Here is a 128,360-nt window from a genome sequence, read left to right as displayed (position 1 = left end):
CAGTCAGCATGACAGATATTATAGAGTAACAGTCAGCATGCCAGATAATATGGAGGAACAGTCAGTCAGCATTACAGATAATATGGAGGAACAGTCAGCATGACATATATTATAGAGGAACAGTCAGTCAGCATAACAGATAATATGGAGGAACAGTCAGCATGACAGATAATATGGAGGAACAGTCAGCATGACAGATATTATAGAGGAACAGTCAGCATGACAGATATTATGGAGGAACAGTCAGTCAGCATGACAGATAATATGGAGGAACAGTCAGCATGCCAGATATTATAGAGGAACAGTCAGCATGACAGATATTATGGAGGAACAGTCAGCATGACAGATATTATAGAGGAACAGTCAGTCAGCATAACAGATAATATGGAGGAACAGTCAGCATGACATATATCATAGAGGAACAGTCAGTCAGCATAACAGATAATATGGAGGAACAGTCAGCATGACAGATAATATGGAGGAACAGTCAGCATGCCAGATATTATAGAGGAACAGTCAGCATGACAGATATTATAGAGGAACAGTCAGTCAGCATGACAGATATTATAGAGGAACAGTCAGTCAGCATGAGAGATAATATGGAGGAACAGTCAGCATGACAGATATTATAGAGGAACAGTCCTCATGACAGATATTATAGAGGAACAGTCAGCATGACAGATATTATAGAGGAACAGTCAGCATGACAGATATTATAGAGGAACAGTCAGCATGACAGATATTATGGAGGAACAGTCAGTCAGCATGACAGATAATATGGAGGAACAGTCAGCATGACAGATATTATGGAGGAACAGTCAGTCAGCATGACAGATAATATGGAGGAACAGTCAGCATGACAGATATTATAGAGGAACAGTCAGCATGACAGATATTATAGAGGAACAGTCAGCATGACAGATATTATAGAGGAACAGTCAGTCAGCATGACAGATATTATAGAGGAACAGTCAGTCAGCATGACAGATATTATAGAGGAACAGTCAGTCAGCATGACAGATATTATAGAGGAACAGTCAGTCAGCATGACAGATATTATAGAGGAACAGTCAGTCAGCATGACAGATATTATAGAGGAACAGTCAGTCAGCATGACAGATATTATGGAGGAACAGTCAGTAAGCATGACAGATATTATAGAGGAACAGTCAGCATGACAGATATTATAGAGGAACAGTCAGCATGACAGATATTATAGAGGAACAGTCAGCATGACAGATATTATAGAGGAACAGTCAGCATGACAGATATTATAGAGGAACAGTCAGCATGACAGATATTATGGAGGAACAGTCAGTCAGCATGACAGATAATATGGAGGAACAGTCAGCATGACAGATATTATAGAGGAACAGTCAGCATGACAGATATTATGGAGGAACAGTCAGCATGACAGATATTATAGAGGAACAGTCAGTCCGCATGACAGATAATATGGAGGAACAGTCAGCATGACAGATATTATGGAGGAACAGTCAGTCAGCATGACAGATATTATGGAGGAACAGTCAGCATGACAGATATTATAGAGGAACAGTCAGCATGACAGATATTATGGAGGAACAGTCAGTCAGCATGACAGATATTATAGAGGAACAGTCAGTCAGCATGACAGATATTATGGAGGAACAGTCAGCATGACAGATATTATAGAGGAACAGTCAGCATGACATATATTATAGAGGAACAGTCAGTCAGCATGACAGATAATATGGAGGAACAGTCAGCATGACAGATATTATGGAGGAACAGTCAGCATGGCAGATATTATGGAGGAACAGTCAGTCAGCATGACAGATATTATAGAGGAACAGTCAGCATGACAGATATTATAGAGGAACAGTCAGCATGACAGATATTATGAAGGAACAGTCAGTCAGCATGACAGATATTATGGAGTAACAGTCAGCATGACAGATATTATGGAGGAACAGTCAGTCAGCATGACAGATAATATGGAGGAACAGTCAGCATGACAGATATTATAGAGGAACAGTCAGTCAGCATGACAGATATTATAGAGGAACAGTCAGCATGCCAGATAATATGGAGGAACAGTCAGTCAGCATTACAGATATTATAGAGGAACAGTCAGCATGCCAGATATTATAGAGGAACAGTCAGTCAGCATGACAGATATTATAGAGGGAACAGTCAGCATGCCAGATAATATGGAGGAACAGTCAGTCAGCATGACAGATAATATGGAGGAACAGTCAGCATGACAGATATTATAGAGGAACAGTCAGCATGACAGATATTATAGAGTAACAGTCAGCATGCCAGATAATATGGAGGAACAGTCAGTCAGCATTACAGATAATATGGAGGAACAGTCAGCATGACAGATATTATAGAGGAACAGTCAGTCAGCATAACAGATAATATGGAGGAACAGTCAGCATGACAGATAATATGGAGGAACAGTCAGCATGACAGATATTATAGAGGAACAGTCAGCATGACAGATATTATGGAGGAACAGTCAGTCAGCATGACAGATAATATGGAGGAACAGTCAGCATGCCAGATATTATAGAGGAACAGTCAGTCATGACAGATATTATGGAGGAACAGTCAGCATGACAGATATTATAGAGGAACAGTCAGTCAGCATAACAGATAATATGGAGGAACAGTCAGCATGACATATATTATAGAGGAACAGTCAGTCAGCATGACAGATATTATGGAGGAACAGTCAGCATGACAGATAATATGGAGGAACAGTCAGCATGCCAGATATTATAGAGGAACAGTCAGCATGACAGATATTATAGAGGAACAGTCAGTCAGCATGACAGATATTATAGAGGAACAGTCAGTCAGCATGACAGATAATATGGAGGAACAGTCAGCATGACAGATATTATAGAGGAACAGTCAGCATGACAGATATTATAGAGGAACAGTCAGCATGACAGATATTATAGAGGAACAGTCAGCATGACAGATATTATAGAGGAACAGTCAGCATGACAGATATTATGGAGGAACAGTCAGTCAGCATGACAGATATTATGGAGGAACAGTCAGCATGACAGATATTATGGAGGAACAGTCAGTCAGCATGACAGATATTATGGAGGAACAGTCAGCATGACAGATATTATAGAGGAACAGTCAGCATGACAGATATTATAGAGGAACAGTCAGCATGACAGATATTATAGAGGAACAGTCAGTCAGCATGACAGATATTATAGAGGAACAGTCAGTCAGCATGACAGATATTATAGAGGAACAGTCAGTCAGCATGACAGATATTATAGAGGAACAGTCAGTCAGCATGACAGATAATATAGAGGAACAGTCAGACAGCATGAAAGAAAATATAGAGGAACAGACAGTCAGCATGACAGATAATATGGAGGAACAGTCAGCATGACAGATATTATAGAGGAACAGTCAGCATGACAGATATTATAGAGGAACAGTCAGCATGACAGATATTATAGAGGAACAGTCAGCATGACAGATATTATAGAGGAACAGTCAGCATGACAGATATTATAGAGGAACAGTCAGCATGACAGATATTATGGAGGAACAGTCAGTCAGCATGACAGATAATATGGAGGAACAGTCAGCATGACAGATATTATAGAGGAACAGTCAGCATGACAGATATTATAGAGGAACAGTCAGCATGACAGATATTATAGAGGAACAGTCAGTCAGCATGACAGATAATATGGAGGAACAGTAGTCAGCATGACAGATATTATAGAGGAACAGTCAGTCAGCATGACAGATATCATAGAGGAACAGTCAGCATGACAGATATTATAGAGGAACAGTCAGCATGACAGATATTATGGAGGAACAGTCAGTCAGCATGACAGATAATATGGAGGAACAGTCAGCATGACAGATATTATAGAGGAACAGTCAGCATGACAGATATTATAGAGGAACAGTCAGCATGACAGATATTATAGAGGAACAGTCAGTCCGCATGACAGATAATATGGAGGAATAGTCAGCATGACAGATATTATAGAGGAACAGTCAGTCAGCATGACAGATAATATGGAGGAACAGTCAGCATGACAGATATTATGGAGGAACAGTCAGCATGGCAGATATTATGGAGGAACAGTCAGTCAGCATGACAGATATTATAGAGGAACAGTCAGTCAGCATGACAGATATTATAGAGGAACAGTCAGCATGACAGATATTATAGAGGAACAGTCAGCATGCCAGATAATATGGAGGAACAGTCAGTCAGCATGCCAGATATTATGGAGGAACAGTCAGCATGACAGATATTATAGAGGAACAGTCAGCATGACAGATATTATGGAGGAACAGTCAGCATGACAGATATTATAGAGGAACAGTCAGTCAGCATGACAGATATTATGGAGGAACAGTCAGCATGACAGATATTATAGAGGAACAGTCAGCATGACAGATAATATGGAGGAACAGTCAGCATGACAGATATTATGGAGGAACAGTCAGCATGGCAGATATTATGGAGGAACAGTCAGCATGACAGATATTATGGAGGAACAGTCAGCATGACAGATATTATGGAGGAACAGTCAGTCAGCATGACAGATATTATAGAGGAACAGTCAGTCAGCATGACAGATATTATGGAGGAACAGTCAGCATGACAGATATTATAGAGGAACAGTCAGCATGACAGATATTATAGAGGAACAGTCAGTCAGCATGACAGATAATATGGAGGAACAGTCAGCATGACAGATATTATGGAGGAACAGTCAGCATGGCAGATATTATGGAGGAACAGTCAGTCAGCATGACAGATATTATAGAGGAACAGTCAGCATGACAGATATTATAGAGGAACAGTCAGCATGACAGATATTATGAAGGAACAGTCAGTCAGCATGACAGATATTATAGAGTAACAGTCAGCATGCCAGATAATATGGAGGAACAGTCAGTCAGCATGACAGATAATATGGAGGAACAGTCAGCATGACAGATATTATAGAGGAACAGTCAGTCAGCATGACAGATATTATAGAGGAACAGTCAGCATGCCAGATAATATGGAGGAACAGTCAGTCAGCATTACAGATATTATAGAGGAACAGTCAGCATGCCAGATATTATAGAGGAACAGTCAGTCAGCATGACAGATATTATAGAGTAACAGTCAGCATGCCAGATAATATGGAGGAACAGTCAGTCAGCATGACAGATAATATGGAGGAACAGTCAGCATGACAGATATTATAGAGGAACAGTCAGCATGACAGATATTATAGAGTAACAGTCAGCATGCCAGATAATATGGAGGAACAGTCAGTCAGCATTACAGATAATATGGAGGAACAGTCAGCATGACATATATTATAGAGGAACAGTCAGTCAGCATAACAGATAATATGGAGGAACAGTCAGCATGACAGATAATATGGAGGAACAGTCAGCATGACAGATATTATAGAGGAACAGTCAGCATGACAGATATTATGGAGGAACAGTCAGTCAGCATGACAGATAATATGGAGGAACAGTCAGCATGCCAGATATTATAGAGGAACAGTCAGCATGACAGATATTATGGAGGAACAGTCAGCATGACAGATATTATAGAGGAACAGTCAGTCAGCATAACAGATAATATGGAGGAACAGTCAGCATGACATATATTATAGAGGAACAGTCAGTCAGCATAACAGATAATATGGAGGAACAGTCAGCATGACAGATAATATGGAGGAACAGTCAGCATGCCAGATATTATAGAGGAACAGTCAGTCAGCATGCCAGATAATATAGAGGAACAGTCAGTCAGCATGACAGATATTATAGAGGAACAGTCAGCCAGCATGACAGATATTATAGAGGAACAGTCAGTCAGCATGACAGATATTATAGAGGAACAGTCAGTCAGCATGACAGATAATATGGAGGAACAGTCAGCATGACAGATAATATGGAGGAACAGTCAGTCAGCATGACAGATATTATGGAGGAACAGTCAGCATGACAGATATTATAGAGGAACAGTCAGCATGACAGATATTATAGAGGAACAGTCAGCATGACAGATATTATGGAGGAACAGTCAGCATGACAGATATTATAGAGGAACAGTCAGTCAGCATAACAGATAATATGGAGGAACAGTCAGCATGACAGATATTATAGAGGAACAGTCAGTCAGCATAACAGATAATATGGAGGAACAGTCAGCATGACAGATAATATGGAGGAACAGTCAGCATGCCAGATATTATAGAGGAACAGTCAGTCAGCATGCCAGATAATATAGAGGAACAGTCAGTCAGCATGACAGATATTATAGAGGAACAGTCAGCCAGCATGACAGATATTATAGAGGAACAGTCAGTCAGCATGACAGATATTATAGAGGAACAGTCAGTCAGCATGACAGATATTATTTAGGAACAGTCAGCATGACAGATAATATGGAGGAACAGTCAGCATGACAGATATTATTTAGGAACAGTCAGCATGACAGATAATATGGAGGAACAGTCAGCATGACAGATAATATAGAGGAACAGTCAGTCAGCATGACAGATATTATTTAGGAACAGTCAGCATGACAGATATTATAGAGGAACAGTCAGCATGACAGATATTATAGAGGAACAGTCAGAATGACAGATAATATGGAGGAACAGTCAGTCAGTGTGTGTGTGTGTGTGTGTGTGTGTGTGTGTGTGTGTGTGTGTGTGTTGAGCAGCATGGCAGGGTGTCTCCAGACTGGTGTTGTGGCGTCAGGTGGAGCAGCCCAGAGACCTGGCTCTCTGTCTGGAAGAGGAGATGACTACTGGAGACTGTTGTGTAGCTGGGACTTCTCTCTGCTGCACCACGCGGACATACACACACACAGGACCAACCTGCTAGTACATCTAAAGGTACTCACATACACACAGGACCAACCTGCTAGTACATCTAAAGGTACTCACACACACACACACGTACACACAACAGTACACACACACACACACACATACATACACACACACTGTTGACATCTAACACCCACACACACACACACCAACACACTAGTACATCTAAACACACACACACACACACACACACACACACACACACACACACACACACACACACACACACGTACATACACACACACAGGACCAACCTGCTAGTCCATCTAAAGGTACTCACACACACACACACAGGACCAACCTGCTAGTACATCTAAAGGTACTCACACACACACACACACACACACAGACACACACACACATACATACACACACACACGTACACACACACAGAAACAACCTGCTAGTACATCTAAAGGTACTCACAGACACACACACACACACACACACACACACACACACACGTACACACACAGACACACACACACACATACATACATACACACACACACAGAAACAACCTGCTAGTATTGTTGAAGGTACACACAAAAACAACTCTGTTGATTTGTATTGAAATCTCTAACTCTGTTGATTTGTATTGAAACCTCTAACTGTTGATTTGTATTGAAACCTCCAACTGTTGATTTGTATTGAAACCTCCAACTCTGTTGATTTGTATTGAAACCTCTAACTCTGTTGATTTGTATTGAAACCTCCAACTGTTAATTTGTATTGAAACCTCTAACTCTGTTGATTTGTATTGAAACCTCCAACTCTGTTGATTTGTATTGAAACCTCCAACTGTTGATTTGTATTGAAACCTCCAACTCTGTTGATTTGTATTGAAACCTCTAACTCTGTTGATTTGTATTGAAACCTCTAACTCTGTTGATTTGTATTGAAACCTCTAACTCTGTTGATTTGTATTGAAACCTCCAACTCTGTTAATTTGTATTGAAACCTCCAACTCTGTTGATTTGTATTGAAACCTCCAACTCTGTTAATTTGTATTGAAACCTCCAACCCTGTTGATTTGTATTGAAACCTCTAACGCTGACCTTGTAGCTTGGTTGAGTAGGCTATTGCATGCAAAAGGCATCCTTGGGGGGGCTGGGGGAACAGACAGAATGAAACACACATCCACACACACACACACACACACACACACACACACACACACGTATCCATCTTAATAGCTGTGTTTGTCTAGGAGTCTCTAAGGGAGAGCAGAGTGGAGAGAGAGCTGTCTGTGTCAGACAAGATGAAACCTGTCTGGTCCGTCTGTCTGTCTGGCTTCTGTCTGTCTGTCTGGCTGCTGGGGCCTGTGTGGCTGTCTACTACCTCTGTCAACACAACCTGCAGGTCAGTAGCACACACACACACAACACACAGTTTAATGTGTTGTACTGTCTGGCTGCTGGGGCCTGTGTGGCTGTCTACTACCTCTGTCAACACAACCTGCAGGTCTGTCTGAGTAACACACCACACACACACACACACACACACACACACACACACACACACACACACACACACACACACACACACAGTTTAATGTGTTGTACTGTCTGGCTGCTGGGGCCTGTGTGGCTGTCTACTACCTCTGTCAACACAACCTGCAGGTCAGTAGCACACACACACACACACAAAACACACACACACACACACACACACCCAGTTTAATGTGTTGTACTGTCACCTGGAACTACCTCTGTAAACATGTATGTTTACTGTGTGTCTGTGTGTGTGTGTGTGTGTGTGTGTGTGTGTGTGTGTGTGTTGTGTGTGTGTGTGTGGGTGTGTGTGTGATACTGTTTCTGTGTACTGTGTGTGTGTGTGTGGTCCATGTGATGTGTGATGTGTGTGTGTGTGTGTGTGTGTATGGGTCCATGTGATGTGTGTGTGTGTGATGTGTGTATGGGTCCATGTGGTGTGTGTGTGTGTGTGTATGGGTCCATGTGATGTGTGTGTGTGTTCCTCCAGCGTGTGGTAACGTCCCCCAGTCCAGAGGATGTCCTGACAGAGGCCTGGTCTCTGCTGCTGCCTGTAGCAGTGTGTGCCCTCAACACCTTCATATCACTACTCTACACACACACACACACCTGACTGGAGCGCTACGATAGCCCACGTACACGCGTCTACGTCACGGTGCTCAGGTAACGCACGCAGTACACACACACACACACACACAAACAGTACACACACACACACACAACACACACACACACACAGTACACACACACAAACAGTACACACACACACAAACAGTACACACACACACACACACAGTACACACACACACACACAGTACACACACACACACACACACACAGTACACAGAAACAGTACACACACACACACAATACAAATTTATAAACAGTACACACAAACACAAACAGTACACACACACACACAAACAGTACACACACACACACACACACACACACACACACACACACACACACACACACACACACACAGTACACACACACACACACACAGTACACACACACACAACAGTACACAGAAACAGTACACACACACCCACAAACAGTATACACACACCCACGCACACACAGTACACACACACCCAGACCCTCAGTAGTAGGTAACATGTTGTTGTCTCTGTGACTGTAACACCCAGACCCTCAGTAGTAGGTAACATGTTGTTGTCTCTGTAACACCCCAGACCCTCAGTAGAAGGTAACATGTTGTTGTCTTTGTGACTGTAACACCCAGACCCTCAGTAGTAGGTAACATGTTGTTGTCTCTGTGACTGTAACACCCAGACCCTCAGTAGTAGGTAACATGTTGTTGTCTCTGTGACTGTAACACCCAGACCCTCAGTAGTAGGTAACATGTTGTTGTCTCTGTGACTGTAACACCCAGACCCTCAGTAGTAGGTAACATGTTGTTGTCTCTGTGACTGTAACACCCAGACCCTCAGTAGTAGGTAACATGTTGTTGTCTCTGTCTGTGACTGTAACACCCAGACCCTCAGTAGTAGGTAACATGTTGTTGTCTCTGTGACTGTAACACCCAGACCCTCAGTAGTAGGTAACATGTTGTTGTCTCTGTGACTGTAACACCCAGACCCTCAGTAGTAGGTAACATGTTGTTGTCTATGTGACTGTAACACCCAGACCCTCAGTAGTAGGTAACATGTTGTTGTCTCTACTCTGTGACTGTAACACCCAGACCCTCAGTAGTAGGTAACATGTTGTTGTCTCTACTCTGTGACTGTAACACCCAGACCCTCAGTAGTAGGTAACATGTTGTTGTCTCTGTGACTGTAACACCCAGACCCTCAGTAGTAGGTAACATGTTGTTGTCTCTGTAACACCCCAGACCCTCAGTAGTAGGTAACATGTTATTGTCTCTGTGACTGTAACACCCAGACCCTCAGTAGTAGGTAACATGTTATTGTCTCTACTCTGTGACTGTAACACCCCAGACCGTCAGTAGTAGGTAACATGTTGTTGTCTCTGTGACTGTAACACCCAGACCCTCAGTAGAAGGTAACATGTTGTTGTCTCTGTGACTGTAACACCCCAGACCCTCAGTAGTAGGTAACATGTTGTTGTCTCTGTGACTGTAACACCCCAGACCCTCAGTAGTAGGTAACATGTTGTTGTCTCTGTGACTGTAACACCCCAGACCCTCAGTAGTAGGTAACATGTTGTTGTCTCTGTGACTGTAACACCCCAGACCCTCAGTAGTAGGTAACATGTTGTTGTCTCTGTGACTGTAACACCCCAGACCCTCAGTAGTAGGTAACATGTTATTGTCTCTGTGACTGTAACACCCAGACCCTCAGTAGTAGGTAACATGTTGTTGTCTCTGTGACTGTAACACCCAGACCCTCAGTAGTAGGTAACATGTTGTCTCTGTGACTGTAACCTCCAGACCCTCAGTAGTAGGTAACATGTTGTTGTCTCTGTGACTGTAACACCCAGACCCTCAGTGGTAGGTAACATGTTGTTGTCTCTGTGACTGTAACACCCCAGACCCTCAGTAGTAGGTAACATGTTGTTGTCTCTACTCTGTGACTGTAACACCCCAGACCCTCAGTAGAAGGTAACATGTCGTTGTCTCTGTGACTGTAACACCCAGACCCTCAGTAGTAGGTAACATGTTGTTGTCTCTGTGACTGTAACACCCAGACCCTCAGTAGTAGGTAACATGTTGTTGTCTCTACTCTGTGACTGTAACACCCAGACCCTCAGTAGTAGGTAACATGTTGTTGTCTCTGTGACTGTAACACCCCAGACCCTCAGTAGTAGGTAACATGTTGTTGTCTCTGTGACTGTAACACCCAGACCCTCAGTAGTAGGTAACATGTTATTGTCTCTGTGACTGTAACACCCAGACCCTCAGTAGTAGGTAACATGTTGTTGTCTCTGTGACTGTAACACCCCAGACCCTCAGTAGTAGGTAACATGTTGTTGTCTATGTAACTGTAACACCCAGACCCTCAGTAGTAGGTAACATGTTGTTGTCTCTGTGACTGTAACACCCAGACCCTCAGTAGTAGGTAACATGTTGTTGTCTCTGTGACTGTAACACCCCAGACCCTCAGTAGTAGGTAACATGTTGTTGTCTCTGTGACTGTAACACCCCAGACCCTCAGTAGTAGGTAACATGTTGTTGTCTCTGTGACTGTAACACCCCAGACCCTCAGTAGTAGGTAACATGTTGTTGTCTCTGTGACTGTAACACCCTGGACCCTCAGTAGTAGGTAACATGTTGTTGTCTCTGTGACTGTAACACCCCAGACCCTCAGTAGTAGGTAACATGTTGTTGTCTCTGTGACTGTAACACCCAGACCCTCAGTAGTAGGTAACATGTTGTTGTCTCTGTGACTGTAACACCCAGACCCTCAGTAGTAGGTAACATGTTATTGTCTCTACTCTGTGACTGTAACACCCCAGACCCTCAGTAGTAGGTAACATGTTGTTGTCTCTGTGACTGTAACACCCAGACCCTCAGTAGTAGTAACATGTTGTTGTCTGCTGGGACTGTAACACCCAGACCCTCAGTAGTAGGTAACATGTTGTTGTCTCTGTGACTGTAACACCCAGACCTCAGTAGTAGGTAACTGTTGTTGTCTCTGTGACTGTAACACCCCAGACCCTCAGTAGTAGGTAACATGTTGTTGTCTCTGTAACACCCCAGACCCTCAGTAGAAGGTAACATGTTGTTGTCAGGATGTGACTGTAACACCCAGACCCTGTAGTAGGTAACATGTTGTTGTCTCTGTCCTACTGTGACTGTAACACCCCAGACCCTCAGTGCTGGGAGGTAACATGTTGGTCAGGATGTCTGTCTGTCTCTGTGACTGTAACACTGGGAGACCCTCAGTAGTAGGTAACATGTTATGTCTGTCTGTGACTGTAACAGTGCTGGGACCCTCAGTAGTAGGTAACATGTTGTTGTCTGTCCTGTAACACCCCTGACCCTCAATAGTAGGTAACATGTTGTTGTCTGTCTGTCCTACACCCCTGGACCCTCAGTTGTAGGTAACATGTTGTTGTCTGTCCTGACAGTGCTGGGAGACCCTCAGTAGTAGGTAACATGTTGTCTGTCTGTGACTGTAACAGTGCTGACCCTCAGTAGTTGGTAACATGTTGTTGTCTGTCCTGTAACACCCAGACCCTCAGTAGTAGGTAACATGTTGTTGTCTACTCTGTCCTGTAACACCCTGACCCTCAGTAGTAGGTAACATGTTGTTGTCTCTACTCTGTGACTGCAGGAATGCGATGTTGAAGGTGTCTATCCTGTCAGTGCTGGGAGTTACTACTGGTCAGGATGTCCCCTGTCTGTCCTAAGAACTGCTGGGACACATATGTTGGTCACATACGTCCCTATTCCCTGTGTAGTGCACTACTTTAGACCAGAGCCCTATTCCCTCTGTAGTGCACTACAGTGACCAGAGCCCTATTCCCTGTATAGTGGTCAGACCAGATGTCTGTCTGTCTGTCCTACAGTGCAGGGAGTCCTATTCCCTATGGTAGTGATGTACTTTAGACTGTCCTATTCCCTGCTGGGAGTGCACTATTTGGACCAGAGCCCTATGTCCCTCTGTAGTGTCACTACAGTGCCAGAGCACTATTCCCTGGTCAGGATGTTTGACCAGAGCCCTGTCCTACAGTGCTGGGACTATTTAGACCAGATGTCTGTTCTGTATGTCCTACAGTGCTGGAGCCCTATTCCCTCATATGTGCTGTCTGTTGTCCAGAGTCCTATTCCCTCTATAGTGCACTACTTTAGTCTGAGCCCTATTGCTGGGAGTGCACTATGTTGGTCCAGAGCCCTATTCCCTATGTAGTGCACTACTTTAGACCAGAGCCCTATTCCCTATATAGTGCACTACTTTAGACCAGTCCCTGTTCCTGTATAGTGCTGGGAGTCTGTTGGTCCAGAGTCATATGTCTGTCTACAGTGCTGGGACTACTTTGGTCAGATGTATGTCTGTCTGTCCTACAGTGCTGGGAGCACTGTTGTGTCAGGATGTTTGTCTGTCTGTCCTATAGTGCTGGGACTTGTAGACCAGAGCCCCTGTTCCCTATATGTGCACTATGTTGGACCAGATGCCCTATTCCCTGTCTGTCCTACAGTGCCAGGGTGTGTTGGTCAGTGTGTCTGTCTGTCTGTCCTACAGTGCTGGGAGTCGTATGTTGGTCAGGATGTCTGTCTGTCTGTCCTACAGTGCTGGGAGTCGTATGTTGGTCAGGATGTCTGTCTGTCTGTCCTACAGTGCTGGGAGTCGTATGTTGGTCAGGATGTGTGTCTGTCTGTCCTACAGTGCTGGGAGTCGTATGTTGGTCAGGATGTCTGTCTGTCTGTCCTACAGTGCTGGGAGTCGTATGTTGGTCAGGATGTCTGTCTGTCTGTCCTACAGTGCTGGGAGTCGTATGTTGGTCAGGATGTCTGTCTGTCTGTCCTACAGTGCTGGGAGTCGTATGTTGGTCAGGATGTGTGTCTGTCTGTCCTACAGTGCTGGGAGTCGTATGTTGGTCAGGATGTCTGTCTGTCTGTCTGTCCTACAGTGCTGGGAGTCGTATGTTGGTCAGGATGTGTGTCTGTCTGTCCTACAGTGCTGGGAGTCGTATGTTGGTCAGGATGTCTGTCTGTCTGTCCTACAGTGCTGGGAGTCGTATGTTGGTCAGGATGTCTGTCTGTCTGTCCTACAGTGCTGGGAGTCGTATGTTGGTCAGGATGTCTGTCTGTCTGTCCTACAGTGCTGGGAGTCGTATGTTGGTCAGGATGTGTGTCTGTCTGTCCTACAGTGCTGGGAGTCGTATGTTGGTCAGGATGTCTGTCTGTCTGTCCTACAGTGCTGGGAGTCGTATGTTGGTCAGGATGTGTGTCTGTCTGTCCTACAGTGCTGGGAGTCGTATGTTGGTCAGGATGTCTGTCTGTCTGTCCTACAGTGCTGGGAGTCGTATGTTGGTCAGGATGTGTGTCTGTCTGTCTGTCCTACAGTGCTGGGAGTCGTATGTTGGTCAGGATGTCTGTCTGTCTGTCCTACAGTGCTGGGAGTCGTATGTTGGTCAGGATGTCTGTCTGTCTGTCCTACAGTGCTGGGAGTCGTATGTTGGTCAGGATGTGTGTCTGTCTGTCCTACAGTGCTGGGAGTCGTATGTTGGTCAGGATGTGTGTCTGTCTGTCCTACAGTGCTGGGAGTCGTATGTTGGTCAGGATGTCTGTCTGTCTGTCCTACAGTGCTGGGAGTCGTATGTTGGTCAGGATGTCTGTCTGTCTGTCCTACAGTGCTGGGAGTCGTATGTTGGTCAGGATGTCTGTCTGTCTGTCCTACAGTGCTGGGAGTCGTATGTTGGTCAGGATGTCTGTCTGTCTGTCCTACAGTGCTGGGAGTCGTATGTTGGTCAGGATGTCTGTCTGTCTGTCCTACAGTGCTGGGAGTCGTATGTTGGTCAGGATGTCTGTCTGTCTGTCCTACAGTGCTGGGAGTCGTATGTTGGTCAGGATGTCTGTCTGTCTGTCCTACAGTGCTGGGAGTCGTATGTTGGTCAGGATGTCTGTCTGTCTGTCCTACAGTGCTGGGAGTCGTATGTTGGTCAGGATGTCTGTCTGTCTGTCCTACAGTGCTGGGAGTCGTATGTTGGTCAGGATGTGTGTCTGTCTGTCTGTCCTACAGTGCTGGGAGTCGTATGTTGGTCAGGATGTCTGTCTGTCTGTCCTACAGTGCTGGGAGTCGTATGTTGGTCAGGATGTCTGTCTGTCTGTCCTACAGTGCTGGGAGTCGTATGTTGGTCAGGATGTCTGTCTGTCTGTCCTACAGTGCTGGGAGTCGTATGTTGGTCAGGATGTGTGTCTGTCTGTCTGTCCTACAGTGCTGGGAGTCGTATGTTGGTCAGGATGTCTGTCTGTCTGTCCTACAGTGCTGGGAGTCGTATGTTGGTCAGGATGTCTGTCTGTCTGTCCTACAGTGCTGGGAGTCGTATGTTGGTCAGGATGTCTGTCTGTCTGTCCTACAGTGCTGGGAGTCGTATGTTGGTCAGGATGTGTGTCTGTCTGTCTGTCCTACAGTGCTGGGAGTCGTATGTTGGTCAGGATGTCTGTCTGTCTGTCCTACAGTGCTGGGAGTCGTATGTTGGTCAGGATGTCTGTCTGTCTGTCCTACAGTGCTGGGAGTCGTATGTTGGTCAGGATGTCTGTCTGTCTGTCCTACAGTGCTGGGAGTCGTATGTTGGTCAGGATGTCTGTCTGTCTGTCCTACAGTGCTGGGAGTCGTATGTTGGTCAGGATGTCTGTCTGTCTGTCCTACAGTGCTGGGAGTCGTATGTTGGTCAGGATGTCTGTCTGTCTGTCCTACAGTGCTGGGAGTCGTATGTTGGTCAGGATGTGTGTCTGTCTGTCCTACAGTGCTGGGAGTCGTATGTTGGTCAGGATGTCTGTCTGTCTGTCCTACAGTGCTGGGAGTCGTATGTTGGTCAGGATGTGTGTCTGTCTGTCCTACAGTGCTGGGAGTCGTATGTTGGTCAGGATGTGTGTCTGTCTGTCCTACAGTGCTGGGAGTCGTATGTTGGTCAGGATGTCTGTCTGTCTGTCCTACAGTGCTGGGAGTCGTATGTTGGTCAGGATGTCTGTCTGTCTGTCCTACAGTGCTGGGAGTCGTATGTTGGTCAGGATGTCTGTCTGTCTGTCCTACAGTGCTGGGAGTCGTATGTTGGTCAGGATGTGTGTCTGTCTGTCCTACAGTGCTGGGAGTCGTATGTTGGTCAGGATGTCTGTCTGTCTGTCCTACAGTGCTGGGAGTCGTATGTTGGTCAGGATGTCTGTCTGTCTGTCCTACAGTGCTGGGAGTCGTATGTTGGTCAGGATGTCTGTCTGTCTGTCCTACAGTGCTGGGAGTCGTATGTTGGTCAGGATGTGTGTCTGTCTGTCCTACAGTGCTGGGAGTCGTATGTTGGTCAGGATGTCTGTCTGTCTGTCCTACAGTGCTGGGAGTCGTATGTTGGTCAGGATGTCTGTCTGTCTGTCCTACAGTGCTGGGAGTCGTATGTTGGTCAGGATGTCTGTCTGTCTGTCCTACAGTGCTGGGAGTCGTATGTTGGTCAGGATGTCTGTCTGTCTGTCCTACAGTGCTGGGAGTCGTATGTTGGTCAGGATGTCTGTCTGTCTGTCCTACAGTGCTGGGAGTCGTATGTTGGTCAGGATGTCTGTCTGTCTGTCCTACAGTGCTGGGAGTCGTATGTTGGTCAGGATGTCTGTCTGTCTGTCCTACAGTGCTGGGAGTCATATGTTGGTCAGGATGTCTGTCTGTCTGTCCTACAGTGCTGGGAGTCGTATGTTGGTCAGGATGTCTGTCTGTCTGTCCTACAGTGCTGGGAGTCGTATGTTGGTCAGGATGTCTGTCTGTCTGTCCTACAGTGCTGGGAGTCGTATGTTGGTCAGGATGTGTGTCTGTCTGTCCTACAGTGCTGGGAGTCGTATGTTGGTCAGGATGTCTGTCTGTCTGTCCTACAGTGCTGGGAGTCGTATGTTGGTCAGGATGTCTGTCTGTCTGTCCTACAGTGCTGGGAGTCGTATGTTGGTCAGGATGTCTGTCTGTCTGTCCTACAGTGCTGGGAGTCGTATGTTGGTCAGGATGTCTGTCTGTCTGTCCTACAGTGCTGGGAGTCGTATGTTGGTCAGGATGTCTGTCTGTCTGTCCTACAGTGCTGGGAGTCGTATGTTGGTCAGGATGTGTGTCTGTCTGTCCTACAGTGCTGGGAGTCGTATGTTGGTCAGGATGTCTGTCTGTCTGTCCTACAGTGCTGGGAGTCGTATGTTGGTCAGGATGTCTGTCTGTCTGTCCTACAGTGCTGGGAGTCGTATGTTGGTCAGGATGTGTGTCTGTCTGTCCTACAGTGCTGGGAGTCGTATGTTGGTCAGGATGTCTGTCTGTCTGTCCTACAGTGCTGGGAGTCGTATGTTGGTCAGGATGTCTGTCTGTCTGTCTGTCCTACAGTGCTGGGAGTCGTATGTTGGTCAGGGTATCTGTCTGTCTGTCTGTCCTACAGTGCTGGGAGTCGTATGTTGGTCAGGATGTCTGTCTGTCCTACAGTGCTGGGAGTCGTATGTTGGTCAGGATGTCTGTCTGTCTGTCTGTCCTACAGTGCTGGGAGTCGTATGTTGGTCAGGATGTCTGTCTGTCTGTCCTACAGTGCTGGGAGTCGTATGTTGGTCAGGATGTCTGTCTGTCTGTCCTACAGTGCTGGGAGTCGTATGTTGGTCAGGATGTCTGTCTGTCTGTCCTACAGTGCTGGGAGTCGTATGTTGGTCAGGATGTCTGTCTGTCTGTCCTACAGTGCTGGGAGTCGTATGTTGGTCAGGATGTCTGTCTGTCTGTCCTACAGTGCTGGGAGTCGTATGTTGGTCAGGATGTCTGTCTGTCTGTCCTACAGTGCTGGGAGTCGTATGTTGGTCAGGATGTGTGTCTGTCTGTCCTACAGTGCTGGGAGTCGTATGTTGGTCAGGATGTCTGTCTGTCTGTCCTACAGTGCTGGGAGTCGTATGTTGGTCAGGATGTCTGTCTGTCTGTCCTACAGTGCTGGGAGTCGTATGTTGGTCAGGATGTCTGTCTGTCTGTCCTACAGTGCTGGGAGTCGTATGTTGGTCAGGATGTGTGTCTGTCTGTCCTACAGTGCTGGGAGTCGTATGTTGGTCAGGATGTCTGTCTGTCTGTCCTACAGTGCTGGGAGTCGTATGTTGGTCAGGATGTCTGTCTGTCTGTCCTACAGTGCTGGGAGTCGTATGTTGGTCAGGATGTGTGTCTGTCTGTCCTACAGTGCTGGGAGTCGTATGTTGGTCAGGATGTCTGTCTGTCTGTCCTACAGTGCTGGGAGTCGTATGTTGGTCAGGATGTCTGTCTGTCTGTCCTACAGTGCTGGGAGTCGTATGTTGGTCAGGATGTCTGTCTGTCTGTCCTACAGTGCTGGGAGTCGTATGTTGGTCAGGATGTCTGTCTGTCTGTCCTACAGTGCTGGGAGTCGTATGTTGGTCAGGATGTCTGTCTGTCTGTCCTACAGTGCTGGGAGTCGTATGTTGGTCAGGATGTGTGTCTGTCTGTCCTACAGTGCTGGGAGTCGTATGTTGGTCAGGATGTGTGTCTGTCTGTCCTACAGTGCTGGGAGTCGTATGTTGGTCAGGATGTCTGTCTGTCTGTCCTACAGTGCTGGGAGTCGTATGTTGGTCAGGATGTGTGTCTGTCTGTCCTACAGTGCTGGGAGTCGTATGTTGGTCAGGATGTCTGTCTGTCTGTCCTACAGTGCTGGGAGTCGTATGTTGGTCAGGATGTGTGTCTGTCTGTCCTACAGTGCTGGGAGTCGTTGGTCATATGTACTGTCTGTCTGTCCTACAGTGCTGGGAGAATGTCTGTCTGTCTGTCCTACAGTGCTGGGACTATATATGTCTGTCTGTCTGTCCTACAGTGCTGGAGAATACCTCTCAAGTGTGTCTGTCTGTCCTACAGTGCTGGGAGTACGATGTTGGTCAGGATGTACTATACTATCTGTATTACTAGACTGTGGATAATACCTCTACAGGTACAGCTGTCTTTACTGCTACTGTACTATATACTATAGTGCTGTGGAGTCGTATGTTGGTCAGGATGTCTGTATACTGTATACTATACTATATACTAGTGCTGGGAGAATACGTATGTTGGTCAGGATGTCTGTCTGTCTGTCCTACAGTGCTGGGAGTATATACTATATTGGTCAGGATGTGTGTCTGTCTGTCCTACAGTGCTGGGAGTACTATACTTGGTCAGGATGTCTATACTATACTGTACTATAAGGATGTGTGTCTGTCTGTCCTACAGTACTAGACTGTGGAGAATACTGTCCTACAGTGTACAGCTGTCTTTACTGTCTATACTATACTATACTATACTATATACTATATTACTATACTGTGGAGAATACTGTCTGTCCTACAAGTACAGCTGTCTGTTGTCTATACTATACTTTACAGTGCTGGGATACTATATACTATATTACTATCTTCTGACTGTGGAGAATACCTCTACAGTACAGCTGTCTTTACTATACTATACTTTACTATACTATATACTATACTTACTATACATTTAAGTCATTAGGATGTCTATCTGTACTACATCCAGTACAGCCACTTTACAATAGTGCATCTAAATCATATACTATAAGGATACTTATCCTATCCTATATTCCTTGAAGAGGTGGAGTACCTCAGTACAGATGTCTTTACTATACTGTCCTATACTATATACTATACTGCTGGGAGAATACCAGACAAGTACAGTGTTTTACTATACTGACTATAACTGTACTATCCTAATGGTAGGGAGGCGAGCAGGCTGTTGGGTGTAGGGCCTGAGTCTACAAGTGTGGGAGTCGTATGTTGGTCAGCTGTCTTTACTATACTATATACTATACTAAGCACTATGGTCTTGGCGGATGCGACTTCAACTGGAAGCCAGTGGAGACTTTGGAGAATACCTCTACAAGTACAGCTGTCTTTACTATACTATACTATATTACTATACTGTGGAGAATACCTCTACAAGTACAGCTGTCTTTACTATACTATACTAGACTGTGGAGAATACCTCTACAAGTACAGCTGTCTTTACTATACTATACTTTACTATACTATATACTATATTACTAGACTGTGGAGAATACCTCTACAAGTACAGCTGTCTTTACTATACTATACTATACTGTGGAGAATACTATATGTCTTTACTATACTATACTATACTGTGGAGAATACCTCTACAAGTACAGCTGTCTTTACTATACTATATATACTATATACTACTAGACTGTGGAGAATACCTCTACAAGTACAGCTGTCTTTACTATACTATACTATATTGTGGAGAATACTCATACATGTCTTTACTATACTATACTATACTGTGGAGAATACCTCTACAAGTACAGCTGTCTTTACTATACTATATACTATATTACTAGACTGTGGAGAATACCTCTACAAGTACAGCTTTCTTTACTATACTATACTATACTGTGGAGAATACCTCTACAAGTACAGCTGTCTTTACTATACTATACTATATACTATATTACTAGACTGTGGAGAATACCTCTACAAGTACAGATGTCTTTACTATATACTATACTATACTATGTGGAGAATACCTCTACAAGTACAGCTGTCTTTACTATACTATATTATATTGTGGATACTATACAAGTACAGCTATACTTTACTATACTATACTATACTATATTACTAGACTGTGGAGAATACCTCTACAAGTACAGCTGTCTTTACTATACTATACTATACTGTGGAGAATACTATACTATGTCTTTACTATACTATATACTATATTACTATACTGTGGAGAATACCTCTACAAGTACAGCTGTCTTTACTATACTATACTATACTATACTATACTATACTATATATACTATACTGTGGAGAATACATCTACAGCTGTACTTTACTATACTATACTATACTATATACTATATTACTATACTGTGGAGAATATCTCTACAAGTACAGCTGTCTTTACTATACTATACTATACTATATACTATACTACTAGACTGTGGAGAATACCTCTACAAGTACAGATGTCTTTACTATACTATACTATACTATACTATACTATACTATAGAATACTATATTACTAGCTGTCTTTACTATACTATACTATACTATACTAGACTGTGGAGAATACCTCTACAAGTACAGCTGTCTTTACTATACTATACTATACTAGACTGTGGAGAATACCTCTACAAGTACAGATGTCTTTACTATACTAGACTATACTATACTATACTATACTAGACTGTGGAGAATACCTCTACAAGTACAGTACTTATATTGGAGCTGGGATGATCAACACCGACCACTTATCACAGTCATTTTGCTGATATGGTTCACTATGATAAGTAGCCGTCACTAGAGAAGTGTGAAGTTTGAAATAGGGGTTACTGATGTGGATGATTGTTCATTGACGGCTACGACAGTCAGACTGGTTGTAGTCGTTTTTAAAGGGCAATTGAATACCAACTGTGGTGCACATCAGTGTTATAACTAGTATAGTACTGTAGGCACTGAGTGTACAAAACATTAAGAACACCTTCCTGATATTGAGTTGCACCCTCCTTTTACCCCCAGAACAGCCTCAATTCGTCAGGTCATGGACTCTATAAGGTGTTGAAAGGGTTCCACAGGGATGCTGGCCCATGTTGGCTCCAATACTGCCGACAGTTGTGTCCAGTTGGCTTTATGTCCTTTAGGTGGTGGTCCATTCTCGATACACACAGGAAACTGTTGAGCGTGAAAACCCCAATCAGCTCTGCAGCACCCTCTGAATGGCAACACATACACAATCCTTGTCTCAGTTGTCTCAAGGCTTAAAAATCCTTCTTTAACCAGGTCTCCTCCCCTTCATCTACACTGATTGAAGTGGATTTAACAAGTGACATCAATAAGGGATCATATCTTTCACCTGGATTCACCTGGTCTATGTCATGGAAAGAGCATGTATTCATAATGTTTTGTCAACTCAGTGTCTATCCTCTCCTCTACAAGTATGCCCATCTATCTGTGGTTATTCCATGTTTAGTATATTTACAAAAATACACTTATATAGATAGTTTAGTATTTAACTCCAACATGGACTCAAGCACACCTGTTGTTGTCTTTAGTGTGATTGCCACCAGGTGTGTTGTGAAGCCGGCAGAGTTTGACGTGGCCAGGAACGTTCTAGATCTGATCAATGCTCAGACCCTGGCCTGGTACAGTAACCTGTAGTCCTACCCTCTCTGCTTCTCTAGTAACCTATGTATATACCCTCTCTGCCTCTAGTAACCTATATCTATACCCTCTCTGCTTAACTCTAACCTATATCTATACATATCTCTATATCTCTACCTCTCTGCTTCTCTAGTAACCTATATCTATACCCTCTCTGCCTCTAGTAACATATCTCTATCTCTGCTTCTCTAGTAACCTATATCTATACCCTCTCTGCTTCTCTAGTAACCTATATCTATACCCTCTCTGCTTCTCTAGTAACCTATATCTATACCCTCTCTGCTTCTCTAGTAACATATCTCTACCCTCTCTGCTTCTCTAGTAACATATCTCTACCCTCTCTGCTTCTCTAGTAACCTGTATATATACCCTCTCTGCCTCTAGTAACTATATCTATACCCTCTGCTGTAACATATCTCTACCCTCGCTGCCTCTAGTAACCTATATCTATACCCTCTCTGCTTCTCTAGTAACATATCTAGCTGCTTCTCTAGTAACCTATATCTATACTCTCCCTGCCTCTAGTAACATATCTCTACCCACTCTGCTTCTCTAGTAACCTATATCTCTACCCTCTCTGCTTCTCTAGTAACCTATATCTATACCTTCTCTGCTTCTCTAGTAACCTATATCTAGTACCTATATCTCTACCCTGCTTCTTCTAGTAACCTATATCTCTACCCTATACCCTCTCTGCTTCTCTAGTAACCTATATATATACCCTCTCTGCCTCTAGTAACCTATATCTATACCCTCTCTGCTTCTCTAGTAACATATCTCTACCCTCGCTGCCTCTAGTAACCTATATCTATACCCTCTCTGCTTCTCTAGTAACATATCTCTACCCTCGCTGCTTCTCTAGTAACCTATATCTATACTCTCTCTGCCTCTAGTAACATATCTCTACCCACTCTGCTTCTCTAGTAACCTATATCTCTACCCTCTCTGCTTCTCTAGTAACCTATATCTATACCTTCTCTGCTTCTCTAGTAACCTATATCGATACCCTCTCTGCTTCTCTAGTAACCTATATCTCTACCCTCTCTGCTTCTCTAGTAACCTATATCTCTACCCTCTCTGCTTCTCTAGTAACCTATATCTATACCTTCTCTGCTTCTCTAGTAACCTATATCGATACCCTCTCTGCTTCTCTAGTAACCTATATCTCTACCCTCTCTGCTTCTCTAGTAACATATCTCTATAGTAACTATCTCTACCCTCTCTGCTTCTCTAGTAACCTATATATATACCCTCTCTGCCTCTAGTAACCTATATCTATACCCTTGCTTTTCTAGTAACTATCTCTACCTCGCTGCCTCTAGTAACCTATATCTATACCCTCTCTGCTTCTCTAGTAACATATCTCTACCTTCTCTGCTTCTCTAGTAACCTATATCGATACCCTTCTGCTTCTCTAGTAACCTAACCTCTATACTCTAGTAACCTATATCTCTCTCTCTGCTTCTCTAGTAACCTATATCTCTACCCTCTCTGCTTCTCTAGTAACCTATATCTATACCTTCTCTGCTTCTCTAGTAACCTATATCGATACCCTCTCTGCTTCTCTAGTAACCTATATCTCTACCCTCTCTGCTTCTCTAGTAACCTATATCTATACCTTCTCTGCTTCTCTAGTAACCTATATCTATACCCTCTCTGCTTCTCTAATAACCTATATCTCTACCCTCTCTGCTTCTCTAGTAACCTATATATATACCCTCTCTGCCTCTAGTAACCTATATCTATACCCTCTCTGCTTCTCTAGTAACATATCTCTACCCTCGCTGCCTCTAGTAACCTATATCTATACCCTCTCTGCTTCTCTAGTAACATATCTATCTGCTTCTCTAGTAACCTATATCTATACTCTCTCTGCCTCTAGTAACATATCTCTACCCACTCTGCTTCTCTAGTAACCTATATCTCTACCCTCTCTGCTTCTCTAGTAACCTATATCGATACCCTCTCTGCTTCTCTAGTAACCTATATCTCTACCCTCTCTGCTTCTCTAGTAACCTATATCTCTACCCTCTCTGCTTCTCTAGTAACCTATATCGATACCCTCTCTGCTTCTCTAGTAACCTATATCTCTACCCTCTCTGCTTCTCTAGTAACCTATATCTATACCTTCTCTGCTTCTCTAGTAACCTATATCGATACCCTCTCTGCTTCCTCTATACCCTCTCTGTCTAAACCTATATCTAGTAACCCTATACTCTGCTTCTCTAGTAACCTATATCTATACCCTCTCTGCTTCTCTAGTAACCTATATCTACAAACTCTCTGCCTCTAGTAACCTATATCTATACCCTCTCTGCCTCTAGTAACCTATATCTCTACCCTCTCTGCTTCTCTAGTAACATATCTCTACCCTCTCTGCCTCTCTAATAACCTATATCTATACCCTCTCTGCTTCTCTAGTAACCTATATCTATACCCTCTGCCTCTAGTAACCTATATCTCTACCCTCTCTGCCTCTAGTAACTTTTATCTATACCCACTCTGCCTCTCTAGTAACCTATATCTATATACATTCTCTGTCAGTTCCTGTCTAGTTTAATATATCTATACCAGACTCTTCTCTAGTCAGGACCAAAAGCTGATGATACACTTGCAAGTTTGTTAGACAATGTTGCCGAGCAACGGAGTGGGGTATGAGACACTGGAACAATCATGAACAACTTGGACATGAATAATAATTACATTTCTCAGTGTATTTACTTGTTCCTTATTGCTTGTTAATTCCTGTCCAGCCACAGATGTCATCAGCTAACAAACAAAGCAGTAAATAAATAACGTTTTACTTCACTAAGATAGGAAGTGTACATGGTATTCATCTCGCCTAGCTAGTTCGACATGCAAAAAACTATCTTAAACAAAAAAAAACGAAACGTAAAATCTACATGGCTACCTAGCTAGCCTGTTCGTCCATTGACTGAAAACATGGGTTCCATTAGCATGCTAATATTAGCATGCCCACCATTCCATTGTACATACTAACTGGTATGTTCCATTGATACAATATTATAGTGAGGCAACATATGAGGTGTGAATGGCAAACTTTGAGCAAAATGGATTCCATTTTAATAAAAAAAAACTATATTTTTTCAAAATATATTAGAATAGCAGACTGATCCATGACCAATTCTGAGCTCTGACTGGGTTCCATTGTACACTAGGTGGCCAGCTGATAAAAATTCCCCATGGGCAACATTCCATTGTAAAAAAAATGCTAGTGTATCATTAGCTTGAGACTGTCTTAATGGTTCCATTGTGTCTGTCTGTCTGTCTATCTGTCCGTCTGTTCCATTGTAATACCCTCTCCAGGATAGTTCCTTCCTCTCCTCCTGTCGTTCAGCTCATCAAACTCTTCCTAATCTTCCACCTAAAGAAGGTAGAGCCCTGGAGAAAAGTTCCATTAGTGAATACTAAGGTGCCATTGTAATACTAAGGTGCCATTGTAATACTAGGGTTCCATTGTAATACTAGGGTTCCATTGTAATACTAGGGTTCCATTGTAATACTAGGGTTCCATTGTAATACTAGGGTTCCATTGTAATACTAGGGTTCCATTGTAATACTAGGGATCCATTGTAATACTAGGGTTCCATTGTAATACTAGGGTTCCATTGTAATACTAGGGTTCCATTGTAATACTAGGGTTCCATTTGAGATGTAGACGCAGACTCCTCCCCCTCCCTCCCATCTCCTTCTCCCCCCTCCCTCTCTCTCCCCCTCCTCCTCCTCCCTCTCTCCTCCCTCCCTCCCTCTCTCCCCCTCCCCTCCTCCCTCTCTCCCCCTCTCCCCCCCCCTCCTCTCTCCCCCCTCCTCCCTCCCTACCTCTCTCTCTACCCCCCTCCCTCCCTCCCCTCCTCCCTCCCTCCCTCCTCTCTACCCCTCCTCCCTCCCTCTCCCCCCCCTCCCTCTCTCCTCCCAGACCAGTATAAGGAGCTGCCATCCTCCCAGCTCCTGGAGTAGGGTGGGTCAGATGCAGACCCTCTTCATCTCCCTCCTCTTCCTCCCCTGTTACCTGGGGACTCTGGCCCTGCTGGCATACACACTCTGGAGGTACACACACACACTCACAATCAATACAATGTTTTTTATAAAGCCCTTTTTACATCAGCAGAGTGCTTCTACAGAAACCCCAGCCTAAAACCGCAAACAGCAAGCAATGCAGATGTATATGAGCAGTTACTGCCTTTTTGCTTGGTAGGGCAGTATACTCTGCTTTGTCTCAGGGTAGTAAGTTAGTGGTCTGTTGATATCCCTTTGGCGGTGTGGGGGCTGTGCTTTGGCAAAGTAGGTGGGGCTAATTGGCCCCGTCCAGGGGTAACCACGACCCTCCCCTGTCTCAGTCTCCAGTATCTATTCTGTAATAGTCTATGTGCTGGGGGGCTAGGGTCAGTCTGTCCTATCTGGTGCAATACTCCTGTCTCATCTGGTGTCCTGTGTGATGGTAGGGCACTATAGTCCACGAAGATCACAGGAGTCCCAGAGGGCAAAACTGGACGGGAAGATCCCGGATCCCGTCAGGGACTCAACCCCACTCACGTGGAGTACAGCGTGGCATGGCGGGATGCACCCTCCTAGGGAGGGCATGGGAGAGTGAGAGCGAGCCAGTGACTCAGCCTCCGTAATAGGGTCAGAGACAAGAGGAACTCAGTGGAGTGAGGGGAGCCGGCCATGCGGAAAACGCAAGGATGGTTCGTCACTCCAGTGCGTTGCCGTTCACCTTCAAACCCCCTGGGCCAGACTACACTCAATCAAAGAACCTACTGAAGAGATGAGTCTTCAGTAAAGACTTAAAAGGTCGAGATCGAGTCTTCGTCTCACACGTGGACAGGCAGACCATTCCATAAAAATGTCGCTCTATAGGAGAAAGCCCTTGATTCCAGCTGTTTGTAGATACAGTATGTACCACAGGATTAACTCTAACTCTGAGAGATGGGTAGGAGCAAGTCCTGTAATGCTTTGTAGGTTAGCGGTAAAACCTTGAAATCAGCCCGAGCCTTAACAGGAAGCCAGTGTAGAGTCTAGCACTGGTGTAATATGATTGGTGTGATATGATGTAATATGTCAAGATTCTAGCAGCCGTGTTTAGCGCTAGTTGACATTTATTTAGTTTTTTTTTCCGGGTAGCCGGAGAGTAGAGCATTTCAGTAGTCTAATTTTGAAGTGACAAAAGCATGGATTAGCTTTTCTGCAAGATGGGAAAAAAAAACTTTTATATATTCGTCAAAGGAGAGATCAGGGTCCAGAATAACGCCGAGGTCCTTCACAGTTGTATTTAAGACGACTGTACAACCATCGAGATTCATTGTCAGATTCAACAGAAGATCTCTTTGTTTCTCTGGGGCCTAGAACAAGCATCTCTGTTTTGTCAAAGATTAAAAGTACCAAAATTGCCGCCATCCACTTCCTTATGTCTGTGGCACAGGCTTTGGGGTTGGCAATTTTGGTGCTTCACCATGTTTCATTGAAATCTATAGCTGTGCGTCATCCACAAAGCAGTGAAAGTTGACATTGTGTTTCCGTTATGACATCACTAAGTGGTAGCATATATAGTGAAAACAATAGTGGTCCTAGAACGGAACCTTGGGGAACACCAAACGTCTGAAGACAAACCATCCACTGAGACGAACTGATATCTTTCTGACAGATAAGAACTTGCGCGTTTGGACCATTTATGGTTTCCAATCTTTCCCCCCAAAAAATGTGGTGATTTATGGTGTCGAACGCGGCACTAAGGTCTAGGAGCACAAGGACAGATGCAGAGGCTCGGTCTGAGCCATTAAAAGGTCATTTACAACCTTCATAAGTTTGGGGCGGCAGTGTAGCCTAGTGGTTAGAGCATTGGACTAGTAACCGGAAGGTTGTGAGTTCAAACCCCCAAGCTGACAAGGTCAAATCTTAACAGGCAGTTAACCCACTGTTCCCAGGCCGTATTGAAAATAAGAATTTGTTCTTAACTGTTGTGGTTAAATAAAGGTAAAAAAAAAAAAAAAAAAAAAAAAAAAAAGTGTGGTCTCAGTACTACGATGGGGGTCTAAAACCAGACTGGAACGTTTCGTATACATTATTTGTTTTCGGGACGGCGGTGAGTTGCTGAGAAACGTCTTTTTCTAGCGTTTTTTTGACAGGAGCAGGAGATTTAGACATAGACTGATAGTTATTTTCATTTTTCAGGTCAAGGTTTGGCTTTTTCAGAAAGAGGTGTTATTACTGCCACTTTCAGTGAGTTTGGTTCATCTGGAGGATAGGGAGCCATGTATTACGTTGGACATAGGAGGGCCAAGCACAGGAAGTACAGTGAGCTCCAAAAGTATTGGGACAGCGACCATTTTGTTTTTTCTGGCTCTGTCCTCCACTTTGGATTTGAAATGATACAATGACTATGAGGTAAAAGTGCAGACTGTCGGCTTTAATTTGAGGGTATTGTCATCCATATCGGGTGAACCGTTTAGATATTACAGCACTTCTTGTACATAGTCCTCCCATTTTAGGGGACCAAAAGTATTGGGACAAATATGTGTCTTAAAGTAGTTTAAAGTTTAGTATTTGGTCCCATATTTCTAGCACACAATGACTACATCAAGCTTGTGACTCTACAAACTTGTTGGTTGTGTTTGCTGTTTGTTTTGGTTGTGTTTCAGATTATTTGGTGCCCAATAGAAATCAAGGGTAAATAATGTATTGTGTCATTTTGGAGTCACTTTTATTGTAAATAAGAATAGATGATGTTTCTAAACACTTCTACATTAATGTGGATGCTACCATGAATGAATCGTGAATTAATGAATGAATCTTGAATGATGAGAAAGTTAGATGCTCAAATATCACATCCCCAGGACATGTTAACCACTCACCATTACAATAACAGGGTTAGCATTTTTTGGGGGGTCTACAGTCACATAGACTGTAGACCAGTGGATAGACACACACTAACCCTACCTGTCCTGTCTCGGTCCCCAGTCTCCCTCCCTCTAGTGTGTGTGGTCCGTTCCAGGACCAAGGCTGGGTGATGCAGACTGTAGACCAGTGGATAGACACACACTAACCCTACCTGTCCTGTCTCGGTCCCCAGTCTCCTCCCTCTAGTGTGTGTGGTCCGTTCCAGGGCCAGGGCTGGGTGATGCAGACTGTAGACCAGTGGATAGACACACACTAACCCTACCTGTCCTGTCTCTGTCCCCAGTCTCCCTCCCTCTAGTGTGTGTGGTCCGTTCCAGGGCCAGGGCTGGGTGATGCAGACTGTAGACCAGTGGATGGACACACACTAACCCTACCTGTCCTGTCTCGGTCCCCAGTCTCCCTCCCTCTAGTGTGTGGTCCGTTCCAGGGCCAGGGCTGGGTGATGCAGACTGTAGACCAGTGGATAGACACACACTAACCCTACCTGTCCTGTCTCGGTCCCCAGTCTCCCTCCCTCTAGTGTGTGTGGTCCGTTCCAGGGCCAGGGCTGGGTGATGCAGACTGTAGACCAGTGGATAGACACACACCTAACCCCACCTGTCCTGTCTCGGTCCCCAGTCTCCTGCCTCCTAACACTCTAGTGTGTGTGGTCCACACACAAACACACACACACACAAACACACACACACCTCTCCAGGTCCAGTCCTGGGTGATGCAGACTGTAGACCAGTGGATAAAGACACACACTAACCCTACCTGTCCTGTCAATGACGGTCCCCAGTCCTCTCCTCCTGATAACTCTATGACAGTGTGTTGCTATAGCTCCTAGCTCCAGGATAACGCCAGGGCTGGGTGATGCAGACTGTAGACCAGTGGATAGTACTATGACAGGCCTCTCTAACCTCACTATAGCTGCCTGGCTGGCTTGGATAACATCAAGGGATATGTACTATGACAGTCAAGTTGCTTCTACCTAGCCTCCTAACTGATAACTACTCATAGTGCTGTGACAGTGTGTTGTACACACACACATAACTACTCTATTGAGGGATAATGTACTATGACAGTGTGGTTGCTATACTAGCCTATCTCCTATGTCCAGTCCTGAGGGACAATGTACTGTTACTGTGTGGTTGCTATAGCTAGCCTATCTCCTAGCTATCTGATAACTCCCTATGAAATAAAGACCAGAAGCTAAGGCTATCTCCTAGCTATCTGATAACTGATGTACTGACAATGACCGTGTGGTTGCTATAGCTAGCCTATCTCCTAGCTATCTGATAACTACTCTATGACAGTGTGGTTGCTATAGCTAGCCTAGCTCCTAGCTATCTGATAACTACTCTATTGAGGGATAATGTACTATGACAGTGTGGTTGCTATAGCTAGCCTATCTCCTAGCTATCTGATAACTACTCTATTGAGGGATAATGTACTATGACAGTGTGGTTGCTATAGCTAGCCTAGCTCCTAGCTATCTGATAACTACTCTATTGAGGGATAATGTACTATGACAGTGTGGTTGCTATAGCTAGCCTAGCTCCTAGCTATCTGATAACTACTCTATTGAGGGATAATGTACTATGACAGTGTGGTTGCTATAGCTAGCCTAGCTCCTAGCTATCTGATAACTACTCTATTGAGGGATAATGTACTATGACAGTGTGGTTGCTATAGCTAGCCTAGCTCCTAGCTATCTGATAACTACTCTATTGAGGGATAATGTACTATGACAGTGTGGTTGCTATAGCTAGCCTATCTCCGAGCTATCTGATAACTACTCTATTGAGGGATAATGTACTATGACAGTGTGGTTGCTATAGCTAGCCTAGCTCCTAGCTATCTGATAACTACTCTATTGATGGATAATCTCTATGACTGTAGCTTGAATATAGCTAGCCTAGCTCTAGGTCTGATAACTACTCTAAATATAAAACAGTGTGGTTGCTTTAGCCTAGCTCCTAGCTATGTTAAGATGGATTCTCTGACTGTAGCAGGTGAATAAGAACGTCTGGTAAATGACTAAAATATAAAAATGTGCCTTTACTTCCTGTAGGGTAGTGATGTATTTCCTGTGGCAGGTGACTCAGGGTCGTAAACGTCTCATCATGTCTCTTCCTGTAGGGTGGTGATGTACTTCCTGTGGCAGGTGACTCAGGGTCGTAAACGTCTCATCATGTCTCTTCCTGTAGGGTGGTGATGTACTTCCTGTGGCAGGTGACTCAGGGTCGTAAACGTCTCATCATGTCTCTACGGGAACAGATCGTCAACGTGAGGCTCTCCTACACATACATACACTGAAGCACACACACACACCTATACAAACACACACTCACCTCTCTTCCTCAGTGTTCCCTCTCTTCCCCTCTCCCCTTCCTCCTCTCTCCCTCCCTCCCCTTCCCCCTCTCTCCCTCTTCCCCCTCTCTTCCCTGTAATCCATCCATTTCTCTCTCTCTCTCTCTCTCTGTCTCTGTCTCTCTCTCTCTCTCGTTAGGAGGGGAAGGACAAGGCCTTTCTCCTCAGGAGGTTACAGTGTCTACAGAGACAGGGAGCAGGCAGATCTAGACCACAGGTTAGTACTATAAGCCCATAGGACTCTGGTCTAAAGTAGTGCACTATAAAGGGATTAGGGTGACATTTATGATGCAGTCTTGTTGTAGATAAGATGACAGACAGACAGATAAATAGACAGACAGACAGACAGACAGACAGACAGATAAATAGACAGACAGACAGACAGACAGACAGACAAATAGACAGACAGATAAATAGACAGACAGACAGACAGATAGACAGATAGACAGATAGATAGATAGATAGATAGATACGTTTGTTTCCCCTATAGGTGCACTTCGAGGAGGAGAGACCGACCAGGCCAGAGTCAGGGCAGCTTAGAGAAGAAGCACGCCCTCCTCCCTCCTTCCAACACCCATCCCCCCCCATGGAGGCCCCCTCCGTGTTCACTCGGCCTCCCTGGGACAGCTCCCCCAGGCTAGGTAGAGCCCAGCCCCCCAGCCCCCGTGGTGGAGCCAGCCCCAGAGGCAGCCCTGGTCGCGGCCGGACCCCAGCCAGCAGGCAGGCGTGCTGGGTAGAGGAGCGACCAGCTCCTCCCCCTCCAGATCCACTGTGGCCAGTCAGGGGTAGAGGATGGCTTCAGGGAAGGCCCCGCGGGGGGCCCAGATTGGAGCCGCTGCCTGCCCGCGAGGTACCCATCCTGCCTGGGTCGGTGCCTGAGAGCGCCCCCCCTCCCCCACGGAGACCTGGGTCCAGCAGAGCAGAGGTGAACCAGGGACAACATCAGTCCTAGCGAGACTCAGAGAGAGGATAGGAGCCCACATCAACTGTCGGGCTCAGACATGGTCTGCTTCCAAAATGCCACCCTATTCCATAGGACTCAGGTCAAATGTAGTGCACTATGTAGGGAATAGGGTGCCATAGAGCTCTGGTCTAAAGTAGTGCACTATGTAGAGAGCTCTGGTCTAAAGTAGTGCACTATGTAGGGAATAGGGTGTTGTCCCAGAAGAAGATTTAAGTGTTAGTTAGTTGAGATAAAGGGAGTTGTTATATTGTGTGTTGTCTTTTTGATGAATATAACAAAGGTTTAAAGTGCTAGTTAGTTAGTTGTGATAAAGGTAGGTGATCTTTATGTTGAGTTATGTTGATATGTTGAGTTCTACTATTTTATAAGTCTTGTTCTGTATCAGTTGATTTTGAATTAAATTCTTTGTCATCTGTAAATAACATGTTTGAGTCAGTCAGTGGCCGTGTCTGAAATCTGTCGTGCCTACTACCAGGGTAGTATTGCTGCTGGAGGACTGGCGTGCCTACTACCAGGGTAGTATTGCTGCTGGAGGACTGGCGTGCCTACTACCAGGGTAGTATTGCTGCTGGAGGACTGGCGTGCCTACTACCAGGGTAGTATTGCTGCTGGAGGACTGGCGTGCCTACTACCAGGGTGGTATTGCTGCTGGAGGACTGGCGTGCCTACTACCAGGGTGGTATTGCTGCTGGAGGACTGGCGTGCCTACTACCAGGGTGGTATTGCTGCTGGAGGACTGGCGTGCCTACTACCAGGGTGGTATTGCTGCTGGAGGACTGGCGTGCCTACTACCAGGGTGGTATTGCTGCTGGAGGACTGGCGTGCCTACTACCAGGGTTTGCTGCTGGAGGACTGGCGTGCCTACTACCAGGGTAGTATTGCTGCTGGAGGACTGGCGTGCCTACTACCAGGGTGGTATTGCTGCTGGAGGACTGGCGTGCCTACTACCAGGGTGGTATTGCTGCTGGAGGACTGGCGTGCCTACTACCAGGGTGGTATTGCTGCTGGAGGACTGGCGTGCCTACTACCAGGGTAGTATTGCTGCTGGAGGACTGGCGTGCCTACTACCAGGGTGTATTGCTGCTGGAGGACTGGCGTGCCTACTACCAGGGTGGTATTGCTGCTGGAGGACTGGCGTGCCTACTACCAGGGTGGTATTGCTGGAGGACTGGAGGACTGGCGTGCCTACTACCAGGGTGGTATTGCTGCTGGAGGACTGGCGTGCCTACTACCAGGGTGGTATTGCTGCTGGAGGACTGGCGTGCCTACTACCAGGGTAGTATTGCTGCTGGAGGACTGGCGTGCCTACTACCAGGGTGGTATTGCTGCTGGAGGACTGGCGTGCCTACTACCAGGGTGGTATTGCTGCTGGAGGACTGGCGTGCCTACTACCAGGGTGGTATTGCTGCTGGAGGACTGGCGTGCCTACTACCAGGGTGGTATTGCTGCTGGAGGACTGGCGTGCCTACTACCAGGGTGGTATTGCTGCTGGAGGACTGGCGTGCCTACTACCAGGGTGGTATTGCTGCTGGAGGACTGGCGTGCCTACTACCAGGGTGGTATTGCTGCTGGAGGACTGGCGTGCCTACTACCAGGGTGGTATTGCTGCTGGAGGACTGGCGTGCCTACTACCAGGGTAGTATTGCTGCTGGAGGACTGGCGTGCCTACTACCAGGGTAGTATTGCTGCTGGAGGACTGGCGTGCCTACTACCAGGGTAGTATTGCTGCTGGAGGACTGGCGTGCCTACTACCAGGGTGGTATTGCTGCTGGAGGACTGGCGTGCCTACTACCAGGGTGGTATTGCTGCTGGAGGACTGGCGTGCCTACCAGGGTGGTATTGCTGCTGGAGGACTGGCGTGCCTACTACCAGGGTAGTATTGCTGCTGGAGGACTGGCGTGCCTACTACCAGGGTAGTATTGCTGCTGGAGGACTGGCGTGCCTACTACCAGGGTGGTATTGCTGCTGGAGGACTGGCGTGCCTACTACCAGGGTGGTATTGCTGCTGGAGGACTGGCGTGCCTACTACCAGGGTGGTATTGCTGCTGGAGGACTGGCGTGCCTACTACCAGGGTGGTATTGCTGCTGGAGGACTGGCGTGCCTACTACCAGGGTGGTATTGCTGCTGGAGGACTGGCGTGCCTACTACCAGGGTGGTATTGCTGCTGGAGGACTGGCGTGCCTACTACCAGGGTGGTATTGCTGCTGGAGGACTGGCGTGCCTACTACCAGGGTAGTATTGCTGCTGGAGGACTGGCGTGCCTACTACCAGGGTGGTATTGCTGCTGGAGGACTGGCGTGCCTACTACCAGGGTGGTATTGCTGCTGGAGGACTGGCGTGCCTACTACCAGGGTGGTATTGCTGCTGGAGGACTGGCGTGCCTACTACCAGGGTGGTATTGCTGCTGGAGGACTGGCGTGCCTACTACCAGGGTGGTATTGCTGCTGGAGGACTGGCGTGCCTACTACCAGGGTAGTATTGCTGCTGGAGGACTGGCGTGCCTACTACCAGGGTAGTATTGCTGCTGGAGGACTGGCGTGCCTACTACCAGGGTAGTATTGCTGCTGGAGGACTGGCGTGCCTACTACCAGGGTGGTATTGCTGCTGGAGGACTGGCGTGCCTACTACCAGGGTGGTATTGCTGCTGGAGGACTGGCGTGCCTACTACCAGGGTGGTATTGCTGCTGGAGGACTGGCGTGCCTACTACCAGGGTAGTATTGCTGCTGGAGGACTGGCGTGCCTACTACCAGGGTAGTATTGCTGCTGGAGGACTGGCGTGCCTACTACCAGGGTAGTATTGCTGCTGGAGGACTGGCGTGCCTACTACCAGGGTAGTATTGCTGCTGGAGGACTGGCGTGCCTACTACCAGGGTAGTATTGCTGCTGGAGGACTGGCACTCCTTCACCTTTTCAATGTTAGAAAACATGAAGCTGGTAAAACTATTTCTGGAAAAGTATTCTGATAAATGCTGAATAAATTATATTTAAATACCACTAAAATTCCATGAAAAATTATAGAATGACAAACCAAATACATATATATGTATAGCAGCCAAGAGGCATGGTGGTTTCTAACCTCTTCTCTCTGGTGGTGGATAGAATGATGAAGACCTATAGGATACAGCCGCCTACAGGAAGGTAAATGGTGGTTTCTAATCTCTTCTCTCTGGTGGTGGATAGAATGATGAAGACCTATAGGATAAATGGTGGTTTCAGCCTCTCTGGTGGTGGATAGAATGATGAAGACCTATAGGATACAGCTACAGGAAGGTAAATGGTGGTTTCTAACCTCTTCTCTCTGGTGGTGGATAGAATGATGAAGACCTCTAGGATACAGCCGCCTACAGGAAGGTAAATGGTGGTTTCTAACCTCTTCTCTCTGGTGGTGGATAGAATGATGAAGACCTCTAGGATACAGCCGCCTACAGGAAGGTAAATGGTGGTTTCTAACCTCTTCTCTCTGGTGGTGGATAGAATGATGAAGACCTATAGACTGGTGTTTCCACTGCAGAATGAGGTTTCTACCTCTGTCAGAGGCTTGACCACTTTGGCCAATCAGAACAAATTGATAAATCTGCTGTTTAGCCACATGGACCTTATCATCACACCAATGAGATCGAGGATCCAAATTCACCGTGTGTCTGTCTTGACTTATCATCACACCAATGAGATCGAGGATCCAAATTCACCATGTGTCTGCCTTGACTTATCATCACACCAATGAGATCGAGGATCCAAATTCACCGTGTGTCTGTCTTGACTTATCATCACACCAATGAGATCGAGGATCCAAATTCACCGTGTGTCTTGATGTTCATAATACCCTCAACAATATTTGACCAGTTGGTTACGGTGACAATTCTGCCGAGGACACCCAACCCAGAGTGGCCACAGCAAAGCCCAGGGAGCCTGATCCTCTCTGGAAGTTGCTGTAGCCCTGCTTGGGATATTTAGCCAACACTGGCTATTGGTAGAGACGCAGGTAATAATGTGTTTAGGTTCTAGTTTATTGAGATGCGTGAATACGCCACACCAATAGATTGTCTGTTTTAAAACTAATTTCCTTCAGTTCTACTTAGTAATGATGTATATTCATTATTGGTCAATTAATTTGATAGCATGTATAATCTATGCAAATAAATTATATGAATTGATAGTTCACATCTGTTTTCTTTTATTCTGTAACAGGGTATATTGTAACAATGTATTCAAGTGAATCAAATTAGTCTATTTACGATACACAATACAATGAAATACACAACTAAACAATGAAATGCAATGATATGGCAATTTTATTTATCTGTTAAAGGTAAGTTGACTGAGAAACAGTGCAATGATATGAAGCTGTATTTTATTTATCTGTTATTTTACCAGGTAAGCCGTTGACTGAGAACACATTCTCATTTGCAGCAACGACCTGGGGAATAGTTACAGGGGAGAGGAGGGGATGAATGAACCAATTGTAAACGGGGATCATTAGGTGACCGTAATGGTTTGAGGGCCAGATTAGGAATTTAGCCAGGACACCAGGGTTAACACCCCTACTCTTACGATAAGTGCCATGGGATCTTTAATGACCTCAGAGAGTCAGGACACCCGTTTAATGTCCCATCCGAAAGACGGCACCCTACACAGGGCAGTGTCCCCAATCACTGCTCTGGGGCATTGGGATATTGTTTTAGACCAGAGGAACTGGCCCTCCAACACCACTTCCAGCAGCATCTGGTCTCCCATTCAGGAACTGACCAGGACTAACCCTGCTTAGCTTCAGAAGCAAGCCAGCAGTGGTATGCAGGGTGGTATGCTGCTGGCCATATGTATTTGTTTTTCCATTAGGCTGTAGCCTACTAATAGCTATACCATGTAGGCCTATTAGATTATATTGCAAATTATTGTTTGTTCCTGAATTGGCCGAATGGCTGAGCTATCCGTCAGCTATTCTGTCAGCTATCATTCAGCCATCCTTCAGCTACCCTTTAGCCATCCTTCAGCTATCCTTTAGCCATCCTTCAGCTATCCTTCAGCCATCATTCAGTCATCCTTCAGCCATCCTTCAGCCATCCTTCAGCTACCCTTCAGCCATCCTTCAGCTATCCTTCAGCCATCCTTCAGCTATCCTTCAGCCATCCTTCAGCTATCCTTCAGCCATCCTTCAGCCATCCTTCAGCTATCCTTCAGCCATCCTTCAGCTATCCTTCAGCTATCCTTCAGCTATCCTTCAGCCATCCTTCAGCTATCCTTCAGCCATCCTTCAGCTATCATTCAGCCATCCTTCAGCTATCCTTCAGCCATCCTTCAGCTACCCTTCAGCCATCCTTCAGCTATCCTTCAGTCCTTCAGTCCTTCAGCTACCCTTTAGCCATCCTTCAGCTATCCTTCAGCCATCCTTCAGCTACCCTTTAGCCATCCTTCAGCTATCCTTCAGCCATCCTTCAGCTATCCTTCAGCCATCCTTCAGCTATCATTCAGCCATCCTTCAGCTATCCTTCATCCTTCAGCTATCCTTCAGCTATCCTTTAGCCATCCTTCAGCCATCATTCAGCCATCCTTTAGCCATCCTTCAGCTATTCTTCAGCCATCCTTCAGTCACCCTTCAGCCATCCTTCAGCTATCCTTCAGCTACCCTTTAGCCATCCTTCAGCTATCCTTCAGCTCCCTTTAGCCATCCTTCAGCTATCCTTCAGCACCACAAGTTGGTTCAACATCATTGAGCCATTCTGTCCTTTCAGAACCAGGAAGGGCGCTCCAATCCTTTAAAATAACCCTCATCGAGATCTGTTGCCTTCACCTATAATAGTCCTACTCATCATTTATTAATACAAATAGAAGATGATCACTTCACATTATCACGTTTAGTCAAGTTAGATCAAAGCTGAATCAATGTCTCGCAAAATCACACAATGATTAATTAGTAGCCTATTCGGTCGGAGCCGGCCGTGGGGCGATGCACAATTGGCTTAGCGTCGTCCGAGTTAGGGAGGGTTTGGTCGGTAGGGATATCCTTGTCTCATCGCGCACCAGCGACTCCTGTGGCGGGCCGGGCGCTGTGCACGCTAACCAAGGTAGCCAGGTGCACGGTGTTTCCTCCGACTGGTGGATTGACTAAACAGAGAACATCCCTGGTCATCCCTACTGCCTCTGATCTGGAGGACTCACTAAACAGAGAACATCCCTGGTCATCCTTACTGCCTCTGATCTGGAGGACTCACTAAACAGAGAACATCCCTGGTCATCCCTACTGCCTCTGATCTGGAGGACTCACTAAACAGAGAACATCCCTGGTCATCCCTACTGCCTCTGATCTGGAGGACTCACTAAACAGAACATCCCTGGTCATCCCTACTGCCTCTGATCTGGAGGACTCACTCCCTGGTCATCCCTAACACTAAACAGAGAACATCCCTGGTCATCCCTACTGCCTCTGATCTGGAGGACTCACTAAACAGAGAACATCCCTGGTCATCCCTACTGCCTCTGATCTGGAGGACTCATAAACAGAGAACATCCCTGGTCATCCCTACTGCCTCTGATCTGGCGGACTCACTAAACAGAGAACATCCCTGGTCATCCCTACTGCCTCTGATCTGGCAGACTCACTAAACAGAGAACATCCCTGGTCATCCCTACTGCCTCTGATCTGGAGGACTCACCAAACAGAGAACATCCCTGGTCATCCCTACTGCCTCTGATCTGGAGGACTCACTAAACGGAGAACATCCCTGGTCATCCCTACTGCCTCTGATCTGGAGGACTCATTTGTCAATTATGTCAGAGTGTTGGAGTGTGCCTTGACTATCCGTAAATAAAAAAAACAAATTGTGGCATTTTGATTGGCTAATAGAACTAATTTGAAATTATTTATACTTTCTTTTATTTGTGATACTTAAGTAAATTTAAAACCGAATACATTTAGACTTTTACTAAGGTAATATTTTACTGGGTGAGTTTCACTTTTACTTGAGTCATTTTCTATTAAGGTATCTTTACTTTTACTCAAATATGACAATTGGGTACTTTTTCCACCACTGGGTGTGGCTAACTCGGTGTTTGAGGGTTTTAAAAATAATTTTCAAATGAGCTCTCTTATATATAAGTTTACAAATTGGCTCATTCATCCCCCTCCTCTCCCCTGTAACTATTCCCCAGGTCGTTGCTGCAAATGAGAACGTGATCTCAGTCAACTTACCTGGTAAAATAAGGGATAAATAAAAATAAATAAATAAAAATCTCTCAGATATAGTACAGACATGTATAAAACATTTCCTTTTGATTACATTTTACAGTCTGTTTTTCCATGTATGAATCTGTTATTTAATGCATTTCTTTGGGCTAATAGCAGTAAGGCCAAATTCAATGTTTAATCAAATAATGTATTTTATTTATTTCTACAGGGGTCCTAAAATTATACATCAAATAGCTAAATGATCCTTGGTATGACCATCCTAAAACAATTCCAGACAGGTGCTGCTGATAATACTGCCATCGTCGTGGAGACAGAGGACATGTTTCTGATGCTGTCTGGCCAAAAATACTATTATATAGTAAGGCAGAGGGGGGCGCTGTTTCGCTCGCTCTGATGCTTTCTCAGGTGCGATGGTTTCAGACACTTGCGGATTGAAGGAAAAGTTAGCGGGGGCGCTGTTGGGCTGCCGGAATTATTTTTGGATGAACGTGCGAAGGTAACCTACTTTTTTTTTAGTGATTGGTTTGACAATCAGATGAAAACATAACTGGGTGTGTTCATGGCACATTAAAAAGTAGTTCATTTCTTACATTTAAATTACATGTCTTTAATTATAAATTCATTTTTTTTTTTAAATGAGGGGCAGGGCCTCATACTGACCTCTCCAAATCACTTAGCACCAGCGCTCGCCTGGGGACGAGGTTAATGTGTATGTATTGGGGCCAGTAGATGGCGGTGTTTCTTTAAGAAACTGATACTCATGTCTATGGCGCTAAATTCTGCACGCACCTCCAGCCGCTACATAGGATAAACTAACACACACTGTAAACACACAATATTATCTCTGGTTAGTGTGTCAAGGTTTTGGTCAGACCTTTAGATGTTTTTTAACCATTTTGACAGTCACACATCCGGCACCACCTAAACAAAAACAATGATGCAGTTACCACATCGAATCCTGGCCTTATGCTGTTTACACAGGCAGCCCAATTCAGACGTTTTGCCACTAATTGGTCTTTTGACCAATGAGATCAGACGTTTTGCCAATAATTGGGCAAAAGATTCAAAAATTGAGCTGCCTGTGTTAATGCAGCCTTTTTGTGTCAAGGTTTGTGTCAGACTTTAAGACTACTTATTGCTGGCAATGTCTATTTTAACAAAAGTGTGGATTGCAGTCACTCCTTGTCCATAGACCCTTTTCAAGGTAAGGAAACAAACATCTTAATATGTCAAATTTAAACTATCCCTTTACAATAGAACATCAGACCCTGGTTCAGGCTCCCGAGTGGTGCCGTGGTCTAAGGCACCTCATCTCAGTGCTAGAGGAGTCACTACAGACCCTGGTTCAGGCTCCCGAGTGGTGCCGTGGTCTAAGGCACCTAATCTCAGTGCTAGAGGAGTCACTACAGACCCTGGTTCAGGCTCCCGAGTGGTGCAGTGGTCTAAGGCACCTCATCTCAGTGCAAGAGGAGTCACTACAGACCCTGGTTCAGGCTCCCGAGTGGTGCCGTGGTCTAAGGCACCTCATCTCAGTGCTAGAGGAGTCACTACAGACCCTGGTTCAGGCTCCCGAGTGGTGCCGTGGTCTAAGGCACCTCATCTCAGTGCTAGAGGAGTCACTACAGACCCTGGTTCAGGCTCCCGAGTGGTGCCGTGGTCTAAGGCACCTCATCTCAGTGCTAGAGGAGTCACTACAGACCCTGGTTCAGGCTCCCGAGTGGTGCCGTGGTCTAAGGCACCTCATCTCAGTGCTAGAGGAGTCACTACAGACCCTGGTTCAGGCTCCCGAGTGGTGCCGTGGTCTAAGGCACCTCATCTCAGTGCTAGAGGAGTCACTACAGACCCTGGTTCAGGCTCCCGAGTGGTGCAGTGGTCTAAGGCACCTCATCTCAGTGCAAGAGGCTATATCACTACAGTCCCTGGTTTGAATCCAGGCTGTATCACAACCGGCTGTGATTGGGAGTCCCATAGGGCGGCGCACAATTGGCCCAGCGTCGTCTGGGTCAGGGTTTGGCCGTCATTGTAAATAAGAAATTTGTTCTTAGCTGACTTGCCTCGTTAAATAAAAAGGTTAAATCTTTGTATTTATTTTTTTAATCACAGAAGACACCATAACAATTTGACAACGTTAAGAACAGTTTTTATTGTGAAAAAAAGTCTCTGCTTTTCATACCCTAGCCTAAAACTGTACAATCAATAATTTAAAAACATGTTTCGGCTTATTTAAAAAATAATAATTAAGAACACACTCTTGCGCTCGCTCGATCACACACACTCCTTGTTTAAATTACCCAGCAGCAGCTACAACCAAAGGAAAATAGGTATGCATCCCAAATCGCACCCTATCCCCTATGTAGTGCACTACTTTTGACCAGGGCCCAATGGCATATGCACTACATAGGTAATAAAAGTGCTTTTTTTAGGACACACACATAGTGTTTACATTTTGTGTTCACCATCATTTCTCTTCCCTTAGTCCAAAATGGCCGCCTATTTCCTATCAAGAGCACTGCTCTGTTCAAAAGCAGTGCTCTATATAAGGAATAGGGTGCCATTTGGGACACACATTTTACAACCTCTACTCAGGCAACATCAGGGACACCCCCCAAACGGGGCCCTTCTCTTGACATGATCACAAAACTCCATCTCCCATCATTCTTTGCCAACTTTTTTTTTTTTTAAACAGTCCATCATAATAACAACAACATTAATCCTATCTAGAGAAATCATTTGAGATGGAAAAAAATATGATATCTCTGTTTCCAAATTACACCCTATTCCCCCATTATTAGGGCACTTATTTTAAAAAGTACTGCACTATTTTGAAGAATAGGGTGTAATTTGAGGCCTTCCTGATGTCCGACTATTATAAAAGGACAACATCAAAGGCTGGTGTCGTAATAAAACACATTACAATGTCAAAACGTTTTAAAATGAACGACAAAAAGGTTTTGTTGAAAGCTCGTCTTCTCTACATGTCGAAGGTAGTGGGGTCCATAATTATGACGTGCTGCCCAAGAACCAAAACACCTCGTTCCTCCTTTACAGTCTACAACCAACCAGATCACTATTAGGACTCTACTGGCACCCTATTCCCTAGATAGGGCACTACTTTTGACCAGGGACCATAGTGACTAGGGTGCCATTTGGAATACATCCTATGCTTCTGTCCTGGCCAAAGAACAGCATGACAACCTTTTCATATTACCAGACCGAGAGGTTTTCCCTGACCTCATGACCTGACCATGTGACCTAACCAGGAAAACCTCACAGAGGGAGGCCTGGAAAAAGGCTGTCGGGGGAGAAGCTTCTTTATAAAAAGCAGACGAGAGTTAAAGTCCTATTTTCTTCATTCATACAATACTGGACTTTTGAGGCGATGGATGCAATTGTTGCATACAAACTACATAAAACAAAGTCCTTTTCTCCATTACATTTGCTCAACTCCGGCGTCCCTCTCTCCCTCCGTTCTCTATCGCCTCCTTTTGGAACAAGGTCAAAGGTAATCGAGGAGAGGCGGCGAGAAGGGAACGTGGGTGTGAAGGGAACGTGGGTGAGAGGGGAACGTGGGTGAAAATGCTACCTGTATAGAATTAAGACTCCTCTCCACTTACGCATCATCAGGCAAATTATGTTTACAGGGTGGAATCCCCAATAAATGTGTAACGTGATTAAAAAAATAAATTAAAAAAACATTTCAAGAGTATTTCCGTGAAGGACTCAGGTAGGATCCACATGACCATCCTCCATGAAAGGTGGCTATCGAGGAGGGGAGGAGCCTCTTCCGTTCGTCTACCAACTAATTGGCTATCGAGGAGGCGAGGAGCCTCTTCCGTTCGTCTAACTAATTGGCACCACTCGACCACTTATCGGTTTCCGGATCACGCAGAAGAGAAGACGGAGAGAGGACAGACTTTTTCCCAAATGAGAAGAGGCCGTCCGTCCATACATAGAAGAGCCTGTCCTTCTATCGGTTGATACTCAGAGAGATACTACTCTCGCTGAGACCAGAGGGACAGTTCAGTAAAACACAGAACAATGAGGGAGAAAAATAGCTTTGAGGGCCAGGAGATTTCCCTGAATAGGAGGAACTCTGGGGCTCCACGCTCACGTCGCTGACTGTCTGTGTAGGAAAACAAAATGGCCGCCCTGCAGTGAGAAGAGAACACCACTCAGCCTGACAACCAGGCTTCATTGGGTGAGTCTGGGACTACGTCCTAAATGGTACACTATTCCCTACATAGTGCACTACTTTAGACCAGAGCTCTATGGGTCCTGGCACCCTATTCCCTACATAGTGCACTACTTTAGACCAGAGCTCTATGGGCCCTGGCACCCTATTCCCTACATAGTGCACTACTTTAGACCAGAGCCTGTGTTAGGAATAGGGTGACGTTCACTGGAAACTGGTGCAGAGAGCAGAGGAGGAGAGCGAGAAAGGAAGGAAAGGAGGAGAGCGAGAAAGGAAGGAGAGGAAAACTGGCAAGCAGACTGGATGACTCTGGGGAGAAGAGAAAAGGGAGAGAGAAGAGGGGAGGGTAGGGAAGGGAGAAGGAGGGAGGGAGATGGGAAGTAAAGAACAAGGAGGGAAGGAGATGGGAGGTAAAGAGGAAGGGAGTGTGAGAGAATGCAAAGTGAGGGTGATGGGAGGGAGAGAGCAGGCAAAGTGAGGGTGATGGGAGGGAGAGAGTGAGATGGGTGGGAGAGAGCAGGCAAAGTGAGGGAGATGGGAGGGAGAGAGCGAGATGGGAGGGAGAGAGCGAGATGGGAGGGAGAGAGCAGGCAAAGTGAGGGAGATGGATAGATGTAAAGTGGAAGAGGGGGAGAAGGGAGAGAGAGCAGGCAGAGTGAGGAGAGAAAGCAGGCAGAGTGAGGAGAGATGGAGAGAAGGAGAGCAGGCAGAGATCCATGAAGAGAACATCTATTATTTAACATATGAATCATGGGACAGCAGGAGACAACACAAGTGAGGGAAGAAGAGAGGAGGGGAAAACACTAGAACTCAGTAGGGTTGTGTGGATGTATTCTGGGTGTGGATGTATTCTGGGTGTAGATGTATTCTGGATGTATTCTGGGTGTAGATGTATTCTGGATGTATTCTGGGTGTAGATGTATTCTGGATGTATTCTGGGTGTAGATGTATTCTGGGTGTAGATGTATTCTGGATGTATTCTGGGTGTGGATGTATTCTGGATGTATTCTGGGTGCATTACAACTCCAGCACAACCCCTCCTATGGACGAGGGTTGACCAGAAATGTCTGGTCGGGTCTCCTCAAGTCTGTGTACACACACCTCCCTCCTCCACTAGGTTTCACTTCCCTCCTCCTCCTCCACTAGGTTTCACCTCCCTCCTCCACTAGGTTTCACCTCCCTCCTCCACTAGGTTTCACCTCCTCCTCTTCCACTAGGTTTCACCTCCCTCCTCCTCCTCCACTAGGTTTCACCTCCCTCCTCCTCCTCCACTAGGTTTCACCTCCTCCTCCTCCTCCACTAGGTTTCACCTCCTCCTCCTCCTCCACTAGGTTTCACCTCCCTCCTCCTCCTCACCTCCCTCCTCCTCCTCCACTAGGTTTCACCTCCCTCCTCCTCCACTAGGTTTCACCTCCCTCCTCCTCCACCACTAGGTTTCACCTCCCTCCTCCTCCTCCACTAGGTTTCACCTCCCTCCTCCTCCTCCACTCCTCCTTTCCCTCCTCCTCCTCCACTAGGTTTCCCTCCTCCTCCTCCACTAGGTTTCACCTCCCTCCTCCTCCTCCTCCACTAGGTTTCACCTCCCTCCTCCTCCTCCACTAGGTTTCACCTCCCTCCTCCTCCTCCACTAGGGTTTCCTCCTCCTCCTCCACTAGGTTCCCTCCTCCTCCACTAGGTTTCACCTCCCTCCTCCTCCTCCACTAGGTTTCACCTCCCTCCTCCTCCTCCACTAGGTTTCACCTCCCTCCTCCTCCTCCACTAGGTTTCACCTCCCTCCTCCTCCACTAGGTTTCACCTCCCTCCTCCTCCTCCACTAGGTTTCACCTCCCTCCTCCTCCACTAGGTTTCACCTCCCTCCTCCTCCACTAGGTTTCATCCCCCTCCTCCCCCAGGGTTTCTCCTCCCCCGGGGTAAGGGCTAGGTCTGTTTCAGGGTCTCTCCTCCCTTCAGGGTGTAGGTTAGGTCTCAGACTTGGTTCTCCCCACAGGCTCTACACATCCTCCCCTCAGTGGAAGGGACGGGGTCTGTTTCAGTGTGTTTAGGGCGTCAGTCTCCCCCCTCCCCGAGACAGGGTATATCACTAGGAGATTTTACAGTTGTTGCGTGTGCAGTTCTGTGGGGGGCTCTGGGGGGGTTTGATAGATTTCGAACGCTTCAGACTGTTTCCTTTAGACCCGCCCGCCGCGTTGGCCAGCGAATAGGACCGTCCGTGCATCATCACTGCGTTCATCCCATTGGCCATAGAGAAGGACTTGAGGTGGGACTTTATCGCCACGGGCAACGGCAGCTTGTCGATCAGGTGGACGGGCGTGCAGGAGACAATCGCTCTGCAGCACAGGTCCTGGAGAGTGAAGACTGGAGGGAGAGGGGAGGAGAGAGAGTTACTTCAACCTTGTTCTGTCCTGTTATAGCATTAGCTAGCTAGCAACCTGCTAACCGCAGATCATTAGCTTCCTGCTAACCTTGTTCTGTCCTCATTAGTTATAATTAGCATTAGATCATTAGCTAGCAAACCTGCTAACCACAAATAATTAGCAGATCATAATTAGCTAGCAACCTAACCACAGCAACCTGCTAACCACAAATAATTAGCTAGCTAGCAACCTGCTAACCACAAATAATTAGCTAGCTAGCAACCTGCTAACCACAGATCATTAGCTAGCTAGCAACCTGCTAACCACAGATCATTAGCTAGCTAGCAACCTGCTAACCACAGATCATTAGCTAGCTAGCAACCTGCTAACCACAGATCATTAGCTAGCTAGCAACCTGCTAACCGCAGATCATTAGCTAGCTAGCAACCTGCTAACTACAGATGAAGGATATCGTGTGGTAATTTTACCAGCAGTAAACATCTGGTGGTTCAGAAAGGAACAAGGGAGAGCTTCTTTAGATGCGCTTCTAAAGTGGTCCTCCGTAGCGCAGATCATTAGCTAGCTAGAGCGCTGCTAACCCAGATCCGTAGCTAGCAGCAACGCTAGATGAAGCGGCCCTCCGTAGCGCAGTCGCTAGAGCGCGGCCCTCCGTAGCGCAGTCGCTAGAGCGCGGCCCTCCGTAGCGCAGTCGCTAGAGCGCGGCCCTCCGTAGCGCAGTCGCTAGAGCGCGGCCCTCCGTAGCGCAGTCGCTAGAGCGCGGGCCCTCCGTAGCGCAGTCGCTAGAGCGTAGCACTTGCAACACCGGGATAGTGGGTTCAATTCTCGGGACCGCCCATATGTAAAATGTATGTACGCATGACTAAGTCACTGGATAAAAGCTTCTGCTAAATGGTTTCTATTATAATATTAAAGTAGGACAGCTGTTCGTAGGCTGCATCTTATTATGTTCCTTCTGGTGCTCCTAAACCCTGGATTCTGTAATTACGACCTATTTATATCATCTATACCTTGAATACCTTTATTTTGCTCCTACAATTTTTTCTAATTAGGAGCACATGTACTCCTTGTAAAAAGAAATATCGGTGTCAAGCCCCCCCACCCCCCCCTCACCCCCTGCTCCCCCCCCACCCCTCACACCCTGCTCCCTCACCCCCTGCTCCCCCCTCCTACCTCTGTTGGGCTTCCAGAACTTCTCCATGCCGTGCCTCATCAGTACGATGCGAGACAGCTCTGTGAATGACTCGATGACGTTGAAGTTGCAGAGCGGGCTGACCTCAAAGAAGGTCATGCCGTTCTTCTCCGCGTACGCCCGGGCCTGCTCCGTAGGAACCTGCCGCTTGAACGCCAGGTGGAGCCGGTTGCCTACCAGGATACGAGGGACACCCGGGGCATGCTGATGAGAGGGGGAGGGGCATTTAAGTGGTTTACAGGAAGTAGAAAACAGTAGTAAGTTATAGAAACTGTTAGAACTGTCTCTTATCTATTTATATATATCATTATTTTTTTTTACCTTTATTTAACTAGGCAAGTCAGTTAAGAAACATTCTTATTTTCAATGACGGCCTAGGAACAGTGGGTTAACTGCCTGTTCAGGGGAACAGTGGGTTAACTGGCCTGGGAACAGTGGGTTAACTGGCCTGGGAACAGTGGGTTAACTGGCATGGGAACAGTGGGTTAACTAACTGGCCTGGGAACAGTGGGTTAACTGGCCTGGGAACAGTGGGTTAACTGGCCTGGGAACAGTGGGTTAACTGGCCTGGGAACAGTGGGTTAACTGGCCTGGGAACAGTGGGTTAACTGGCCTGGGAACAGTGGGTTAACTGGCCTGGGAACAGTGGGTTAACTGCCTGTTCAGGGGAACAGTGGGTTAACTGGCCTGGGAACAGTGGGTTAACTGCCTGTTCAGGGGAACAGTGGGTTAACTGCCTGTTCAGGGGAACAGTGGGTTAACTGGCCTGGGAACAGTGGGTTAACTGGCCTGGGAACAGTGGGTTAACTGGCCTGGGAACAGTGGGTTAACTGGCCTGGGAACAGTGGGTTAACTGGCCTGGGAACAGTGGGTTAACTGGCCTGGGAACAGTGGGTTAACTGCCTGTTCAGGGGAACAGTGGGTTAACTGGCCTGGGAACAGTGGGTTAACTGCCTGGGAACAGTGGGTTAACTGGCCTAGGAACAGTGGGTTAACTGGCCTAGGAACAGTGGGTTAACTGGCCTGGGAACAGTGGGTTAACTGGCCTGGGAACAGTGGGTTACCTGGCCTGGGAACAGTGGGTTAACTGGCCTGGGAACAGTGGGTTAACTGGCCTGGGAACAGTGGGTTAACTGGCCTGGGAACAGTGGGTTAACTGGCCTGGGAACAGTGGGTTAACTAGCTGTTCAGGGGCAGAAGGACAGATTTATATCAGAGAGATCAGGGACCAGTTTCCCAAAAGCGTCAAGGACACGTTCATCGTTAGAGCCCTTCGTAGATCTCCCAGCTGTTTCACAAAAGCATCATTACTAAAGTTGGCGTTTAAAAAAAAATGCTTCTTATTTAACGATGGCCTCAGACCACTCTCGGAGCAGCCAAGTACGTGGTTAGATGCGTTTTCTACCCTACCGCATCACTTCAGACACAGAAGATCTCCGCTGTACACAACGTCAACATGTCGATCCGTCTTTCTGTGACAGAACCAACGTGACATTGACTACAAATACAAAGCTGCCCATATCCCTTTCATAACAAGGGAAGGATAAAGAGATGAAACCCCAGAGTACTGTGTTAAAAGACACATGCAGTACCACACTACCTATATATTGGAATGATACATTCAATTGAGATTTATTTAGCTATTTGTACGCTACGGTCTAATAAAAACTTTCCCTCAATATACACTGTGTACAAAACATTAAGAACACATTCCTAATAGTGAGTTACGCACCCCCTTCCTCTTTAGCCCGGTCTCCTCCCCTTCCTCTTTAACCAGGTCTCCTCCCCTTCCTCTTTAACCCGGTCTCCTCCCCTTCCTCTTTAACCCGGTCTCCTCCCCTTCCTCTTTAACCCGGTCTCCTCCCCTTCCTCTTTAACCCGGTCTCCTCCCCTTCCTCTTTAACCAGGTCTCCTCCCCTTCCTCTTTAACCAGGTCTCCTCCCCTTCCTCTTTAACCTGGTCTCCTCCCCTTCCTCTTTAACCTGGTCTCCTTCCCTTCCTCTTTAACCTGGTCTCCTCCCCTTCATCTTTAACCAGGTCTCCTCCCCTTCATCTTTAACCAGGTCTCCTCCCCTTCATCTTTAACCTGGTCTCCTCCCCTTCATCTTTAACCTGGTCTCCTCCCCTTCATCTTTAACCAGGTCTCCTCCCCTTCATCTTTAACCAGGTCTCCTCCCCTTCCTCTTTCACTTAAGGAGCGTTCCCTCTGCGTGGTGTTCAGGGAAACACGTGTTGCATCGTGGGTCGTTGTAGGACAGATACCTGGTTAAAACACTGGGAAGCCTGAGTTGCATCGCTATGGGAAACGGGCCCTGGTCTTTCTAGCGGCTTCACCTTTCATTCTACCAATCAAATTCTCTAGTCTATTTTCTCTCTCTCCTTTACTCCCCATCGTCTCTCTCCCCCCTCCATCTGTCTCTCCCGCTCTCTGAATGACAGGAGTCCAGTTGCAGGGTACTGTAGACTAGAGGTGAACCAGGAAAGACATATCTTCACACACACACACGGAGGATGTCCTCTAGGCTTCTGTATCCCAGAAGGACATGGTGTGTCTATAGCAGTACTCAGGGCCTACGGGGTCTACGGGACAGGGTCTACGGGACAGGGCATACGGGACAGGGTCTACGGGACAGGGCCTCGTCAATCTCTCGTATCCAGGGTCTCTCCTTTCCTCTCCCCTCTCTTCCTCCTCTACCCTCCCCTCCCTCTTCCTCCTCTACCCTCCCCTCCCTCCCTTCTGTATCCCAGAAGGACATGGTGTGTCTATAGCAGTGCTCTGGGCCTACGGGACAGGGTCTCTCCTTTCCTCTCCTCTCCTCTCCCCTCTCTTCCTCCTCTACCCTCCCATCCCTCTTCCTCCTCTACCCTCCCCTCCCTCCCCTCTCCTCCTCCCCATACCTCGTCAATCTCTCGTATCCAGCGGTCGATGCCTTCGAACGACCAGCGGTTTGCGATGTCATACACCAGCAGGATCCCCTGGAGAACGAACACACACACACACACACACACATTGTTCTTTATGTCCTGTTTATAGAAGAAGGAGGAGCAGACAGGACCAGCCAAACACACTCAGTAGGGGACTTGTGTCATTAGATTGTGTGTGTACTATGTCATTAGATTGTGTGTGTGTACTATGTCATTAGATTGCGTGTGTACTGGATTAGATGAGTCTATTCGTCATGTGCACAGAGTCTCGGATGTAATTGCAGGGTACAGTGAAAATCTGTAGCTCCAACACTGCAGGTCAAATAGAGAAGTACATGAAACAATAATACTAATAATATATACTATATACCGTTGAAGTCGGGAAGTTTACATACACCTTAGCCAAATACATTTAAACTCCGTTTTTCACAATTCCTGACATTTAGTCCTAGTAAAATGTCCCTGTCTGAGGTCAGTTAGGATCACCACTTTATGTTGAGAATGTGAAATGTCAGAATAATCAGAGAGAGAATGATTTATTTCAGCTTTTATTTCATCATCCCATTCCCAGTGGGTCAGAAGTTTACATACACTCAATTAGTATTTGGTAGCATTGCCTTTAAATTGTTTAACTTGGGTCAAACATTTCGGGTAGCCTTCCACAAGCTTCCCACAATAAGTTGGGTGAATTTTGGCCCATTCCTCCTGACAGAGCTGGTGTAACTGAGTCAGGTTTGTAGACCTCCTGGCTCGCACACACTTTTTCAGTTCTGCCCACAAATATTCTATAGGATTGAGGTCAGGGCTTTGTGACGGCCACTTCAATACCTTGACTTTGTTGTCCTTAAGCCATTTTGCCACAACTTTGGAAACATGCTTGGGGTCATTGTTCATTTGGAAGAGCCATTTGCGACCAAGTTTTAACTTCCTGACTGATGTCTTGAGATGTTGCTTCAATATATCCACATAATTTTCCTCCTCATGATGCCATCTATTTTGTGAAGTGCACCAGTCCCTCCTGCAGCAAAGCACCCCCACAACATGATGCTGCCACCCCCGTGCTTCACTGTTGGGATGGTGTTCTTCGGCTCGCAAGCCTCCCCCTTTTTCCTCCAAGCATAACGATGGTCATTATGACCAAACAGTTTCATCAGACCAGAGGACATTTCTCCAAAAACTACAATCTTTGCCCCCATGTGCAGTTGCAAACCATAGTCTGGCTTTTTTTAATGGCGGTTTTGGAGCAGTGGCTTTTTCCTTGCTGAGCGGCCTTTCAGGTTATGTCAATATAAGACTCGTTTCACTGTGGATATAGATACTTTTGTACCCGTTTCCTCCAGCATCTTCACAAAGTTATTTGCTGTTGTTCTGGGATTGATTTGCACTTTTCGCACCAAAGTATGTTCATCTCTAGGAGACAGAACGCATCTCCTTCCTGAGCGGTATGACGGCTGCGTGGTCCCATGGTGTTTATACTTACATACTATTGTTTGTACAGATGAATGTGGTACCTTCAGGCGTTTGGAAATTGCTCCCAAGGATGAACCAGACTTGGAGGTTTTGGCTGATTTCTTTTGATTTTCCCATGATGTCAAGCAAAGAGGCATTGAGTTTGAAGCTAGGCCTTGAAATACATCCACAGGTACACCTCCAATTGACTCGAATTATGTCAATTAGCCTATCAGAAGCTTCTAAAGCCATGACATAATTTTCTGGAATTTTTCAAGTTGTTTAAAGGCACAGTTAACTTAGTGTATGTAAACTTCTGACCCACGGGAATTGTGATACAGTGAATGATAAGTGAAATAATCTGTCTGTAAACAATTGTTGGAAAAATGACTTGTGTCATGTACAAAGTAGATGTCTTAACAGACTTGACAAAACTATAGTTTGTTAACAAGACATTGGTGGAGTGGTTGAAAAACGAGTTTTAATGACTCCAACCAAAGTGTATGTGAACTTCCAACTTCAACTGTATATATATACACACACTATGTCAGCAGAAGGTGTGTACTATGTCAGCAGAAGGTGTGTACTATGTCAGCAGAATGTGTGTACTATGTCAGCAGAATGTGTGTTCCTACCTGAGCCCCTCTGGAGTAGGACCTGAAGATGGTGCAGAACCTCCCCTGTCCTGACGTGTCCCTGAGAGAGAATGAGAGAGAGAGAGAGAATGAGAGATGAGTTAACCACAATTAAAGGGAAATTCCACCAATTTTGATCTGTGGTTAAAAAGAGAAGGTTCTAAAAACTACAAATGTATCTGTGACATCACAGGATAGGATTCAAAGTAAGAAAAAGTGATTTTCAAAACCGTTGTCTTTATTAGGTTGTGTTTACTGCAGTGTCTACTCATTGTCTTTATTAGGTTGTGTTTACTGCAGTGTCTACTCATTGTCTTTATTAGGTTGTGTTTACTGCAGTGTCTACTCACTGTCTTTATTAGGTTGTGTTTACTGCAGTGTCTACTCACTGTCTTTATTAGGTTGTGTTTACTGCAGCGTCTACTCATTGTCTTTATTAGGTTGTGTTTACTGCAGTGTCTACTCACTGTCTTTATTAGGTTGTGTTTACTGCAGTGTCTACTCACTGTCTTTATTAGGTTGTGTTTACTCATTGTCTTTATCAGGTTGTGTTTACTGCAGTGTCTACTCATTGTCTTTATTAGGTTGTGTTTACTGCAGTGTCTACTCACTGTCTTTATTAGGTTGTGTTTACTGCAGCGTCTACTCATTGTCTTTATTAGGTTGTGTTTACTGCAGTGTCTACTCACTGTCTTTATTAGGTTGTGTTTACTCATTGTCTTTATCAGGTTGTGTTTACTGCATTTACATTTACATTTTAAGTCATTTAGCAGACGCTCTTATCCAGAGCAACTTACAAGTTAAGTTTTACCTTTATTTAACTAGGCAAGTCAGTTAAGAACACATTCTTATTCTTCAATGACGGCCTAGGAACAGTGGGTAAACTGCCTGTTCAGGGGCAGAACGACAGATTTGTACCTTGTCAGCTCGGGGGTTTGAACTCACAACCTTCCGGTTACTAGTCCAACGCTCTAACCACTAGGCTACCCTGCCTGTCTTTATTAGGTTGTGTTTACTGCAGTGTCTACTCGTTGTCTTTATTAGGTTGTGTTTACTGCAGCGTCTACTCATTGTCTTTATTAGGTTGTGTTTACTGCAGTGTCTACTCGTTGTCTTTATTAGGTTGTGTTTACTGCAGTGTCTACTCACTGTCTTTATTAGGTTGTGTTTACTCATTGTCTTTATTAGGTTGTGTTTACTGCAGTGTCTACTCGTTGTCTTTATTAGGTTGTGTTTACTGCAGCGTCTACTCATTGTCTTTATTAGGTTGTGTTTACTGCAGCGTCGACTCGTTGTCTTTATTAGGTTGTGTTTACTGCAGCGTCGACTCGTTGTCCAAACGCACGGCAGCTTTTCCACTCTGTATTGATGTAGAGTTTTCACCAACGCCTCACTGTCTTTATTAAGAATGTATTTAAAATGACCATGTCTAAAGTTGTTTTACGTCTTTATTAGAAGATATAAAAACCACGTGTGTCATATGTCTCCTGGGTGGATATGAACAGATTAAGATGTCATGTTTAAAACTGCTGTCTTCCCACTATTAGGTTGTGTTTACAGAGATGTCTACTCAGTGTGATTGGGTAAGAGTTAAGGACGTTAACAGAGATGGAATCTGTCTTTATTAGGTTGAGTTAAGGACGTTAACAGAGATGTCTTTGATTGGGTTTACTGCAGAGATGGAATCTAGTTGTGATTGTCTTTATTAGGTTGTGTTTACAGAGATGGATACCATGTATTAGAGGACTTATCTAATCAGTTCATTTACTCCTCTGACTGTAATCTACTCTTTATTAGGTTGTGTTTACACACAGTGTCACACACTTTATTAGGTTGTGTTTACACTACACACATCTTTATTAGGTTGTGTTTACTGCAGTGTCTCCAGCTCAACATGTAGGATGTACCAATAACCACAACGTGTTGATTCAACATGTAGGATGTACCAACAGTGTCTGATTCAACATGTAGGATGTACCAATAACCACAACGTGTTGATTCAACATTAGGTTACCAATAACCAGTGTTCAACATGTGGATGTACCAATAACTTTACAACGTGTTTACTTGATTCAACATGTGTCTTTATTAGGTGTACTGCAATAACCACAACGTCTTTTCATTAGGTTGTGTTTACTGCAATAACTACATTGTCTTTATTCAACATGTGGATGTACCAATAACTCATTGTCTTTATTAACATGTGTTTACTGCACCACATTGTCTTTCAACATGTAGGATGTACCAATAACCACAACGTGTTGATTCAACATGTCTTTATTAGGATGTACCAATAACTGCAGTGTTGATTCAACATGTCTTTAGGTTGTGTTTAACCACAGTGTTGATTCAACATTAGGTTGTGTTTACTGCAATAACTCAACGTCTTTATTCAACATGTGTTTACTGCAATAACTCATTGTCTTTATTCAACATGTGTTTACTAGGATGTACCAATAACCACAACGTGTTGATTCAACATGTAGGATGTACCAATAACCACAACTTTCAACATGTAGGATGTACCAATTACTGCAACGTGTTGATTCAACATTAGGTTACCAATTACTGCAACGTGTTGATTCAACATGTAGGATGTACCACTAACCACTCGTGTTGATTCAACATGTAGGATGTACCAGTCTTTATTAGGTTGTGTTTATTCAACATGTTGTCCAAACCACAGCGTGTTTTCACTCTGTATTGATGTAGAGTTTTCCACAACGTGTTGATTCAACATGTCATTCCCAAACAACCTAAGAATGTATGAAACATGTGGATGTACCAATAACTAAAGTGATTCAACATGTATATAAAAACAACGTGTTGATTCAACATGATAGGATGTACCAAAACCACAACGTGTGGATTCAACATGTAGGATGTACCAATAAACACTGGTGTGATTCAACATGTAGGATGTACCAATAACCACAACAGTGGTGATTCAACATGTCAGGATGTCTGACCACAGCTCGTTTCACTGTCAGTCCCATCCAGTAGAATAGTGGTTAAGATGACGTTAACAGAGATGGAATCTGAGAAAGTGGTGATTGGGTAAGAGTTAAGGACGTTAACAGAGATGGAATCTGAGTGGTGATTGGGTAGAGTTAAGGACGTTAACAGAGATGGAATCTGAGTGGTGATTGGGTAGAGTTAAGGACGTTAACAGAGATGGAATCTGAGTGGTGATTGGGTAGTTAAGTGACGTTAACAGAGATGGATACCATGTATGAGGACTTATCTAATCAGTTCATTTACCTCCTCTGACTCTAATCTCTCTCACACACACACACATCTCAGTGCTACACACACAGACCCTGGTTCATTCCAGGCATTCACAGATGTCACCGTCGCGTTAAGGGTTCCAGCTAACAACATGAAAAGGATGTTCTCCACAACGTTGATTCAACATGTAATATGTAACAATAACAATTTCACAACGCATTCTTTTATTCAACATGTAGGATGTACCAATAACCACAAAGGTGTGATGATTCAACATGTTCCTCTGATGTACCAATAAGACCTTACAACGATTCAACATGTAGGATGTACCAATAACCAGCTAACGTGTTGATTCAACATGTTTTCAGGATGTCACCAATGTACAATCAGACAAGTATTCAACATGTAGGATGTACCAATAACCACAACGTGTTGATTCAACATGTAGGATGTACCAATAACCACAACGTGTTGATTCAACATGTAGGATGTACCACAACCACAACGTGTTGATTCAACATGTAGGATGTACCAATAACCCCATTTAAAACATGTTGTTCAATAACCATGATTCAGGTGTATGTACCAGTCTAACCATGAACGTGTTGATTCAACATGTAGGATGTACCAATAACCATGAACAGTGCTTCCCCATTCAACATGTAGGATGTTGTCCCCATAACCACAGTCTGTTGATTCAACATGTAGGATGTACCAATAACCACAACGTGTTGATTCAACATGTAGGATGTACCAATAACCACAACGTGTTGATTCAACATGTAGGATGTACACAGTCTGTATCATGAACAGTGCTTGATTCAACATGTGGATGTTGTCCAATAACCACAACGTCTGATTCAACATGTGGATGTACCAATAACCACAACAGTCTGATTCAACATGTAGGATGTACCAATAACCACAACGTGTTGATTCAACATGAGGATGTACCACAACCACAACGTGTTGATTCAACATGTAGGATGTGACCAGTCTGTAACCACAACGTGTTGATTCAACATGTGCTGTACCACTAACTCAACATGTAGGATGTACCAATAACCACAACGTGTTGATTCAACATGAGGATGTACCAATAACAGTCTGTTCATGAACATGTGGATGTCCCAATAACCAGGTGTGAACAGTTGATTCAACATGTAGGATGTACCACCAACCACAACGTAGAGGTTGATTCAACATGTTCAGGATGTAACAACTGTATCATGAACAGTGATTCAACATGTAGGATGTACCAATTGTCCCACAAGAGGTGTGAACAGTCTGTATAATGAACAGTGCTTGTCCAACATGTAGGATGTCCCCATAACCAACAGTCTGTATCATGAACAGTGCTTGTCCCCATAGAGGTGTGAACAGTGCTTGTCCCCATGTAGGATGTAACAGTCTGTATCATGAACAGTGCTTGTCCCCATAGAGGTGTGAACAGTGCTTCCCCATGTAGGATGTACCAGTCTGTATCATGAACAGTGCTTGTCCCCATGAGGTGTGAACAGTGCTTGATTCAAGATGTAGGATGTACCAATAACCACAACGTGTGATTCAACATGTAGTGATGTACCATAACCACAACAGTGCTTGTCCCCATAGAGTGTTGATTCAACATGTAGGATGTACCACTAACCACAACGTGCTTGTCCCCATATGAGTGTTCAACATGTACCAGTGCTTGTCCCCATTCAACATGTAGGATGTACCCCATAGAGGTGTGAACTGTATCATGAACGTGCTTGTCCCCATAGATTCAACATGTGGATGTACCACTAACCACAACGTGTTGATTCAACATGTAACAGTGCTTGTCCCCAATAGAGGTGTGAACAGTCTGTATCATGAACAGTGCTTGATCCAACATGTGAACAGGATGTCCCAATAACCAGTCTGTATCATGAACAGTGCTTGTCCCCATAGAGGAGTGAACAGTGCTTGTCCCCATAGAGGTGTGAACAGTGCTTGTCCCCATAGATGTCAACAGTCTGTATCATGATGTTGTCCATAGAGGTGTGAACAGTCTGTATCATGAACAGTGCTTGTCCAAGAGGTGTGAACAGTGCTTGTCCCCATAGAGGTGTGAACAGTCTGTATCATGAACAGTGCTTGATTCAACATGTACCCCATAGAGGTGTGAACAGTCTGTATCATGAACAGTGCTTGATTCAACATGTAGGATGTACCCCAATAACAGTCACAACGTGTTGATTCAACATGTGAACAGTGATGTACCAAGAGGTGTGACAGTGAAACAGTGCTTGTTCCCATGAGGATGTGAACAGTCTGTATACCATGAACAGTGCTTGTCCCATATGAGGATGTACCAGTGCTTGTCCCCATAGTGTGTGATTCAACATGTAGGATGTATCATGAACAGTGCTTGTCCCTATAGAGGTGTGAACAGTGCTTGATTCAACATGAGGATGTGAACAGTCTGTATCATGAACAGTGCTTGTCCCATCCAGAGAATAGTGTGAACAGTCTGTATCATGCCAGATGGGGGTCCCCAGAGAGAGTGTGAACAGTGCTTGTCCCCATAGAGAGTGAACAGTCTGTATCATGAACAGTGCTTGTCCCCATAGAGGTGTGAGTCTGTATCATGAACAGTGCTTGTCCCCAGAGAGGTGTGAGAGTCTGTATCATGAACAGTGCTTGTCCCCATAGAGGTGTGAACAGTCTGTAATACATGAACAGTGCTTGTCCCCAAAGAAGGTGAACAGTGTATTAGACATGTAAAAAGCATTATCAGTTCACCTGTCCTTATAGCTCTGAGGTGTGACCAGTCTGTATCATGAACAGTGCTTGTCCCCATAGAGGTGTGACAGTGTGTGTGTGTCCCCATAGTGTGAACCTCTGTATCATGTCCCCATGAGGTGTGACCAGTCTGTATCATGAACAGTGTGTGTGTGTGTGTGTGTGTGTGTCTGTGGCTTCAGAACAGTGCTTGTCCCCAAGAGGTGTGAACAGTGCAGTTCCCCATTGAGGTGTGAAATCTGTATCATGAACAGTGCTTGTCCCCAATCAAATTACTGCTTGTCCCCATTGAGGTGTGAACAGTCTGTATCATGAACAGTGCTTGTCCCCATAGACCCTGGTGTGACCAGTCTGTATCATGAACAGTGCTTGTCCCCATAGAGGTGTGACCAGTCTGTAATGAACAGTGCTTGAAAAGAAGTTTGTTCTCAGTTGACTTTCCCCAATAAAGGTAATGAATAAATATCATGAACAGTGCTTGTCCCCATAGAACCGTGATTCTTTTATTTAAAAGTGCTTGTCCACCATTGTGAAAGTCTGTATCATGAACAGTGCTTGTCCCCATAGAGGTGTGGTGCATCATCCGGTGTGACCAGTCTGTCATGAACAGTGCTTTCCAGACCTTAGAGGTGTGACAGTGTATCATGAACAGTGCTGTCCAGATCAACCGTGCCCTCGTCAGCTAACGCAGGGGTTTTTAGCTTGTCATTTTGAACATGCTTGTCCAGACAAGGCAAAACATAGAATTACAAGTGTGACCAGTCTGTATCATGAACAGTGCTTGTCCCCAAGAGGTGTGAACAGTCTGTATCATGAACAGTGCTTGTCCCCATAGAGGTGTGACCAGTCTGTATCATGAACAGTGCTTGTCCCCATAGAGGTGTGAACAGTGCTTGTCCCCATAGAGGTGTGATGAACAGTGCTTGTCCCCATAGAGGTGTGAACAGTGCTTGTCCCCATAGAGGTGTGAACAGTGCTTGTCCCCATAGAGGTGTGAACAGTGCTTGTCCCCATAGAGGTGTGAACAGTGCTTGTCCCCATAGAGGTGTGAACAGTGCTTGTCCCCATAGAGGTGTGAACAGTGCTTGTCCCCATAGAGGTGTGAACAGTGCTTGTCCCCATAGAGGTGTGAACAGTGCTTGTCCCCATAGAGGTGTGAACAGTGCTTGTCCCCATAGAGGTGTGAACAGTGCTTGTCCCCATAGAGGTGTGAACAGTGCTTGTCCCCATAGAGGTGTGAACAGTGCTTGTCCCCATAGAGGTGTGAACATTAGATAGTTCCTGAAGACTGAGCATCTCCCCCTCTCCCTCTCTGTGACTAAGTGTTGTTACCACATTAGTTATTCCCTCCATCTTCTCCCTCCATATCTCTGGGGGATTTGTCTGATGGAGTTGGGAGTGTGTGAAGCAGCTCTTTTGAAGCCACAGACCAGCGGGCCCCCCCTTCTCTCTCTCTCCATCGCCCCCCAACTATCAGCGGCAGTAAGCTGTCACATCCAGCAGCACCATAACACCCAGACAGGCACCAGTCTCCTCTCCTCATGCCCAAGGAGAGCTCACCCATCAGGTACAGGTCTGTCACATCCAGCAGCACCATAACACCCAGACAGACACCAGTCTCCTCTCCTCATGCCCAAGGAGAGCTCACCCCATCGGGTACAGGTCTGTCACATCCAGCAGCACCATAACACCCAGACAGGCACCAGTCTCCTCTCCTCATGCCCTAGGAGAGCTCAACCCATCAGGTACAGGTCTGGCACAACCTCCCCTCTCCACTGAGAACCTCCAGGACTCCGACAGAGTCACACGACAGCTAGCCTGTAGACACCCCGAGCTCTGAACGATAATGACTGGGGATTCCCGGCAACAATGTTACTGTATTGAAGAAAGAGAAACCACACAACCTTTGAAATGACTTAACAAGGACAACGTGGGCAGTTCAAACAACACCCTGATGAACTGGTGTGGAAGCTATGTTTCCAAGCGTGATGGTAGCTAATGGGCGTCTCCCGACTCAACACACACCCTGATGAACTGGTGTGGAAGCTATGTTTCCAAGCGTGATGGTAGCTAATGGGCGTCTCCCGACTCAACACACACCTTGATGAACTGGTGTGGAAGCTATGTTTCCAAGCGTGATGGTCGCTAATGGGCGTCTCCCGACTCAACACACACCCTGATGAACTGGTGTGGAAGCTATGTTTCCAAGCGTGATGGTCGCTAATGGGCGTCTCCCCGACTCAACACACACCCTGACAAACCGGAATAGAAGGCATCTGGTGATCCTCGGGCTAAGGTCACGGTGACTGTGTAGCTACACTCTCAGGGGACCTGCTGGGTGTGTGGAGTGTGTGTGTGTGTGGAGTGTGTGTGTACTCTATAATACAAGGCTTGTTGTGGGACTGTGAAGTCATTCAAACCAGGGGTGGGAGTAAAGCTTCTCTGATGTTAAAACTGTATTATTTTAAAAATGATATAGTATATGATATATATGATATAGTAAGGTGCAGTAAATGTGTTGTTGTACAGGGTCAGTCATAGTAGTATGATAGTGTTGTTGTACAGGGTCAGTCATAGTAGTATGATAGGTGTTGTTGTACAGGGTCAGTCATAGTAGTATGATAGGTGTTGTTTTACAGGGTCAGTCATAGTGGTATGATAGGTGTTGTTGTACAGGGTCAGTCATAGTAGTATGATAGGTGTTGTTGTACAGGGTCATAGTGTATGAAAAGGGTCAGTCATAGTAGTATGATAGGTGTTGTTTTACAGGGTCATAGTAGTATGATAGGTGTTGTTTTACAGGGTCAGTCATAGTAGTATGATAGGTGTTGTTTTACAGGGTCATAGTAGTATGATAGGTGTTGTTGTACAGGGTCTGTCGTAGTAGTATGATAGGTGTTGTTCACAGGGTCTGATGATGATAGGTGTTGTTCTACAGGGTCATAGTAGTATGATAGGTGTTGTTTTACAGGGTCAGTCATAGTAGTATGATAGGTGTTGTTTTACAGGGTCAGTCATAGTAGTATGATAGGTGTTGTTGTACAGGGTCAGTCATAGTAGTATGATAGGTGTTGTTGTACAGGGTCAGTCATAGTAGTATGATAGGTGTTGTTGTACAGGGTCAGTCATAGTAGTATGATAGGTGTTGTTTTACAGGGTCAGTCATAGTAGTATGATAGGTGTTGTTTTACAGGGTCAGTCATAGTAGTATGATAGGTGTTGTTTTACAGGGTCAGTCATAGTGGTATGATAGGTGTTGTTTTACAGGGTCAGTCATAGTGGTATGATAGGTGTTGTTGTACAGGGTCAGTCATAGTAGTATGATATGTGTTGTTTTACAGGGTCAGTCATAGTGGTATGATAGGTGTTGTTTTACAGGGTCATAGTAGTATGATAGGTGTTGTTTTACAAACATAGTGGTATGATAGGTGTTGTTTTAAGGGTCAGTCATAGTGGTATGATAGGTGTTGTTGTACAGGGTCAGTCATAGTAGTATGATAGGTGTTGTTCTACAGGGTCATAGTAGTATGATAGGTGTTGTTGTACAGGGTCAGTCATAGTAGTATGATAGGTGTTGTTTTACAGGGTCATAGTAGTATGATAGGTGTTGTTTTACAGGGTCAGTCATAGTGGTATGATAGGTGTTGTTTTACAGGGTCAGTCATAGTGGTATGATAGGTGTTGTTGTACAGTCAGTCATAGTGTATGATAGGTGTTGTTGTACAGAGTCAGTCATAGTAGTATGATAGGTGTTGTTTTACAAGTCAGTCATAGTAGTATGATAGGTGTTGTTTACAGGGTCAGTCATAGTAGTATGATAGGTGTTGTTTACAGGGTCAGTCATAAGTATGATAGGTGTTGTTTTACAGGGTCAGTCATAGTAGTATGATAGGTGTTGTTTTACAGGGTCAGTCATAGTAGTATGATAGGTGTTGTTTAGTATGGGTGTTGTTTTACAGGGTCATAGTAGTATGATAGGTGTTGTTCTACAGGGTCATAGTAGTATGATAGGTGTTGTTTTACAGGGTCAGTCATAGTAGTATGATAGGTGTTGTTCTAAGGGTCAAGTAGTATGATATGTTGTTTTAAACATGATAGGTGTTGTTTTACAGGGTCATAGTATATGATAGGTGTTGTTCAGGGTCATCAGTAGTATGATATGTGTTGTTTTACAGTCATAGTAGTATGATAGGTGTTGTTTTACAGGGTCAGTCATAGTAGTATGATAGGTGTTGTTGTACAGGGTCAGTCATAGTAGTATGATAGGTGTTGTTGTACAGGGTCAGTCATAGTAGTATGATAGGTGTTGTTTTACAGGGTCAGTCATAGTAGTATGATAGGTGTTGTTCACAGGGTCATAGTAGTATGATAGGTGTTGTTGTACAGGGTCAGTCATAGTAGTATGATAGGTCATAGTAGTGTGATAGGTGTTGTTTACAGGGTCAGTCATAGTAGTATGATAGGTGTTGTTTTACAGGGTCAGTCATAGTAGTATGATAGGTGTTGTTTTACAGGGTCAGTCATAGTAGTATGATAGGTGTTGTTTTACAGGGTCAGTCATAGTAGTATGATAGGTGTTGTTTTACAGGGTCAGTCATAGTAGTATGATAGGTGTTGTTTTACAGGGTCAGTCATAGTAGTATGATAGGTGTTGTTTTACAGGGTCAGTCATAGTAGTATGATAGGTGTTGTTTTACAGGGTCAGTCATAGTAGTATGATAGGTGTTGTTTTACAGGGTCAGTCATAGTAGTATGATAGGTGTTGTTTTACAGGGTCAGTCATAGTAGTATGATAGGTGTTGTTGTACAGGGTCAGTCATAGTATGGTAGTATGATAGGTGTTGTTGTACAGGGTCAGTCATAGTAGTATGATAGGTGTTGTTGTACAGGGTCAGTCATAGTAGTATGATAGGTGTTGTTTTACAGGGTCAGTCATAATAGTATGATAGGTGTTGTTCTACAGGGTCAGTCATAGTAGTATGATAGGTGTTGTTTTACAGGGTCAGTCATAGTAGTATGATAGGTGTTGTTTTACAGGGTCAGTCATAGTAGTATGATAGGTGTTGTTTTACAGGGTCATAGTAGTATGATAGTTGTTGTACAGGGTCATGGTAGTATGATAGGTGTTGTTTTACAGGGTCAGTCATAGTAGTATGATAGGTGTTGTTTTACAGGGTCAGTCATAGTAGTATGATAGGTGTTGTTCTACAGGGTCAGTCATAGTAGTATGATAGGTGTTGTTTTACAGGGTCAGTAGTATGATAGGTGTTGTTGTACAGGGTCAGTCATAGTAGTATGATAGGTGTTGTTCTACAGGGTCAGTCATAGTAGTATGATAGGTGTTGTTCTAGGGTCAGTCATAGTAGTATGATAGGTGTTGTTTTACAGGGTCAGTCATAGTGGTATGATAGGTGTTGTTTTACAGGGTCAGTCATAGTAGTATGATAGGTGCTGTTTTACAGGGTCAGTCATAGTAGTATGATAGGTGACAGGGTCATAGTAGTATGTTACTCCTGGAGGAAACTAGGGTTAGTGCCTTCCTCAAGGCACTTGGGAGATTTTCACCTTGTCGACTGGGCAGCGACCTTTCTGCTGTAGCTGATACATTATTAGTTAGTGAGACAGTGACTGGACCTTCTGCTGTAGCTGATACATTATTAGTTAGTGAGACAGTGACTGGACCTTCTCTCCTGTAGCTGACTGGACCTTCTGCTGTATGATATTATTAGTTGGTGAGACAGTGACTGGACCTTCTCCTGTAGCTGATACATTATTAGTTAGTGAGACAGTGACTGGACCTTCTCCCGTAGCTGATACATTATTAGTTAGTGAGACAGTGACTGGACCTTCTCCCGTAGCTGATACATTATTAGTTAGTGAGACAGTGACTGGACCTTCTGCTGTAGCATTATTAGTTAGTGAGACAGTGACTGGACCCTCTGTAGCTGATACATTATTAGTTAGTGAGACAGTGACTGGACCTTCTGCTGTAGCATTATTAGTTAGTGAGACAGTGACTGGACCTTCTGCTGTAGCATTATTAGTTAGTGAGACAGTGACTGGACCTTCTGCTGTAGCTGATACATTATCAGTTAGTGAGACAGTGACTGGACCTTCTCCTGTAGCTGATACATTATTAGTTAGTGAGACAGTGACTGGACCTTCTCCCATAGCTGATACATTATTAGTTGGTGAGACAGTGACTGGACCATCTCCTGTAGCTGATACATTATTAGTTAGTGAGACAGTGACTGGACCTTCTCCCATAGCTGATACATTATTAGTTGGTGAGACAGTGACTGGACCTTCTGCTGTAGCTGATACATTATTAGTTAGTGAGACAGTGACTGGACCATCTCCCGTAGCTGATACATTATTAGTTGGTGAGACAGTGACTGGACCTTTGTTTGGGTCTAGCTTGATTATAAAAACGGGAGTGAGACAGTGACTGGACCTTTGTTTGGGTCTAGCTTGATTATAAAACGGGAGTGAGACAGTGACTGGACCTTTGTTTGGGTCTAGCTTGATTATAAAAACGGGAGTGAGACAGTGACTGGACCTTTGTTTGGGTCTAGCTTGATTATAAAAACGGGAGTGAGACAGTGACTGGACCTTTGTTTGGGTCTAGCTTGATTATAAAAACGGGAGTGAGACAGTGACTGGACCTTTGTTTGGGTCTAGCTTGATTATAAAAACGGGAGTGAGACAGTGACTGGACCTTTGTTTGGGTCTAGCTTGATTATAAAAAGGGAGTGAGACAGTGACTGGACCTTTGTTTGGGTCTAGCTAGATTATAAAAACGTTAGTGAGACAGTGACTGGACCTTTGTTTGGGTCTAGCTTGATTATAAAAACGGGAGTGAGACAATATGAATGTGTCTGCATTGTTCAGACGTTTCTACAGGAGCGGAAAAGATTATTCACTGACCACACACAGCGGACTGGTATGTGTCTGTTTTTAGGTGGTCTGTGTGTGTAGGTGGTCTGTGTGTGTAGATGGTGTGTGTGTGTGTGTGTAGCTGTGTGTGTGTGTGTGTGTAGCTGTGTGTGTGTGTGTGTGTGTGTAGATGGTGTGTGTGTGTGTGTGTAGATGGTGTAGCTGTGTGTGTGTAGATGGTGTAGCTGTGTGTGTGTAGATGGTGTAGCTGTGTGTGTGTAGATGGTGTAGCTGTGTGTGTGTAGATGGTGTAGCTGTGTGTGTGTAGATGGTGTAGCTGTGTGTGTGTGTGTGTGTGTGTAGATGGTGTAGCTGTGTGTGTGTAGATGGTGTAGCTGTGTGTGTGTGTGTGTGTGTGTGGTGTGTGTGTGTGTGTGTGTGTGTGTGTGTGTGTGTGTGTAGATGGTGTGTGTGTGTAGATGGTGTAGCTGTGTGTGTGTGTGTGTGTGTGTGTGTGTAGATGGTGTAGATGGTGTAGCTGTGTGTGTGTGTGTGTGTGTGTGTGTGTGTGTGTGTGTGTGTGTGTGTGTGTGTGTGTGTGTGTGTGTGTGTGTAGATGGTGTGTGTGTGTGTGTGTAGATGGTGTAGCTGTGTGTGTGTAGATGGTGTAGCTGTGTGTGTGTAGATGGTGTAGCTGTGTGTGTGTAGATGGTGTAGCTGTGTGTGTGTAGATGGTGTAGCTGTGTGTGTGTAGATGGTGTAGCTGTGTGTGTGTGGTGTAGATGGTGTAGCTGTGTGTGTGTAGATGGTGTAGCTGTGTGTGTGTAGATGGTGTAGCTGTGTGTGTGTGTGTGTGTGTGTAGATGGTGTAGCTGTGTGTGTGTAGATGGTGTAGCTGTGTGTGTGTGTGTGTGTGTGTGTGTGTGTGTGTGTGTGTGTAGATGGTGTGTGTGTGTGTAGATGGTGTAGCTGTGTGTGTGTGTGTGTGTGTGTGTGTGTAGATGGTGTAGATGGTGTAGCTGTGTGTGTGTGTGTGTGTGTGTGTGTGTGTGTGTGTGTGTGTGTGTAGATGGTGTAGCTGTGTGTGTGTGTGTGTGTGTGTAGATGGTGTAGCTGTGTGTGTGTGTGTGTGTGTGTAGATGGTGTAGCTGTGTGTGTGTGTGTGTGTGTGTGTGTGTGTAGATGGTGTAGCTGTGTGTGTGTGTGTGTGTGTGTGTGTGTGTGTGTGTGTGTGTGTATACATGTGTTACACGTTCGTGCTGTGTATTTGTATTTATTAGAGATCCCCTTTAGCTGCTGCCAAGACTTAGTGTGTGTGTGTGGTACATTTTCAAGTGAGTCATTTAGCAGAAGCTCTTATCCAGAGCGACTTACAGTTAGTTAGTGCATTCGTCTTAAGACAGCTCGGTTGGACAACCACATAATCACAGTAAGTACATTTTCCCCCTCAATAAAGCAGTTATCAGAAAAGTCCTAAGCTGGTGACTCACCGCTGCTGTACGCGTACGGAGACTCTGCCGATCCATCCTGTAGGCTGTCTAGTATCTCCCCTTTCCCCACATCGCTGTCCCCGACCAGGAGGAACTTCAACAGGTAGTCATAACTCTTCACCGGGCTGCCCTGGGTACCCATCCTGCCTTCCTCACATCTGTACCCTCACACACTGGGGGAGGAGAGGGAGAGGATGGAGGCAGGGGGGGGATAGGGGCTGGAGAGAGGGGGAAACAGGTATAGTCTATTCCAGCAGAGAAGTTAGAGGAGTCAAGAGTCTGTGTGGTCCTCCAGTTGAGGATCGTTGATTAGCCCTACGGCCCACTGTTGTGTGTCGAGGTGGACTTGAGGCGCTGCTACAGGATAAAACACCTGACCACCATTGTAGCTTGGCAAGTCTGAATGATGCAGCAATACTGGACACAATTCATTTAACAAAAAAAAAGTCCCTCCGGGTTAAACAGGTTGCAGGAGTTGGAAGTACGGTGTGCTGCTCAAAACCAAAAACGTCCCTTGGACAGGAATTAGGCAGGGTACCAGTGGTGGTCCAAATAACGTCACTGCTGCGAGCAGAAGTCCTGATCTTCCAACCTCAACACCGTTTTACAACTGGTATTTATTTAACCACCGACTTCTCTGACTGCTAGCGCTTCAAACACCTGTCACAGTTTAAAACAACAATTACATTTAAAATACAACGCTGTTGCTTCATCAACAGACGGTTAGTAAACGAACCTTGTTGTGAGCTATCTGGCAATAACCTCTCTTTAGATGAAAACAACATATTTGTTTTGTGGACGTGACGTTAGCTAAACTGTATATTTTAAGGATGTAGCTAGTTTCCTAGTTAGCGTACAGGCTGTGTTCGGGTCCTTATTGTTAGCATAACGTTAGCTAGCTAGCGAGTAATGCCATTATGGGCTAGCTATCCCAACAAAGAAAGTGTTATCAATAACATCTAACGTTACAGCCTGCAGAACAAAAATGTTTATAACGTGTTTTCTTTTAAAACTAGATAGTTAGCAACCCTGTTATAGTAATTAAAGGGTAAATAGGCAGCTAGCCAGAATGGTAGCTGGCAAGCTAACTATGAACAACAGCTTTGCGTGGCTGGCAAGACAGGAGCTAGTTAGCTGGGTATGCTAAGCTAGCTGGTAATGCTAAAATAGCTGGTAATGCTAAACTAGCTGGTAATGCTAAACTAGCTAGATATTCGTGGTTAGTTGACAAGTATCAAATCAACGACACAGGTCAACATCCGAATTAAATAACATACCCTATATGTATCAGTTTGCCAGGGCTCTCATTCATAAAGGTAATAATTGTACGAGTAATCTCCTAACCTGTCGAAAACTGGACTATCCTCTTCCTAAGTGGTTTACGATGCTGGTACCGATTGCTTGCTAACTTCACCCGAGACTGGCTGCTCTGAAATCGGGCCCCTCTCTCTTGTCCGGACAACAAAGATCCGTAACTTCCCGACCTTTTCCTTGCCTTGGTCTTATCCAGAACTTGCAGTTTGCCGTATTATCTCGTGGGTCCAAAGCACAAGTTGAGATGTAAGGTTTTAGTCCAAATCCGCGGTAAAATCGTTTGAAAATCTCAGTTTGTAAAATCATACATGTGTTTTTTTTCCTCCACGCTCAATCACATTCGCGATAACACACTGTAGCTGACAGATAGGCACTGCACAGTCGGGTGCTCGAGGTTCCCGCTCCGCCCTTACCAGCCTCTGATTGGATACACATACGTACAGAATGATACGATTGGCTATCAGAAAAATCAATCAGAAAATCTGTCAACAACACATTGAGAGTGTGGAAGTGACTGAGATTAAGGGGCAGATTCGACTATGTTGATCGTACTGGTCGACTGGGTACTGGCCTGTGACCGGTGACGTAAACGGGCAAAAGGCAGGTGAAGGAGGAACGGTAATCTTGCGCTGCTCGGTTCGTGTTGTCAACAAGGCAGCATGGTGCATCGTCCAGAAGCATACATCTCTTTCCAATAAAAAAATATGTTTGCATTTTTCAAATTAGTTTTCATTTGGAAGGCATATACAGCGTTTATATAAAAATAAATCACTTTTTCATGTCATAACACGTGAAAAGGTAATACACATTACTCCACGAGTTTAATTATGTCACTTTTGTTTTTGAGCCGATTTCGCCATGGGCTTTGAATGGGGTACCTGGCTCACGCCTGGGGGGCAGACCGGTTCGAAAACGAATGCAATCAACTTTCACCCGGTGCAAAACACGCCTTATCGGGCGTCCCGGACAGATTAATCGAATGCCTTCAATGCTCATCAGATGATAGAATGGATTAAAGCACTGGCCCAAACAAAAACGGAATAAAAAACAATGGGGAAATCTAGTAACGTCATAAATGTTGAAACAAAGGACACGGAAGTAACCTTAACAAACACGTTTGTGTGGGATACTGTCAGTTGACAGAGGGTGTGAATGTGTGTCAAACCTGTTTGAAAATCATGACTCATTACCTCTCTCCTCTCCCATATATAAATACTCGAATGAATGACTGATTGAATTAATCACACACACATAGCCGAGGTAAGTAGTGGTGCTGAGGGTGCTGCAGCAGCATCCTCTGAAAGAAAAACAACAACAACAATAATAATATATATATATATATATATATATATATATATATATATATATATATACTAATCATGTATTAGCGGACCGATATAGGCTTCCGTATCGCCAGCAAATATTTTTTTAGATATATATTTCAGGATACTGTGTATCCTTGGAAATAAACAGAATTCTGGTAAACATTACAATTTTAAAAACATAGCTTGTCCAAGAAAAGTAGTCTCTTGACAGGGTAAATTAAGCTGCCTACAAAGTTCTGTACTGAATTCAATATTACCACTACCTTTTTAAAACCATGTATAGATTTATTACTCAAACACAAGCATTATTATTTATTTGTATATTTAATTTTAAGCTTTATTTTAACACAGGCCAGGCCCTGTTGTTACTTCATATCCCAGCGATAATGCTTTGCATTACCCTGGGAAGACAAAATGCAATTTGCTCAACTTGCCATTGGCTCAACTTTCCCCAAGGCAAATATTTGGACCATGTTAGCCGACATATCTACAAGGCTGCACTTTCATGCTATGTTTAGGACCTCATATTGAAGCTTGTAGGCTGCGTTTACACAGGCAGCTCAATTCTGATTTCGGCCTACCGGGGAACAGTGGGTTAACTGCCTTGTTCAGGGGCAGAACTACAGATTTTTACCATGTCAGCTCGGGGATTCGATCCAGCAACCTTTCGGTTACTGGCCCAATGCTCTAGGCTATCTGCCACACCAAAATTATTTTATAATATATGTTTTTATATTGTAGAATAATAGTGAAGACATCAAAACTATGAAATAACACATATGGAATCATGTAGTAACCAACAAAGTGTTAAATAAATCCTTGTTAAAAGTTAATTTGTGGAATTTCTTTCCTTCTTAATGCATTTGAGCAAATCAGTTGTGTTGTGACAAGGAAGGGGTTGGAATACAGAAGATAGATCTATTTAGTGAAAGACCAAGTCCATATTATGGCAAGAACAGCTCAAATAAGCAAAGAGAAATGACGGGCTCTCATGTCATTAAGACATGAAGGTCAGTCAATGCGGAAAACAGTGCAGTCGTAAAAACCTTCAAGTGATGAAACTGTTTCTCATGAGGAAAGGAAGAGCCAAGGTTCCCTCTGCTGCAGAGGAGAAGTTCATCAGAGTTACACACACCTGTACAACACACACCTGGTCAGGACTGCAGACACACACCTATACAACACACACCTGGTCAGGACTGCAGACACACACACCTATACAACACACACCTGGTCAGGACTCCAGACACACACCTGTACAACACACACCTGGTCAGGACTGCAGACACACACACCTATACAACACACACCTGGTCAGGACTCCAGACACACACACCTATACAACACACACCTGGTCAGGACTGCAGACACACACCTATACAACACACACCTGGTCAGGACTCCAGACACACACCTATACAACACACACCTGGTCAGGACTGCAGACACACACACCTATAAAACACACCTGGTAAGGACTCCAGACACACACACCTATAAAACACACACCTGGTCAGGACTGCAGACACACACACCTATAAAACACACACCGGGTCAGGACTCCAGACACACACACCTATAAAACACACACCTGGTCAGGACTGCAGACACACACACCTATAAAACACACACCTGGTCAGGACTGCAGACACACACACCTATAAAACACACACCTGGTCAGGACTGCAGACACACACACCTATAAAACACACACCTGGTCAGGACTCCAGGCACACACACCTATAAAACACACACCTGGTCAGGACTGCAGACACACACACCTGGTCAGGACTCCAGACACACACACCTGGTCAGGACTGCAGACACACACACCTATAAAACACACACCTGGTCAGGACTCCAGACACACACACCGGGTCAGGACTCCAGACACACACACCTATACAACACACACCTGGTCAGGACTCCAGACACACACACCTATAAAACACACACCTGGTCAGGACTCCAGACACACACACCTATAAAACACACACCTGGTCAGGACGGCAGACACACACACCTATAAAACACACACCTGGTCAGGACTCCAAACACACACACCTATAAAACACACACCTGGTCAGGACGGCAGACACACACCTATAAAACACACACCTGGTCAGGACTCCAGACACACACCTATAAAACACACACCTGGTCAGGACTCCAGACACACACCTATAAAATACACACCTGGTCAGGACGGCAGACACACACCTATAAAACACACACCTGGTCAGGACTCCAGACACACACCTATAAAATACACACCTGGTCAGGACGGCAGACACACACCTATAAAACACACACCTGGTCAGGACTCCAGACACACACCTATAAAACACACACCTGGTCAGGACTCCAGACACACACCTATAAAACACACACCTGGTCAGGACTCCAGACACACACCTATAAAACACACACCTGGTCAGGACTCCAGACACACACCTATAAAATACACACCTGGTCAGGACGGCAGACACACACCTATAAAACACACACCTGGTCAGGACTGCAGACACACACACCTGTACAACACACACCTGGTCAGGACTTCAGACACACACCTATACAACACACACCTGGTCAGGACTGCAGAAACACACCTATACAACACACACCTGGTCAGGACTCCAGACACACACCTATAAAACACACACCTGGTCAGGACTGCAGACACACACACCTGGTCAGGACTCCAGACACACACACCGGGTCAGGACTCCAGACACACACACCTATAAAACACACACCTGGTCAGGACTGCAGACACACACACCTATAAAACACACACCTGGTCAGGACTCCAGGCACACACACCTATAAAACACACACCTGGTCAGGACTCCAGACACACACCTATAAAACACACACCATGACAGGACTCCAGACACACACCTATAAAACACACACCTGGTCAGGACTCCAGGCACACACACCTATAAAACACACACCATGACAGGACTCCAGACACACACACCTATAAAACACACACCTGGTCAGGACTCCAGACACACACACCTATAAAACACACACCTGGTCAGGACTCCAGACACACACACCTATAAAACACACACCTGGTCAGGACTACAGACACACACACCTATAAAACACACACCATGACAGGACTCCAGACACACACACCTATAAAACACACACCTGGTCAGGACTCCAGACACACACACCTATAAAACACACACCTGGTCAGGACTCCAGACACACACACCTATAAAACACACACCTGGTCAGGACTCCAGGCACACACACCTATAAAACACACGCCTGGTCAGGACTCCAGGCACACACACCTATAAAACACACACCTGGTCAGGACTCCAGACACACACACCTATAAAGCACACACCTGGTCAGGACTCCAGACACACACACCTATAAAACACACACCTGGTCAGGACTCCAGGCACACACACCTATAAAACACACACCTGGTCAGGACTCCAGACACACACAACTATAAAACACACACCTGGTCAGGACTGCAGACACACACACCGGGTCAGGACTCCAGACACACACACCTATACAACACACACCTGGTCAGGACTACAGACACACACACCTATAAAACACACACCATGACAGGACTCCAGACACACACACCTATAAAACACACACCTGGTCAGGACTCCAGACACACACACCTATAAAACACACACCTGGTCAGGACTCCAGACACACACACCTATAAAACACACACCTGGTCAGGACTCCAGGCACACACACCTATAAAACACACGCCTGGTCAGGACTCCAGACACACACAACTATAAAACACACACCTGGTCAGGACTGCAGACACACACACCGGGTCAGGACTCCAGACACACACACCTATACAACACACACCTGGTCAGGACTACAGACACACACACCTATAAAACACACACCATGACAGGACTCCAGACACACACACCTATAAAACACACGCCTGGTCAGGACTCCAGGCACACACACCTATAAAACACACACCTGGTCAGGACTCCAGACACACACACCTATAAAACACACACCTGGTCAGGACTCCAGACACACACACCTATAAAACACACACCTGGTCAGGACTCCAGGCACACACACCTATAAAACACACACCTGGTCAGGACTCCAGACACACACCTATAAAACACACACCATGACAGGACTCCAGACACACACACCTATAAAACACACACCTGGTCAGGACTCCAGGCACACACACCTATAAAACACACACCTGGTCAGGACTCCAGGCACACACACCTATAAAACACACACCTGGTCAGGGCTCCAGACACACACACCTATAAAACACACACCTGGTCAGGGCTCCAGACACACACACCTATAAAACACACACCATGACAGGACTCCAGACACACACCTATAAAACACACACTATGACACCATGATGTGCATGTACTCACACAACCATGAGGCAAACGCACACACAGCTATTTCACACAAACACTACTGACAGATACACAATCTATGGAAACAATATTGTATGAACCAAGCACTTGGTCAATAACTCCCATTGGAATAATCTTCTTTAGCCTGATAAAAACTCAATATACTTTACTAACGGATTATACCAATCATCATCATCATCACAATGATGCAGATAATATATGTAAACCCTGGATTATCCATTATCAATCTGAATCTGTGTGTTGTGTTGTGTTGTGTTTGTGTGGCCAACAGGGCTCTGGTATGATGCTTCGGGACAGGCCTCCCAATCCTCTAGATCCCTGCCTTGCCATTGGAGCCAGGTTGTGTCCCTGACGAGCCCCTGTGCAGAAGCTAGACATGTCTAGGTTTATCCTCTAGATCCCTGCCCTGCCATTGGAGCCAGGTTCTGTCCCTGACGAGCCCCTGTGCAGAAGCTAGACATGTCTAGGTTTATCCTCTAGATCCCTGCCCTGCCATTGGAGCCAGGTTCTGTCCCTGACGAGCCCCTGTGCAGAAGCTAGACATGTCTAGGTTTATCCTCTAGATCCCTGCGTTGCCATTGGAGCCAGGTTCTGTCCCTGACGAGCCCCTGTGCAGAAGCTAGACATGTCTAGGTTTATCCTCTAGATCCCTGCCTTGCCATTGGAGCCACGTTCTGTCCCTGACGAGCCCCTGAGAAGCTGGTGTGTAACAGACACTCCACATAAATATCCTCACACACTGACTGGAACCCTCCAGGAACTGTGGAGGGGAATCATACTTGACTATGAGGGATCCCAAAGGAATAGAAAGGTGGAGTGTAGTGTGGTTGTGGTGTTGTGTGTGTGTGTGTGTCCAATCCATAGCGGTTCCTGCTGCTGCCGTCAGAGAGGACCGTTATACCAACGCTGTAGTAGTGCTGGTGTAGGATAGAATTCATCCCACGCCCTTCTCTCTCTCTCTCTGTGTCTCGCTCTCTCTCTCTATGCCTCTCTCTCTCTGTGTCTCTCTCTCTCGCTGTCTCTCTCTCTGTGTCTCTCTCTCTCGCTGTCTCTCTCTCTGTGTCTCTCTCTCTCTCTCTGTGTCTCGCTCTCTCTCTCTATGCCTCTCTCTCTCTGTGTCTCTCTCTCTCTGTGTCTCTCTCTCTCGCTGTCTCTCTCTCTGTGTCTCTCTCTCTCTCTATGTGTCTCTCTCTCTGTGTCTCTCTCTGTGTGTCTCTCTCTCTGTGTCTCTCTCTCTCTATGTGTCTCTCTCTCTATGTGTGTGTCTCTCTATGTGTGTCTCTCTATGTGTGTCTCTCTCTCTGTCTCGCTCTGTGTCTCTCTCTCTCTCTGTGTGTCTCTCTCTCTATGTCTCTCTCTCTCTCTATGTGTCTCTCTCTCTATGTGTGTCTCTCTCTGTCTCTCTCTGTGTGTCTCTCTCTCTCTATGTGTGTCTCTCTCTCTCTGTGTGTGTCTCTCTCTCTGTGTCTCTCTCTCTATGTGTCTCTCTCTCTCTATGTGTCTCTCTATGTGTCTCTCTCTCTCTCTATGTGTCTCTCTCTCTCTCTCTCTCTATGTCTCTCTATATGTGTCTCTCTATATGTGTCTCTCAACTGGAAAACAATGAGGCTACTCATTTTCAAACCACATTCAAATCAACTGGGCCTTTATTATTATGAAAGGGACATTGGGGATACATTGGGGATACGTCCCACATAGCCCTAGTCAAAAAGTAGTGCACTACTTAGTCTATAGCGTTCCATTTGAGACACATCCCCGGACATTTAGGTACGTTGTACATTCAACAACTTCAGTAGGAGTCAACACTCAACACAAATCAAATGCAATCAAACATGACAATATGACAAACTACGGTCCTGATTTAGAATCAATTGTTTTCTTATTTCTTCCATTATGGCACAAAAAAAAAAATCAGTCTATGAAATTAAAGGAGATTAAAAAAAAAAAAAAAGGTTCTAAGAAGATAAACCAGGATAATACCAGGTTGTTATTGTTAAAAAATAAAGGCTCTCAATAAAGTTGAGAAATTCCTTTTGTATTTCAGAATTCCCAGCTGTAGGATTCCCTGATTTCCTGCTTCTTCCCTCCAGATTCAGGGAATATTCTAACCAGGATTTCTGAAGGAAAACGTAGGAATTTGGGGAAAGTTAGGAGAATCTTTCAAACGTAATGCTAAATAAAAAGGTTAAATAAATACAGTACTTCTATACTTCGAGTACTTCTCTGGCAGTTAGATGCTGTACTAAGGTTTGGGGTGAGCAGGTTTTTAGGGGGGAATGGCACATTACCAGAGTAAAAAAATGACCTAGAGTACTAAACTAAGAATAAATACGGAATGTTTTCAATGAAAATAAATGCATTGACATAATCTCGCTACAGTCGGAATGTATAAACAATCAATTCATCCTAAAAATGTGAATGTTTTATTTTAATCTTATAATATAAAATACATCTGGAGTTATTAAATAAGACGAGGAGTAATTAGTGCAGTAGATGCTTTAGACAGCATCAAATGGCACCCTATTCCCTACACAGTGCACTACTTTTGACCAGAGCCCCATAGAGCTCTGGTCAAAAGTAGTGCACTATGAAGGGAATAGGGTGCCAGCAGCCCTAAATACCTGATTTAAAAGGAGACACACACCTCCTTTACAAGCTCTCATCAGCAGCACCAACATTCTCACCCCTCCTCTCATCAACCTTGGTGTTCTTCTCTCCCCCCTATCCCTCCCCCTTCTCTATTCTGTCTCTCCCCCCTATCCCTCCCCCTTCTCTATTCTGTCTCTCCCCCCTATCCCTCCCCCTTCTCTATTCTGTCTCTCCCCCCTATCCCTCCCCCTTCTCTATTCTGTCTCTCCCCCCTATCCCTCCCCCTTCTCTATTCTGTCTCTCCCCCTATCCCTCCCCCTTCTCTATTCTGTCTCTCCCCCTATCCCTCCCCTTTCTCTATTCTCCGTCTCTCCTCTGGTCTCAGTTGATCTTGGTCGTGTCTCCAGGGGTAGATGCGTTCTCCGAGAAACAGCCTCCCCCATCTCTCTCCCCCTGGTCCTAGTCTATCTTGGTGGTCTTGTGTCTCCAGGGGTAGGTGAGTTCTCCCAGGAACAGCCCCCCCTCCCCCCTGGTCCTAGTCTATCTTGGTGGTCTTGTGTCTCCAGGGGTAGGTGAGTTCTCCCAGAAACAGCCTCCCCCATCTCTCTCTCTCCCCATCTCTCTCCCCCCTGGTCCTAGTCTATCTTGGTAGTCTTGTGTCTCCAGGGATAGATGAGTTCTCCCAGAAACAGCTTCTTGCAGAGGGCCAGCCAGGAGTCTTTAGGGTAGCAGCTGTAGGTGGGGGTCCTGTAGGTCTGAACCACACTGCTCACCTTCAGAGGGTTAATCTGAGAGAGAGATGGGGAGGGGGGGGGGGAGACATAGACATGTCTAGGTTTATCTAGGAGAAAAACTGTGAATGACACATGTGTAGGGTGTCTGTGTGGTTGTTAAACTGACTGTGTGTAGGGTATGTCTGTGTGGTTGTTAAACTGACTGTGTGTACGGTATGTCTGTGTGGTTGTTAAACTGACTGTGTGTAGGGTATGTCTGTGTTGTTGTTAAACTGACTGTGTGTAGGGTATGTCTGTGTTGTTGTTAAACTGACTGTGTGTAGGGTATGTCTGTGTTGTTGTTAAACTGACTGTGTGTAGGGTATGTCTGTGTGGTTGTTAAACTGACTGTGTGTAGGGTATATCTGTGTGGTTGTTAAACTGACTGTGTGTAGGGTATGTCTGTGTGGTTGTTAAACTGACTGTGTGTAGGGTATGTCTGTGTTGTTGTTAAACTGACTGTGTGTAGGGTGTGTCTGTGTTGTTGTTAAACTGACTGTGTGTAGGGTATGTCTGTGTGGTGGTTAAACTGACTGTGTGTAGGGTATGTCTGTGTTGTTGTTAAACTGACTGTGTGTAGGGTATGTCTGTGTTGTTGTTAAACTGACTGTGTGTAGGGTATGTCTGTGTGGTTGTTAAACTGACTGTGTGTAGGGTATGTCTGTGTTGTTGTGGTTTTACTGGACTAACTAACCTAAACTGACTGTGTGTAGGGTGTCTGTGTGGTTGTTAAACTGACTGTGTGTAGGGTATCTGTGTGGTTGTTAAACTGACTGTGTGAAGGGTGTCTGTGTGGTTGTTAAACTGACTGTGTGAAGGGTGTCTGTGTGGTTGTTAAACTGACTGTGTGTAGGGTGTCTGTTGTTGTTAAACTGACTGTGTGTAGGGTGTGTCTGTGTGGTTGTTAAACTGACTGTGTGTAGGGTATGTCTGTGTTGTTGTTAAACTGACTGTGTGTAGGGTGTCTGTGTGGTTGTTAAACTGACTGTGTGTAGGGTATGTCTGTGTTGTTGTTAAACTGACTGTGTGTAGGGTATGTCTGTGTTGTTGTTAAACTGTCTGTGTGTAGGGTATGTCTGTGTGGTTGTTAAACTGACTGTGTGTAGGGTGTCTGTGTGGTTGTTAAACTGACTGTGTGTAGGGTATGTCTGTGTTGTTGTTAAACTGACTGTGTGTAGGGTATGTCTGTGTTGTTGTTAAACTGACTGTGTGTAGGGTGTCTGTGTGGTTGTTAAACTGACTGTGTGTAGGGTATGTCTGTGTTGTTGTTAAACTGACTGTGTGTAGGGTATGTCTGTTGTTGTTAAACTGACTGTGTGTAGGGTGTCTGTGTGGTTGTTAAACTGACTGTGTGTAGGGCATGTCTGTGTGGTTGTTAAACTGACTGTGTGTAGGGTGTCTGTTGTTGTTAAACTGACTGTGTGTAGGGTGTGTCTGTGTGGTTGTTAAACTGACTGTGTGTAGGGTATGTCTGTGTTGTTGTTAAACTGACTGTGTGTAGGGTGTCTGTGTGGTTGTTAAACTGACTGTGTGTAGGGTATGTCTGTGTTGTTGTTAAACTGACTGTGTGTAGGGTATGTCTGTGTTGTTGTTAAACTGTCTGTGTGTAGGGTATGTCTGTGTGGTTGTTAAACTGACTGTGTGTAGGGTGTCTGTGTGGTTGTTAAACTGACTGTGTGTAGGGTATGTCTGTGTTGTTGTTAAACTGACTGTGTGTAGGGTATGTCTGTGTTGTTGTGGTTTTACTGGACTAAATAACCTAAACTGACTGTGTGTAGGGTATGTCTGTGTTGTTGTTAAACTGACTGTGTGTAGGGTGTCTGTGTGGTTGTTAAACTGACTGTGTGTAGGGTATGTCTGTGTGGTGGTTAAACTGACTGCCGTTTATTGTCCCTGCCACATAAGCCAGACTATAAACATCATCAAAGAGGATCACAATTAAAATAAGTCAGATACCTTTTTGTGTTTCCTCAATTATTCTTAATCAAGTGCATCATTTTGTGTGGATCTAGTTTTAAATGATTAAATAAACTAAAATAACGGAACGAAAAGGAAGACAGGATTTATGTTGTGAAAAATTAAATGAAAGAGAAGAGAGAAGAGAAATACACAGAGGAGAAAGAGAGAGAAAGATACAGAGAAAGACGAGAGAGGAAAAGAGAGAAACAGAGAGAGAAGAGAGTGAGAGATGTCTTACATCCATCATGAGGTGTAGAGGTGTTCCTGGTTCCTCACAGAGCACTCTGAACTTCACCCCCTCTGTAGAGAACACACACATCTCAGTCAAACACAGAACATCACAGCCCAGCACCGTCTCCTCCCTCATTCAACCAGGTCTCTCTTAAAAATAGAGACTAACCTGGTTAAATAAAAGGAATATAGAAACCACAGTACAGAACATTTAAACAAAACATTTTATAAAGTTGGTTTTGTAACATAAACTGGAAATTTGATATTGTTGACTGACATTATGATTGTCTCATATCGGCAAAGTAGTTAAAACGCCGTCACTTCCTCAAAGTTTTAAAGTACATTTCCTGCAGTTCTACACAGTTAGACATGTTGGCGGAGACGGTCCCTCCCACCTGCCAGTCTGTAGGATCTGAAGAGTCGGAGGCCCATGGCGAACAGAGGGAAGGAGTTGATGAAGTCAACACTGAGGTGGAGAACTCCCTGGAACATTACTACCACAAGGCGGAGCTAGAGAGAGAGAATCAGACAGACAGACAGACAGACAGACAGACAGAGACAGACAGACAGAGACAGTAAGGGGTCAAAGAATAGACACTTTATTGTTCATTGGTTAGAAGGAGAATGTGTTTTTTAGTTCCTAAAACTAAAACAGCGCCCATGGATGGGGAGGTCCAGGGTCAGCAGCAGGACAGCGCCCATAGATGGGGAGGTCCAGGGTCAACCGCAGGACAGCGCCCATAGATGGGGAGGTCCAGGGTCAACCGCAGGACAGCGCCCATAGATGGGGAGGCCCAGGGTCAACCGCAGGACAGCGCCCATAGATGGGGAGGCCCAGGGTCAACCGCAGGACAGCGCCCATAGATGGGGAGGCCCAGGGTCAGCAGCAGGACAGCGCCCATAGATGGAGAGCAATTGTAGGGGATTAAAGTGCCTGTGTGTGTGTTCTCACCAGGGTAAACACTAGGTAGTATAGAGCTGTGGTGGGCAGGAGGAACAGCAGGATGGTGAAGAGTAACGTCCCGATGAACAACTAGAAAACAACACGTTAGTTCACTGTAACAAATACACACACATTAGTTCACTGTAACAAATGTGTGTGTGATAGGTGTGTGTGTGTAATAGGTGTGTGTGTGTGTGTGTGTGTGTGTGTGTGTGTGTGTGTGTGTGTGTGTGTGTGTGAGAGAGAGAGTAATAGGTGTGTGGGTGTGTGTGTGTGTGTGAGAGAGTGTAATAGGTGTGTGTGTGTAATAGGTGTGTGTGTGTGTGTGTGTGAGAGAGAGTAATAGGTGTGTGTGTGTAATAGGTGTGTGTGTGTGTGTGTGTGTGTGTGTGAGAGAGTAATAGGTGTGTGTGTGTGTGTGTGTGTGAGAGAATGTAATAGGTGTGTGTAATAGGTGTGTGTGTGTGTGAGAGAGAGTAATAGGTGTGTGTGTGTAATAGGTGTGTGTGTGTGTGTGTGTGTGTGTGTGTGTGTGTGTGTGTGTGTGTGTGTGTGTGTGATAGGTGTGTGTGTGTGTGTGTGTGTGTGTGTGTGTGTAATAGGTGTGTGTGTGTGTGTGTGTGTGTAATAGGTGTGTGTGTGTGTGTGTGTGTGTGTGTGTGTGTGTGTGTGTGTGTGTGTGTGTGTGTGTGTGTGTGTGAGTGAGAGAGTGTAATAGGTGTGTGCGACTACCTGGTCCAGGTCATAAGAGCAGGAGTCTACTCTCTGTCTGAGGACATTCCATTTCTTCCCCCTGAACAGCCTCCACAGAGAGGACAGACCATATACTGTCATACAGTACAGCCTGGAGAGAGAGAGGAGGGGAGGAGAGAGAGGAGGGGAGAGAGAGAGGAGGGGAGAGAGAGAGGAGGAGAGAGAGAGAGGGAGAGAGAGAGAGGAGGGGAGAGAGAGAGGAGGGGAGAGAGAGAGGAGGAGAGAGAGAGAGGGGAGAGAGAGAGAGGGAGACAGAGAGAGAGAGAGGAGGGGGAGAGAGGAGGAGAGAGAGAGAGAGAGAGAGAGAGAGGGGAGGGGGAGAGAGAGAGGTAGGGGGAAGAGGGGAGAGAGAGGGAAAGGAGCAGGAGGGGGAAGAGAGTGGAGAGGGGGAGGGGATAGAGAATGCATGGAGAGAGATGAGGGGATGGAGAGATGAGGGGGATGGAGGGGGAGAGATGAGGGGGATGGAGGGGGAGAGATGAGGGGGATGGAGAGAGAGAGAGAGGGAGGATGGAGGGTGAGAGAAGGAAGATATTTTTAGCCTTCATACACATTTAATAAGTCTGTAAATGACATGCTGAGAGCTCCTCACACATCAGTAAAGGGGAAAGAGGTAACACGTCACCATAATGTTCACAGGGCTGAGAGGTACAGAGCCTTCAGAATGTAGTCAGACCCCTTGACCCTTTCCACGTTTTGTTACATTACAGCCTTAAAAACATCCCCCCTCCCCCCTTCAATCTACACACAATATCCCATAATTGTTTTAAAAATGTAAACGTTTTCAGGGGGAGGACCCCCGGACCCCCCTGCCAGATGGGGCACCTCCACTTTATACAAAGTCAGGAGTCCATGAATAGACCAACAGGTATGACTGATGATTGAAGCAGATGATTGAAGCGTTCACAGAAAGCAGCAGTTGATTTACTCCATTGCCAACACTTTAAATCACATCAGTAGACCAATATCTGAGCAGCTAACCGATCGCTGCAGCTGTACATAATCTATTGGTAAATAGCCCACCCATTTTCACCTACCTCATCCCCACAGTTTTTATTCATTTACTTTTCTGCTCTTTTGCACGCCAATATCTCTACCTGTACATGATCATTTATCAATCCAGTGTTAATCTGCAATATTGTAATTATTCGCCTACCTCCTCATGCCTTTTGCACACATTGTATATAGACTCCCCTTTTTTTTCTACTGTGTTATTGACTTGTTAATTGTTTACTCCATGTGTAACTCTGTGTTGTCTGTTCACACTGCTATGCTTTATCTTGGCCAGGTCGCAGTTGTAAATGAGAACTTGTTCTCAACTAGCCTACCTGGTTAAATAAAGGTGAAAAAAATATATATATTATATCCTTAAGTATCATGACATTAGCTTTTATAACCTTCAATCTGTTTGTTTTTTTAAAATCATATTTTGGACCAGAATAAGGCTCTACTACCTATTGTTCCTGCCGATAATTTGATACTTTATCTGAAGAGAATCGCTAACAATCAGTAGTAGCCTACCAGCATGCACATTAGGGAGTAAATTAACAGCTCTCTCACGATGCAATTCGGTTTCGTTCACCTAAAATATCCGCTTGTTCGCAAACCCCCGCATCACTAGGCAACACTGACGAGTCACCTTAGCTGCAGTGGGTCGTGTTTACATCGCGACGTGTTTCATTACGCCGTACGTCATATTCACGGCGTTTTTGCTCCGCTACTGAACGGACAAGTCAAGTGTAGTGTTTGTAACGCAAGCTTGAGGAGAGCCTATCTCGTCAGGGATCGTATTTATTTTGGAAGAATATGACATTTTAATAAAAAAAATTAAAAATAAAAACAGGATAAATATCAGTTTCAGCTGATAATAAACATGTTATTCGACGAACTGGCTGGATTGAAGAGGACGCAAAAGTTTGAAAAATGTTCAAAGTATGTGGAGTCAGTCTTTAAACGGAACATTCAACCGCAAGGGGGCGTTGCGTTTCCACGTCCCGATTGAAATTCATGACATCCAGGCGCAACGTAAGGCTTTAGCAAGAAGAAGATGAAAATATGCGGTCTTTCTTACTCTCATGGCGTGTTAACCTGCCAAACTACACCAAAGACTCAATGTCTATATCCCAAATGGGACCCTATCCTCTCCGTAGTGCACATCTTCTGACTGGAGCTCATAGGGTATTTCCTTTATAGTGCACTAAGGTCAAACGTGGTGCACTTTTGGGAGGCATCGTGACTGTGCTGGTCTCTTCTCACCTGGCTCCATATGGAACAGTGTTGCTTACGTCCCTCTCCTCACCCCAACCTGGGCTCGAACCTGGGACCCTCTTGAACACACCAACAACAATAACTGCCTCCAACGAAGCATCGTTACCCATCGCAGATGCAAGGGAAACATCTACTTTAAGGTCGCAGAGCGAGTGACGTCACCGATTGAAACGCTATTAGTGCGCACCGCTAACTAGCTAGCCATTTCACACCGGTTACACATAGAAACAGTAGATATAGCAGGGTTAGTGACCGGTCTCTTCTCACCTGGCTCCATAGACGTAGAAACAGTAGATGTGGAAGGTGAGCAGGGCGGTGATGTCAGAGAGCAGGGAGAGGGCAAAGGTCAAGCCCAGGCAGGCAGACAGACCCACGTACCACAGAATCATCTCAATGAACGGAGACATCAGGTGAATGTAGCCTGCAGAGAGAGGAGGAGGAGGGCCATGGGTGTGTGTGTGTGTCTGTGGAGGAGGGCCATGGGTGTGTGTGTGTGTGTCTGTGGAGGAGGGGCATGGGTGTGTGTGTGTGTGTCTGTGGAGGAGGGGCATGGGTGTGTGTGTGTCTGTGGAGGTGGGCCGTGGGTGTGTGTGTGTGGAGGAGGGGCATGTGTGTGTGTGTGTCTGTGGAGGAGGGCCATGGGTGTGTGTGTGTGTGTGTGTGTGTGTGTGTGTGTGTGTGTGTGTGTGTGTGTGTGTGTGTGTGTGTGTGTGTGTGTGTGTGCAGGAGGGCCATGGGTGTGTGTGTGTGTGTGTGTCTGTGCAGGAGGGCTGTGGGTGTGTGTGTGTGTGGAGGAGGGGCATGTGTGTGTGTGTGTCTGTGGAGGAGGGCCATGGGTGTGTGTGTGTGTGCAGGAGGGCCATGGATGTGTGTGTGTGTGCAGGAGGGCCATGGGTGTGTGTGTGTCTGTGGAGGAGGGCCATGTGTGTGTGTGTGTCTGTGTAGGAGGGCCATGGGTGTGTGTGTGTGTGGAGGAGGGCCATGGGTGTGTGTGTGTCTGTGGAGGAGGGCCATGGGTGTGTGTGTGTGTGTGTGTGTGTGGGAGGAGGGCCATGGGTGTGTGTGTGTGTGTGTGTGTGTGTGTGTGTGTGTGTGTGTGTGTGTGTGTGTGTGTGTGTGTGTGTAGGAGGGCCATGGGTGTGTGTGTGTCTGTGTAGGAGGGCCATGGGTGTGTGTGTGTCTGTGTAGGAGGGCCATGGGGGTGTGTGTGTCTGTGCAGGAGGGCCATGGGTGTGTGTGTGTCTGTGCAGGAGGGCCATGGGGGTGTGTGTGTCTGTGTAGGAGGGCCATGGGGGTGTGTGTGTCTGTGCAGGAGGGCCATGGGGGTGTGTGTGTCTGTGCAGGAGGGCCATGGGGGTGTGTGTGTCTGTGGAGGAGGGCCATGGGTGTGTGTGTGTCTGTGGAGGAGGGCCATGGGTGTGTGTGTGGAGGAGGGCCATGGGTGTTTGTGTCTGTGGAGGAGGGCCGTGGGTGTGTGTGTGTGTGTGTGTGTGTGTGGAGGGGCATGTGTGTGTGTGTGTGTGGAGGGGCATGTGTGTGTGGAGGGCCATGTGTGTGTGTGTGTGTGTGTGTGTGTGTGTGTGTGTGTGGAGGGGCATGTGTGTGTGTGTGTGTGTGTGTGGAGGGGCATGTGTGTGTGACTCACTGATCCACAGGTGTATATGGTAGAGGAAGAATCGTCCTAACACCTGGTCTAGAGCCCGGTTCATCTTCAGACCAGCTGGAGCTCCCATCAGCCACTGCAACAGCTCCTCCAGCTCTTTAGCTACATGCTAACAACAAAACACACAACAATATATAGCTTAGCTACATGCTAACAACAAAACACACAATATATAGCTTAGCTACATGCTAACAACAAAACACACAACAATATATAGCTTAGCTACATGCTAACAACAAAACACATAACAATATATAGCTTAGCTACATGCTAACAACAAAACACACAACAATATATAGCTTAGCTACATGCTAACAACAAAACACACAACAATATATAGCTTAGCTACATGCTAACAACAAAACACACAACAATGAATCAGATTACATGGAGAGGAGGACCTGATCCTATATCATAATGAACATGATTATAATGGAGAGGAGGGCCTGATCCTCGATCATAATGAACATGATTATAATGGACAGGAGGGCCTGATCCTAGATCATAATGAACATGATTATAATGGACAGGAGGGCCTGATCCTAGATCATAATGGACAGGAGGGCCTGATCCTAGATCATAATGAACATGATTATAATGGACAGGAGGGCCTGATCCTAGATCATAATGAACATGATTATAATGGACAGGAGGGCCTGATCCTAGATCATAATGGACAGGAGGGACGTGGGGCCGTACGTATCAGCTCCCCTCGGTCCATGTTGTTATCTTATTCCTTGTGATCTAAAAGACAGAACTGATCCTAGATCAGCACACATACTTAGAGATAAAGATTATTTAGGAGATATTTCGGGGGATATCAAGGGAGATATTGAGGGGGTTATTGAGGGGGGTTTCTAGGAGGATATTGGGTTGGATATTGAGGGGGATATTGGGTTGGATAATGAGGGGGATATTGGGTTGGATATTGAGGGGGTTATTGGGTTGGATATTGAGGGGGATATTGAGGGGGATATTGAGGGGGGGTTTCTAGGAGGATATTGAGGGGGATATTCTAGGGGGATATTGAGGGGGATATTGAGGGGGATATTGAGGGGGGGTTTCTAGGAGGATATTGAGGGGGATATTCTAGGGGGATATTGGGTTGGATATTGAGGGGGATATTGAGGGGGTTATTCTAGGGGGATATTGGGTTGGATATTGAGGGGGATATTGGGTTGGATATTGAGGGGGTTATTCTAGGGGGATATTGGGTTGGATATTGAGGGGGTTATTCTAGGGCACATATGTCAGAGTCAAGGCCCGCGGGCCACATCCGGCCCGCGAGAAGGTTTTTTACGGCCCCTGGGATGATCTTGATTTATTATTAGAACCGGCCCGCAGACCGCAGCAAGCCGGCAGCCCGCAGATCTTTTACACGCACCAATACTACATTTCCCACAATGCAACGGTGACGCACCGAGCAGTAGGCTGCTTCATTTCAATATTTATTGGCACAGCAGTCGTCAGCATCACAGTAAAATTAACTTTCAGATACCCATCAAAAATGGCAAAACGGAAGGTGGACACTGAGAACCGGGGTTTCAAACAAGGTGGGAGTCGGAGTATATGTTCACGGAGGTAGCTGGAAAACCTGTGTGTCTTCTGTGTGGAGAAAGTGGGCGGTACTGAAAGAGTATAATCTGAGACGACATTATGAAACGAAACACGCGGACAAAAACAAGAATATGGACATGGAACAAAGGCTACAAAAGGCAGAGGAATTAAAACGAGGCCTCAAATCTCGACAGGCTCTGTTCAAAAAAGCCAAATCACAAGGCCAGGCTGCTGTCAAGGCCAGTTTTATTTTGGCAGAAGAGATCGCTAAATCAGCCCGGCCATTTACGGAGGGGATTTCATCAAAAACTGCATGATTAAAGTTTGTGACGAAGTTTGCCCAGAAAAAAGGCAACTCTTTTTAAATGTGAGTCTGAGCAGAAACACCATTGCCGAGAGAGTAGACCAGTTGTCCATCAATCTAAAAGAGCAGCTTGTGAAAAAGGGAAAAGATTTCATTGCATATTCCTTGGCTGTGGATGAGAGCACCGACATTTCTGACATTGCCCAGTTGTCAATTTTCATCCGCGGAGTGGACTCCAGCCTAAGCGTGACAGAGGAGTTTTTGGCTTTACGTCCTATGCATGGCACAACTACGGGGCATGATTTGTATGAAGAGGTGTCAAGATGTGTAAATGAGATGGAGCTGCCTTGGGAAAAACTCGTGGGTTTGACAACCGACGGAGCACCTGCGATGTGTGGACACAGGAGCGGACTGGTGGCGAAGATACGGGAAAAGATGCAAGAGGAAAACGCGACAGGTGAGCTGACAGCTTATCATTGTATCATACACCAGGAAGCGTTGTGCGGTAAAGCCTTGAAAATGGAGCATGTAATGAGCATCATCACGCGCACAGTTAACTTTATCAGAGCCAAAGGTTTGAATCACCGCCAGTTCAAGGCATTTCTGACGGAGTTAGAAACGGAGCATGGTGATTTGCCTTATCACACAGAGGTGCGATGGCTAAGCCAGGGAAAGGTGCTTCAAAGATGTTTCGAGCTTCGTGAGGAGATTTGTCTGTTCTTGGACAGCAAAGGGAAAGACACAACACAACTCCGAGACGAAATGTTTCTGTGTGAAATGGCTTTTCTGTGTGACATTACGAGTCATCTGAATGCAATGAACTTGCAGCTGCAGGGTCGGGATCATGTCATCTCTGATATGTACAGTACAGTGAAGGCATTTAAAACCAAACTGACTCTGTGGGAGACGCAGATGCGGAAAGAAAATTTGAGCCACTTTCCCAGCTGCCAGACCATGAAAGAGAAGCTCTCTACCAGTGCGTTCCCGAGCGCACAGTTGGCTGATAAAATAGGTATGCTTGCCGCTGACTTTCGACGCCGATTTGCTGACTTTGAAGCACAAAAAAGCAGGTTGGAACTGCTCGGTAACCCATTTGCTGTTGACGTGGAAAGCTCACCACCAAACCTCCAAATGGAGTTGATTGACCTCCAATGCAATGATGCACTGAGGGCAAAATATGCGGCAGTGGGTGCTGCGGAGTTCGCCCGTTTCCTCCCCGACACAATGCCCCAGCTGCGCATCCAGGCTGCTCAAACGTTGTCTATGTTTGGCAGCACATACCTGTGTGAACAACTTTTTTCTTTGATGAACCTGAACAAAACATCACACAGAAGTCGACTTACTGCTGAACACCTCCACTCAATTCTGAGGATTTCCTCAGCTCAGAGCCTTACCCCGAACATTGATGAACTTGTGGAAAAGATGGGACACCACCAAGTATCACCCTCAACCTCAAACAAGTGAACATTACTGTGCAATCACATATTTAGAGTTTTTACTCAGTTCAAGTTTAAAAGTTAAAGTTTAATATTTGTTTTCACTGCATGTTACTTCTCCTTAAACAAAGTGTTGTTTTTGATTAATAGATTTTTGCACTTTATTTTATTGTATTTCAATCCAATTATATTTTAAAAATATTTCAGTTGAGTGGATGATAGAAAATTGCTATTATTGTTTTTTTCTTTGAAGTAAATTTAGCCCACTTTTGCTAAAATAGAAAATATAGGCTACTGATGGTGCCTTGAATACCGGTTTCTTTCATTTAATGTTCATGTTATGGGGATTTTTATATAAAGGAAATTTGTCTTTTGTGTCTGTTGAAAATTAAAGATTATTGCTTTATTTATCTGATCATATTGGAATATATTTGTTAGGTTTTCAGTAGGTTCAATTAGGTTCACTAGACTATATGCGTCATTTAAAAATTTTTCAATGAACATTCGAACAGTCCGGCCCTCGGCTTGTAGCTAAATTTTTTATTTGGCCCTCCGTCCATTTGACTTTGACACCCCTGTTCTAGGGGGATATTGGGTTGGATATTGAGAGGGATATTGAGGGGGATATTGAGGGGGATATTGAGAGGGATATTGAGGGGGATATTGGGTTGGATATTGAGGGGGATATTGGGTTGGATATTGAGGGGGATATTGGGTTGGATATTGAGGGGGATATTTAGGGGGATATTGGGTTGGATATTGAGAGGGATATTGAGGGGGTTATTCTAGGGGGATATTGGGTTGGATATTGAGGGGGGGGGTTATTCTAGGGGGATATTGGGTTGGATATTGAGGGGGATATTGGGGGGGTTATTCTAGGGGGATATTGAGGGGGTTATTCTAGGGGGATATTGGGTTGGATATTGAGGGGGATATTGAGGGGGTTATTCTAGGGGGATATTGGGTTGGATATTGAGGGGGATATTTCGTAGGGCAAAAACAACCCTGAACCTCTTTATAATGTGGCAACGTGATTTCATTTGAAGCTTATCTTCACCAATGTGAGTTTTACGGAGGTGATTATGTAACTAGAGTTTAGTCAACTGAGCAATACATAAGTAGTCACCTCTCGATACTGAACGTTGTTGAAGAAATTGTAAAAAAAAAAAAAATCTCTCTGACAGATTATAAATGAGGTTTAAAGGTAGTTGTTGTACATTGCTTTTGCACTGGGGGAAATGTTGTCCATGATGTCTTACATCAGCAGCAGGTACCAGTGTGTTGGCCAGTTTGCCTATACGGTTCTCTCTATACATCCACGACACCAGCAGCAGGCCCAGAGACACATCAACGAAGAACGACACAAAGATATTGGCTTTCCTGTGTGGAGAGAAAGAGAGAGAGTCACTACTTTTAGGGCTCTGGGCAAATGCACTGCACTATACAGGGAATAGTGTGCAATTTGAGACGCAATGTGGTGAGTTAGATACCATCTTGTAGCCAGTCTGACACGTGTGTGTGTGTGTGTGTGTGTGTGTGTGTGTGTGGTCTCTACCTCATGAAGTGGTTGTGTGCGGTGGCTCTGGTAGGAGAGCAGACTGTCTGAAGGTGTTCTGCTCTGTAGCTCAGCTGAACACACGTAGACAACTTACTGGAGATTAACCTCATCGGGCGCACATTCAATATCCTGGGGAGACAGACACAGACAGACACATTCAATATCCTGGAGAGACAGACAGACAGACAGACACATTCAATATCCTGGGGAGACAGACAGACAGACACATTCAATATCCTGGACAGACAGACAGACAGACACATTCAATATCCTGGACAGACAGACAGACAGACAGACAGACAGACAGACAGACACATTCAATATCCTGGAGAGACAGACAGACAGACAGACACATTCAATATCCTGGAGAGACAGACAGACAGACAGACAGACAGACAGACAGACAGACAGACAGACAGACAGACACATTCAATATCCTGGGGAGACAGACAGACAGACAGACACATTCAATATCCTGGGGAGACAGACAGACAGACAGACACATTCAATATCCTGGGGAGACAGACAGACAGACAGGTACTGACACACCACTTACCTGCTACTACAGAGGCTGGTCCACAGTGTTAGTATCCAGGTGGTTAGCAGACAGACAGGTACTGACACCCCCCTTACCTGCTACTACAGAGGCTGGTCCACAGTGTTAGTATCCAGGTGGTTAGCAGACAGACAGGTACTGACACCCCCCTTACCTGCTACTACAGAGGCTGGTCCACAGTGTTAGCATCCAGGTGGTTAGCAGACAGACTGGTGTCGAGGCCTGTTTCATCAGTTCTACTATAATGGAGCCCTCCCGTCCCTCTGATTGCCAGTGGGTCATCTTCACTGGACCGTCATCATACTTATCCAGGAAGAACAGCGGCTCACTCTGACACACTGTCCCAAACACCTGCAGCAGCAACAACAACAATTACAGACAACACCTGCAGCAGCAACAACAATTACAGACAACACCTGCAGCAGCAACAACAACAATTACAGACAACACCTGCAGCAGCAACAACAACAATTACAGACAACACCTGCAGCAGCAACAACAACAATTACAGACAACACCTGCAGCAGCAACAACAACAATTACAGACAACACCTGCAGCAACAACAACAACAATTACAGACAACACCTGCAGCAGCAACAACAACAATTACAGACAACACCTGCAGCAGCAACAACAACAATTACAGACAACACCTGCAGCAGCAACAACAACAATTACAGACAACACCTGCAGCAGCAACAACAACAATTACAGACAACACCTGCAGCAGCAACAACAACAATTACAGACAACACATGCAGCAACAGCAACAACAATTACAGACAACACCTGCAGCAGCAACAACAACAATTACAGACAACACCTGCAGCAGCAACAACAACAACAATTACAGACAACACCTGCAGCCGCAACAACAACAATTACAGACAACACCTGCAGCAGCAACAACAACAATTACAGACAACACCTGCAGCAGCAACAACAACAATTACAGACAACACCTGCAGCAGCAACAACAACAATTACAGACAACACCTGCAGCAGCAACAACAACAGACAACACATATGTATTACAACAACATAACAATTACAGACAGCACATATAAATTACAACAACAATTACAGACAACACATATGTATTACAACAACAACAATTACAGACAACACATATGTATTACAACAACAACAATTACAGACAACACATATGTATTACAACAACAACAATTACAGACAACACATATATATTACAACAACACATATATATTAAAACAACAACAATTACAGACAACACATATATATCACAACAACAACAATTACAGACAACACATATATATTACAACAACAATTACAGACAACACATATGTATTACAACATAACAATTACAGACAACACATATTGTATAACAACAACATAAGAGGTTTTTATTTTTATTTTACCTTTATTTAACCAGGCAAGTCAGTTAAGAACAAATTCTTATTTTCAATGACGGCCTGGGAACAGTGGGTTAACTGCCTGTTCAGGGGCAGAACGACAGATTTGTACCTTGTCAGCTCGGGGGTTTGAACTCGCAACCTTCCGGTTACTAGTCCAACGCTCTGACCACTAGGCTACCCTGCCGCCCCAGGTAAACAACACAGGAGAGGATAGAAAACCCCTGTGTTCAATGAGCAACAACATCTACATGTACATCAGGCTGTGAGTGCACGTCCTCACCTGTGGTAGTTGTGACTCAGTTTGAGGGTCTGGAACCCCGTTCTCTATGGGGTGCAGCTGAGACAGCATGACCTTCCTCTGTTCATAGTGGATAAAGATCACCTTCTCTCCTCCTCCTTCCTCTCCCTCTACTTTCTTCTCTCCTCCTCCTCTCTTTGTTCCTCCTCCCTTTCCTCCTTCCTCTCCCTCTACTTTCTTCTCTCCTCCTCCTCTCTTTGTTCCTCCTCCAGTTCCTCCTTCCTCTCCCTCTACTTTCTTCTCTCCTCCTCCTCTCTTTGTTCCTCCTCCAGTTCCTCCTTCCTCTCCCTCTACTTTCTTCTCTCCTCCTCCTCTCTTTGTTCCTCCTCCCTTTCCTCCTTCCTCTCCCTCTACTTTCTTCTCTCCTCCTCCTCTCTTTGTTCCTCCTCCAGTTCCTCCTTCCTCTCCCTCTCCTTTCTCTCCACCACCATCCTCTTTCAGCTCCTTTTCCTGTTGTACCAGCTTCCCATCTACGGCAGGGGCAGAGGAACATTTTATTAGCGATGCACTGCATGATGATAACAACACAAATATCCGCCTTTTGATTAAATATACAGACATCTGTGTCTCTATGAATTAAAAAGAGCAGAGTGAATTAAGCTATCTAATTTACAAACAGAACATTCATTTCAGTGTGAGAAAACAGTGATGCACGTCTATAGACAGAACATTCATTTCAGCGTGAGAAAACAGTGATGCACGTCTATAGACAAAACATTCATTTCAGCGTGAGAAAACAGTGATGCACGTCTATAGACAAAACATTCATTTCATTGTGAGAAAACAGTGATGCACGTCTACAGACAGTACATTCATTTCATAAGAAAGCCATTCAGTCAATAATTCGATATCAACTGTTGATCTCCAAAGAGAGTGATCTCTGAATCAAAACAAAACACCTTTAATGTTGTGACAAAGTCTACACCCCAAATAACACCCTATTCCCTACATAGTGCACTACTTTAGACCAGAGCTCTATGACACCCTATTCCCTACATTGTGCACTACTTTAGACCAGAGCTCGATGACACACTATTCCCTACATAGTGCACTACTTTAGACCAGAGCTCTATTCCCTACATACTGTAGTGCACTACTTTAGACCAGAGCTCTATGACACCCTATTCCCTACATAGTGCACTACTTTAGACCAGAGCTCGATGACAACCTATTCCCTATATAGTGCACTACTTTAGACCAGAGCTCTATGACACCGTATTCCCTACATAGTGCACTACTTTAGACCAGAGCTCTATGACACCCTATTCCCTACATAGTGCACTACTTTAGACCAGAGCTCTATGACACCCTATTCCCTATATAGTGCACTACTTTAGACCAGAGCTCTATGACACCCTATTCCCTACATAGTGCACTACTTTAGACCAGAGCTCTATGGCACCCTATTCCCTACATAGTGCACTACTTTAGACCAGAGCTCTATGACACCCTATTCCCTATATAGTGCACTACTTTAGACCAGAGCTCTATGACACCCTATTCCCTACATAGTGCACTACTTTAGACCAGAGCTCTATGACACCCTATTCCCTACAGAGTGCACTACTTTAGACCAGAGCTCGATGACACCCTATTCCCTATATAGTGCACTACTTTAGACCAGAGCTCTATGACACCGTATTCCCTACAGAGTGCACTACTTTAGACCAGAGCTCTATGACACCCTATTCCCTATAGAGTGCACTACTTTAGACCAGAGCTCGATGACACACTATTCCCTACATAGTGCACTACTTTAGACCAGAGCTCTATGACACCGTATTCCCTACATAGTGCACTACTTTAGACCAGAGCTCTATGACACCGTATTCCCTACATAGTGCACTACTTTAGACCAGAGCTCTATGACACCCTATTCCCTACATAGTGCACTACTTTAGACCAGAGTTCGATGACACCCTATTCCCTATATAGTGCACTACTTTAGACCAGAGCTCGATGACACACTATTCCCTACATAGTGCACTACTTTAGACCAGAGCTCTATGACACCGTATTCCCTACATAGTGCACTACTTTAGACCAGAGCTCTATGACACCGTATTCCCTACATAGTGCACTACTTTAGACCAGAGCTCTATGACACCCTATTCCCTACATAGTGCACTACTTTAGACCAGAGTTCGATGACACCCTATTCCCTATATAGTGCACTACTTTAGACCAGAGCTCTATGACACCGTATTCCCTACATAGTGCACTACTTTAGACCAGAGCTCGATGACACACTATTCCCTACATAGTGCACTACTTTAGACCAGAGCTCTATGACACCCTATTCCCTACATAGAGCTCTGGTCTAAAGTAGTGCACTATGTAGGGAATAGGGTGCCATAGAGCTCTGGTCTAAAGTAGTGCACTATGACACCCTATTCCCTACATAGTGCACGACCTTTGACCAGGGCCCATGGGTCAGAGGGTAAAATGTACCCCATGGGCCCTGGTTAAAAGTAGTGTCGTATATAGGGAACGATAGGGGCCACTTGGGATGCAAAGGGAGACTTACTCGGGTCCCTTGTGAGGACGTGACACCTGAAGCCGATCTTGCCCATCTCTCTACTGAGCTGGAGCCACTGTCCCTGGGGGAAGATGGTGCTGAGGTCCCTGAGGAAACTCTCCATGCCCTCCTGGCCCTCCTTGGGCATGCTCCACGAGCCCAGCACCGTCAGATCCACCCCACTCTGGCCACACATCTGGACCAGGGAGAAGGTTAAAGGTTAAAACACACACACTCTCTACCTGCTGTATGTACCATCTGGACCAGGGAGAGTGGACAGGAAGGTTAAAACACACACACTCTCTACCAGCTGTATGTACCATCTGGACCAGGGAGAGTGGACAGGAAGGTTAAAACACACACACTCTCTACCAGCTGTATGTACCATCTGGACCAGGGAGAGTGGACAGGAAGGTTAAAACACACACACTCTCTACCAGCTGTATGTACCATCTGGACCAGGGAGAGTGGACAGGAAGGTTAAAACACACACACTCTCTACCAGCTGTATGTACCATCTGGACCAGGGAGAGTGGACAGGAAGGTTAAAACACACACACTCTCTACCAGCTGTATGTACCATCTGGACCAGGGAGAGTGGACAGGAAGGTTAAAACACACACACTCTCTACCAGCTGTATGTACCATCTGGACCAGGGAGAAGGTTAAAGGTTAAAACACACACACTCTCTACCAGCTGTATGTACCATCTGGACCAGGGAGAAGGTTAAAGGTTAAAACACACACACTCTCTACCAGCTGTATGTACCATCTGGACCAGGGAGAGTGGACAGGAAGGTTAAAACACACACACTCTCTACCAGCTGTATGTACCATCTGGACCAGGGAGAAGGTTAAAGGTTAAAACACACACACTCTCTACCAGCTGTATGTACCATCTGGACCAGGGAGAAGGTTAAAGGTTAAAACACACACACTCTCTACCTGCTGTATGTACTGTTTGACCTGACAAGGGATGAAGGGGTATTGGGTGACTGACAGCTACACACTGACTGACAGATTTAAAATATATATATATTAATATTTAACATTTATTTAACTAGGCAAGTCAGTTAAGAACACATTCTTATTTACAATGACGGCCTAGGAACAGTGGGTTAACTGCCTTGTTCAAGAGAAGAACGACAGATTTGTACCTTGTCAGCTCAGGGATTCGATCCAGCAACCTTTCAGTTACTAGTCCAACACTCTAACCACTAGACTACCTGCCGCCCCAGATACACACTGACTGACACATGCACACTGACTGACACACACACACTGACTGACACACACACACTGACACATACACACTGACTGACACATGCACACTGACTGACACACACACACTGACTGACACACACACACTGACTGATACACACTGACTGACACACACTGACTGACACACACTGACTGACACACACTGACTGACACACACTGACTGATACACACTGACTGACACACACACTGACTGACACACACACTGACTGACACACACACTGACTGATACACACTGACTGACACACACACTGACTGATACACACTGACTGACACACACCGACTGACACACACACTGACTGACACACACACTGACTGACACACACACTGACTGACACACACACTGACTGACACACACACTGACTGACACACACACTGACTGACACACACACTGACTGACACACACACTGACTGACACACACTGACTGACACACACACTGACTGACACACACTGACTGACACACACTGACTGACACACACACTGACTGACACACACCGACTGACACACACACTGACTGACACACACACTGACTGACACACACACTGACTGATACACACTGACTGATACACACTGACTGACACACACACTGACTGACACACACACTGACTGACACACACACTGACTGACACACACTGACTGACACACACACTGACTGACACACACCGACTGACACACACACTGACTGACTGACACACACACTGACTGACACACACACTGACTGATACACACTGACTGACACACACTGACTGACACACACACTGACTGATACACACTGACTGACACACACCGACTGACACACACTGACTGACACACACTGACTGATACACACTGACTGACACACACCGACTGACACACACTGACTGACACACACACTGACTGATACACACTGACTGACACACACTGACTGACACACACTGACTGATACACACTGACTGATACACACCGACTGACACACACCGACTGACACACACCGACTGACACACACTGACTGATACACACTGACTGATACACACTGACTGACACACACTGACTGACACACACTGACTGATACACACTGACTGATACACACTGACTGACACACACTGACTGATACACACTGACTGATACACACTGACTGACACACACACACTGACTGACACACACACTGACTGATACACACTGACTGACACACACTGACTGACACACACACTGACTGACACACACACTGACTGATACACACTGACTGACACACACTGACTGACACACACACACTGACTGATACACACTGACTGACACACACTGACTGACACACACACTGACTGACACACACACTGACTGATACACACTGACTGACACACACTGACTGACACACACTGACTGACACACACTGACTGACACGCACACTGACACATGCACACTGACTGACACACGCACACTGACTGATACACACACACTGACTGATACACACTGACTGACACGCACTGACTGACACGCACACTGACACATGCACACTGACTGACACACACACACTGACTGATACACACACACACACTCTACCTGGTGGATGTACTGCTTGACCTGTCCAGGGATGAAGGGGTAGTGGATAACAGCTAGCACCACGGCCGAGTTCTGTCCTGGGATCCATCGCCCCACAAGCAGCCCACTGTCTGCCTTGTTACAGCACTGAGGGAAGAATATCTTCAGCACCATGGTGGGACTGGAGGTCAGGGGTCAGAGGTCAGACACGCTCCTTCAGTCTAACCTCCTGGGGTAGGTGATCACAGGTTAGCCTAGTGTCTTCAGATACCTGCAGGGAGGAGAAACATTTTGTGAAGAATTAAATGATTAGTATACCCATTACCCAACTACACTAGTTACTAATAATTAGTATACCCATTACCCAGCTACACTAGTTACTAATAATTACTATACCCATTACCCAGCTACACTAGTTACTAATAATCAGTACCCATTACCCAGCTACACTAGTTACTAATAATCAGTACCCATTACCCAGCTACACTAGTTACTAATAATCAGTACCCATTACCCAGCTACACTAGTTACTAATAATCAGTACCCATTACCCAGCTACACTAGTTACTAATAATCAGTACCCATTACCCAGCTACACTAGTTACTAATAATCAGTACCCATTACCCAGCTACACTAGTTACTAATAATCAGTACCCATTACCCAGCTACACTAGTTACCAGTAATTAGTATACCCATTACCCAGCTACACTAGTTACTAATAATCAGTACCCATTACCCAGCTACACTAGTTACCAATAATTAGTATACCATTAACCAGCTACACTAGTTACCAATAATTAAATCAAATCAAATGTTATTTGTCACATACACATGGTTAGCAGATGTTAATGCGAGTGTAGCGAAATGCTTGAAATTACTATACCTACACTAGTTCCCCCAAAAAGTAGTAACATAGTTACGGTCGGTATATAGTTCAGTTATACTGTGTATACCAGTGTTTCATCTTGTCACATTGTGAATGTCCTCGTGTGGTGTGAGCCGATGTTGTTTAATAAACATGACCAAGAATCAGGAGGGTTGTCAGAGTGACTCACTCCAACTGTTAGCAGACATTTCAATTCAACAATCAGGACCAGCTGTTTGTTAGTCAACTCAAACTAATCATTGTCGGGCGGCTTCAGTGGAGTTCCGTTGCCTTTGTCCACTGCTGCCCTCTTTGTGTCCTTCAGAATATTGAGCCTTGCATTCGTGTCCATGCCAACCATGCCTGTGGGCTTAACTATTGATTTGGCTGTCGTGCTTTAGTTTCCCGTCACATCTATAACAGCACTATTGCTGCCTAAACTACGTTACATGTTAATATAACATTTAAAACTATTTTGGGCATTAATCGAATTTTTGCAGTATACGTTTGAGACAAAGTGAGACGCTTATTTTGATTTAATGAGCACAATTAGGCCCTAATCGAAGTTAGTGCACACTCCAGCCAGCGTCGGAGGCTGTGCGACACCCGTATCGTTATCCGTTGTCAAAATAAAATCAACAGCAATCAACAATTGTTTCTGTATTCCTCTCTGATGTGATGCATATCTTCAATGTCAGTGATAATATATTCTGCAGGCAGTTATTCACACTGGGCGCACAGTGCAAAGAGACAGACATTAGCTTACGTTAGCTAACTTAGACAGATTTAGTCGTTACTTCAGCTAGCTAACAACATTTCGGCAAATAATGTAAAATATTCCATACCTGCAGAGTTGTTTATTTATATTCGAAGAAAATCTGCTTTTGTCAATATGCTGTCAATACCGTTTCAAACAGATTTGGGATCGTACCGTTACATGATTTACCCTTCAATTGTCAAATTGAAGTTAGCGTCTGTTGGTAGCCATCTTTGTTGTTGATACACCGTCAACATTTACGCTCCGGTTGGAATATCATTGCAGTAACAAGAGTTCCGGTGGATTGCTGGATGAGATGATGTTGCAGTTCTGTGAATAATCTGAACTAAACCCTCTGTTTGATAGTAATTTCCAGCCACAACAAAAAGCTTGATATTTAGCCTAATAATATCAAATATAATCATAAAATACTACACTTTATTATGGCCACTGAATTCCACTACCACTGAATATTCTTTAAAAAATATCCCATCCATTTCTGCCAGTTGAAAAGGACACAATTTTCATTATTACCAAAACGATTGTAATCAAACATGGAATCTCATTTCGACTCAATAAGGCAGCCATAATATCCATTTGAATATAGTATTACAAAATTTGAAAACATCACAGTCGAAATGACATTTCTGACCTTCAATGTTCAGATGTGTTGTTTGCTGTTTGAGGTGATTCTGTTGAATGAAGAACAACTGTAGAGGTGTTATCTTCTCTGAATGACACTGCAGGAAAAGGGCGGACTGAAAAAGCTTTAGACAAGTAGATATTATAAGTAACCCACATCCACTGTCCAGAATATCTTACACCCTTGTGCACAGCTTGTTCATTTAGACAAGTAGATATTATAAGTAACCCACATCCACTGTCCAGAATATCTTACACCCTTGTGCACAGCTTGTTCATTTAGACAAGATCGCAATTCCACCTGAAATGTCAAAGAAAGTCACATTTCAGAAGAATAGCTATGTCCTTATGCAGCTTTAGCTACAGCATTGTAATCTGGCACATGTTGGGTGCTTCATTTATTTGGGATGACAGTTGTGGAGGCAGAGATAACACAGACAGGGGAGTGGTCTCAAACTGTAGACTTGTATCAACTTCAAGGGTTGCACTGAGAACAGTAGGCCCACAGATACAGGTTCTATTGGGAAATAAAATACAGCTCTCATCTCATTGTAAATGTTTTCTAATTTGTACTTTCTTTAAAAAAAAAGAAGATGTATCCCTTATGGCGTTATTGTCTGTCATGATTATACTACATTGCCCATCAGGCATTGCGACAGGAGGAGTGCTTCTTGGGTAAAGAGGAAGACAACAAACTCAGGGAAACACGTGGCCAGCCTGTGGTTTAGTGTAATTCAATTCTCGGGTTGGTTGAAAATGAACGAAATGTATCGGTCTAAGGATCAGACCGACAAAACCAAAGTCACGTGCATAAGGAATAGAGCAGATGTTTTATATGACTTTAAAGTCTCCTTTTTCACTATGGGTCAACTGCCACATTTCCCATGGAATGTAAGTCGCGGGGCTGCTTGCATGTTGTACTGTAGGAATAATAAGACATGAATACAGTAATAACATAATTTGTTGTTGTTTTCTACAGTTCCTTGAAAGGGAGCTCGAGAACGACAGCTCATCAGAAATTATTCTAGACGTCCTAAAGCAGGTATCGCCTGTCAAAGCATTATTTTTAATGTCACACCTAGTTAAATATATAGAAACAGTACATTGGATTACCGAGTTGGAAACCACACTAACAATTACCATTGTCACCTGTTTACAGACATGCCTTCATCCACTGTGCTGTAAACATCCTCCCTCAGTAAGATATAGGAGACTGTTTCTATCTCAGCTCATCAAAAGGGTGAGTTCTTTTATCTGATATATTTTTTTGTCTGGTATCATTCTGTCAGAAAATAGTTCACGATCGTACAGTAACTGGTGCGTTTAAAAAAAAAGGCAATTCTTACACGTTTCACATGAATACAATAAAGTATAACTATATTATTAAAGTAAACAACGGTAATGTGATGCTTCTCTTCCCTGTGTGCAGCATGAAGCCAGTGGGAGGGAGCCCCTGGATGAGCTCTATGATGCACTGGGTGAAGTCCTGGGGGTAGAGGAGGGGACAGAGTGCTACAAGAGCTATTTACTGGTACTACAAACACACCACACTGTATTTAACACAAGCTGTACTCTACATTTAGCAGACGCTCTTATCCTGAACAACTTCCAGTAGTGAGTGAATACATTGTTTTTGTACTGGTCCCCCCGTGGGAATTGAACCCGCAACCCAGGCGTTGCAAGCAACACGCTCTACCAGCCTTGAAAATAATACAATTATTATTAAATTCAAGATTACTTTAATTAAATATTCATTTGATATTCACTGTGTGTGTGTGTGTGTGTGTGTGTGTGTGTGTGTGTGTGTGTGTGTGTGTGTGTGTGTGTGTAGCCGTGTGGAGAAGCAGTGAGTCTATCAGAGAGTACAGCTGTGATCTCTGAAGGAACTACAGGCCTGGTCACATGGGAGGCTGCTCTTTACCTCGCAGAATGGGCTCTGGAGAACACACACCTATTCACTGATAGGTTGGTACACTACTGTGTGTGTTCTGTCATTGTGTTCTGTCTGGGGAACACACACCTCTTCTCTGATAGGTTGGTACACTACTGTGTGTGTTCTGTCATTGTGTTCTGTCTGGGGAACACACACCTCTTCACTGATAGGTTGGTACACTACTGTGTGTGTTCTGTCATTGTGTTCTGTCTGCAGAACACACACCTCTTCACTGATAGGTTGGTACACTACTGTGTGTGTTCTGTCATTGTGTTCTGTCTGCAGAACACACACCTCTTCACTGATAGGTTGGTACACTACTGTGTGTGTTCTGTCATTGTGTTCTGTCTGCAGAACACACACCTCTTCACTGATAGGTTGGTACACTACTGTGTGTGTTCTGTCATTGTGTTCTGTCTGGGGAACACACACCTCTTCACTGATAGGTTGGTACACTACTGTGTGTGTTCTGTCATTGTGTTCTGTCTGGAGAACACACACCACTTCACTGATAGGTTGGTACACTACTGTGTGTGTTCTGTCATTGTGTTCTGTCTGGAGAACACACACCTATTCACTGATAGGTTGGTACACTACTGTGTGTGTTCTGTCATTGTGTTCTGTCTGGAGAACACACACCTCTTCACTGATAGGTTGGTACACTACTGTGTGTGTTCTGTCATTGTGTTCTGTCTGCAGAACACACACCTCTTCACTGATAGGTTGGTACACTACTGTGTGTGTTCTGTCATTGTGTTCTGTCTGGAGAACACACCTCTTCACTGATAGGTTGGTACACTACTGTGTGTGTTCTGTCATTGTGTTCTGTCTGCAGAACACACACCTATTCACTGATAGGTTGGTACACTACTGTGTGTGTTCTGTCATTGTGTTCTGTCTGCAGAACACACACCTCTTCACTGATAGGTTGGTACACTACTGTGTGTGTTCTGTCATTGTGTTCTGTCTGCAGAACACACACCTCTTCACTGATAGGTTGGTACACTACTGTGTGTGTTCTGTCATTGTGTTCTGTCTACAACTCATGCTGTGGTTACTACTCGTAATCCCAATCTGGTGTGTAATGTGAGTGTCCTCTCCCTGTGTGTGTGTGTGTGTGTGTGTGTGTGTGTGTGTGTGTGTGTGTGAGTGTCCTGTCTCTGCTCTCTCCTACAGGGCAATCCTAGAGCTGGGCAGTGGTGTAGGGTTGACTGGTATAGCAGTGTGTAGGTCCTGCAGTCCCTCCAGCTACGTGTTCAGTGACTGTCACCTCAGCGTTCTACATAGACTGAGGGACAACGTCCAGCTCAATGGGCTGGACAACCAGAACTCTCCCAGAGTGTGTGTGGAGCATCTGGACTGGGAGGAGGTGACAGAGAAGCAGCTGAGAGAGATCGGAGCCGCCACGGTCATCGCTGCAGGTAGGAACATGGTCTGGCTCTATTCTATTCAATCCGTAAAGCTAAAGATCCTCTTTAAAGGCAATGTTCCCTCTGTCGAGACTCTTCCTTCACAATAAACACTGCATATGTCAACTCGGTCAGAAATGACCTTTACATTTGTATGTAAATCTTCTGCGATGCTTTGGCGATATGGATTGAATCCAGCCTTTATTTACAACAAAAGTATATATTTCTCAAAAGATATTATTAGTTACCTGGCAGTTACCTGGCAGTTACCTGGCTGTTAAGTTACCTGGCTGTTAAGTTACCTGGCAGTTACCTGGCTGTTAAGTTACCTGGCTGTTAAGTTACCTGGCAGTTACCTGGCTGTTAAGTTACCTGGCTGTTACCTGGCAGTTACCTGGATATTAAGTTACCTGGCAGTTACCTGGCAGTTACCTGGCTGTTAAGTTACCTGGCAGTTACCTAGCAGTTACCTGGCAGTTACCTGGCAGTTACCTGACTAACTAATTTATCCAGCTTTCTGGAACAGCTCCCCAGGTGCTGGTGAGGGATAAAATGTGTTTCCTAATTCTGTCAGCTGACATGTCCTGTTGTTTCCTAATTCTGTTGTTGTCAGCTGACACATGTCCTGTTGTTTCCTAATTCTGTTGTTGTAAGCTGACACACGTCCTGTTGTTTCCTAATTCTGTTGTTGTCAGCTGACACATGTCCTGTTGTTTCCTAATTCTGTTGTTGTCAGCTGACACACGTCCTGTTGTTTCCTAATTCTGTTGTTGTCAGCTGACACATGTCCTGTTGTTTCCTAATTCTGTTGTTGTCAGCTGACACACGTCCTGTTGTTTCCTAATTCTGTCAGCTGACACATGTCCTGTTGTTTCCTAATTCTGTCAGCTAACACGTCCTGTTGTTTCCTAATTCTGTCAGCTGACACATGTCCTGTTGTTTCCTAATTCTGTCAGCTGACACATGTCCTGTTGTTTCCTAATTCTGTCAGCTGACACATGTCCTGTTGTTTCCTAATTCTGTCAGCTAACACGTCCTGTTGTTTCCTAATTCTGTTGTTGTCAGCTGACACACGTCCTGTTGTTTCCTAATTCTATTGTTGTCAGCTGACACACGTCCTGTTGTTTCCTAATTCTGTCAGCTGACACATGTCCTGTTGTTTCCTAATTCTGTCAGCTAACACGTCCTGTTGTTTCCTAATTCTGTCAGCTGACACATGTCCTGTTGTTTCCTAATTCTGTCAGCTGACACATGTCCTGTTGTTTCCTAATTCTGTCAGCTGACACATGTCCTGTTGTTTCCTAATTCTGTCAGCTGACACATGTCCTGTTGTTTCCTAATTCTGTCAGCTGACACACGTCCTGTTGTTTCCTAATTCTGTCAGCTGACACATGTCCTGTTGTTTCCTAATTCTGTCAGCTGACACACGTCCTGTTGTTTCCTAATTCTGTCAGCTGACACATGTCCTGTTGTTTCCTAATTCTGTCAGCTGACACACGTCCTGTTGTTTCCTAATTCTGTCAGCTGACACATGTCCTGTTGTTTCCTAATTCTGTCAGCTGACACACGTCCTGTTGTTTCCTAATTCTGTCAGCTAACACATGTCCTGTTGTTTCCTAATTCTGTCAGCTGACACACGTCCTGTTGTTTCCTAATTCTGTCAGCTGACACATGTCCTGTTGTTTCCTAATTCTGTCAGCTGACACATGTCCTGTTGTTTCCTAATTCTGTTGTTGTCAGCTGACACATGTCCTGTTGTTTCCTAATTCTGTCAGCTGACACACGTCCTGTTTTTTCCTAATTCTGTCAGCTGACACATGTCCTGTTGTTTCCTAATTCTGTCAGCTGACACATGTCCTGTTGTTTCCTAATTCTGTCAGCTGACACATGTCCTGTTGTTTCCTAATTCTGTCAGCTGACACACGTCCTGTTGTTTCCTAATTCTGTCAGCTGACACATGTCCTGTTGTTTCCTAATTCTGTTGTTGTCAGCTGACACATGTCCTGTTGTTTCCTAATTCTGTCAGCTGACACATGTCCTGTTGTTTCCTAATTCTATTGTTGTCAGCTAACATGTCCTGTTGTTTCCTAATTCTATTGTTGTCAGCTGACATGTCCTGTTGTTTCCTAATTCTGTTGTTGTCAGCTGACAAGTCCTGTTGTTTCCTAATTCTGTTGTTGTCAGCTGACAAGTCCTGTTGTTTCCTAATTCTATTGTTGTCAGCTGACATGTCCTGTTGTTTCCTAATTCTATTGTTGTCAGCTAACATGTCCTGTTGTTTCCTAATTCTATTGTTGTCAGCTGACATGTCCTGTTGTTTCCTAATTCTGTTGTTGTCAGCTGACAAGTCCTGTTGTTTCCTAATTCTATTGTTGTCAGCTGACATGTCCTGTTGTTTCCTAATTCTGTTGTTGTCAGCTGACATGTCCTGTTGTTTCCTAATTCTGTTGTTGTCAGCTGACATGTCCTGTTGTTTCCTAATTCTGTTGTTGTCAGCTGACACATGTCCTGTTGTTTCCTAATTCTGTCAGCTGACACATGTCCTGTTGTTTCCTAATTCTGTTGTTGTCAGCTAACACGTCCTGTTGTTTCCTAATTCTGTTGTTGTCAGCTAACACGTCCTGTTGTTTCCTAATTCTGTTGTTGTCAGCTGACACATGTCCTGTTGTTTCCTAATTCTATTGTTGTCAGCTGACATGTCCTGGTGTTTCCTAATTCTATTGTTGTCAGCTAACATGTCCTGTTGTTTCCTAATTCTATTGTTGTCAGCTGACATGTCCTGGTGTTTCCTAATTCTATTGTTGTCAGCTAACATGTCCTGTTGTTTCCTAATTCTATTGTTGTCAGCTGACATGTCCTGGTGTTTCCTAATTCTATTGTTGTCAGCTAACATGTCCTGTTGTTTCCTAATTCTATTGTTGTCAGCTGACATGTCCTGTTGTTTCCTAATTCTGTCAGCTGACACACGTCCTGTTGTTTCCTAATTCTATTGTTGTCAGCTGACACATGTCCTGTTTCCTAATTCTGTTGTTGTCAGCTGACACACGTCCTGTTGTTTCCTAATTCTATTGTTGTCAGCTGACACATGTCCTGTTTCCTAATTCTATTGTTGTCAGCTGACACATGTCCTGTTGTTTCCTAATTCTGTTGTTGTCAGCTGACATGTCCTGTTGTTTCCTAATTCTATTGTTGTCAGCTGACACACGTCCTGTTGTTTCCTAATTCTATTGTTGTCAGCTGACACATGTCCTGTTGTTTCCTAATTCTATTGTTGTCAGCTGACACATGTCCTGTTTCCTAATTCTATTGTTGTCAGCTGACACATGTCCTGTTGTTTCCTAATTCTGTTGTTGTCAGCTGACATGTCCTGTTGTTTCCTAATTCTATTGTTGTCAGCTGACACATGTCCTGTTTCCTAATTCTATTGTTGTCAGCTGACACACGTCCTGTTGTTTCCTAATTCTATTGTTGTCAGCTGACACACGTCCTGTTTCCTAATTCTATTGTTGTCAGCTGACACACGTCCTGTTGTTTCCTAATTCTATTGTTGTCAGCTGACACACGTCCTGTTTCCTAATTCAAATCAAATCAAATCAAATTTATTTATATAGCCCTTCGTACATCAGCTGATATCTCAAAGTGCTGTACAGAAACCCAGCCTAAAACCCCAAACAGCAAGCAATGCAGGTGTAGAAGCACGGTGGCTAGGAAAAACTCCCTAGAAAAGCCAAAACCTAGGAAGAAACCTAGAGAGGAACCAGGCTATGTGGGGTGGCCAGTCCTCTTCTGGCTGTGCCGGGTAGAGATTATAACAGAACATGGCCAAGATGTTCAAATGTTCATAAATGACCAGCATGGTCGAATAATAATAAGGCAGAACAGTTGAAACTGGAGCAGCAGCACGGCCAGGTGGACTGGGGACAGCAAGGAGTCATCATGTCAAGTAGTCCTGGGGCATGGTCCTAGGGCTCAGGTCAGTTGAAACTGGAGCAGCAGCACGGCCAGGTGGACTGGGGACAGCAAGGAGTCATCATGTCAGGTAGTCCTGGGGCATGGTCCTAGGGCTCAGGTCCTCCGAGAGAGAGAAGGAGAGAATTAGAGAACGCACACTTAGATTCACACAGGACACCGAATTGGACAGGAGAAGTACTCCAGATATAACAAACTGACCCCAGCCCCCCGACACATAAACTACTGCAGCATAAATACTGGAGGCTGAGACAGGAGGGGTCAGGAGACACTGTGGCCCCACCCGAGGACACCCCCGGACAGGGCCAAACAGGAAGGATATAACCCCACCCACTTTGCCAAAGCACAGCCCCCACACCACTGGAGGGATATCTTCAACCACCAACTTACCATCCTGAGACAAAGCTGAGTATAGCCCGCAAAGATCTCCGCCACGGCACAACCCAGGGGGGGGGGCGCCAACCCAGACAGGATGACCACATTCTATTGTTGTCAGCTGACACACGTCCTGTTGTTTCCTAATTTTATTGTTGTCAGCTAACACGTCCTGTTGTTTCCTAATTCTATTGTTGTCAGCTGACAGACGTCCTGTTGTTTCCTAATTCTATTGTTGTCAGCTAACACGTCCTGTTGTTTCCTAATTCTATTGTTGTCAGCTGACACACGTCCTGTTGTTTCCTAATTCTATTGTTGTCAGCTGACACACGTCCTGTTGTTTCCTAATTCTGTTGTTGTCAGCTGACACACGTCCTGTTGTTTCCTAATTCTATTGTTGTCAGCTGACACACGTCCTGTTGTTTCCTAATTCTATTGTTGTCAGCTAACACGTCCTGTTGTTTCCTAATTCTGTTGTTGTCAGCTGACACGTCCTGTTGTTTCCTAATTCTGTTGTTGTCAGCTGACACGTCCTGTTGTTTCCTAATTCTATTGTTGTCAGCTGACACACGTCCTGTTGTTTCCTAATTCTATTGTTGTCAGCTAACACACGTCCTGTTGTTTCCTAATTCTATTGTTGTCAGCTAACACACGTCCTGTTGTTTCCTAATTCTATTGTGGTCAGGTGACATGTCTTGTTGTTTCCTAATTCTGTTGTTGTCAGTTAACATGTCCTGTTGTTTCCTAATTCTGTTGTTGTCAGCTAACACACGTCCTGTTGTTTCCTAATTCTGTTGTTGTCAGCTGACACGTCCTGTTGTTTCCTAATTCTGTCAGCTGACACGTCCTGTTGTTTCCTAATTCTATTGTTGTCAGCTGACACGTCCTGTTGTTTCCTAATTCTATTGTTGTCAGCTGACACGTCCTGTTGTTTCCTAATTCTATTGTTGTCAGCTAACACACGTCCTGTTGTTTCCTAATTCTGTTGTTGTCAGCTGACACGTCCTGTTGTTTCCTAATTCTATTGTTGTCAGCTAACACACGTCCTGTTGTTTCCTAATTCTATTGTTGTCAGCTGACACACGTCCTGTTGTTTCCTAATTCTATTGTTGTCAGCTAACACACGTCCTGTTGTTTCCTAATTCTGTTGTTGTCAGCTGACACACGTCCTGTTGTTTCCTAATTCTATTGTTGTCAGCTAACACGTCCTGTTGTTTCCTAATTCTATTGTTGTCAGCTAACACACGTCCTGTTGTTTCCTAATTCTGTTGTTGTCAGCTGACACACGTCCTGTTGTTTCCTAATTCTATTGTTGTCAGCTAACACGTCCTGTTGTTTCCTAATTCTATTGTTGTCAGCTGACACACGTCCTGTTGTTTCCTGTGTTATAGACGTAGTTTACGATCCAGATATCATTGGCTGTCTGGTGAAGCTTCTCTCTAAGATCCTGAGGTGTTCGGCCAATGGCAGCCCTCCTGATGTCTACATCTCCTCCACCATCAGAAACCCCGACACATATAACAGTTTTAAACACCAGCTAGGTCAGTACTAAACCTAGAGCTTTGAGAGAACTAATGAAAATAGCTTTACAAGTTTAATGTATCATTAGTAGTAAACCAACTGCTTCAAAGAGCAACTGAGTGAGGAGACTCTCCAACCCATAGATACTGTAGAGGATGAATCTCAGTAGTCTTCAAGTGGACTCGTCACCTTGTATGCCGGGTTAGTGAAGTTCTAGCCAACCCATAGATACTGTAGAGGATGAATCTCAATATTCTACAAGTGGACTCGTCACCTTGTATGCCGGGTTAGTCAAGTTCTGGCCAACCCATAGATACTGTAGAGGATGAATCTCAATAGTCTTCAAGTGGACTCATCACCTTGTATGTCGGGTTAGTCAAGTTCTAGCCAACCCATAGATACTGTAGAGGATGAATCTCAATAGTCTACAAGTGAACTCGTCACCTTGTATGCCGGGTTAGTCAAGTTCTGGCCAACCCATAGATACTGTAGAGGATGAATCTCAATAGTCTTCAAGTGGACTCATCACCTTGTATGTCGGGTTAGTCAAGTTCTAGCCAACCCATAGATACTGTAGAGGATGAATCTCAATAGTCTTCTATTGGACTCATCACCTTGTATGTCGGGTTAGTCAAGTTCTAGCCAACCCATAGATACTGTAGAGGATGAATCTCAATAGTCTTCTATTGGACTCATCACCTTGTATGTCGGGTTAGTCAAGTTCTAGCCAACCCATAGATACTGTAGAGGATGAATCTCAATAGTCTTCTATTGGACTCGTCACCTTGTATGCCGGGTTACAGTAAAGTTCTTTGTGACAACTGATGTAAAAAAGGGCTTTATAAATACATGTGATTGATCTCGTCCATCCCCACTGTTCTGGAGAGATCTAATCCTATTGGATGAATTCCTTTCCAGATGGATCTATAATTATAGACATCTGAAACTGATGGATCTTTCCAGATGGATCTATAATTACACACCTCTGAAACTGATGGATCTATAATTATAGACATCTGAAACTGATGGATCTTTCCAGATGGATCTATAATTTCTCCTTTGTTTTTCTCTCCCACAGAAGGTTCTGGAATCCAACATGAGGTCATGACAGGACCAGTGACCCGTGTGTTCTTTTACAACAGACAAGCCACCATAGAGATGATCAAACTCCACGTCTAATAATGGCATCCTATTCCCATTGTAAATGCACTACTTTTGACCAGGGTCCATAGGGCTTGTGGTCAAAAGTAGTGCACTACATAGTGAATTTAGGGTGCACTACTTTTGACCAGGGTCCATAGGGCTGTGGTCAAAAGTAGTGCACTACATAGTGAATTTAGGGTGCACTACTTTTGACCAGGATCCGTAGGGCTGTCGTCAAAAGTAGTGCACTACATAGTGAATTTAGGGTGCACTACTTTTGACCAGGGTCCATAGGGCTGTGGTCAAAAGTAGTGCACTAGATAGGGAATAGGGTGCCATTTGGGAAGCACACAATAAGACCAAGCCAGAACCAGATGTGTATTACTGTGTAATAAAGTCTTTATTTACATCAAAATATTTACATTGTGTGGAAAATATCCCATTTATACATTCAAGTGTTTTTTATTTTATTTTAATTTTAATTGTACCTTTAATTAACGAGGCAAGTCAGTTAAGAACAAATTTTTATTTTCAATGACGGCTTAGGAACAGTGGGTTAACTGCCTGTTCAGGGGCAGAACGACAGATTTGTACCTTGTCGGCTCAGGGGTTTGAACTTGCAACCTTCCGGTTACTAGTCCAACGCTCTAACCACTAGGCTACACTGCCACCCCGTGTTGTTTAAGAGGAGAATCAAAATGGCCTGGAATGAAGAGATCCACAGAAGGAGAGAGAGAAATGGGGAGAGAGAGAGCAGAAGAAAGACGAGCCTGGTGTAACGATCTCTCTTTCCGACAGGTCCTCAAAGTGGACCATGTGGCAGTTGGTAGCAGGTAGCCTAGCGGTTCAGAGCAGGGAGCCTAGCGGTTCAGAGCAGGGAGCCTAGCGGTTCAGAGCAGGGAGCCTAGCGGTTCAGAGCAGGGAGCCTAGCGGTTCAGAGCAGGTAGCCTAGCGGTTCAGAGCAGGGAGCCTAGCGGTTCAGAGCAGGGAGCCTAGCGGTTCAGAGCAGGTAGCCTAGCGGTTCAGAGCAGGTAGCCTAGCGGTTCAGAGCAGGTAGCCTCGCGGTTCGAAGCAGGTAGCCTCGCGGTTCAGCGCAGGTAGCCTAGCGGTTCAGAGCAGGTAGCCTAGCGGTTCAGAGCAGGTAGCCTAGCGGTTCAGAGCAGGTAGCCTAGCGGTTCAGAGCAGGTAGCCTAGCGGTTCAGAGCAGGTAGCCTAGCGGTTCAGAGCGTTGGGCCAGTAACCGAAAAGTTGTTGGTTTGAGTCCCCGAGCAGACTCGGTGAAACATCCGTGGATGTGCCCTTGAACAAGGCACTTAACCCTACTTGCTCCTGTAAGTCGTTCTGGATAAGAGCGTCTGGTAAAATGCTCAAGAAGTGGGTTTGAGACGGAGCGAAGGTGTAGAGAGGGGATGAGTCAGCTGCTGTAAAGAGCTCTGTCTTAACAGGGGGAGTCAGGGTGCAGTGAGGAGCGGCAGGACGTTCTGATCCCAGTTCTGGTCCCACCGCTGCCCCCCACTGGCCCGGAGGTTGCTCCTGAACTGACCCAGTTTGCCCTCATCCTCACAGCCAGGGAAGTCCCACAGCAGAGACTGGAGAGACACAACACAGGTTTTTATAAAACGGGTAGATTGGATCCTGGCTAAAACAGCCATGTGTATATCAGACCATATACCACTATCACAAGAACTGGCTACAGACAGGATATACTTTAGACAAGATGGCAGTTGACAGGACCATACCACTGGGAAGTGATGTGGGATAAATCAGGGGATTCTGTATCTCCTCAGCTCTACAGCAGTATTATATTACTCTACCTTGAGCTGTCCAGATAGTTCCTCAGAGTCTTTGAAGATCAACCCGTTCTCCTCGTGCTTCACCAGCTCATGTAGACTACAGAGGAGAATATAACAGGGTTAACAGAGAGACTGACAACACAGGAGAATATAACAGGGTTAACAACACAGGAGAATATAACAGGGTTAACAGAGAGACTAACAACACAGGAGAATATAACAGGGTTGACAACACAGGAGAATATAACAGGGTTAACAACAGAGAGACTGACAACACAGGAGAATATAACAGGGTTAACAGAGAGAGACTGACAACACAGGAGAATATAACAGGGTTAACAACACAGGAGAATATAACAGGGTTGACAACAGAGAGACTGACAACACAGGAGAATATGACAGGGTTAACAACACAGGAGAATATAACAGGGTTAACAACACAGGAGAATATAACAGGGTTGACAACACAGGAGAATATAACAGGGTTAACAACACAGGAGAATATAACAGGGTTGACAACACAGGAGAATATAACAGGGTTAACAACACAGGAGAATATAACAGGGTTGACAACACAGGATAATATAACAGGGTTGACAACACAGGAGAATATAACAGGGTTAACACAGAGACTGACAACACAGGAGAATATAACAGGGTTAACAACACAGGAGAATAAACAGGGTTAACACAGAGACTGACAACACAGGAGAATATAACAGGGTTAACAACACAGGAGAATATAACAGGGTTGACAACACAGGATAATATAACAGGGTTAACAACACAGGAGAATATAACAGGGTTGACAACACAGGAGAATATAACAGGGTTAACAACACAGGAGAATATAACAGGGTTGACAACACAGGAGAATATAACAGGGTTAACAACACAGGAGAATATAACAGGGTTGACAACACAGGAGAATATAACAGGGTTAGATCCACATTAAAACACAGCACAGGAAATTCAGTCCAGATCAGATCAGCACATAGCCTCTCTGCATGGGGGTCAAAGGTGACTGTTGCCCCAGGGTTTAGAGTATTCCCCCAGCAGTAGAAGGTGACTGTTGACCCAGGGTTTAGAGTATTCCCTCAGCAGCAGTAGAAGGTGACTGTTGACCCAGGGTTTAGAGTATTCCCTCAGCAGTAGAAGGTGACTGTTGACCCAGGGTTTAGAGTATTCCCTCAGCAGTAGAAGGTGACTGTTGACCCAGGGTTTAGAGTATTCCCCCAGCAGCAGTAGAAGGTGACTGTTGACCCAGGGTTTAGAGTATTCCCTCAGCAGTAGAAGGTGACTGTTGACCCAGGGTTTAGAGTATTCCCTCAGCAGCAGTAGAAGGTGACTGTTGACCCAGGGTTTAGAGTATTCCCCCAGCAGTAGAAGGTGACTGTTGACCCAGGGTTTAGAGTATTCCCTCAGCAGTAGAAGGTGACTGTTGACCCAGGGTTTAGAGTATTCCCTCAGCAGCAGTAGAAGGTGACTGTTGACCCAGGGTTTAGAGTATTCCCCAGCAGCAGTAGAAGGTGACTGTTGACCCAGGGTTTAGAGTATTCCCTCAGCAGTAGAAGGTGACTGTTGACCCAGGGTTTAGAGTATTCCCCCAGCAGCAGTAGAAGGTGACTGTTGACCCAGGGTTTAGAGTGTTCCCACAGCAGCAGTAGAAGGTGACTGTTGACCCAGGGTTTAGAGTATTCCCCCAGCAGCAGTAGAAGGTGACTGTTGACCCAGGGTTTAGAGTATTCCCTCAGCAGTAGAAGGTGACTGTTGACCCAGGGTTTAGAGTATTCCCCCAGCAGCAGTAGAAGGTGACTGTTGACCCAGGGTTTAGAGTATTCCCTCAGCAGCAGTAGAAGGTGACTGTTGACCCAGGGTTTAGAGTATTCCCCCAGCAGCAGTAGAAGGTGACTGTTGACCCAGGGTTTAGAGTGTTCCCACAGCAGCAGTAGAAGGTGACTGTTGACCCAGGGTTTAGAGTATTCCCTCAGCAGTAGAAGGTGACTGTTGACCCAGGGTTTAGAGTATTCCCCCAGCAGTAGAAGGTGACTGTTGACCCAGGGTTTAGAGTATTCCCCAGCAGCAGTAGAAGGTGACTGTTGACCCAGGGTTTAGAGTATTCCCCCAGCAGCAGTAGAAGGTGACTGTTGACCCAGGGTTTAGAGTATTCCCCAGCAGCAGTAGAAGGTGACTGTTGACCCAGGGTTTAGAGTATTCCCCCAGCAGCAGTAGAAGGTGACTGTTGACCCAGGGTTTAGAGTATTCCCTCAGCAGTAGAAGGTGACTGTTGACCCAGGGTTTAGAGTATTCCCTCAGCAGTAGAAGGTGACTGTTGACCCAGGGTTTAGAGTATTCCCCAGCAGTAGAAGGTGACTGTTGACCCAGGGTTTAGAGTATTCCCCCAGCAGTAGAAGGTGACTGTTGACCCAGGGTTTAGAGTATTCCCCCAGCAGTAGAAGGTGACTGTTGACCCAGGGTTTAGAGTATTCCCCCAGCAGTAGAAGGTGACTGTTGACCCAGGGTTTAGAGTATTCCCCCAGCAGTAGAAGGTGACTGTTGACCCAGGGTTTAGAGTATTCCCCAGCAGTAGAAGGTGACTGTTGACCCAGGGTTTAGAGTATTCCCCCAGCAGCAGTAGAAGGTGACTGTTGACCCAGGGTTTAGAGTATTCCCCCAGCAGCAGTAGAAGGTGACTGTTGACCCAGGGTTTAGAGTATTCCCCCAGCAGTAGAAGGTGACTGTTGACCCAGGGTTTAGAGTATTCCCTCAGCAGTAGAAGGTGACTGTTGACCCAGGGTTTAGAGTATTCCCTCAGCAGTAGAAGGTGACTGTTGACCCAGGGTTTAGAGTATTCCCCAGCAGTAGAAGGTGACTGTTGACCCAGGGTTTAGAGTATTCCCTCAGCAGTAGAAGGTGACTGTTGACCCAGGGTTTAGAGTATTCCCTCAGCAGTAGAAGGTGACTGTTGACCCAGGGTTTAGAGTATTCCCTCAGCAGTAGAAGGTGACTGTTGACCCAGGGTTTAGAGTATTCCCCCAGCAGCAGTAGAAGGTGACTGTTGACCCAGGGTTTAGAGTATTCCCCCAGCAGCAGTAGAAGGTGACTGTTGACCCAGGGTTTAGAGTATTCCCCCAGCAGTAGAAGGTGACTGTTGACCCAGGGTTTAGAGTATTCCCCCAGCAGCAGTAGAAGGTGACTGTTGACCCAGGGTTTAGAGTATTCCCCCAGCAGCAGTAGAAGGTGACTGTTGACCCAGGGTTTAGAGTATTCCCTCAGCAGTAGAAGGTGACCCAGGGTTTAGAGTATTCCCCCAGCAGCAGTAGAAGGTGACTGTTGACCCAGGGTTTAGAGTATTCCCTCAGCAGTAGAAGGTGACTGTTGACCCAGGGTTTAGAGTATTCCCTCAGCAGCAGTAGAAGGTGACTGTTGACCCAGGGTTTAGAGTATTCCCCCAGCAGTAGAAGGTGACTGTTGACCCAGGGTTTAGAGTATTCCCTCAGCAGTAGAAGGTGACCCAGGGTTTAGAGTATTCCCCCAGCAGCAGTAGAAGGTGACTGTTGACCCAGGGTTTAGAGTATTCCCTCAGCAGTAGTAGGTGACTGTTGACCCAGGGTTTAGAGTATTCCCTCAGCAGTAGAAGGTGACTGTTGACCCAGGGTTTAGAGTATTCCCCCAGCAGCAGTAGAAGGTGACTGTTGACCCAGGGTTTAGAGTATTCCCTCAGCAGTAGAAGGTGACTGTTGACCCAGGGTTTAGAGTATTCCCCCAGCAGCAGTAGAAGGTGACTGTTGACCCAGGGTTTAGAGTATTCCCCCAGCAGCAGTAGAAGGTGACTGTTGACCCAGGGTTTAGAGTATTCCCCCAGCAGCAGTAGAAGGTGACTGTTGACCCAGGGTTTAGAGTATACCCCAGCAGTAGAAGGTGACTGTTGGCCCAGGGTTTAGAGTATTCCCCCAGCAGTAGAAGGTGACTGTTGACCCAGGGTTTAGAGTATTCCCCCAGCAGTAGAAGGTGACTGTTGACCCAGGGTTTAGAGTATTCCCCCAGCAGCAGTAGAAGGTGACTGTTGACCCAGGGTTTAGAGTATTCCCCCAGCAGCAGTAGAAGGTGACTGTTGACCCAGGGTTTAGAGTATTCCCCCAGCAGTAGAAGGTGACTGTTGGCCCAGGGTTTAGAGTATTCCCCCAGCAGTAGAAGGTGACTGTTGACCCAGGGTTTAGAGTATTCCCTCAGCAGTAGAAGGTGACTGTTGGCCCAGGGTTTAGAGTATTCCCCCAGCAGTAGAAGGTGACTGTTGACCCAGGGTTTAGAGTATTCCCTCAGCAGTAGAAGGTGACTGTTGACCCAGGGTTTAGAGTATTCCCTCAGCAGTAGAAGGTGACTGTTGACCCAGGGTTTAGAGTATTCCCCCAGCAGCAGTAGAAGGTGACTGTTGACCCAGGGTTTAGAGTATTCCCCAGCAGCAGTAGAAGGTGACTGTTGACCCAGGGTTTAGAGTATTCCCCCAGCAGCAGTAGAAGGTGACTGTTGACCCAGGGTTTAGAGTATTCCCCCAGCAGCAGTAGAAGGTGACTGTTGACCCAGGGTTTAGAGTATTCCCCAGCAGCAGTAGAAGGTGACTGTTGACCCAGGGTTTAGAGTATTCCCTCAGCAGTAGAAGGTGACTGTTGACCCAGGGTTTAGAGTATTCCCTCAGCAGTAGAAGGTGACTGTTGACCCAGGGTTTAGAGTATTCCCCAGCAGTAGAAGGTGACTGTTGACCCAGGGTTTAGAGTATTCCCCCAGCAGTAGAAGGTGACTGTTGACCCAGGGTTTAGAGTATTCCCCCAGCAGTAGAAGGTGACTGTTGACCCAGGGTTTAGAGTATTCCCCCAGCAGTAGAAGGTGACTGTTGACCCAGGGTTTAGAGTATTCCCCCAGCAGTAGAAGGTGACTGTTGACCCAGGGTTTAGAGTATTCCCCCAGCAGTAGAAGGTGACTGTTGACCCAGGGTTTAGAGTATTCCCCCAGCAGCAGTAGAAGGTGACTGTTGACCCAGGGTTTAGAGTATTCCCCCAGCAGCAGTAGAAGGTGACTGTTGACCCAGGGTTTAGAGTATTCCCCCAGCAGTAGAAGGTGACTGTTGACCCAGGGTTTAGAGTATTCCCTCAGCAGTAGAAGGTGACTGTTGACCCAGGGTTTAGAGTATTCCCTCAGCAGTAGAAGGTGACTGTTGACCCAGGGTTTAGAGTATTCCCCAGCAGTAGAAGGTGACTGTTGACCCAGGGTTTAGAGTATTCCCTCAGCAGTAGAAGGTGACTGTTGACCCAGGGTTTAGAGTATTCCCTCAGCAGTAGAAGGTGACTGTTGACCCAGGGTTTAGAGTATTCCCTCAGCAGTAGAAGGTGACTGTTGACCCAGGGTTTAGAGTATTCCCCCAGCAGCAGTAGAAGGTGACTGTTGACCCAGGGTTTAGAGTATTCCCCCAGCAGCAGTAGAAGGTGACTGTTGACCCAGGGTTTAGAGTATTCCCTCAGCAGTAGAAGGTGACTGTTGACCCAGGGTTTAGAGTATTCCCTCAGCAGCAGTAGAAGGTGACTGTTGACCCAGGGTTTAGAGTATTCCCCCAGCAGCAGTAGAAGGTGACTGTTGACCCAGGGTTTAGAGTATTCCCTCAGCAGTAGAAGGTGACTGTTGACCCAGGGTTTAGAGTATTCCCCCAGCAGCAGTAGAAGGTGACTGTTGACCCAGGGTTTAGAGTGTTCCCACAGCAGCAGTAGAAGGTGACTGTTGACCCAGGGTTTAGAGTATTCCCCCAGCAGCAGTAGAAGGTGACTGTTGACCCAGGGTTTAGAGTATTCCCTCAGCAGTAGAAGGTGACTGTTGACCCAGGGTTTAGAGTATTCCCCAGCAGCAGTAGAAGGTGACTGTTGACCCAGGGTTTAGAGTATTCCCTCAGCAGCAGTAGAAGGTGACTGTTGACCCAGGGTTTAGAGTATTCCCCCAGCAGCAGTAGAAGGTGACTGTTGACCCAGGGTTTAGAGTGTTCCCACAGCAGCAGTAGAAGGTGACTGTTGACCCAGGGTTTAGAGTATTCCCTCAGCAGTAGAAGGTGACTGTTGACCCAGGGTTTAGAGTATTCCCCCAGCAGTAGAAGGTGACTGTTGACCCAGGGTTTAGAGTATTCCCCCAGCAGCAGTAGAAGGTGACTGTTGACCCAGGGTTTAGAGTATTCCCCCAGCAGCAGTAGAAGGTGACTGTTGACCCAGGGTTTAGAGTATTCCCCCAGCAGCAGTAGAAGGTGACTGTTGACCCAGGGTTTAGAGTATTCCCCCAGCAGCAGTAGAAGGTGACTGTTGACCCAGGGTTTAGAGTATTCCCTCAGCAGTAGAAGGTGACTGTTGACCCAGGGTTTAGAGTATTCCCTCAGCAGTAGAAGGTGACTGTTGACCCAGGGTTTAGAGTATTCCCCCAGCAGTAGAAGGTGACTGTTGACCCAGGGTTTAGAGTATTCCCCAGCAGTAGAAGGTGACTGTTGACCCAGGGTTTAGAGTATTCCCCCAGCAGTAGAAGGTGACTGTTGACCCAGGGTTTAGAGTATTCCCCCAGCAGTAGAAGGTGACTGTTGACCCAGGGTTTAGAGTATTCCCCCAGCAGTAGAAGGTGACTGTTGACCCAGGGTTTAGAGTATTCCCCCAGCAGTAGAAGGTGACTGTTGACCCAGGGTTTAGAGTATTCCCCCAGCAGCAGTAGAAGGTGACTGTTGACCCAGGGTTTAGAGTATTCCCCAGCAGCAGTAGAAGGTGACTGTTGACCCAGGGTTTAGAGTATTCCCCCAGCAGTAGAAGGTGACTGTTGACCCAGGGTTTAGAGTATTCCCTCAGCAGTAGAAGGTGACTGTTGACCCAGGGTTTAGAGTATTCCCTCAGCAGTAGAAGGTGACTGTTGACCCAGGGTTTAGAGTATTCCCCCAGCAGTAGAAGGTGACTGTTGACCCAGGGTTTAGAGTATTCCCTCAGCAGTAGAAGGTGACTGTTGACCCAGGGTTTAGAGTATTCCCTCAGCAGTAGAAGGTGACTGTTGACCCAGGGTTTAGAGTATTCCCTCAGCAGTAGAAGGTGACTGTTGACCCAGGGTTTAGAGTATTCCCCCAGCAGCAGTAGAAGGTGACTGTTGACCCAGGGTTTAGAGTATTCCCCCAGCAGCAGAAGGTGACTGTTGACCCAGGGTTTAGAGTATTCCCCCAGCAGTAGAAGGTGACTGTTGACCCAGGGTTTAGAGTATTCCCCCAGCAGCAGTAGAAGGTGACTGTTGACCCAGGGTTTAGAGTATTCCCCCAGCAGCAGTAGAAGGTGACTGTTGACCCAGGGTTTAGAGTATTCCCTCAGCAGTAGAAGGTGACCCAGGGTTTAGAGTATTCCCCCAGCAGCAGTAGAAGGTGACTGTTGACCCAGGGTTTAGAGTATTCCCTCAGCAGTAGAAGGTGACTGTTGACCCAGGGTTTAGAGTATTCCCTCAGCAGCAGTAGAAGGTGACTGTTGACCCAGGGTTTAGAGTATTCCCCAGCAGTAGAAGGTGACTGTTGACCCAGGGTTTAGAGTATTCCCTCAGCAGTAGAAGGTGACCCAGGGTTTAGAGTATTCCCCCAGCAGCAGTAGAAGGTGACTGTTGACCCAGGGTTTAGAGTATTCCTTCAGCAGTAGTAGGTGACTGTTGACCCAGGGTTTAGAGTATTCCCTCAGCAGTAGAAGGTGACTGTTGACCCAGGGTTTAGAGTATTCCCCCAGCAGCAGTAGAAGGTGACTGTTGACCCAGGGTTTAGAGTATTCCCTCAGCAGTAGAAGGTGACTGTTGACCCAGGGTTTAGAGTATTCCCCCAGCAGCAGTAGAAGGTGACTGTTGACCCAGGGTTTAGAGTATTCCCCCAGCAGCAGTAGAAGGTGACTGTTGACCCAGGGTTTAGAGTATTCCCCCAGCAGCAGTAGAAGGTGACTGTTGACCCAGGGTTTAGAGTATTCCCCCAGCAGTAGAAGGTGACTGTTGGCCCAGGGTTTAGAGTATTCCCCCAGCAGTAGAAGGTGACTGTTGACCCAGGGTTTAGAGTATTCCCCCAGCAGTAGAAGGTGACTGTTGACCCAGGGTTTAGAGTATTCCCCCAGCAGCAGTAGAAGGTGACTGTTGACCCAGGGTTTAGAGTATTCCCCCAGCAGCAGTAGAAGGTGACTGTTGACCCAGGGTTTAGAGTATTCCCCAGCAGTAGAAGGTGACTGTTGGCCCAGGGTTTAGAGTATTCCCCCAGCAGTAGAAGGTGACTGTTGACCCAGGAGAGTATTCCCTCAGCAGTAGAAGGTGACTGTTGGCCCAGGGTTTAGAGTATTCCCCAGCAGTAGAAGGTGACTGTTGACCCAGGGTTTAGAGTATTCCCTCAGCAGTAGAAGGTGACTGTTGACCCAGGGTTTAGAGTATTCCCTCAGCAGTAGAAGGTGACTGTTGACCCAGGGTTTAGAGTATTCCCCAGCAGCAGTAGAAGGTGACTGTTGACCCAGGGTTTAGAGTATTCCCCCAGCAGCAGTAGAAGGTGACTGTTGACCCAGGGTTTAGAGTATTCCCCCAGCAGCAGTAGAAGGTGACTGTTGACCCAGGGTTTAGAGTATTCCCCAGCAGCAGTAGAAGGTGACTGTTGACCCAGGGTTTAGAGTATTCCCCCAGCAGCAGTAGAAGGTGACTGTTGACCCAGGGTTTAGAGTATTCCCCAGCAGCAGTAGAAGGTGACTGTTGACCCAGGGTTTAGAGTATTCCCCAGCAGCAGTAGAAGGTGACTGTTGACCCAGGGTTTAGAGTATTCCCTCAGCAGTAGAAGGTGACTGTTGACCCAGGGTTTAGAGTATTCCCTCAGCAGTAGAAGGTGACTGTTGACCCAGGGTTTAGAGTATTCCCCCAGCAGTAGAAGGTGACTGTTGACCCAGGGTTTAGAGTATTCCCCCAGCAGTAGAAGGTGACTGTTGACCCAGGGTTTAGAGTATTCCCCCAGCAGTAGAAGGTGACTGTTGACCCAGGGTTTAGAGTATTCCCCCAGCAGTAGAAGGTGACTGTTGACCCAGGGTTTAGAGTATTCCCCCAGCAGTAGAAGGTGACTGTTGACCCAGGGTTTAGAGTATTCCCCAGCAGTAGAAGGTGACTGTTGACCCAGGGTTTAGAGTATTCCCCCAGCAGCAGTAGAAGGTGACTGTTGACCCAGGGTTTAGAGTATTCCCCCAGCAGCAGTAGAAGGTGACTGTTGACCCAGGGTTTAGAGTATTCCCCCAGCAGTAGAAGGTGACTGTTGACCCAGGGTTTAGAGTATTCCCTCAGCAGTAGAAGGTGACTGTTGACCCAGGGTTTAGAGTATTCCCTCAGCAGTAGAAGGTGACTGTTGACCCAGGGTTTAGAGTATTCCCCCAGCAGTAGAAGGTGACTGTTGACCCAGGGTTTAGAGTATTCCCTCAGCAGTAGAAGGTGACTGTTGACCCAGGGTTTAGAGTATTCCCTCAGCAGTAGAAGGTGACTGTTGACCCAGGGTTTAGAGTATTCCCTCAGCAGTAGAAGGTGACTGTTGACCCAGGGTTTAGAGTATTCCCCCAGCAGCAGTAGAAGGTGACTGTTGACCCAGGGTTTAGAGTATTCCCCCAGCAGCAGTAGAAGGTGACTGTTGACCCAGGGTTTAGAGTATTCCCCCAGCAGTAGAAGGTGACTGTTGACCCAGGGTTTAGAGTATTCCCCAGCAGCAGTAGAAGGTGACTGTTGACCCAGGGTTTAGAGTATTCCCCCAGCAGCAGTAGAAGGTGACTGTTGACCCAGGGTTTAGAGTATTCCCTCAGCAGTAGAAGGTGACCCAGGGTTTAGAGTATTCCCCCAGCAGCAGTAGAAGGTGACTGTTGACCCAGGGTTTAGAGTATTCCCTCAGCAGTAGAAGGTGACTGTTGACCCAGGGTTTAGAGTATTCCCTCAGCAGCAGTAGAAGGTGACTGTTGACCCAGGGTTTAGAGTATTCCCCCAGCAGTAGAAGGTGACTGTTGACCCAGGGTTTAGAGTATTCCCTCAGCAGTAGAAGGTGACCCAGGGTTTAGAGTATTCCCCCAGCAGCAGTAGAAGGTGACTGTTGACCCAGGGTTTAGAGTATTCCCTCAGCAGTAGTAGGTGACTGTTGACCCAGGGTTTAGAGTATTCCCTCAGCAGTAGAAGGTGACTGTTGACCCAGGGTTTAGAGTATTCCCCAGCAGCAGTAGAAGGTGACTGTTGACCCAGGGTTTAGAGTATTCCCTCAGCAGTAGAAGGTGACTGTTGACCCAGGGTTTAGAGTATTCCCCAGCAGCAGTAGAAGGTGACTGTTGACCCAGGGTTTAGAGTATTCCCCAGCAGCAGTAGAAGGTGACTGTTGACCCAGGGTTTAGAGTATTCCCCCAGCAGCAGTAGAAGGTGACTGTTGACCCAGGGTTTAGAGTATTCCCCCAGCAGTAGAAGGTGACTGTTGGCCCAGGGTTTAGAGTATTCCCCCAGCAGTAGAAGGTGACTGTTGACCCAGGGTTTAGAGTATTCCCCCAGCAGTAGAAGGTGACTGTTGACCCAGGGTTTAGAGTATTCCCCCAGCAGCAGTAGAAGGTGACTGTTGACCCAGGGTTTAGAGTATTCCCCAGCAGCAGTAGAAGGTGACTGTTGACCCAGGGTTTAGAGTATTCCCCAGCAGTAGAAGGTGACTGTTGGCCCAGGGTTTAGAGTATTCCCCCAGCAGTAGAAGGTGACTGTTGACCCAGGGTTTAGAGTATTCCCTCAGCAGTAGAAGGTGACTGTTGGCCCAGGGTTTAGAGTATTCCCCCAGCAGTAGAAGGTGACTGTTGACCCAGGGTTTAGAGTATTCCCTCAGCAGTAGAAGGTGACTGTTGACCCAGGGTTTAGAGTATTCCCTCAGCAGTAGAAGGTGACTGTTGACCCAGGGTTTAGAGTATTCCCCCAGCAGCAGTAGAAGGTGACTGTTGACCCAGGGTTTAGAGTATTCCCTCAGCAGCAGTAGAAGGTGACTGTTGACCCAGGGTTTAGAGTATTCCCCCAGCAGCAGTAGAAGGTGACTGTTGACCCAGGGTTTAGAGTGTTCCCACAGCAGCAGTAGAAGGTGACTGTTGACCCAGGGTTTAGAGTATTCCCTCAGCAGTAGAAGGTGACTGTTGACCCAGGGTTTAGAGTATTCCCCCAGCAGCAGTAGAAGGTGACTGTTGACCCAGGGTTTAGAGTGTTCCCACAGCAGCAGTAGAAGGTGACTGTTGACCCAGGGTTTAGAGTATTCCCTCAGCAGTAGAAGGTGACTGTTGACCCAGGGTTTAGAGTATTCCCCCAGCAGTAGAAGGTGACTGTTGACCCAGGGTTTAGAGTATTCCCCCAGCAGCAGTAGAAGGTGACTGTTGACCCAGGGTTTAGAGTATTCCCCCAGCAGCAGTAGAAGGTGACTGTTGACCCAGGGTTTAGAGTATTCCCCCAGCAGCAGTAGAAGGTGACTGTTGACCCAGGGTTTAGAGTATTCCCCAGCAGCAGTAGAAGGTGACTGTTGACCCAGGGTTTAGAGTATTCCCTCAGCAGTAGAAGGTGACTGTTGACCCAGGGTTTAGAGTATTCCCTCAGCAGTAGAAGGTGACTGTTGACCCAGGGTTTAGAGTATTCCCCCAGCAGTAGAAGGTGACTGTTGACCCAGGGTTTAGAGTATTCCCCCAGCAGTAGAAGGTGACTGTTGACCCAGGGTTTAGAGTATTCCCCCAGCAGTAGAAGGTGACTGTTGACCCAGGGTTTAGAGTATTCCCCCAGCAGTAGAAGGTGACTGTTGACCCAGGGTTTAGAGTATTCCCCCAGCAGTAGAAGGTGACTGTTGACCCAGGGTTTAGAGTATTCCCCCAGCAGTAGAAGGTGACTGTTGACCCAGGGTTTAGAGTATTCCCCCAGCAGCAGTAGAAGGTGACTGTTGACCCAGGGTTTAGAGTATTCCCCCAGCAGCAGTAGAAGGTGACTGTTGACCCAGGGTTTAGAGTATTCCCCCAGCAGTAGAAGGTGACTGTTGACCCAGGGTTTAGAGTATTCCCTCAGCAGTAGAAGGTGACTGTTGACCCAGGGTTTAGAGTATTCCCTCAGCAGTAGAAGGTGACTGTTGACCCAGGGTTTAGAGTATTCCCCCAGCAGTAGAAGGTGACTGTTGACCCAGGGTTTAGAGTATTCCCTCAGCAGTAGAAGGTGACTGTTGACCCAGGGTTTAGAGTATTCCCTCAGCAGTAGAAGGTGACTGTTAACCCAGGGTTTAGAGTATTCCCTCAGCAGTAGAAGGTGACTGTTGACCCAGGGTTTAGAGTATTCCCCCAGCAGCAGTAGAAGGTGACTGTTGACCCAGGGTTTAGAGTATTCCCCCAGCAGCAGTAGAAGGTGACTGTTGACCCAGGGTTTAGAGTATTCCCCCAGCAGTAGAAGGTGACTGTTGACCCAGGGTTTAGAGTATTCCCCCAGCAGCAGTAGAAGGTGACTGTTGACCCAGGGTTTAGAGTATTCCCCCAGCAGCAGTAGAAGGTGACTGTTGACCCAGGGTTTAGAGTATTCCCTCAGCAGTAGAAGGTGACCCAGGGTTTAGAGTATTCCCCCAGCAGCAGTAGAAGGTGACTGTTGACCCAGGGTTTAGAGTATTCCCTCAGCAGTAGAAGGTGACTGTTGACCCAGGGTTTAGAGTATTCCCTCAGCAGCAGTAGAAGGTGACTGTTGACCCAGGGTTTAGAGTATTCCCCCAGCAGTAGAAGGTGACTGTTGACCCAGGGTTTAGAGTATTCCCTCAGCAGTAGAAGGTGACCCAGGGTTTAGAGTATTCCCCCAGCAGCAGTAGAAGGTGACTGTTGACCCAGGGTTTAGAGTATTCCCTCAGTAGTAGTAGGTGACTGTTGACCCAGGGTTTAGAGTATTCCCTCAGCAGGAGAAGGTGACTGTTGACCCAGGGTTTAGAGTATTCCCCCAGCAGCAGTAGAAGGTGACTGTTGACCCAGGGTTTAGAGTATTCCCTCAGCAGTAGAAGGTGACTGTTGACCCAGGGTTTAGAGTATTCCCCCAGCAGCAGTAGAAGGTGACTGTTGACCCAGGGTTTAGAGTATTCCCCCAGCAGCAGTAGAAGGTGACTGTTGACCCAGGGTTTAGAGTATTCCCCCAGCAGCAGTAGAAGGTGACTGTTGACCCAGGGTTTAGAGTATTCCCCCAGCAGTAGTAGAAGGTGACCGTTGACCCAGGGTTTAGAGTATTCCCCCAGCAGTAGTAGAAGGTGACTGTTGACCCAGGGTTTAGAGTATTCCCCCAGCAGTAGAAGGTGACTGTTGACCCAGGGTTTAGAGTATTCCCCCAGCAGTAGAAGGTGACTGTTGACCCAGGGTTTAGAGTATTCCCTCAGCAGTAGAAGGTGACTGTTGACCCAGGGTTTAGAGTATTCCCCCAGCAGCAGTAGAAGGTGACTGTTGACCCAGGGTTTAGAGTATTCCCCCAGCAGCAGTAGAAGGTGACTGTTGACCCAGGGTTTAGAGTATTCCCCCAGCAGTAGTAGAAGGTGACCGTTGACCCAGGGTTTAGAGTATTCCCCCAGCAGTAGTAGAAGGTGACTGTTGACCCAGGGTTTAGAGTATTCCCCAGCAGTAGAAGGTGACTGTTGACCCAGGGTTTAGAGTATTCCCTCAGCAGTAGAAGGTGACTGTTGACCCAGGGTTTAGAGTATTCCCCCAGCAGCAGTAGAAGGTGACTGTTGACCCAGGGTTTAGTGTATTCCCTCAGCAGTAGAAGGTGACTGTTGACCCAGGGTTTAGAGTATTCCCTTAGCAGTAGAAGGTGACTGTTGACCCAGGGTTTAGAGTATTCCCTCAGCAGTAGAAGGTGACTGTTGACCCAGGGTTTAGAGTATTCCCTCAGCAGTAGAAGGTGACTGTTGACCCAGGGTTTAGAGTATTCCCCCAGCAGTAGAAGGTGACTGTTGACCCAGGGTTTAGAGTATTCCCCCAGCAGTAGAAGGTGACTGTTGACCCAGGGTTTAGAGTATTCCCCCAGCAGCAGTAGAAGGTGACTGTTGACCCAGGGTTTAGAGTATTCCCCCAGCAGTAGAAGGTGACTGTTGACCCAGGGTTTAGAGTATTCCCCCAGCAGCAGTAGAAGGTGACTGTTGACCCAGGGTTTAGAGTATTCCCTCAGCAGTAGAAGGTGACTGTTGACCCAGGGTTTAGAGTATTCCCCCAGCAGCAGTAGAAGGTGACTGTTGACCCAGGGTTTAGAGTATTCCCCCAGCAGCAGTAGAAGGTGACTGTTGACCCAGGGTTTAGAGTATTCCCTCAGCAGTAGAAGGTGACCGTTGACCCAGGGTTTAGAGTATTCCCCCAGCAGTAGTAGAAGGTGACTGTTGACCCAGGGTTTAGAGTATTCCCTTAGCAGTAGAAGGTGACTGTTGACCCAGGGTTTAGAGTATTCCCTCAGCAGTAGAAGGTGACTGTTGACCCAGGGTTTAGAGTATTCCCTCAGCAGTAGAAGGTGACTGTTGACCCAGGGTTTAGAGTATTCCCCCAGCAGTAGAAGGTGACTGTTGACCCAGGGTTTAGAGTATTCCCCCAGCAGTAGAAGGTGACTGTTGACCCAGGGTTTAGAGTATTCCCCCAGCAGCAGTAGAAGGTGACTGTTGACCCAGGGTTTAGAGTATTCCCCCAGCAGTAGAAGGTGACTGTTGACCCAGGGTTTAGAGTATTCCCCCAGCAGCAGTAGAAGGTGACTGTTGACCCAGGGTTTAGAGTATTCCCTCAGCAGTAGAAGGTGACTGTTGACCCAGGGTTTAGAGTATTCCCCAGCAGCAGTAGAAGGTGACTGTTGACCCAGGGTTTAGAGTATTCCCTCAGCAGTAGAAGGTGACCGTTGACCCAGGGTTTAGAGTATTCCCCCAGCAGTAGTAGAAGGTGACTGTTGACCCAGGGTTTAGAGTATTCCCCCAGCAGTAGAAGGTGACTGTTGACCCAGGGTTTAGAGTATTCCCCAGCAGTAGAAGGTGACTGTTGACCCAGGGTTTAGAGTATTCCCTCAGCAGTAGAAGGTGACTGTTGACCCAGGGTTTAGAGTATTCCCCCAGCAGCAGTAGAAGGTGACTGTTGACCCAGGGTTTAGAGTATTCCCCCAGCAGCAGTAGAAGGTGACTGTTGACCCAGGGTTTAGAGTATTCCCCCAGCAGTAGTAGAAGGTGACCGTTGACCCAGGGTTTAGAGTATTCCCCCAGCAGTAGTAGAAGGTGACTGTTGACCCAGGGTTTAGAGTATTCCCCCAGCAGTAGAAGGTGACTGTTGACCCAGGGTTTAGAGTATTCCCTCAGCAGTAGAAGGTGACTGTTGACCCAGGGTTTAGAGTATTCCCCCAGCAGCAGTAGAAGGTGACTGTTGACCCAGGGTTTAGTGTATTCCCTCAGCAGTAGAAGGTGACTGTTGACCCAGGGTTTAGAGTATTCCCTTAGCAGTAGAAGGTGACTGTTGACCCAGGGTTTAGAGTATTCCCTCAGCAGTAGAAGGTGACTGTTGACCCAGGGTTTAGAGTATTCCCTCAGCAGTAGAAGGTGACTGTTGACCCAGGGTTTAGAGTATTCCCCCAGCAGTAGAAGGTGACTGTTGACCCAGGGTTTAGAGTATTCCCCAGCAGTAGAAGGTGACTGTTGACCCAGGGTTTAGAGTATTCCCCCAGCAGCAGTAGAAGGTGACTGTTGACCCAGGGTTTAGAGTATTCCCCAGCAGTAGAAGGTGACTGTTGACCCAGGGTTTAGAGTATTCCCCCAGCAGCAGTAGAAGGTGACTGTTGACCCAGGGTTTAGAGTATTCCCTCAGCAGTAGAAGGTGACTGTTGACCCAGGGTTTAGAGTATTCCCCCAGCAGCAGTAGAAGGTGACTGTTGACCCAGGGTTTAGAGTATTCCCCAGCAGCAGTAGAAGGTGACTGTTGACCCAGGGTTTAGAGTATTCCCTCAGCAGTAGAAGGTGACTGTTGACCCAGGGTTTAGAGTATTCCCTCAGCAGTAGAAGGTGACTGTTGACCCAGGGTTTAGAGTATTCCCTCAGCAGTAGAAGGTGACTGTTGACCCAGGGTTTAGAGTATTCCCTCAGCAGCAGTAGAAGGTGACTGTTGACCCAGGGTTTAGAGTATTCCCCCAGCAGCAGTAGAAGGTGACTGTTGACCCAGGGTTTAGAGTATTCCCTCAGCAGCAGTAGAAGGTGACTGTTGACCCAGGGTTTAGAGTATTCCCCCAGCAGCAGTAGAAGGTGACTGTTGACCCAGGGTTTAGAGTATTCCCTCAGCAGCAGTAGAAGGTGACTGTTGACCCAGGGTTTAGAGTATTCCCCCAGCAGCAGAAGGTGACTGTTGACCCAGGGTTTAGAGTATTCCCTCAGCAGCAGTAGAAGGTGACTGTTGACCCAGGGTTTAGAGTATTCCCTCAGCAGTAGAAGGTGACTGTTGACCCAGGGTTTAGAGTATTCCCCAGCAGCAGTAGAAGGTGACTGTTGACCCAGGGT

The 128,360-nt window shown here is 45.8% G+C and overlaps 4 protein-coding genes, 2 long non-coding RNA genes and 1 pseudogene across 13 annotated transcripts in view; 3 read left to right on the top strand and 4 right to left on the bottom strand.

Moving 5' to 3' along the window:
- The first annotated feature begins 8,457 nt into the window (after positions 1 to 8,457).
- On the top strand, positions 8,458 to 29,243 carry LOC135529662 (uncharacterized). 3 transcript variants are annotated; one of them, XR_010453748.1, is made up of 3 exons: positions 8,458 to 8,515; positions 8,877 to 9,049; positions 29,170 to 29,243. It is a non-coding gene; the product is annotated as an uncharacterized LOC135529662 (long non-coding RNA). The 3 variants fall into 3 exon arrangements; XR_010453749.1 differs by lacking the exon at positions 29,170 to 29,243 and adding an exon at positions 22,086 to 22,172; XR_010453747.1 differs by lacking the exons at positions 8,458 to 8,515; positions 8,877 to 9,049 and adding exons at positions 25,541 to 25,588; positions 26,132 to 26,262.
- Positions 29,244 to 31,307: 2,064 nt separating this feature from the next.
- Positions 31,308 to 32,574, top strand: LOC135529661 (basic proline-rich protein-like). Its single transcript, XM_064958279.1, has 3 exons — positions 31,308 to 31,380; positions 31,604 to 31,681; positions 31,955 to 32,574. Exons 1-3 carry the CDS (start codon positions 31,309 to 31,311, stop codon positions 32,414 to 32,416), a joined length of 612 nt encoding a protein of 203 aa, XP_064814351.1. The 5' UTR covers position 31,308; the 3' UTR covers positions 32,417 to 32,574.
- Positions 32,575 to 41,737: 9,163 nt separating this feature from the next.
- LOC135529669 (uncharacterized) lies at positions 41,738 to 45,159 on the bottom strand. Of its 3 annotated transcripts, none has more exons than XR_010453751.1 (3): positions 45,116 to 45,159; positions 45,030 to 45,065; positions 41,738 to 44,906 (listed from the first exon to the last, which is right to left on the bottom strand). It is a non-coding gene; the product is annotated as an uncharacterized LOC135529669 (long non-coding RNA). The 3 variants fall into 3 exon arrangements; XR_010453752.1 differs by having other exon boundaries at positions 45,030 to 45,068; positions 45,116 to 45,152; XR_010453750.1 differs by lacking the exon at positions 45,116 to 45,159 and having other exon boundaries at positions 45,030 to 45,087.
- Positions 45,160 to 45,473: 314 nt separating this feature from the next.
- Positions 45,474 to 68,441, bottom strand: LOC135529667 (ras-related protein Rab-40C-like; annotated as a pseudogene).
- An 8,414-nt stretch (positions 68,442 to 76,855) lies between these two features.
- Positions 76,856 to 99,295, bottom strand: pigq (phosphatidylinositol glycan anchor biosynthesis, class Q). 2 transcript variants are annotated; one of them, XM_064958285.1, is made up of 14 exons: positions 99,124 to 99,295; positions 97,433 to 97,682; positions 94,627 to 94,813; positions 92,082 to 92,569; positions 90,561 to 90,757; positions 89,848 to 89,979; positions 89,552 to 89,672; positions 84,978 to 85,104; positions 83,600 to 83,753; positions 81,044 to 81,155; positions 80,321 to 80,401; positions 79,764 to 79,878; positions 79,376 to 79,437; positions 76,856 to 77,193 (listed from the first exon to the last, which is right to left on the bottom strand). In XM_064958285.1, the coding sequence occupies exons 2-14, from the start codon at positions 97,583 to 97,585 to the stop codon at positions 77,041 to 77,043; spliced, it is 2,082 nt and encodes a 693-aa protein (XP_064814357.1). In that variant the 5' UTR covers positions 97,586 to 97,682; positions 99,124 to 99,295; the 3' UTR covers positions 76,856 to 77,040. The 2 variants fall into 2 exon arrangements, with proteins under 2 accessions (XP_064814357.1, XP_064814358.1); XM_064958286.1 differs by having other exon boundaries at positions 99,210 to 99,295.
- Positions 99,296 to 100,353: 1,058 nt separating this feature from the next.
- eef2kmt (eukaryotic elongation factor 2 lysine methyltransferase) lies at positions 100,354 to 110,446 on the top strand. 3 transcript variants are annotated; one of them, XM_064958283.1, is made up of 9 exons: positions 100,354 to 100,568; positions 100,657 to 100,719; positions 100,837 to 100,917; positions 101,107 to 101,208; positions 101,509 to 101,642; positions 102,787 to 103,031; positions 108,755 to 108,904; positions 109,028 to 109,085; positions 109,963 to 110,031. In XM_064958283.1, exons 1-8 carry the CDS (start codon positions 100,434 to 100,436, stop codon positions 109,051 to 109,053), a joined length of 936 nt encoding a protein of 311 aa, XP_064814355.1. In that variant the 5' UTR covers positions 100,354 to 100,433; the 3' UTR covers positions 109,054 to 109,085; positions 109,963 to 110,031. The 3 variants fall into 3 exon arrangements, with proteins under 3 accessions (XP_064814355.1, XP_064814354.1, XP_064814356.1); XM_064958282.1 differs by lacking the exon at positions 109,028 to 109,085 and having other exon boundaries at positions 109,963 to 110,446; XM_064958284.1 differs by lacking the exons at positions 108,755 to 108,904; positions 109,028 to 109,085 and having other exon boundaries at positions 109,963 to 110,446.
- The window catches only part of alg1 (ALG1 chitobiosyldiphosphodolichol beta-mannosyltransferase), a 46,238-nt gene continuing 28,288 nt past the window's right edge, over positions 110,411 to 128,360 (bottom strand). Inside the window, exons 11-12 of the mRNA XM_064958278.1 lie at positions 111,842 to 111,917; positions 110,411 to 111,616 (exon numbers count right to left, since the gene is read on the bottom strand). Of these exons, the coding sequence (XP_064814350.1) occupies positions 111,479 to 111,616; positions 111,842 to 111,917 (214 nt within the window). The 3' untranslated portion in view covers positions 110,411 to 111,478. The remainder of the gene's footprint in view (positions 111,617 to 111,841; positions 111,918 to 128,360) is intronic.

This window comes from Oncorhynchus masou, unplaced genomic scaffold, assembly GCF_036934945.1.
Source record: "Oncorhynchus masou masou isolate Uvic2021 unplaced genomic scaffold, UVic_Omas_1.1 unplaced_scaffold_1200, whole genome shotgun sequence".
NCBI lineage: Eukaryota > Metazoa > Chordata > Actinopteri > Salmoniformes > Salmonidae > Oncorhynchus > Oncorhynchus masou.
The sequence above is the reverse complement of the archived record's forward strand: the minus strand, read 5'-3'. Positions and strand labels throughout refer to the sequence as shown.

Excerpts from the sequence above, each read along its gene's own strand:
- LOC135529661 (XM_064958279.1), top strand. The coding sequence starts at position 31,309 with ATGTACTTCCTGTGGCAGGTGACTCAGGGTCGTAAACGTCTCATCATG. Across the intron at positions 31,381-31,603 it reads TACGGGAACAGATCGTCAAC|GAGGGGAAGGACAAGGCCTT; the intron begins GTGAGGCTCTCC and ends CTCTCTCGTTAG. Across the intron at positions 31,682-31,954 it reads CAGGCAGATCTAGACCACAG|GTGCACTTCGAGGAGGAGAG; the intron begins GTTAGTACTATA and ends TTTCCCCTATAG.
- eef2kmt (XM_064958282.1), top strand. The coding sequence starts at position 100,434 with ATGAACGAAATGTATCGGTCTAAGGATCAGACCGACAAAACCAAAGTC. Across the intron at positions 100,918-101,106 it reads TATCTCAGCTCATCAAAAGG|CATGAAGCCAGTGGGAGGGA; the intron begins GTGAGTTCTTTT and ends CCCTGTGTGCAG. Across the intron at positions 103,032-108,754 it reads CGCCACGGTCATCGCTGCAG|ACGTAGTTTACGATCCAGAT; the intron begins GTAGGAACATGG and ends CCTGTGTTATAG.
- pigq (XM_064958285.1), bottom strand. The coding sequence starts at position 97,585 with ATGGTGCTGAAGATATTCTTCCCTCAGTGCTGTAACAAGGCAGACAGT. Across the intron at positions 94,814-97,432 it reads TCAAGCAGTACATCCACCAG|ATGTGTGGCCAGAGTGGGGT; the intron begins GTAGAGTGTGTG and ends TCCCTGGTCCAG. Across the intron at positions 89,980-90,560 it reads ACCAGCCTCTGTAGTAGCAG|GATATTGAATGTGCGCCCGA; the intron begins GTAAGGGGGGTG and ends CTGTCTCCCCAG.